The sequence below is a fragment of the Lutra lutra genome, chromosome 9 (assembly GCF_902655055.1).
Source record: "Lutra lutra chromosome 9, mLutLut1.2, whole genome shotgun sequence".
NCBI classification, from domain to species: Eukaryota; Metazoa; Chordata; class Mammalia; order Carnivora; family Mustelidae; genus Lutra; species Lutra lutra.
In genome coordinates this window covers 87,554,719-87,698,897 of record NC_062286.1, presented here as the reverse complement: position 1 = coordinate 87,698,897, position 144,179 = coordinate 87,554,719, and the positions used below count along the sequence as shown (strand labels likewise).

The window sequence follows — 144,179 nt, the reverse complement described above, 5'->3', positions numbered from 1 at the left end:
AGCCCCTCAAGGCATTCCCTGTACTTCTTCCAGGACCTGTGAGTAATAAACTTCTTTATTTCAGTTTCTCTTATAGTTTGTTGTTGAACTACAGTCCACCATCCAGTGCCCTGTGCTCCACTAATAAATGCTAACCTAACAAAGTCATTACAGTAGTATAATAATGGATCACTGAGAAAAGAACTGCAAGCCTCAGACCCTGTTTAAGAAAAAGTTTCTAGGAAAACAAAAAGACAATAGAGAAGACAAAAACAAGGACACTAGAGGAAAGTTTAGTCACTAACACTATAGCTAGAACACAGAGTAAACAGAATCAAACTCCTAGCCATAAAAAAAACCCTCACACTAAAGGCCTATTATCTCAATTCCTTTCACCTAATACATGATTTTTCATATACAACAACAAATTGCATATAGCATGTTAGTAGGCATAACCATACTTTGCAGAGAAAGAAAAGACATTAGAAACAGTATGACAGCTGGGGTACCTGGGTGGCTCAGTCTGTTGAGCATCGGACTCTTGATTTCAGCTCAGATCATAGTTTTGGGTGGTGAGATCAGGCCCTGTATTGGGCTCCACACTCTATGTGGAGTCTGATTGGGATTATCTCTCTCCCTCTCCCTCTGCCCCTCCCTCTGCCCCTCCCCCTGCTCTCTCTCTTTTAAAAAGAAGAAGAAGAAGAAGAAGAAGAAGAAGAAGAAGAAGAAGAAGAAGAAGAAACAAAAGAAAAGAAAGAAACAGTATGACAAATATTTTGGAATTATCAGATTAAGAATTTAAAATAACTATGATTGATATGCTAAGAATCAAATGGAAAAAAGTGGACATGTAAAAACAGATAAGTAATATATCTGTTATCTATAACAGATGGAAACTTTAGGATCAACAGGAAATCAAAAACACTAGAAGATAAATAGAAAATGCCTTTAGCAGGCTCTTAATAGACTAGAAACAGCTGACAAAAGAATGTGAACTTGAGAGGGAGGAGTCAAGATGGCGGAGAAGTAGCAGGCTGAGACTACTTCAGGTAGCGGGAGATCAGCTAAATAGCTTATCTAAAGATTGCAAACACCTACAAATCCAACGGGAGATTGAAGAGAAGAAGAACAGCAATTCCAGAAACAGAAAATCAACCACTTTCTGCAAGGTAGGACTGGCGGAAAAGTGAATCCAAAGCGACGGGAAGATAGACCGCGGGGGGAGGGGCTGGCTCCCGGCGAACAGCGGAGCAACGGAGCAAAATCAGGACTTTTAAAAGTCTGTTCCGCTGAGGGACATCGCTCCAGAGGCTTAACTGGGGTGAAGCCCAGGCGGGGTCAGCGCGGCCTCAGCTCCCGCAGGGTCGCAGAAGGATCGGGGGTGTCTGAGTGTCGCAGAGCTTACCGGTATTAGAACGGGGAAGCCAGCTGCAGAGACAGAGCCGAGGAGTGACTCTCAGCTCGGGGTTACCTTGAACCGGTGGCAGGCTCGGTCGGCTTGGAGCGCGGCCAGAGGCCAGAGTGACGGGAGTCATTGGGCGCTGTTCTCTGAGGGCGCACTAAGAAGTGGGGCCCCGGGCTCTTGGCTCCTCCGGGCCAGAGACCGGGAGGCCGCCATCTTTATTCCCGTCCTTTGGACTCTACGGAAAGCGCTCAGGGAACAAAAGCTCCCGAAAGCAAACCCGAGCGGATTACTCAGCTACTCAGCGCGGCCCCGGGTAAGGGCGGTGCAACTCCGCCTGGGGCAAAGACGCTTGAGAATCACTACAACAGGCCCCTCCCCAGAAGATCAACGGGAAACCCAGCAAGGACCAAGTTCACCTACCAAGGAGAGTGGCGGAATTCCAGAGGAGAAGAAAGCAAAGCACGGAACTCATGGCTTTCTCCCCATGATTTTTTAGCCTTGCAGTTAATTTAATTTTTTTTCTCTTTTTCAATTTTTTTTTCTTTTTCTCTTCTTCTGCTAAATTTTTTTAAACTTTTACCGTTTTCTTTTTTTAACGTTTTTTAAATAGTTTATCTAATATATATATATTTTTTCCTCTTTTTATATTTTTTCTTTATCGGCTTTCTTTTTTTAATAGTTTCTTTTTTTTTTTCTTTCTTTCTGAACCCCTTTTTATCCCCTTTCTCCCCCCTCACAATTCGGGATCTCTTTGGATTTGGCTAAAGCATATTTTCCTGGGGTTGTTGCCACCCTTTTAGTATTTTACTTGCTCCTTCATAAACTCTTATCTGGACAAAATGACAAGGCGGAAAAATTCACAACAAAAAAAAGAACAAGAGGCAGTACCAAAGGCTAGGGACCTAATCAATACAGACATTGGTAATATGTCAGATATAGAGTTCAGAATGACGATTCTCAAGGTTCTAGCCAGGATCGAAAAAGGCATGGAAGATATTAAAGCAAACCTCTCGGGAGATATAAAAGCCCTTTCTGGAGAAATAAAAGAACTAAAATCAACCAAGTTGAAATAAAAAAAGCTATTAATGAGGTGCAATAAAAAATGGAGGCTCTCACTGCTAGGATAAATGAGGCAGAAGAAAGAATTAGCGATACAGAAGACCAAATGACAGAGAATAAAGAAGCTGAGCAAAAGAGGGACAAACAGCTACTGGACCACGAGGGGAGAATTCGAGAGATAAGTGACACCATAAAACGAAACAACATTAGAATAATTGGGATTCCAGAAGAAGAGGAAACAGAGAGGGGAGCAGAAGGTATATTGGAGAGAATTATTGGAGAGAATTTCCCCAATATGGCAAAGGGAACAAGCATCAAAATCCAGGAGGTGCAGAAAACCCCCCTCAAAATCAATAAGAATAGGTCCACACCCCGTCACCTAATAGTAAAATTGACAAGTCTTAGTGACAAAGAAAAGATCCTGAAAGCAGCCTGGGAAAAGAAGTCTGTAACGTACAATGGTAAAAATATTACATTGGCAGCAGACTTATCCACAGAGACCTGGCAGGCCAGAAAGAGCTGGCATGATATATTCAGAACACAAATGAGAAAAACATGCAGCCAAGAATACTATATCCAGCTAGGCTATCATTGAAAATAGAAGGAGAGATTAAAAGCTTCCAGGACAAACAAAAACTGAAAGAATTTGCAAACACCAAACCAGCTCTACAGGAAATATTGAGAGGGGTCCTCTAAGCAAAGAGAGACCCTCAAAGTAGTAGATCAGAAAGAAACAGAGACAATATACAATAACAGTCACCTTACAGGCAATACAATGGCACTAAATTCATATCTCTCAATACTTACCCTGAATGTTAATGGGCTAAATGCCCCAATCAAAAGACACAGGGTATCAGAATGGATAAAAAAACAAAACCCACCTATATGTTGCCTACAAGAAACTCATCTTAAACCCGAAGACACCTCCAGGTTGAAAGTGAGGGGGTGGAAAATAATTTACCATGCTAATGGACATCAGAAGAAAGTAGGAGTGGCAATCCTTATATCAGATCAATTAGATTTTAAGCCAAAGACTATAATAAGAGATGAGGAAGGACACTATATCATACTCAAAGGAACTGTCCAACAAGAAGATCTAACAATTTTAAATATCTATGCCCCTAACGTGGGAGCAGCCAACTCTATAAACCAATTAATAACAAAATCAAAGAAACACATCGACAAGAATACAATAATAGTAGGGGATTCTAACACTCCCCTCACTGAAATGGACAGATCATCCAAGCAAAAGATCAACAAGGAAATCAAGGCCTTAAATGACACAGTGGACCAGATGGACATCACAGATATATTCAGAACATTTCATCCCAAAGCAACAGAATACACATTCTTCTCTAGTGCACATGGAACATTCTCCGGAATAGATCACATTCTTGGTCCTAAATCAAGTCTCAACCGGTATCAAAAGATTGGGATCATTCCCTGCATATTTTCAGACCACAATGCTCTAAAGCTAGAACTCAATAACAAGAGGAAATTGGGAAAGAACCCAAATACATGGAGACTAAACAGCATCCTTCTAAAGAATGAATGGGTCAACCAGGAAATTAAAGAAGAATTGAAAAAATTTATGGAAACAAATGATAATGAAAACACAACGGTTCAGAATCTGTGGGACACAACAAAGTCAGTCCTGAGAGGAAAATATATAGCGGTACAAGCCTTTCTCAAGAAACAAGAAAGGTCTCAGGTACACAACCTAACCCTACACCTAAAGGAGATGGAGAAAGAACAAGAAAGAAACCCTAAACCCAGCAGGAGAAGAGAAATCATAAAAATTAGAGCAGAAATCAATGAAATAGAAACCAAAAAAACAATAGAACAAATCAACGAAACTAGGAGCTGGTTCTTTGAAAGAATTAATAAGATTGATAAACCCCTGGCCAGACTTATCAAAAAGAAAAGAGAAAGGACCCAAATAAATAAAATCATGAATGAAAGAGGAGAGATCACAACCAACACCAAAGAAATACAGACAATTATAAGAACATACTATGAGCAACTCTACGCCAACAAATTTGACAATCTGGAAGAAATGGATGCATTCCTAGAGACATATAAACTACCACAACTGAACCAGGAAAAAATAGAAAGCCTGAACAGACCCATAACCAGTAAGGAGATTGAAACAGTCATCAAAAATCTCCAAACAAACAAAAGCCCAGGGCCAGACGGCTTCCCGGGGGAATTCTACCAAACATTTAAAGAAGAACTAATTCCTATTCTCCTGAAACTGTTCCAAAAAATAGAAATAGAAGGAAAACTTCCAAACTCATTTTATGAGGCCAGCATCACCTTGATCCCAAAACCAGACAAGGATCCCAATAAAAAAGAGAACTACAGACCAATATCCTTGATGAACACAGATGCAAAAATTCTCGCCAAAATACTAGCCAATAGGATTCAACAGTACATTAAAAGGATTATTCACCACGACCAAGTGGGATTTATTCTGGGGCTGCAAGGTTGGTTCAACATCCGCAAATCAATCAATGTGATACAACACATTAATAAAAGAAAGAACAAGAACCATATGATACTCTCCATAGATGCTGAAAAAGCATTTGACAAAGTACAGCATCCCTTCCTGATCAAAACTCTTCAAAGTGTAGGGATAGAGGGCACATACCTCAATATTATCAAAGCCATCTATGAAAAACCCACCGCAAATATCATTCTCAATGGAGAAAAACTGAAAGCTTTTCCGCTAAGGTCAGGAACACGGCAGGGATGTCCGTTATCACCACTGCTATTCAACATAGTACTAGAAGTCCTAGCCTCAGCAATCAGACAACAAAAGGAAACTAAAGGCATCCAAATCGGCAAAGAAGAAGTCAAACTATCACTCTTTGCAGATGATATGATACTATATGTGGAAAACCCAAAAGACTCCACTCCAAAACTGCTAGAACTTGTACAGGAATTCAGTAAAGTGTCAGGATATAAAATCAATGCACAGAAATCAGTTGCATTTCTCTACACCAACAACAAGACAGAAGAAAGAGAAATTAAAGAGTCCATCCCATTTACAATTGCACCCAAAACTATAAGATACCTAGGAATAAATCTAACCAAAGAGATTAAGAATCTATACTCAGAAAACTATAAAGCACTCATGAAAGAAATTGAGGAAGACACAAAGAAATGGAAAAATGTTCCATGCTCCTGGATTGGAAGAATAAATATTGTGAAAATGTCTATGCTACCTAAAGCAATCTACACATTTCATGCAATTCCTATCAAAGTACCATCCATTTTTTTCAAAGAAATGGAACAAATAATCCTAAAATTTATATGGAACCAGAAAAGACCTCGAATAGCCAAAGGAATATTGAAAAAGAAAGCCAAAGTTGGTGGCATCACAGTTCCGGACTTCAAGCTCTATTACAAAGCTGTCATCATCAAGACAGCATGGTAATGGCACAAAAACAGACACATAGATCAATGGAACAGAATAGAGAGCCCAGAAATGGACCCTCAACTCTATGGTCAACTCATCTTCGACAAAGCAGGAAAGAATGTCCAATGGAAAAAAGACAGCCTCTTCAATAAATGGTGTTGGGAAAATTGGACAGCCACATGCAGAAAAATGAAATTGGATCATTTCCTTACACCACCCACGAAAATAGACTCAAAATGGATGAAGGATCTCAATGTGAGAAAGGAATCCATCAAAATCCTCGAGGAGAACACAGGCAGCAACCTCTTCGACGTCAGCCGCAGCAACATCTTCCTAGGAACATCACCAAAGGCAAGGGAAGCAAGGGCAAAAATGAACTTTTGGGATATTATCAAGATCAAAAGCTTTTGCACAGCAAAGGAAACAGTTAACAAAACCAAAAGACAACTGACAGAATGGGAGAAGATATTTGCAAATGAAATATCAGATAAAGGGCTAGTGTCCAAAATCTATAAAGAACTTAGCAAACTCAACACCCAAAGAACAAATAATCCAATCAAGAAATGGGCAGAGGACATGAACAGACAGTTCTGCAAAGAAGACATCCAGATGGCCAACAGACACATGAAAAAGTGCTCCATATCACTCGGCATCAGGGAAATACAAATCAAAACCACCATGAGATATCACCTCACACCAGTCAGAATGGCTAAAATTAACAAGTCAGGAAATGACAGATGCTGGCGAGGATGTGGAGAAAGGGGAACCCTCCTACACTGTTGGTGGGAATGCAAGCTGGTGCAACCACTCTGGAAAACAGCATGGAGGTTCCTCAAAATGTTGAAAATAGAACTACCCTATGACCCTGCAATTGCACTGCTGGGTATTTACCCTAAAGATACAAACGTAGTGATCCGAAGGGGCACGTGCACTCGAATGTTTATAGCAGCAATGTCTACAATAGCCAAACTATGGAAACAACCTAGATGTCCATCTACAGACGAATGGATAAAGAAGATGTGGTATATATACACAATGGAATACTATGCAGCCATCAAAAGAAATGAAATCTTGCCATTTGCGACGACGTGGATGGAACTAGAGGGTATCATGCTTAGCGAAATAAGTCAATCGGAGAAAGACAACTATCATATGATCTCCCTGATATGAGGGAGAGGAGATGCAACATGGGGGGTCGAGGGGGTAGGAGAAGAGTAAATGAAACAAGATGGGATTGGGAGGGAGACAAACCATAAGTGACTCTTAATCTCACAAAACAAACTGAGAGTTGATGGGGGTGGGGGTTGGGAGAGGGGGTGGGGTTATGGATATTGGGGAGGGTATGTGCTATGGTGAGTGTTGTGAAGTGTGTAAACCTGGCGATTCGCAGACCTGTACCCCTGGGGATAAAAATATATGTTTATAAAGCTGTAAAAAAAAAAAAAAAAAGAAAGAAAGAAAGGATGAATACCCAAGTTTTGTAGCAACATGGACGGGACTGGAAGAGATTATGCTGAGTGAAATAAGTCAAGCAGAGAGAGTCAATTATCATATGGTTTCACTTATTTGTGGAGCATAACAAATAGCATGGAGGACAAGGGGAGATGGAGAGGAGAAGGGAGTTGAGGGAAATTGGAAGGGGAGGTGAACCATGAGAGACTATGGACTCTGAAAAACGATCTGAGAATTTTGAAGGGGTGGGGGGTGGGATGTTGGGGGCACCAGGTGGTGGGTATTGTAGAGGGCACGGATTGCATGGAGCACTGGGTGTGGTGCAAAAATAATGAATATTGTTATGCTGAAAAAATAAAAAAATTAAAAAAAAAAGAATGTGAACTTGAAAATATATCAGTAGAAATTTTGCAAACTGAAAATTAAAGAGAAAGCAGAAATGGAATCAAGGAAACAAAATATCTAAAAACTGAAAGGCAGTTACAAAAGAAATACCATGTGTATAATAGAAATATCAGAAGGAGGAGAAAGAAGGGAATATAGGAAATATTTGAATGACTAATGGTTGAGAACCATCTAAAATTAATGAAAAGCATTATACCACAGTTCTAGGAAGCTCAGAGAACCCTTAATGGAATAAATGGTTATATATATATATATATATATCCCTCAGAATATCATATTCAAACTTATAAAAAATATCAAAGAGAAAAAGACTATCTTGAATGAATTTAGAGGGGGAAAATATCTAAGATGTAAAGAAACAAAAATAAAAATTACATTAGATTTCCCTTCAGAAACCATGTAATTAAGAAGAGACACATTAAAAGAGAAAAAAACACATAATTACCTAAGTAGATGTAGAAAAGCATTTGCTAAAATCCAACACATATCTCTGATAAAAATCCTCAGCAGACTAGGAATAGAAGTGAATTTCCACAATTTGACAAAGTACATCAGTGAAATGCCTATAGGTAACAACTTACTCAGTGGTCAGAAACTTTCCCCCAAAGAGCAGGAATAAGGCAGGGATATATTCCTTTTTACCACTTCCTATTGAAAGTCCTAGATAATGCAATCAGTTTAAAAAAAAGAAAAGATATACAAATTGAGAAGGAATATGTACTTGTGCATAGACAAGATTGTTTTTGTAGAAAATCCCCAAGAACCAACAACAACAACAACAAAGATCCTGGAACTAGTAAGTGGTTATAGCAAAATTTCAGGACATGAAGTTAATATACAAAAGTCAATTGTGGAGGCACAAGATGGCGGAGGACTAGGAGACCTAAATTTCATCTGGTCCCAGAAATTCAGCTAGGTAGTTATCAAACCATTCTGAACACCTATAAACTCAACAGATCAAAGAGAAATTCTATTCTAAAGGAGCAATTCTATGAACAGAAAAGCGACCACTTTCTAGAAGGTAGGATAAATGGAGAAGTAATCTGAGGCGATATACAGGAAGATAGACCAAGGGGGAGGGGCTGGCTCCTGGCAAGTGGTAGAGCAGCAGAGCACAAAATCGGAACTTTTAGAAGTCCTCTCCATGGACGGACATGGCTCCAGAGGCTAAGGCGGGGTGTTGGGGGATGCTCGCTGGGACACTGTGGTCTCAGGTGTCTCTGGGTCACAGAAAGACCAGGGGTGTCTGAGTGTGGCAGAGCTGCCAGGTATCAGAGTGGGGAAGCCGGCTACAGAGATGGAACTGAGAAGAGAGCTCTAAGCTCTACCAAAGCACAGTTGGGACACTGCCCTTTGAGCAAGTGGCAGATCTCCCCCAAGTGGCAGATCGGGGGGGGGGGGGGGGACTCACCTTCCTCCTCCAGGAGAAGTGATGCAGGAGCGCACTGCAGAAATCTGCTGGGTTTAGAGCCTCCAAACGGGGCCATGCACCAGAGATAGAAACGCTTGGTCACAGGCTGGGTAAGCATGGAACTCGGCCGGAGATCAGGGAGACAGGAAGGATTGACTGCTTTTCTCTGACGGGGCACTGAAGAGTGGGTCCCTGAGTGCTCAGCTCCTCCAGCTGGAGACTGAGTGGCTGTCATCTTCATTCTCCTCCTTCAAACTCTATGGAAAGAATTCAGTGAACAAAAGCTACCAAGTGCGAACCTGAGCAGATTACTTAGCCTGGCCCCTGGCAAGGGCGGTGCAATTCCACCTCAGGCAAAGACATTTGAGAATCACTGTGCCCCTCCCCTAGAAGATTAGCAAGAACATCCAGCCAAGACCAAGTTTTCTGGTCAAAAAGAAATGCAAAACAGAAGTGTTAGGGGAATACAGCACATAGAATTCATGGTTTTTTTCCCATGATTCTTTAGTCTTTCAAAGTTAACTGTTTTAAATCCTTGTGCTTTTTTTCTATTTTTTTGAATGTTTCCTCTTTCCTATTTTAATGTATTTTAACTATTTTATCTTATCAATACCTTTCTAAAAATATTTTCTAATTTTCCTTTATGTATTCATTTAACCTTATTTTTTTATACATGTAAGTTTTTCTTTCTTTAAAATTTGGGGATACAATTTCTTCTAACAGAGCAAAATATACCCTCAATCTAGCATATGGCTTTGTTCTAGTCTCCAGCCTGATCGTATTCTCTCCTTTTTTTTGTTCTGTTCTTTTTTCAACCAACTTCTTACGTCATCAATTCCTTTTTTAAAATCTTTTTAAATTTTCATCTTTACAGTTATATTCCTTCCCTTCATTATATATATATATATATATATATATATATATATATATATATAAAATGCCTTCCTTTAAAATTTTGGGAGGCAGTTTCTTCTAACAGACCAAAATATGCCCAAAATCAAGTGTGTGGTTCTGTTCTATTCACCAGCCTAATCATTTTTTTTTCCCTTTCTTCTCCCCCAGGGTTTGGGTCTCTTCTGATTTAGTTAGTGTATATTCTTCTAGGGTCGTTTTTACCCTTTTAGCATTTTGTACTCTCGTTCATGTATTTTTCCCTGGACAAAATGACAAGGTGGAAAAAACTCACCTCAAAAAAAAAAAAAAAAAGAACAAGAGGCAGTACCAACTTCTGGGGACCTACTCATTACAGACATTAGTAAAATGTCAGAACTAGAGTTCAGAATGACAATTATAAATATGCTAGCTGGACTCAAAAAAAGCATAGAGGATACTAGAGAACCCCTTTCTGAAGAAATAAAATCCCTTTCTAGTGAAATAAAAGAACTAAAATCTAACCAAGTTGAAATAAAAAAAAAGCTATTAATGAGGTGCAATAAAAAATGGAGGCTCTTACTGCTGGATAAATGAGGAAGAAGATACAATTAGTGATATAGAAGACCAAATGATGGAGAATAAAGAAATTGAGAAAAAGAGAGATAAAAAACTACTGGATCATGAGGGGATAATGCAAAAGATAAGTGATACCATAAGACAAAACAATATTAGAATAATTGGGATCCCAGAAGAAAAAGAAAGAGAGAAGGGGGGAGAAGGTATATTGGAGCAAATTATAGTACAGAATTTCCATAATTTGGGAAAGGAAACAAGCATCAAAACCCAGGAGGCACAGAGAATCCCCCTCAAAAACAGGTCACACTGCATCATCTAATGGTAAAATATACATGTCTCAGAACCAAAGAGAAAATCCTGAAAGCAGTTCAGGACAAGAGGTCTGTAACCTATAATGGTAGGATTATTAGATTGGCAGTAGACCTATCCACAGAGACTTGGCAGGCCAGAAAGGACTGGCATGATATATTCAGAGCACTAAATGAGAAAAATATGCAGCCAAGAATACTATATCCAGTGAGGCTGTCATTGAAAATAGGAGAAATAAAAATCTTCCAGAACAAACAAAAACTAAAAGAATTGCAAACACCAAACCAAAAATACAGGAAATATTGAAAGGGGACCTCTAATCAAAGAGAGAGTCTAAAAGAAACAGACCAGAAAGGAACAGAGACAATATACAGTTAACAGTCAACTTATAGGCAATGAAATGGAACTAAATTCATAGCTTTCAATAGTGACTCTGAGTGTAAATAGGCTAAGTGTCCCAATCAAAAGACACAGGGTATCAGAATGGATAAAAAAAGATAAGACCCATAGATATGCTATCTGCAAGAAACTCATTTTAGACCCAAAAACATTTCCAAATTTAAAGTGAGGGGATGGAAAAAAATTTGCCATGCTAATGGACATCAAAAGAAAGCTGGAGGGGCGCCTGGGTGGCTCAGTGGGTTAAGCTGCTGCCTTAGGCTCAGGTCATGATCTCGGAGTCCTGGAATCGAGCCCCGCATCGGGCTCTCTGCTCAGCAGGGAGCCTGCTTCCTCCTCTCTCTCTGCCTGCCTCTCTGCCTACTTCTGATCTCTCTCTGTGTCAAATAAATAAAATCTTTAAAAAAAAAAAAAAAGAAAGAAAGCTGGAGTGGCAATCCTTCTATCAGACAAATTAGATTTTAAGCCAAAGACAATAATAAGAGATGAGGAAGGACACTATATCATATTTAAAGGGTCTGTCCAACAAGATCTAATATAAAGAAATTAATAACAAAATCAACTATATAAACCAATTAATATAACCATATTATAGAAACTACTTAATATAAACCAATTAATAATAAAATCAAAGAATAAAACCAATTAATAACTTTATAACTATATATACCAATTAATATAAACTATTAAAAACCAATTGATAAACTATATAAACCAATTAATAATAAAATCAAAGAAACACATTGACAATAATACAATAATAATAGGGGACTTTAACACCCCCTTCACTGAAATGGACAGATCATCCAAGGAAAAGATGAACAAGGAAATAAAGGCTTTAAATGACACACTGGACCACATGGACATCACAGATATATTCAGAACATTCCATCCCAAAGCAACAGAATACACATTCTTCTCTAGTGCACATGGAACATTCTCCAGTATAGAGCATATCCTGGGCCACAAATCAGGTCTCAGCTGGTACCAAAAGATTGGAATCATTTCCTGCATATTTTCAGACCACAATGCTTTGAAACTAGAACTCAATCACAAAAGGAAAGTTGGAAAAGAAGCAAATACATAGAGGCTAAAGAGCATCCTACTAAAGAATGAATAGGATAAATAAGACTACTGGGAAATTAAAGAGGAATTTAAACAAAAATTCATGGAAACAAACAAAAATGAAAACACAACTGTTCAAAATCTTGGGGATGCAGGAAAGATGGTCCTGAAAGGAAAATATATAGCAATACAAGACTTTCTCAAGAAACAAGAAAGGTCTCTAATACCCAGCCTCACCCTACACCTACAGGAGTAGGAGAAAGAACAGTAAATAAAGCCTGAACCCACCAGGAGAAAAGAAATAATAAAAATCAGAGCAGAAATCAATGAAATAGAAACAAACAAACAAAAAAAACAGTAGAACAGATCAGCAAAAGTGGGAGCTGGTTCTTTGAAAAAATTAATAAGATTGATAAATCCCTGGCCAGACTTATCAAAAAGAAAAGAGAAAGGACACAAATGAATAAAATCATGAATGAAAGAGGAGAGATCACAACCAACACCAAAGAAATACAAACAATTATAAGAATATAATATGAGCAACTATACACCAGGAAATTTGACAATCTGGAAGAAATGGATGCATTCCTAGAGATGTATAAACTACCACAACTGAACTAGGAAGAAATAGAAAATCTGACAGAACGATAACCATTAGGAGATTGAAACAGTCATCAAAAGTATCCCAACAAACAAGAGCCCAGGCCCAGACAGCTTCCCAGGGGAATTCTACCAAACATTTAAAGAAGAATTAATATCTATTCTCCTAAAACTGTTCCAAAAAAATAGAAATGGAAGGAAAACTTCCAAACTCATTTTATGAGGCTGGCATTACCTTGATCTCAAGACCAGAAAAAGACTTTATCAAAAAGCAGAATTACAGACCAATATCCCTGATGAACATAGATGCAAAAATTCTCACCAAAATACTAATCAATAGGATCCAGCAATACTTTAAAAGGATTATTCACCATGACAAAGTAGGATTTATTCCTGGGCTGTAAGTTTGGTTCAACATCTGCAAATCACTCAATGTGATACAATACATTAATAAAGAAAAAACAAGAACCATATGTTACTCTCAATAGATGCTGAAAAACCATGTGACAAAGTATAGCACCCTCTTTTGATCAAAACTCTTCACAGTGTAGGGATAGAGAGTACATACTTCAATATCATAGAAGCCATCTATGAAAAACCAATGGTGAAAATCATTCTTAATGCGGGAAAAGTGAGAGCTTTTCCCCTAAGGTCAGCAACACAGCAGGGCTGTCCACTATCACCACTATTATTCAACAAAGTACTAGTAGTACGAGCCTTGGCAATCAGACAACAAAAAGAAATAAAAGGATCCAAATCAGCAAAGAAGAAGTCAAACTCTCACTCTTTGCAGATGATAGCATACTTTATGTGGAAAACCCAAAAGACTCCACTCCAAAACAGCTAGAACTCATACGTGAATTGAGTAAAGTGTCAGGATATAAAATCAATGCACAGAAATCAGTTGCACTTCTATACACCAACAACAAGACAGAAGAAAGAGAAATTAAGGAGTCAATCCCATTTACAATTGCGCCCAAACCATAAGATACCTATGAATAAATCTAACCAAAGAGCCAAAGAATCTGTTCTCGGAAAACTATAGAGTACTCATGAAAGAAATTGAGGATGACACAAAGAAATGGAAAAACATTCCCTGCTCATGGATTGGAAGAACAAATATGTGAAAATGTCTATGCTATCTAGAGCAATCTACACATTTAATGCAATTCCTTTCAAAATATCATCAACTTTTTTCAAAGAAATTGAACAAATAATCTTAAAATTTCTATAGAATCAGAAAAGACCCCTAATAGCCAGAGGAATGGTGAAAAAGAAAACCAAAGTTGGTGGCATCACAACTCCAGACTTCAAGCTCTATTACAAAGCTGTCATCATCAAGACAGTATGGTACTGGCACAAAAACAGACACGTAGATCAATGTAACAGAATAGAGAGCCCAGAAATGGACCCTCAACTCTATGGTCAACTAATCTTCAACAAAGATGGAAAGAATATCCAATGGAGAAAATACTGCCTCTTCAACAAATGGTGTTGGGAAAATAGGACAGCCACATACAGAAAAATGAAACGGGACCATTTCCTTACACCACACACAAAAATAGCCTCAAAATGGATGAAAGTCCTCAATGTGAGAAAGGAATCCATCAAAATCCTTGAGGAGAACATAGGGAGCAACCTCTTCGACCTCAGCTGGAGCAACTTCTTCCTAGAAACATTGCCAAAGGAAGGGAAGCAAGGGCAAAAATGAACTACTGGGACTTCACCAAGATAAAAGCATTTTTCACAGCAAAGAAAACAGTCAACAAAACCACCTGACAGAATGGGAGAAGATATTCACAAACGACATATCAGATAAAGGGCTAGTATCCAAAATCTATAAAGAACTTATCAAACTCAACATGCAAAGAACAAATAATCCAATCAAGAAATGAGCAGAAGACATGAACAGAAATTTCTGCAAAGAAGACATCCAAATGGCCAACAGACACATGAAAAAGTGCTTAACATCACTCAGCATCAAGGAAATACAAATCAAAACCACAGTGAGATACTACCTCACACCAGTCAGAATGGCTAAAATTAACCAGTCAGGAAATGACAGGTGTTGGTGAGGATGCAGAGAAAGGGGAACCCTTCTACACTGTTGGTGGTAATGCAAGCTGGTGCAGCCACTCTGGAAAACAGTATGAAGGATCCTTAAAAAGTTGAAAATAGACCTACCCTATGACCCAGCAATTGCACTACTGGGTATTTACCCTAAAGATACAAACGTAGGGATCCGAAGGGGCATGTGCACCCGAATGTTTATAGCAGCAATGTCCACAATAGCCAAAGTATGGAAAGAACCTAGATATCTATCAACAAGAATGAATAAAGAAAATGTGATACACACACACACACACACATACATACAATGGAATATTATGCAGCCATCAGAAAAACAAAGTCTTGAAATTTGCAATGACATGGATGGAACTAGAGGGTATTATGTTAAGCGAAATAAGTCAATCAGAGAAAGACAATTTTCATATGATCTCACTAATATGAGGAATTTGAGAAATAAGACAGAGGATCATAGGGGAAGGGATGGAAAAATGAAACAACATGATACCAGAGAGGGAGACAAACCATAAGAGACTCTTAATCTCAGGAAACAAACTAAGGGTTGCTGGAGGGGAGGGAAGAGGGAGGGATTATGTGGTTAGGTAATGTACATTAGAAGGGTATGTTCTGTGGTGAGAAAAATTTAAAAAATTTAAAAAATTTTTCTAACATAAAATTATTTTTAAAAAGTCAATTGTTCATATACCAATAATAAATTATTGGAATTTAAAATTAAAAGCACAATACAATTTTCAACAGTTGTCTCCTCGTGGCTGCAAGGTGACTAGAAAAGTTCTGAGCATCTCATCTTCATATAGCAATATCCAAGACATGGGCAAAAAAATCGTCCTTATTTGCATCACTTTAATAAGGAAGAAAACCCTTTTAGAGACAAGTACTTCCCCCCTGCCAACATATACACACCCACTACCACCAATGATGAATTCTGTTCAAACCTTTGACCCATTTTTTAATTGGATTCTCTGTTGTCTTATTGAATTTTTAAAGTTCTTTGAATATTTTGGATACCAATCCTTTATCAGATATGTTTCTGCAGAGATTTTCTCTCAGGCAATGATTATCTTTACATTCTCTTTGCAGTATCTTTCACAAAGCTGAAGATTTTAATTTTAATGAAGTCCAACTTATTAACTTTTTTCTTTCGTGGATCATGCTTTTAGTGTTGTATCTAAAAAATCATCACCAAGCGTGCCTGGGGGGCTCAGCTGGTTAAGCATCTGCCATCAGCTCAGGTCATGACCCTGGGGTCCTGGGACCCAAACCTCTCTGGCTCCCTGCTCAGAAGGGAGTCTGCTTCTCCCTCTCCTTCTGCTCCTCCCCCTGCTCATGTTCTTTCTTGCTCACTCTCTGTCTCTCAAATAAATAAATAAAATCTTTTAAAAATAATAAAAAAATTAAAAATCATCACCCAACACAAAGCCAAATAAAATTTCTACAGTGTTATTCTTGGGAAACTTTATAGTTTTGCATTTTGCAATTATTGTTATTTGCATTCTTACAGCAATCTCTTCTAAGAGGAATGGAATAACTCTAATTGGTCTTGGTTATTGATTTTCAAACTCCTTTCACCACTGGAATCACCTGGTGGATTCGTCAGGTCAAGGTCCCCCAGAGAAACAAAATCAATGAGAGGATGTATGTGCATGTGTGCACATGTGTGCATGCATGTGTGTGTGTAATAAGGAATAGGGTTACACATTTATGGAGGTCAGTGAGTGCAAAATCTGCAGTGTGGGTCAGCAGGCTGGAGACGCAAGGTGGTATGCTTCCAGTCCAAAGGTCTTCTGAGGGAGAATTTCCCCTTGCCTGGAGAGGCAGTTCTTTTGGTTCTATTCAAGCCTTCATCTGATTGGATGAGACCCACCCACATTAGGGGGAGCAATCTGCTTATTCAAAGTTCACTGATTTAAAAGTTAATCTCATCCCCAAACACACTCCAAGCTAACACATAAAATTAACCATCAAGAGTTAACCTCCTATCAACTTGACACTCTTTAAACCATTGTTAATCTCCAGGTAGAGACACCAACAAGATCTTACTTCCACTTAACATTCCTGCAATAACCAAGAACTCACAAAATTCTTTCCCCAGAGAGGATACAAAGCCCTGCATGATATTTACCCTTCTCTCTGATATGCCATAACTAAAACTCTACGATGTCATGCTACAACATTTAAATAATGTGATAGAAAATCAATGTAACATAGTTACATAATAAGGGAATAAGGCAGGCAAGAAAACAAAGTTATTTGTTTAACAGGCAAACACACATTCATAAAATAAGGAGGAGGAAATACTCATGACAGTTACATCTCTCATTCTGTAAGTGGTCACATGGTCTCAGCTGATATCTATAACTATCTTCTTCCACCACTCACTCTATATTCTCTTTGCCTTCATCAAGCACTTTACCCAGTTGTGGTTCTTTACCCAGTGGGATGACCCAAACTTTCATCCCTAAAAAGTCTGGGCCATTATTGGTCCTGCCTGAATTGTGTTGTTGTAGTTATCCATGACTTTAATCACAGAGCACAGTGGTATTTAGAGATGACTAAAAGATCTCCTGTATTCCAGACACAGTCTTCCTTACCTTTACTGTGGAGTAACAGTCTAATTTCCCAATCAAGATCAGTCACTGCAGCCAGCACTGTAACTCCCTTCCTTCTTAGCAAGTTAAATCAGAAGTTTGAGGATTTCCAAATGCCTGGGTAGCAGTCTTAACTCCAGTTCAATTGAATCATTGCTGTGCCTCCCGGAGGAAACATTCCTCCCTTTAGAATTAAATCCTTTTGGGAGTGCCTGGCAGGTTCAGTCAGTAGACCATGTGACTCTCTATCACCGTCTTATTAGTTTGAGCCCCATGCTGGTTACAGAGATTACTTAAAAATAAGATCTTAGGGCGCCTGGGTGGCTCAGTGGGTTAAGCCGCTGCCTTCGGCTCAGGTCATGATCTCGGGGTCCTGGGATCGAGTCCCGCATTGGGTTCTCTGCTCGGCAGAGATCCTGCTTCCCTCTCTCTCTCTCTGCCTGCCTCTCCATCTACTTGTGATCTCTGTCAAATAAATAAATAAAATCTTTAAAAATAATAATAAGATCTTAGGAAAAAAATTAGAAATAAGTCCTCTACACCGCAGAACCAAAGATCACAGGGATGGAAAACAAAAATTTTGCTAGTGAGACAATAGAAGTAACAGTGAGTGATACCTCTTGTTTCCACGCCTCGATTCCTGGACCCATGAATTCTGGCTATGGAAGAAACTCCACCATCTATTAGATGCTGATTTAGAGCACACAGAGCCTCCTCGAGAACCTTGTCCCAGCTTGGCAAGGTATTTCCACCTAGTTGACACTATAAACAAATTTTCAAAGGTCATTTCACCATTTTTTCTAGTTAGCTATTTCAGGATGCTGGGGAACATGGAAAGACCATGAGCATGGGCCCATGGCCACACTTCATTTGCTGTGCAATGAGTTCCTTGATCAGAAGTGATGCTATGTGGAAAAGTATGATGATGGATAAGGCATTCTATAAGTTCACAGATGATAGTTTTGGCAAAAACAATGTGGAAAGGGAAAGCAAGTCCATACCCAGAGTAAATGTCTATTCCAGTAAGAACAAAATGCTGCTCCTTCCATGATGGAAGCAATCCAATGTAATCAGGTAGCTGGCTAATCACCCTGGGGAATGGTGCCATGTCTAGGACTCCAGGCTTGTGTCAGCTGCTGGCAGATAGGCACTCAGCAGTGACCAAACCAGGCTGGACTTGGTGAGTGGAGGTCCATGCTATTGAGCCCATGTATAACCCTGCTACCGTGGTCACTTTGTTCACCACTCCATTGAGTGATAACAAGAGTGGTTGGGGGAAGAAGCTATTATCTACAGAAAGTTCCATCTTGTCCATTTCATTATTAACGTTCTACTCTGATGAGGTCACCTTTTGGTGAGCATTCGCATGGAACAAAAATATTGTCATATTGTTTTTCCCCATTCAAAGAGGTCTATTCATGTATGTCATCCCCAAATTTCTTTGTTATCAATATTTCATTCATGTTCCTTCTAAGTCCTTGACCATCCTCCAGTCAAACCATTGGCCAGAGTCCATGAATCAGTAGATAATCACATGCCTGGCCATTTCTCCCAAGCAAAGTGACCAACCAGGTGCACTGCTCAAATTTCTGGACACTGGGAGGATTTCCCTTTACCACTATAGCCCAGGGATATCCCAGAAAGGGGCTACAGCCCTGCAGCTGTCCACTTTTGAATGACCCCTCTGTATATCATGCAAAGCCAGCTATAAACCAGGTCTGTTCTTTGCTAACTGATCCTTAAGAACTCCCCATGAGATCAGAATCACAGGCTGGGGAAGAGAACGCAGTGTGCCATTTCTTCATGGACTTTCTTGGGCCTTAGGACCTACTTGAGCCTGATCATGTATATACCATCTCCATTTAATGAAGGAGTCTGCTGTACCCACCCAAATTTATAGTTTTATAAGTCTGGTAATACCCACTTTCTGTTGGACAACTCAGACCACATGGTAACTTGGTGGCCCAGGGTTAAGTATTCAGTCTCTGCTAAGGCCCTATAGCAGACCAAGAATTGTTTCTCAGTTCTGCAGAAAATGACTGGATCCCTAAAGGCCTGCTCTGTAATTCACCTATTAGGACTGCAAAAGTTTCCAAATAACACCCTTTTCTGTCACTGACATTTCTAGCTCTAGTGGATCCGCTAAATCCAATGACCCAAGGGGCAGAGCAACTGGAAAGTAGCCTCAACCTATTGCACAGCCTTCTCTTGCTCTAGAACCCGGGTGAAAGCAAATAATTCTGATAGTCTTTATGAACAGGTATGGAGCAAAAAGCATTTGTATGGTCAATAGCCACATACCAGGTACCAGATGATATGTTAACTTGCTCAAGCGAGGAAACCACATCTGATACTGCAGCTGCAATTAGAGTTGATACCTGGTTGAATTTCAAACAATCCAATGCCATTCTCCAAGATCCATATCTCTTTAGCACAGGCCAAATAGGAGAATTGAATGGGAATACTGTGGGAATCACCATCCCTGCATCCCTCCAGTCCATGATGATGGCACTAATCTCTGCAAAGTCTCCAGGAACATGGTATTTCATTGGGTTTACCATTTTCCTGAATAGAGGAAGTTCTAGTGGCTTCCACTTGGCCTTTCCCACCATAATAGTCCTTACTCCATGGGTCAGGGAATGAAAATAGGATTCTGCTGGCTGATGAGTATGTCTATCCTAATTAAGCATTCCATGGCTGGAGAAATAACCATAAGAGGTTTTCAGGGACACACTGGACCCCTTTGAGATGGGTCTGAGCTAAAACTCCATTGGCCACCTTAACTCTGTTAGTCTCTACTCTTGTGAACTGTAAAGACATTTTAGTGCAATTGGTATGTGTGTTATCTCAGAGACATTATCCAGTGGTTCCTGTCCCCCATAGGTCTGATTAGTTCCTTTTCCTTGGTGTACAATTACCCTGGTAAAAGGCTGTAATCCCTTCGAGGAAGGCGTTGAGAAAGATTTATAGTATAAATTTTCAGTAGTATGCCAGGGTTCTTTTCTCAAGGGCATGGCCTCCTCTAGTACATTCAAAGGGTTCTGTATCTATAAATTGGCTCAAATCTAGGAATTATTGAGAGACTGCTGATTCTTAGTTCTTATGATTTGGCTTAGGCTTTTTTCATTTTGCCTAGAAGTTTCCTGCTTAAATAAGGTGAGTAAGAATCTAGCAGGCTTCCTCTCTATTTCACTTCTGGGAACACCATCATCAGCTAGTCACCACATAGGTCTGTGTAAGCCTGACTATTCTGAGTGTTATGGTGATTCTGCTGGATGCTACTGTAGCTATGTCCACTCTGCCTTTCATGGTTGATGCTACCATTTGGATCCTCCCACCCTAGAATCCAATCATTCCCATTGCATTTAGATTTCCCAATTCAGTGACCACAGTTCCCACTGTGAGCTCTAGCTAATCTCCTTAAGTCCCTATATGCCTTCCTCTACAGTAAACCAAAGCAGGTCTAGCATTTCCAGTTCACTCACTATGGGCCACCTTTTGGCTATGTTTTAGTCAACCAACCAAACAAACTGTTGGAACCTATTTTAACCTCCAAGCTACAATGTTAAAAAAAAGAAATCCCTGCTTAATGACCCGTATCTATAAATTCATCCTGGTCCAAATTAATGCTCCTTTAACTATTATCCCACACCCATATCCATCCCCACACATATTCCTTGTATTTTGTGTCTGTATAAATTAGCTAACTCAACACTTGGACTACAGCACATCTTCCCGTGGGTCACACTTTGTACCTCACTTTTAGAGGCCTGCTGCAACTCAAGTCTAGGTATAGGTCTAGAAGCATAGAGGGTGCTAAAGTGGGTCCTGAGGAGATTTGGCAGTGTCTTAGATGGCAACTGTCTCAAGGGAGGCCAGTGGAGTGTCCTTAGGTAATGCAGGATCAATCCCTTCAGATGGAGATGGAGAGCCTGCTTCTACTGACAAAGAAAATTCACCAGAATTCACAGGCTTTGTCTCCAGCTTCATTTGGGTCTTCTCACATCCTCATTCCAACTTCTAGAATCCTGTTCTTTCTCAATTAAAACCCTCACTTTAACCCTAGACATCCTACAAGGTTCTGTAACTCAGAAAACTTGCACAATGAAATTTTGAGTTTGGTTTTTAACAATCTGCCCAGTGGTTACAGGAAGTAACTTTCCTCCTTCAGCAAAGACGTGGAGGCTCTTGGGTCATTGATGCCATGCTTAATTTGGGATCCAAGTCCTTGGGCTTATCCTTTTCTCTTCCCACTTTGTCCAGCAACACTAGAAGCAACCAGCCTATACCATTATACGAATGCATTTGATGATAGAAAGTGTTCAAAAATAACATATGCATAGTCACCCGGATCCTTGTTTCTTATAACTACTTGATTAGGAGTATCCAGTGGTGATATCTTGAGGATCTCTACTGTCAGATCATGGTATGGACTGTGTTCTATTTAGTACTTGAAATCAAGTCATCATTGTCTTTAAGTCTAATCAGATTACAGAGCTAATTCCAGAAATCCCAGAATAAATTCTGAAGATTTATCCTTGAGATTTTGTTCCTCTAGAACCTCTCTGTACCAAAATCTGTATTAGTCATCATTCTCCAGAGATACAGCACCAAAAGATGTGATTTTCCTGAGACTGCAACTGACTCATGAGATTATGGAGGCTGGAAATTCAAATTCTGCAGTGTGGGCTGGCAGACTGGAGACCCAGAAGTACTAATGGTGCAGTTCTTGTTTGAAGGCAGTCTTCTGGATAATTTTCTCTTGCTGGGGAAGCCAGTTTTATGTGTGTGTGTTGTATTGTTTGGTTTGGTCTGGCCCTTCAACTGATTGGTGTGGCTCACCCACAAAATGGAGAGCAATCTGCTTATTTGAAATTTATCAATGTAAATGTTAAACTAATTGAAAAACGCCCTCTGAGTTGACACATAAAATTAGCATAGGCCCGGGGAACTAAAAAATACTGAAGCCTGAGTCTCATCCCTAGTGATTCTAATTTCATTGGCCTTGTATGAATTCTGAGCATCCAGAAGCTTGAAAGTTCCCCAAGAGATACTACTGTGCTGTCAAAGTTAAAAATCTCTGGATTAGGTCAATCAAGATCTATATTGCTGGGGCTAGAGAAGAGCCCTGGAAACATAAGAAAACTTGATGGGTGAAAAAATTAGTTAGCAAGAAATCAACAAGTGGGGTATTAGAGCAACTAGTTTGGAATTAGGAGCCTATCATCTCTCCCACAGAGTACCAAAAAAAAATTCTTTTTCTATTGCTTTTATTATTCATTAATATCCTCTTTCTTCTTATTTTATATGTGGTCACTTCTTTTCTTTAAGATTGATTTTATTTATTTATTTATTTATTTATTTATTTATTATCTGATAGAGAGAGAGAATCCCAAGCAGACTCCATTGCTGAGCACAGAGTTTGACATGGGGCTCAATCTCATGACCCTGAGATCACAACCTGAGCCAAAATCATGAGTAATACTCTTAACTAACAGAGCCACACAGGCACCCTTATATGTGACCTTTTCAATTTCAATTTATAGTTATTAAGAATAAATAAAATACAAAGTTTACTTCCATAATCACACTGGCCATTTCCCAAACATTCAGTAGACACTAATGTCTGGTATCCACTTCGTTAGGCAACATGGATAAAGGATATCTCCATCTTCACAGAAAGTTCTGTTGGTCTGTTAGGCACCACTTACCACTTATCTGGAGTAACAAACTTAGCAAACTTGGTTGAGCTTTGTGTGTGCCAGAAACTAAAAACAGATATTATTTTTTTAAAGATTTTATTTATTTATTTGGCAGACAGAGATCACAAGTAGGCAGAGAGGCAGGCAGAGAGAGAGAGGAGGAAGCAGGCTCTCCACTGAGCAGAGAGCCCAATGTGGGGTTTGATCCCAGGACCCTGAGATCATGACCTGAGCCAAAGGCAGAGGCTTTAACCCACTGAGCCACCCAGGCACCCTAAAAACAGATATTATTAAGACACAATCCTCACAATCTTCACAAAGTTTACTATGAAGCTGAAGCAGCATTATATATGAATACATAATTATTATAAAAAATATAATATTATATATAACATATATATATTATATATATAAATATAATAATATTAACAATCATAACATATTCATTGCTCAAGTTTTTCAGAGGTAAAATGTATCAGGAGCCACTGAATTTTTTTAACAATCCACTTTTTAAAATATTTCAGGCCCTGAGAAACACTGGACTCCAGAAAAAAAACTGACATTAACATATGGGTGGGGAGTAGGGGTATGGGGTAACCAGGTGATAGATATTAAGGAGGGCACATGTTGTGATGAGCCCTGGGTATTATACACAACTAATGAATCATTGAACATTACATCAAAAACTAATGATGTACTATACTATATGTTGGCTAACTGAACATAATAAAAAAAACATATTTCAGGCCATTTTTCCCTTATACTTCTTTTGAAAAAGGAATATTTATAAGCATAGAAAATAGGGAAATGCAGGTAAAAGACACATCTTTTAACATATTTTCCCACCCCACACAAAACTCCCCCTGCCATCACTGTTAGTGGGTACAGGAGTTGACCCAGAGCAGCTGTGTATATACCTAAAGTCTCAGCCTGACTCTAAAGTCTCAGCCATCTTTGATAGAACAGGGAGGACTCTAAAGTCTGACTCTAAAGTCTCAGCCATCTTTGAAAGAACAGGAAGGACTCAAATTAAGTTAATCCTCAAAAATTGTAAATGGAAGTGAGAAGCATTACTCCTGAAATTTGACCAGAACTGGGGATGTTGGTTCTCCCTTGGAAAGCTCACAAGACACAAAAACATGCAACCAGAAGGCCAGCTCTTACATTTACAGTCAAGCAGACCATAAAATTATTTCAGCTCCACTGTTGAATTCTCTCCCAGTAGGAAAACTGCATGGGAAGCCCAATCATCAAAAGTTTGCACGCATGGCATCAGAGTTAGTCCATTTGAGCATGAAGTGGTAAGCAACCCCAGGTGGCCTGGAGTGTCTACAGTCATAAAAAGGAATTACTTGTCAGGCTGTCTAGACATACCAAGGAAATATGTGGAAATGTGGAGAAGATCGATTTTGAAAGTTTGGTTTTAGATCAGCTAAGGAAATATTCTCTCACTCTTTCTCTAGTAACCACCTGCTTCTGCTAGAATCTCTAACTGAGAACTGTTTTCAGAAACTGTGGTAATGCCATGCTTTTCCTTGCTTAGCATCTTTGCTCACTGAGTACCCCCTTACAGAGGTTGAGAGAGGGTAATCACATGCCCCTGGCCATGCTAATCAAAGTCCTTCCACCTAACTAGTTTGCAGGAGGTGACCAGAGGTCTCTAACCTCTGAGATCACGGAGCTGACTGAACATGAAGTGGTCCAACTCTTGAAACCCTGTCACCTTGTGGAGAATCCTTCTTGTACTAACAGAGAATGGCAGGCATTTACAGACCTTTAGAGGGATTTGTAAACCTTTAAGTGGATTTGTAAACCTTTAAGTAATTTTGTCTTCTCAAAGAGCTGACATGCTAGAAAGGAAACTATGAATAAAGAATGAAAAGGTATTTGCTTTCCTGAGATAGTCTTAATTTTACAACACTTTTAATGCCACAAAAAACATTTTTTTAAAAAAGGGATAATGGGGTACCTGGCTGGCTCTGTCAGTAGAGCATGCAACTCTTGATCTCGGGCTCATCATGAGTTTAAGCTCTACGTTAGGCATAGAGCTTTCTTAAAAAAAATTAAAATTAAAAAAGAGATACTGTAATGGATTATATAGTGGTTCCTAAAAGGATGTATCCACATCCTAAGCCCTGAAACCTACAAATGTGACTTTATGTGGAAAAAAGGTCTTTGAAGATGTAATTAGATTAAGGATCTTCAGAGAAGGTCATCCTGGATTCTCTTGCCAATGATCAGTGTCCCACAAGAGAAAAACAGGGAATCAGGCCATGGGAAGGTGGAGGCAAAGAGTGAGGTGATGCAGCTACAAATAAAGGAAGGCCTAGAGCTCCCAGAAGCTGGGAGCCATGAGGAAGGTTTCCCCCTAGAAACTTCAGCAGGGAGACAACCCTACCAAGACCTCAATTCTTGGCTTTTGGTCTCCAGAACTGTGAAAGAATACATTTCTTTTTGTTGTAACCCATCACATTTATGGTAATTTGTTACAGCAGACCTAAGAAACTAATACAAATGCTAAATAAAGAATACAGTTTGCTGACTCATTCAAAACTTTGGCTATAGGAAGTATATACCTAAAACCAATTTCTTGTTCATGTTAATTCTTGGTCTGACATTAAAAGAATGTTAAACAAAATACTTTGGGGTTTGTCCAAAAATATTTTCTTTCAAGCTAAGCCAAATTTGGGGAAAGTCCTGGCCTGTGATTTCACAGACTGGCTTTGAATCCTATTTCCTAAGTCAAAAGCAAAGTCATTTTTAACTGCCACTAGAAGTGACAGACATATCATTCAAGAGGGAATCTTTATCTTCAAATACATTTCATATTTCTTATGTGGGGTGGGATGTTTCTAACCATGTGAGTATTTTGACAGGTACATTTAAGGCATTTAAGAGGGTTTTCATTGTTTGATTCCATATTCTTACATTTTGAGCCTAGATAAAAACATGAGGAAAGGATAAAATTGCTATTATCCTTCAGGAAATAAGGGATATGATCTCCTCCATACATTTAAATTAGTTTCTTCATATTTTTTTCATTTATCCAAGGTTCAAAGAGCCAAAGAGCAGAAGTGACACTTCCCTCTTATAAAGCATCTTAGGGTCCCAGCAAGGAAAGCATCCTATGTGATTATAGGGAAAATTAAACAATTATATTTTCAATTGATTCTTACAATGCCCCACTGAGACAGTTCAATATTATTTCTGATTTCCTGACTGATGAAGAATCAAAGCACCAAATTATTTTCCCCCCCAAAGCATTCAGTGGCTCAGGAAATGGCAGACCTCTTCTTCCCAGGCATCTGCATTGGAAAACCAGGCCCAGCATTAATTTATTCGTTCACATGGCTCCCTTCCAAATCAAACCTTCAGAGGGTGCTCCTTATCCTTAAGCTGAAGCCAGAGGTGAACTGGTTCCAGAACACCTGCAAGTGTGGTCACTTGGTCAGCCAAGTACAGTTGCTATTGTATCTTATCAAGGCCTGAGAAAAGGGCAGCTGGCATCACCCTCCAACTCTACCAGAGGCAGCCTCTCTTGGAGGCTCAGGTGCCAGAATTGCCCATCAGAAGCTCATTCATTTCCCTGTTAAGAGTGTAACTCAAGGGCGCCTGGGTGGCTCAGTGGGTTAAGCCGCTGCCTTCGGCTCAGGTCATGATCCCAGAGCCCTGGGATCGAGTCCCGCATCGGGCTCGCTGCTCAGCAGGAAGCCTGCTTCCCTTCCTCTCTCTCTGCCTGCCTCTCTGCCTACTTGTGATCTCTCTCTGTCAGATAAATAAATAAAATCTTAAAAAAAAAAAAAGAGTGTAACTCAAGCTGGAATGACACCACACTCAATTGCTAATCTCTCATCCTGGATTTGCCCAAAACTATCTTAGAGAGATGAGATTCAGGGTCAGTAGAGAACACTGATGACTGCTTTTTCAAGAAGGCTGAAATAGGGAAAGTTCTTAAAAAAAAACAAACAGTGAAGATGGTGAATAGTATTCTGCAACCTATAAAGAAAAAGTTAGGAGAGAAGTCTCCAGCTAAGGGACACTTTTTTTTTTCATCCAAGTACCCAAATGTGCTAGTTGAGAATTACAGATAACTTCTAGTTAACAGCTTAGTTAGTGTTGCTGATACTGTTGGTGCTCTGCCATTCTCCATCAAGCCTTGTCACACTAGTACACCAGGCTGACTTCCAACCACCATCATTTAATCTCTGTGCCTGGGGACTTTCTGTGACAGCTGGAGGCCTCTTGGTCAGCATCAAAAAATGAACACCCCCTCCCACCCCCTCCCACACTCCAGGCAGCCCTTGAGCAGAGACTGACAGGAACTGATGGATACAATCCCAGCTTCCTCATACCCTGAGCTGTGTGTATTATGTGGTGCCCACAGCACCCCAGCAGGACTGAGCTCAGAGTGCCCACGCTGGGTATTTGCTCCACAAGGCACTCTTTATTGGCTGCCTCCACTTACAGTCCTTCTTTTCCTCCCCTCCCCCATTCTTCCTCCTACAGATGTTTCCTTGGAGCACCTTCAAACAAACTTGCATTTGTTTCAAGGTCTGCTTCTGGGAAAACCAAACTAAAACAACTAGCAGAGTTAGCTATAACCAGAACTTTCCTCTGCCTAAATGACTGCTGGTTTTACATTCACAAAGGTCTTTCCTGACAGGAGTGCTATCTTACCCTTTCAAAATGAACCAGCCTGAACAATTATCGGATCTAAATACATAGTTTCCTTCTTGGCTTATGATTTGATTATTGACAGAGAATAATTTTAGATCTATCATTATTAATATGTAAGAAAAGAAAGTACACCAGAGTGCCAAGGTGGTATCAGCAGAGACTTAGGGGGAACCTACCCTCCAACCCAGAAATACCAAGGACTCCCACCTGTCCCCACAGAGTGGAGAAATGAGACTTTTACCCCCACCTGAGAGAAACAAGGTGGCATCTCCCTTCCTCCACTGGAGTAGTGTCAGAAGAACCCTTCCAAAATGCAAGAGTTAAATAAAATCTTGACTCCTATAATATCTAAAATATCTAGGTTTCAAGAAAAAAAATCACTTGTCAAATAAAATATTAGGAATATCTTAAACTAAATGAGAAAAAAAAATCAATAGATACCAACAGTAAGATGAAATAGATGGTCTAATTACCTGACAAGTGTTTAAAGCAGACATCATAAAAATGCTTCAATGATCAAATGTGAAAACCTGAAACAAAGTTAAAACATAGAAAATCTTGGAAAATATATAGAGTATATAAGAATAATCAAATAAGAAGTTTAGAACTAAAAACTACAACAGTCAAAATAAAAAGCTCAGTGATGGGTTCAATATTAAAATGAAGAGGAAAGAAGAAAAAAATAAGTGAACTTAAGATAAAACAAAAAAGATTACCAAATCTGCAACACAGAGAAAAATATACACCAAAGAAGAAGAAGAAGAAGAAGAAGAAGAAGAAGAAGAAGAAGAAGAAGAAGAAGAAGAAGAAGAAGAAGAAGAAGGAGGAGGAGATTGAATAGAGGCCCAGGGACATGTGGAATTATAACAAAAGATCAAACTTTTATGTCATTAAAATCCCAGAAAGAGTTCAGAAAAGAGATGGGGATGGAAAAATATTCAAAGAAATAATGACGAAAAATTTGCTAAATTTGGCAAAAGTATAAAACTACAATTCAAGAAGTGAGCAATCTCCAAACAGCATAAAAACCAAAGAAATCCATCTTAAGATACATAGGCAAATTTTGAAAACTAAAAACAAGGAAAAAATATCTTAAAAGCATTCAGAGAGAAATGACACATTATCAATAGGGGCAAACAATTCAAATGACAGAATTTCTTTTCTTTTTTTTTTTCAGATGACAGAATTTCTGATCAGAACAACAGAGTTCAAAAGGACATGGCACAACAATTTTTCAAATGCTTTTAAAAAAGGACTGGTGAGTCTGTAATTCTGTATCTAGTTAAACTATTCTTCAGGAATGAAGGGGACATCCAGATTTTTAAACAAAAATGAATGTTAAAAAAATTTGTCACCAGCATATTTACGCTGAAAAAAAAAATGCTAACAGAATTTCTCCAAATGGAAAGAAAAATATTTAAACAAACAAGCAAACAAAAAACAGAATATTGAACATCAGGACAGACCAAAACAAAACAAAACAAAACAAAACAAAACAAAAAAAACAGTAAGAGCAAAAGTTAGGTTAACTACAATAGGATTTCTTTCTCCTCTTGAGGTTTCTAAACCATGTTTGATAGGGGAAGCAAAAATTGTAATACTCCCTAGTGTGGTTTGCAATAGGTGTAAAGGAAATATTTAAGACAATTATAAATGGGGAAATATATAGATGTAAAAGGAAGTAGTTTCTACACTTCACTTATACTAATAAAATACTGATACCAGTAGAATTTGATAAGTATGTACCTGTTATATAACATCTATAGCAACTACTAATTAAGTTATAAATGAGATAACCTCAAAAACACTATACTCAAATGAAAATAGAATTATAAAAAAGTGTTGATAGCTCACAGAAAGTAAAAGAGAACCAGAAGTGAAAAACAGAGATAATCAGTAGAAAACAAAATATAAAATGTCAGACTTAAATTTTAACATGTAATCATTTCATTAAATGTAAATTACTTTTGAAAGTCAGAGATTGGCTGAATGGATTAAAACATTACCCAAGAATATGCTTTCTTCAAGAAACTCACTTCAAATATGATGAAATACATTGTCTGAAAGTAAATGGATGAAATATTATATACTTAATATAATAAGATATATTATATATTATATATACTTATATTTATGTTTATGTTTATTTATATATATTTTCTTTTTATTTATATATATTTTATTTATATATTATATAAATATTTTACTTATACATATTTATATATAATTATATATTATATAATATATATTTATATATTTATATATAAATAAATATTTTATATATATGCAAATATTATCAAAGGACAGGAAAGTTGGCTCTATTAATATCAGATGAGATGGCTTTCAGAGCAAAGAAAGTTATCAGAAACTGAGAGGGATATCACATAATGAAAACAAGTTTAATCCATCAAGAAGACATAACAATCCTAAATGTGTGTGAACCAAACAACAGAGCTACAAAATGTGTGTGAGTGTAAAAGAGAGGAGAAACAGAGAAATTCACAATTACAGTTGGTAACTTCAACATCTCTCTCTCCAACTGACAGAACAGCTAAGGAGAAAGTCAGCAAGGACATTGAAGAACTCAACTACTTCATCAACCAATAGAATCTAATTGATATTTTAAAACACTTTACCTGACAATAGCAAAACATTATTTTCAAACAGCCAAGGAACATATACCAAGTTATGCCATATCCTGGAATATAAAACCAACCGCAACAAACCTAAAAGAATTAAAATCACGAAGACCAGGTTCTCTGACTGCAATGGGATCAAACCAGAAATCAATAAGAAGAAGATAACAGAGATATTATCAAAACATAGAAACTAAAAAACACATTTCTAGATAATCCATTAGTCAAGAGGAAATCTCAAGGGAAATAAAAAATATGCTGAACTGAATGAAAATGAATCTACAAAATATCAAAATTCATGACATGCAGCTAAAGCTGTGACAAGAGTGAAAGATATACACTAGCATAGAAAAGAGCAACATCCAAAAATCTGTTATATCTCTATATATTAACAACAAACACATGGAAACTGATATTTTAAAAGTGAATTTCTGAAGAATAACAACACTTGTACTGAAAACTACAAAATGTTGAATAAAGAAATGAAAATAAGATATAAATAAATGGAGAGACATACCAGATTCATAGATTTATGGAAGTCTCAGCATACTAAAGAAGTCAATTCCTCCCAAACTGATGACCAGTTTTAACAAAATTCCCATCAAAATTTCAGAAAGAATCTTTAAGAGATGAGTAAGAGTATTCTAAAATTTACATGGGAGGGTAAAGTAACTAGATTAATTAAAATTATTCTGAAAATGAAAAATTAAGTTGGAAGAATTACTCAACCCAAGTTTGAGAGTTATTATACAATACCATAATCAAAATCATGTGGTATTAGAGTTGATAAAAACACATAGATCAATGATTCTGATTTGATAGCCCAGAAATAGCCCTAAACAATTATGACCAACTAATATTTCACAAAGACATGAAAACAATTTGATAGGAGAAGGAGGTAATTTTTTCAACAAATGGTTCTGGAGTAACTGGGTAAATATGGGCAAAAACATGAACTTGGGCCCACATCATGCTTTGTACAAAAATTAAAATAGATTTAAGCATAAACCATAGAATTACTAAACTTTCAGAAGAAATGTGGGTAAAAATCTTCACGACCTAGGGCCCAGTGAAAAGTACTAATATGTGACACTAACAACGTGATCCACCAAAGAGAAAAATGATAAATTTAAGTAAATCAAAATTTCAAAATTTGCTTGGCAAAGGACCCTGTTAAGATGACAGAGAGACAAGGTAATATTTGCATCACATGCATGACAAAGGACTCATCTAGATTATGCAAAGGACTCTCAAAAATCAACACTGAAAACATGAACAATCTGGTTAGAAAATGCATAAAGATGTGAGGAGAAAGATGGATGGCAAAGAAGCACACAAAGGCATATTCAAGATCATTTAACCATCAAGAAACTGCAAATTAAGACCAAAGTGTGATATCCCCACATGTGTATTAGAGCAACTAAAATTAAAAATTAAAAAATGGTGACAATCCTAAATGCTGGAAAGGATGTAGAAAAACTGGATCACTCATGCATTGCCAGTGGGAATGGAAAAATGGTAGAGCCATTCCCAAATACCATGTATTCCTTTGTTTCTGAACCATTTATTCAACACTGTGTTTGTGAGACTTTTCCATATTGTTGTATGCAGCTACAGTTTGTTCAATTTCATTACTGTATAATACTCCATAGTGAATAGACCATAATTTATGTGTGTTTTATGGTTGAAGGTCTTTGGAATGCTTCTAGATTGGGGAAATAGAAATGATACTGCCACACAGTTTCTTTTTTTTTGTTGGTATTGTCAGCCTTTTACTAATGTTAGTTATTCTGGGGTAGAGAATAATTACAGATTCAAGACACATTTCTCTGATTACTGAGAAAGTTGAACATGTTTTCAGATTTATTGGCCATTTGTATATCTTTTATGAAGCACCTGTTCAATTCTCTTTTTTTATTTTCTACACATACCTATCTATTTCTTGCTTATTTGTAAGTGTTGCAAGTGTCTTCTCCAATTTTATGAATTTCTCTTTCATTCTCTTAATAATATCTCAGATAAAACTTTTTTTAAAACAGAAATGTCCTATCCCAAGATTATAGGGAGGCCAATATGCTGTCTTGTTTCCATGACAATGGCATCATTTAGGGAGAAGAAGGATGATGTCCCTAAGATAAGGGAAGATGATGCCATGGGGCTTCCTTGGCACTGGCTGCTTGAGATGTAGCTAGTGCTCAGCAAGGGCTGAAACACAGAAAAGATTTATTTTTGAGCATAAATGAGATCCTTCCTCCATTCCTTCAAACCTAGGGAAACTGAAAATAAAATGGGAAAGACAGTGAGACAATTCACAGTGTCTAGCAATGGAGAACAAGAAAATATCTGGCAAAATTCTACTTATTACTATTGGCAAAACCAGGACTTCGTAGCCTGAGGCGGGGAAGAAGTCTGACAAGGAATGAAATACTTCCCCAGATATCAGTTAGCAGTCTCATGACAGAGATGGATCCTTTGTACTGTGGAAAGTGGCATTACGACACCCCTTACCACTTGTGATATCAGAGCCAAAAGAGAAAGGGACTGGTGCTAACTGAAGGCAGGGAAGAGTCAGATAAGAAGGGAGCACCAAGTTGGGGTAGGAAAGACCAAATGACAATAACCTGAGAAGGGTAAAAGAAAACTAAAAAACTAAGGTTCTCAAAATTTCTTAGTTTACAGTGTCCACAGTGTCTCAGACATTTTCTTTCTTTCCTTTTTTTTTTTTTAAAGATTTCACTTATTTGAGAAAGAGGGCACCTGTGCAGGGAGAGGAACAGAGAGGGAGGGAGAAGAACAAGCAGACCATGGTAAGTGCGGAATCAAGACCTGAGCAGAAACCAAGAGCTAGCAGCTCACCCTACTGACCCACACAGGGGCCTCTCAGAAAATTTTCAAGATGCCTGTAGGCCAAAAGAAAAGTCTATTTGTTTTGATTCATGTATTCATTAATCAGGTACAAACAACTTTCAAAATTTGTATAGTCTGACATCTTAGTCAATCCTCATTATTTGTGGTTTCCATATTTGCAAATTCATCTACTTGCTCAAATGTATTTGTCACCCCCAAATCGATACTCATGGCACTGTCATGGTCCTTTGCAGACATACACAGAGCACTGAAAATTTTGAGTCAAAATTTGGATAATATGTTCCCTCTTTCAGTCAAACAAGGTGGCACTCTGCCTTCTTGTTTCAACTCTCATACTGTAAACAGGTATCCTTATCATGGCCTATTAAGTACCATATTTTTCACAGTTCAGTGCTTTTTTTTGCTGCTAATATCAATGTTTAAGACACCCCAAGCATAGCACTAAAGTTCCTAAACACAAAGGTTCTGAGGTACCTTGTGGAGAAAAGACGACATGTGTTGGATAAACTTCCTTGGGCATGTGCAATAATGCTGCCAGACGTGAGTTCAATGTTAAGGACTCAACAATGTATATTAAATAAGATGCTTTTAAACAAAAACACTAGTAAACAAGGTCATGAACTGGTCAGTTGATGAAAATGTTGTGATCAGGAGCAACCAACCCTGTATTTCTTCTTGGAATGAAGATCCAGTATTTGCAAATTCACCATTTACAGAACATTCTGGAACATAACTACCACAGATAACAAGAATAGCTATTTGAAAAGCAATTCATATAAATCTAAGGAAAAAATAAAAAAATTTTACTTCATTCTGAAATATCCAAAATTATTTAATAATGGGTGTTCCTGTTGAGCACTGCACAACTTCTCAAACTTGGAATCAGATTGAATGCTGCTGCTTTGGCTTCCAGTTCCACCTTAGTTTATACATGATACTTAACTTTTAGTCACAAGAAGTGCTGGAAACACTATTTCAAAGAGATGTGATATCAGCAATAACAATGTAGCACAATCTCATGTCCAGACTGCCAAATTGCATCATCCTACAGGTATCAAGTATTACTGTGCTTCCCCTGAAACTCTAAAATACCCTGCAACATCTCAGTGAGTTTGCTATGGCATCCTGAGCAATTCTGCTCACATTTTGAGAACCATGGGTCTAATTAAAGAAAGACTAAAGACACAGTGAAATGGAATTTTTTTTTTCAGGAATAACCAATTTGGTTATTTTCCAGTATATATAAAAACGGCATACTTGGGGCGCTTGGGTGACTCAGTCATTAAGAGTCTGCCTTTGACTTAGGTCATGATCTCAGCAACCTGGGATCAAGTCCCATATCAGGTTCCCTGCTCCATGGGAAGCCTGCTTCTCCCTCTCCCGCTTCCCCTGCTTGTATTCCCTCTCTGTCTCTCTATATATATCAAATAAATAAACAAAATCTTTTAAAAAATGGCATACTTGTGAGAAATGGTAGAAAACGAGGCTGGTAAATGAAATTTGAACTAGCAGAGGAAGACTGAACACCACTTTAAAATTCTTTAGCTGTTTATTCTCAAGGCATTAGAGAGTCAAAGAAGATTTTAAAGAAGGGAGGGCAGATTGGCAGATCTGTATATAGATATGTTTAAGTGATATGTAGCTATAGCTATGCATAGAGGTAGATGATTTCATATACATATATATGAAAGAAAGAGTGTGAGAGTAGGGGAGGAGGGGCAGGGACAGAGGGAGAGGGAGACCATACAGGATGTCATCTCAAAACCCTGAAGTCATGACCTGAGCCAAAATCAAGGGCTGGATGCCCAACCGGCTGAGTCACCCAGGTGCCCCTCACATATATATTATACATACATAACATCTATGAAAATGTAGGGGTGCCTGGGTAGCTCAGTTGGTCAAGCATCTGACTCTTGGTTTCAGCTCAGGTCAAGATCTCATGGTTGTCGACATCAGGTTCTGTGCTCAGAAGGGAGTCTACTTGAGACTCTCTCTCCCTCTGTCTCTGCCATCCTACCCCCACCACCACTGCACGTGCTCTCTCGCTCTCTCTCTCTCTCATTTAAATAGATAAATAAATATTCAAATATATATCTATCAAAAATATATTTTGTATATGTATATCTAAAATTCTAAAATTATATAAAATTCATGATACAAATAAATTAATATATCATATAGTTAACATAAATTATAAATATATTATAAATTAATAGATATATTTATATTTAATAAATGTATATATGAACACAATATGGTGACTATGAAGGATGGATTGAACAGGGGAGAAATTGGAGGTGGAAAGACAAGACTGTAAACCTCTTTCAGCCCAAGAACATGAGAATCTGACCCAAAGCAACAGAAAAGGAAAGGAACACTTTAAGAGGTGATGCAAATTCAAGAGTTAAAGAAGCTAACTATTTATTAGGGATAAAGGTGTGCATGTGTTGTGTAACTTCCAGCTTCCTAGCTCAGGTCACCAAGCTATATTCAGACTTGAGTTTGGAATTCTTTTGCCCACTGTTAGGTGAGAGGATGAATTTAAAAGCTCAGGTTTAGTCCATGTGCCAGTAATCTTGAACACTGCTGCTGGTCTCCATCACTGTTTCACTTCTCTGTCAATGTTAAATAGTGAGGACTGAGAGAAGGATCTACAGAGATTCCCGAAATAGCAGCGATTTCAGGAACAAGTGCTAGGGGGGAACCATGGTGGGCAGTGGCGGGGGGCTGAAGGGTGGAAGATGGTGAGGAAGAGACATACTTAAGACTGTTGATTCAGCATACACCTATTAGGTATTTGCAGAGAGCACTGAACACAACAGATGACATCTTGCTCTTATTTATACAAACAGGGGAAAAGGACTACACAGAAATTAGATTAACTGTGCTTTAAAACTGTATACTTCCTTATAATATTTAATAAATGAATAACATCTATTATTATAGTACTTGCTATTCCCTCTTCTAACCTTCTGGGGCCTTCTGCAGATGGGTTTGCTCTTTCTCTTTCTCTGTGAGGCTTTTCCCGATCAGCCTTTTAAAAATAGCAACCCTCACACTCCCAGGATCCTCTATGTTCCTTCCCTGTTTTATTTTTCTCTAGAGCTCCTATTACCTGATATACTATATAAATTTATGTATTTATTTGCTTATGGCCTGTCTCCTACCACCCTGCACCAGAGCATAAGCTCCCCAAGTCCTGGGACTTCTTTTTAATGCCTTTCACTGATGTGTTTCAGCACCTAGACCAGGCCCTGGCATTGGATATTGCCATTGGATATTGGAAGACATTGGTTAAATATTTGTCATATTTGAATGTGATTATAGTTTTGTTATGTGCAACAGAATTAAAGTACTATGTATTTTATCAATAAGTTTTTCCCAAGAAAATGAGATGGAAACTGAGATGTATAGGTTAGGAAGTGACCAAGCAAGAGCCTAGGGGCCAGAAGACCCCACAGGGAGGGAGCCAGGGAGCCATTAGGAAGATGGATGTAGCTGGAAAAGCGGGTCATGCAAGCCCTGAAGGACGAGCCCAAAGTAGACCAGCCTGGGCCTCACCATATGTCAGAGCATTTTCATGGTCAAATGTGTTCCAATGCCCTAGCTTAGAAGTTCTCGACTCTTACATTTCAGGACTTCTTTCCACTCTTCACAATGACGGAGGACCCCAAAGACCTTTTCTTTCCATGGATTATATCTATTGTATATTTACCAAAGTTAAAACAGAATTTTTTTTAATATTGAATAGATTAAAAAGTAACAGTAATATAACTAAAATAAAAAAACCCAAGAAACAAGCGTTGGCAAGGAAGTGGAGGAAAAGGAACCCTTTGTGCACTATTGGTGGGAATGCAAACTGGGGCAGTGACTGTGGAAGGTGGTTTGGAGCTTTCTCAAAAAGTTAAAATATAGAACTACCCTACTACCCAGCATTTGCTCTCCTAGGTATTTACCCAAAGAAAATAATAATTTGAAAAAGTATATGCAACTCTATGTTTATTGCAGGATTATTTACAATAGCCAAATTATAGAAGAAGCAGCACAAGTGTCCATGGATGAGAAGATTAAGAAGATACACACACACACACACACACACACACACTGGAATATTACTCATCCATAAAAAAGAATGAAATCTTGCCATTTGCAACAACATGGATGGGATTAAGATTGCATTTATCATGATGAGCCCTGAGTGATGTATGGCAATGTTGAATCACTCTATTGTACCCCTGAAACCAATATAATACTGTATCTTTATATTAGATTTTTTTAAAAAAAGCTTAAAAAGGTAATAATAATATAAAGCTGTTAGATGTTAACATAAATCACTTTTTGTGAAAAATTAACTGTACTTCTCAGAACAAAACAGAAGGAAATCTAGGAAGAAGAACCACATGCCTCACACTTTTGCAAACTGCTTTCATGTCTGACTGAATTCTCAGAGCTGCTTCTGCAGTCTACTGCAATGTACTATGTCTTACAGCCTCTAGAAAACTCCATGGCACACTCATGATGGAATGAGAATGAGAAAGGACATTAATATTTAGTATTACTAGGAAAATAGTTTTGAGTTCAAGAGCCCTTTCTGAGAGGGTCTTGAGACCCCCAGACCTTGGGCCACACTTAGAGTGAGCTGCTCCCTCATTCAGGAAGAGGACTGTAGAAGGTAACCCAGCTGCCCCCAGGACAACCCCTGGTGAAGTCTTGGGACTCTTCCTTCAAGAGTGTTCTTAAGTTATACATCCCCCCCCAAAAAAGTAGAATTATGAATGTGTATTTTTTACTTTTAGCATATCTTGGTGAGTCCATAGATAGGAGCATCTTTCAGGACCCATGAAAAGAAAGAAGGAAAGAAAGAAAGAAGGAAAGAAAGAAAGAAAGAAAGAAAGAAAGAAAGAAAGAAAGAAAGAAAGAAAGAAAGAAAGAAAGAAAAAAGAGAGAGAGAGAGGGAGGGAGGAAGGAAGGGGGGAGGAAAGAAAGGGAGGGAGAAAAGGAAGGAAGAAAGGGAGGGAGGGAGGGAGGGAGAAAGAAGTTAAGATTTCAAAGTGCTAACCTTTTCAGAAGAATAAATTATTCATTATATCTCATCAACACTGCCGCAATAGGGGGCACCTGGGTGGCTCAGTTAGTTTAGCAACTGCCTTTGGCTCAGGTCTCAGGATGGAGTCCCTCATCCAGCTCCATGGGGAGTCTGCTTCTCCCTCTGACCTTCACCCCTCTCATGGTCTCTTTCACTCTCTTTCTCTCTCTCAAATAAATAAATAAACAAAATCTTTTTAAAAAGAAATACTGCCACAGTAAGTTTCAACTGAATGAATAGGGCAAAGGAGTTTGATTGTGTCCTTCCAATATTTTTACATGTCATTGGATAATTGGTAATTGGTTCCCCTTAGCCAAGTCAGTCAAAAGTCCTTATAAAAATGATTTCCTGGGACGCCTGGGTGGCTCAGTTGGTTAAGCAGCTGCCTTCGGCTCAGGTCATGATCCCAGCGTCCTGGGATCGAGTCCCACATCGGGCTCCTTGCTTGGCAGCGAGCCTGCTTCTCCCTCTGCCTCTGCCTGCCACTCTGTCTGCCTGTGCTCACTCTCGCTTCTCTCTCTATGACAAATAAATAAATAAAATCTTTAAAAAAAAATGATTTCCTGCAAGAAAGAGGACACAGTTTGCTTTGGTGATTCTTTTTACTTTTGTTGATTTTGGAATTGAGAAATGTAGGACTATCTAAAATTGTGGTATTTAATACATAACTGACAATCAATCCTGGTAATGTGAGAATTCCTTTGGGAAGCACACATTGATTTTTAAACTGCGTTAGATGAGAAATATGTTGGAGAGAATAACTTGAACCAAACAAGAGAAATATCAGACGACTTAGCACTTCTTTTGAAAAACTAACAGGTAGGTATTTTAAAAGAAAAATTTGGTCCCAAGTTTCTACTTTGTATTCAAGCTTCTGATGCCTCTTAAATTAGTGCCATTATTATCCATTAGTTTCTATAGCTGAAGCTATTTTGTACCATTTCTAGCATTGACTGAAAAAAATGTAAATTGCAGTAGGATTTAGGCTCTGGAATGGAGTAGTGTTTTCACCTCTGTTGTAATTGTATGCCAGGACAGACTGCCTCACCTTAAAATGATTCATGTTTTGAGAGAGATGTGTAACAAATTGCAAGGCTAATCAATGGGAAAATTACCCAGTAGTTGAGGTAGGTTTTAATTAATTATATTGCTAGTTTGTTAGAAGAGAAGGCTTTGAACAGGTAATCAAAGAAACATCACATATGGGCGTTTTTTTCCTGTATCACTATGTTTAAAAAGGAAGTTTTTTGTTACCTCCATAACCTGCCAAGGACAGGGAAAAGAATGAGGTGTCCTTCTGGCAACTGGCTGATGGGTCTTCTCTCTCCTTCTGTGGAAATAAATGAAGACCACTCAAATGAGAGGCCACAAATGCTATTTATTCAGAGCTGGCTCTAGCAAGAAAGTCAACCACCATCATATGCATTTGGCAGAGACTCCAAAGCAGACAGAAGAAGGGGGAAAGCTTTATAAAGGAACAAAGGGATGGTTTCAGGTGTGCCCTGAGTGAGACGGTTGGCGTGGGGAAGATCCAGGTGGCATGTTTTCCTGCTAAGGCCACCATAACAAGATCCCACAGCATGGGTGGTTTAAAAAACAGAAATTAATTAATTTTCTCACAGTTCTGGAGGCTGGAAGTCCCAGATGAAGGTGTTGGTAGGAGTGATTCTTTTGAGGCCTCTCTGTCTGGCCTGCAGGTAGCTGACTTATGACTGTGTTGTCATATGGTCTTTTCTCTGTGAGAGGGTACCCCAGCATCGTGGTGTCTCTCTGTGTGTCCTAACCTCTTCTTGTAAGGACACCAGTCAGACTGGCCGCCCTAATGACTTCATTTTAATCTAATTGCCCCCTGAAAGGCTCTATCTCCAAATACAGTCATATGCTGAGGTACAGGGTGTTAGGGTTTCAACATATGAATTTTGGGGGGACATAATTTAGCCCATAACCATGGGGTAACTAGACATGGGACATCCATGTGATTGGTTAAGGGAGCATACTTGGCTTTCTACATATGTTAATAAATTGTAAATAGGGACAAAATTTGAAGAAGCTGGCAAGCTATTACACCCTGACTGTTTGGGATGGATTGTACAAAGGGTTTCACTAACTGGTTTGGTTACTGCTGATTGAGTCAGAGTTTCATTGTCATATACAATCTGGCTATTGTTGGTTTATATGTTTAGTCTCACATGGAAAAAGTAGAATGTAGTGAGAGCAGGCACCTGTTCTGTCATTGACATCTTTAGCCATTGCTCCTAGAATGGAACCTGGTGGATAGCTAGCTCTCAAAAAAATAGTGGCTGAAGGACTAGATTCAGGTCAGAATGTTCCTAGGTAACAAGTACTTACACATTTTTCTTACCCTCTATAACCAGATTTTCTTATCTACAAAATGGGGATACTCCCATCATTTTAATAATAGTTATTTTTATCAAACAATTACTATATGTTCAATTGGGATAGACACTTTGAGGTCACTATCTCATTTAATTTTCTGACCAGCCCCATAACATGCTTTATTGTTTTAATTTTACAGATGAAGAAAGAGATCCAGAAATGCTATCTTGCCTAAGTGACAATTACTAGATGTGTGACATCAGTCTGCTTCCCCTCTGTGATCCGTCATTTCCTCTTCTTTAGAAAGAAGGGGACAAAATATCCATATCAAAAGCTTGTTATAAAATCAATAAATAGGTAAAAGGAAAAGCTCTTCCTGTGGCAACATGCCCATCACTAAGAGTAAAGAAAAAATGGCACCATCATCACACGTAAGAATACGTACATGGCCTCATAGTATTTTCACACAGATCACTTTGTAATAAAGGAAGGAAGGTATCTTCACTGGAAAGAAAGATGGAAGGAACCACCTTAGACAAGTAATGAAATTTAAGCCCACCAGTATTGGAACAAAGGCACAGAATGTATAACTTCGTAATGATGCTCTGAGAGAGACATATCCCTCTGGTATTCCTGCCCAAAAGGAAAAAAAAAAAAAAGCATACCTGAATCTAATATGAATTTAATTGTGAGGAAACAATAGACAATCCTATACTGAGGGTATCTGAGGAAATAAATAGACTGAATTCTGCAAAATGTTAAGATTAAAGAAACTCTAAGGAAATGTTCCATATTAAAGAGACTAAAGAGACATAATAAATAAGTATAACAGATAATCCTAGATTGGATTCTGGGCATTATTATTATTATTATTATCATTATCATTCACTAACACCCTGTGTCAAGGAGGAGGAATACCTTGCCCCCTTCACAGGAAGTAAGAATTTCCTGTCCCTTTCAAGGTCCTTCTAGCAGAACAAAAAATAAAATCGATGGGAGACAGATTAATAGGAGAAAATCAAATGTAATAGACCTATGTATGGGGAATCAACATAAACATAGAAATTCCAAAGTCAGTGCAGCAAAATGAGGGATATATGTCATTCTGAATTAAGAAGAGGGGGACAGGTGTCTGGGATGTCAGAGAAAAGGAATGTACTTCACAGGACAATAAGAAGGGCATATGTTTGTAATTAGATGTTTGCCCTGTCATACAGATGGGTCACTCACATAAAATTTATCTTTGCTAATAATCCTGTTTCTGGTAACATCCTCTAATTTAGATTCTTCTCTGTAGTTAAGGGAGGGGCAAAAGTTTCTCTGGAGCCCATAAGGTCTCCACTGTCTTCAGCTCAAAATAATCACATGCCAAAGTTGTACATTCTTGTGGGGGTGGGCCTGTCCTGAGCCCCTCCACCTCTTATAAGGGATATTAACAGACAATGAGCAAAATGTGGATAAAATCTGAGATTAGAAAACAGTATTATGAATTTTATTATCCCAATTATGATAACTCTACTCTGGTGATGTAAGAGAATATCCCTGTTCTTAGGAAAATAAAGGGTAGAGTTTGGGTGCAAAAGAGCCATGATGTACGCAATGTACTCTCCAGCAGTTCAGAAAAAAAAACAAATAGAAGGTGAGGGAACAATAATACAAACACAGTAAAGTGTCCATATGTGGGGAATAGTGGGGGAAGGTATTATTTAGCCAATTTTCCTGTAAATCTGAAATTGTTTCAAAATACAAGGTTAAAAATGAAAAAAGGTTTTAAATCCCTTGCCATAAGGATTGCATGAATTAATATTCCAAAGAAGGTAGAACATAGGCCCTAAAATTTTAGTGACTACTTATTCTTATTATCACAGAATCAAGAAATGACGGGCCACTTCTCTGGGCACCTCCATACCTTCCATTCAGAGTTGTGGAGAATCCAATGAGATGATTGACAGGAAATCCTTTACATAAACCGTGAAGTGCTGTACCGTTGTGAGGGGTTCTAAGCTTGCAACGTGAGCTCCGAGTCTTGTGGGTAACTGTGAAATGGGTTAATCAGTCTTTTTGGTGAGGTAGTTGAGGTACAGAAATCTCAACCAACTTCACTAAGGTGACAAGCTTGGAAGTCAAGGCCTGGCTTTCAGTCCTGTCCTTTAGATAGCAAGGAAAATTTAGGGAAAGAAAACTTCGCCACCCTGACATTTTTCAACCTTCTCTGAAAGGTACACATTGGCTATGAGAGGTCAGGTTGCAACCCCTTAACCCAGCCCTGAGGCCAGCCCAGTCACCTTGCCTGGAGCACAAGGATGGACTGGAAGTAGAGGGCACTGAGGGTGGGGCAAGCCTAAGGGCAACCAGTTGCATTTGTATCCTCCCTTCTCTATCTGATGCTGAAAAGACACCTTTCTTAGCCTCTCAAAGATTTTTTTTTCTCTCCACCTATAAATATTGAAGAAATGTTTTGGGAGGGGGACAGAGGGGTACTCCTGCATATCCAGGATTCTGACCTCTATACACATCCAAATACCCCAGGTTGTTTCTTCTTCATACTGGTCTGTTTCCTTATTAACATTTCTAAAGAGTAAATTAATTAAATTTAAAAAGAAATCTAGGAGGAGGAGTCAAGATGGCAGAGGAGTAGCAGACTGAGATGACATCAGGTCACAGGAGTACAGCTAGTTATCAAATCATTCCAAACACCTACAAACCCAAGAGGAGATCAAAGAGAAGCAGAGCAGCAATTCTAGAAACAGAAAATCGACCACTTTCTGAAAGGTGGGACATACAGATAAGTGAATATGAAGCAATGGGAAGATAGATTGCAAGGGGAGGGGCCAGCTCCCAGCAAGTGGTGGAGCAGTGGAGCACAAAATCTGAACTTTTAGAAGTCTGCTCCTCTGAGGGATCTCACTCCAGAGGATAAGTGCAGGTGGAACCCTCATGGGGACAGTGTCGTCACAGGTCCCGCGGGGTCACAGAAGGATCAGAGGTATCTGAGTGTAGCAGAGCTCCCAGGTATTGGAGCAAGGAAGCCAACTTCAGAGACAGAGCCAAGGAGTGAGCTCTCAGCTTGGGGTACCTTAAGGCGGGTTCCAAGGCACAGTGGGGCCACTGCTCTTTAAGAAGGGACCCCACAACTGGCAGATCCAGGGAGACTCACCTTCCTTCTCTGGAGGCAGGAATCTGCTGGGTTTGGAGACTCCAAATGGGACTGTCTGCCAGAGATAGGAATGCTTGGTCACAGGCTAGGTGAGATCAGAGTGTGGCTGGAGACCAGGGAGAGGGGAGTGATTGACTCCCTTTCTCTGAGGGCGCACTGAGGAATGGGGCCTCAAGCTCTCAGCAGCTCTGGCTGGAGGCTGGGAGGACGCCATTATCATTCCCATCCTCCAGAGCTCTACAGAAAGCATTCAGGGAGCAAAAGCTCCCGAGAGGAAGCTGAGCAGATTACTTAGCCTGGCCCCTGGCAAGAGTGGGGTAATTCTGGTCTGCAAAGACAATTAAGAATCACTGCAACAGGCCCCTCCCCCAGAAGATAAGCAAGAACATCCAGCCAAGACCAAGCTCACTGATCAGGGAGAATAGGGGAATTCCAGAGGAGGGAAACACAAAGCATGGAATTCATGACTTTCTCCCCATGATTCTTTAGTCTTGCAAAGTTAAATATTTTTAATTTTACTTTTTCCTTGTTTCTAACTTTGTTAACTTTTTCTCTTTCCTCTTTTAAAGTTTTTTAACTACTTTATCTTAACAATACATTTCTTTAAAAAATCTTTTTAAACCTTCATTATTAGAGTCATATTTTATTCTTCATTGTATCTAATTTTGTTTTCTGTATGCATATAGGATTTTTTCTTCTAAAACATTTTTGGGATACAATTTCTTCTAATAGATCAAAATATACCCTAAATCTAGCACAGGACTTGTTCTACTCTCCAGCCTGAGCAAATTCTCTCCACTTTATTTTCCTTCTTTTTCCAACCAACTTATCTTACCAATCCTCTTTTTACACTTTTTTAAAAAATTTTCAACCATATAGTCATATTCCCTCCCTTCATCATATTTACCCTTATTTTTGTATATATGTTTCTCTTAAAGAATTTTGGGAGGTATTCTTCTAAGAGACCAAAATACACCCAAAATCAAGAGGGTGGCTCTGTTCTATTCACCAGTTTATATATATATATATATATATATATATATATATATATATATATATATATTTATTTATTTTTTTTTTATTAAAAAAATTTTTTTAAACTTCTTTTTACCCCCTTTCATCTACCCCCAATGTGGGCTCTCTTCTGATTTCGTTACTGTACCTTTTTCTGGGGTCTTTGACACCTTTTAGTATTTTATTCTCTCATTCATATATTCTTATCTGGATAAAATGACAAGGCAGAAAAACTCACCACAAAAAAAAAAAAAAAAAAAAAAAAAGAGAGAGAGACAGTACCGGAGGCTAGGGACCTAAACAATACAGACATGGGTAATATGTCAGATCTAGAGTTCAGAATGACGATTCTCAAGGTGCTAGCTGGGCTCGAAAAAGGCATGGAAGATATTAGAGAAACCTTGTCTGGAGAAAAAAAAGCCCCTTCTGGAGAAATAAAAGAACTAAAATCTACCAAAGCTGAAATCAAAAAAGCTATTAATGAGGTGCAATAAAATGGAGGCTCTTCCCATATTGGGCTCTCTGCTCAGCTGGGAGGCGACTTTCCCCTCTCTCTCTGCCTGCCTCTTTGCCTGCTTGTGATCTCTCTCTGTCAAATAAATAAATAAAATCTTAAAAAAAAAATGGAGGCTCCTACTGCTAGGATAAATGAGGCAGAAGAGAAAATTAGTTATACAGAAGACCAAAAGCCAGAGAATAAAGAAGCTGAGCAAAAGAGAGACAAACAGCAACCAGACCACGAGGGGAGGATTTGAGAGATAAGTGATACCATAAGATGAAATAATATTAAAATAATTGGGATTCCAGAAGAAGAAGAAAGAGAGAGGGGGGACAGAAGATATATTGGAGTGAATTAGTGTAGAGAATTTCACTAATAAGGCAAAAGAAATAAGCATCAAAATCCAGGAGATACAGAAAACTGCCCTCAAAATCAATAAGAATAGGTCCACACCCCATTCTATAATAGTAAAACTTACAAGTCTTAGTGACAAAGAGAAAATCCTGAAAGCAGCCTGGGACAAGAAGTCTGTAACATACAATGGTAAAAATATTAGAATGGAAGCAGATTTATCCACAGAGACCTGGAAGCCCAGAAAGGAATAGCATGATATATTCCAAGCACTAAATGAGAAAAACATGCAGCCAAGAATACTATATCCAGCTAGGCCATCATTGAAAATAGAAGGAGAGATAAAAACCTTCCAAGAGAAACAAAAACTAAAAGAATTTGTAAACACCAAGCCAGCTCTATAGGAAATATTGAAAGGGGTCTTCTAAGCAGAGAGAGAGCCTAAAAGTAGTAGATCTGAAAGGAACAGAGAAATATACAGTAACAGCCACCTTACAGGCAATACAATGACACTAAATTCATATCTTTCATATCTTTCAAAAGACACAGGGTATTAGAATGGATAACAAAACAAAACCCATCAATATGCTGTCTATAAGAAACTCATTTTAGACCCAAAGTCACCTCCAGATTTAAAGTGAGAGGGTGGAAAACAATTTGCCATGCTAATGAACATCAAAAGAAAATTGGGGTGGCAATCCTTATATCAGACAAATTAGATTTTAAGCCAAAGACTATAAGAGGAGATGAGAAAGGACACTATATCATATTTAAAGGGTCTGTCCAACAAGAAGATCTAACAATTTTAAATATCTATGCCCCTAACATGGGAGCAACCAACTATATAAACCAATTCGTAACAAAATCAAAGAAACACATTAAAAAAAAAAAGACAATAATAGTAGGGGACTTTAACACCCCCCCTCACTGAAATGGATGCAAGAAAAGGTCAACAAGGAAATAAAGGCCTTAAATGACACACTGGACCAGATGGGTATCACAGATATATCCAGAACATTCCATCTCAAAGCAACAGAATACACATTCTTCTCTAGTGCACATGGAACATTCTCCAGAATAGATCACATCCTGGGTCACAAATCAGTCTCCACTGGTACCAAAAGAATAGGATCATTCCCTGAATATTTTCAGACCACAATGCTCTGAAGCTAGAACTCAATTACAAGAGGAAAGTTGGAAAGAATGCAAATACATGGAGGCTAAAGAGCACCCTACTAAAGAATGAATGGATCAACTAGGAAATTAAAGAGGAATTGAAAAAATTCATGAAAACAAATGATAATGAAAACACAACTGTTCAAAATCTGTGGGACATAGCAAAAGCAGTCCTGAAAGAAAAATATATAGTGATACAAGCCTTTCTCAAGAAACAAAAAAGGTCTCAAATACACAACCTAACCCTACACCTAAAGGAGCTGGACAAAGAACAGCAAAGAACACCTATACCCACCAGGAGAAGAGAAATAATAAATATCAGAGCAGAAATCAATGAAATAGAAACCAAAAACAGTAGAACAAATCAATGAAACTAGAAGCTGGTTCTTTGAAAGAATTACTAAGATTGATAAATCCCTGTCCAGACTTATCAAAAAGAAAAGAGAAAGGACTGAAATTAATAAAATCATGAATGAAAGAGGAGAGATCACAACCAACACCAAAGAAATACAAAAAATTATAAGAACATATTATGAGCAACCATAAGCCAGCAAATTTGACAATCTGAAAGAAATGGATGCATTCCTGGAGACATATAAACTACCACAACTAAACCAGGAAGAAATAGAAAACCTGAACAGACCCATAACCATTAGGAGGTTGAAGCAGTCATCAAATGTCTCCCAACAAACAAGATCCCGGGTCCAGACAGCTTCCCAGAGGAATTCTACCAAACATTTAAAGAAGAATTAATTCCTATTCTCCTGAAACTGTTCCAAAAAACAGAAATGAGAGGAAGATGGTGGAGAAGTAGCAGGCTGAGATGACATCAGGTAGAAGGTGATCAGCTAGATAGCTTATCTAAACATTGCAAACACCTACAAATCCAATGGGAAATCCGAAGAAAAGAGCAATGATTCTAGAAACAGAAAATCGACCATGTTCTGAAAGGTAGGACCTGCGGAGAAGTGAATCTAAAGTGACAAAAAGATAGACCGCGGGGGGAGGGGCCAGCTCCCAGCAAGCGGCGGAGCAACGGAGCACAACATCAGGACTTTTAAAAGTCTGCTCCACCGAGGGACATTTCTCCAGAGGCTAAACCGGGGTGAAGTCCACACGGGGTGAGCGTAACCCCAGGTCCCGAGGGATCACAGGGCGGGAGGGGGGGGTCTGAATGTCGCAGAGCTCACAGGTATTAGAGCAGGGAAACTGGCTACAGCGACAAAGCTGAGGAGTGAGCTCTCAGCTCAGGGTTACCTTCAACCATTCGCAGGCTGGGTGAGCTCAGAGCATGGCCAGAGGCCACGGAGAAGGAAGCGACCGGGCGATTTTCTCCAAACGCTACCAGAGGCCAGGGAAATGGGAGCAATTGGGTGCTTTTCTCTGAGGGCACACTGAGGAGCAGGATCCCGCGCTCTCGGCTCCTCTGGGCCGGAGATCCGGAGGCTGCCATTAGCATTCCCATCCTCCGGAACTCTACAGAAAGCCTTCAGGGAACAAAAGCTCCCGAAAGCGAACCCGAGTGGATTACCTAGCCTGGCTCCTGATAAGGGTGGGGCAATAACGCTTTGGGCAAAGACACTTGAGAATCACTACAACAGGCCCCTCCCCCAGAAGATCAACAAGAAACCCAGCCAAGACCAGCTTCACTTACCAAGGACAACAGCGGAAATCCAGAGGAAGAGAAAGCAAAGCAAGTAATTCATGGCTTTCTCCCCATGATTCTTTAGTCTTGCAGTTAATATTTTTTTTTTTTTTTGCTTTTTTCTTCTGCTAATTTTTTTTTAACTTTTACCCTTTCCTCTTTTAACTTTTTTCTTTTTTAACTAGTTTATCTTAACAATACCTTAAAAAATAATAATAATCTTTTTTGAACCTTCATTATTATAGTCATATTTTATTCTCCATTGAATCTAACTATATTTTTTGTATATACATATATTTTCTTTTTTAAATATTTTTTCCTTATTTGTTTTCTTTTCTTATTTATTTATTTATTTATTATTTTTCTTGCTTATCTCCTTTCTCCCTCCCACGATTTGGGGTCTCTTCTGATTTGGTTAAAGCACATTTCCCTGGGGTCTTTGCCACCCTTTTAACATTTTACTTGCTCCTGTATATACTCTTATCTGGACAAAATGACAAGGCGGAAAAACTCACGACAAAAAGAAAAAGAATCAATACCGAAGGCTAGGGACTTAATCAATACAGGCAGTGGTAATATGACAGATCTAGAGTTCAGAATGACAATTCTCAAGGTTCTAGCTGGGCTGGAAAAAGGCATGGAAGATATTAAAGAAACACTCTCCAGAGAGATAAAAGAACTTTATGGAGAAATAAAGGAACTAAAATCTAACCAAATTGAAATTTTAAAAGCTATTAATGAGGTGCAATAAAAAATGGAAGCTCTTGGGGCGCCTGGGTGGCTCAGTGGGTTAAGCCTCTGCTTCGGCCCGGGTTGTGATCTCAGGGTTCTGGGATTGAGCCCCGCATTGGGCTCTCTGCTCAGCGGGGAGCCTGCTTCCCCCACCTCTGCCTGCCTCTCTGCCTACTTGTGACCTCTCTCTCTCTCTGTCAAATAAATAAATAAAATCTTAAAAAAAAATGGAAGCTCTTACTGCTCGGATAAATGAGGCAGAAGAAAGAATTAGTGACATAGAAGACCAAATGACAGAGAATAAAGAAGCTGAGCAAAAGAGAGACAAACAAATACTGGACCACGAGGAGAGAATTTGAGAGATAAGTGACACCATAAGACAACACAATATTAGAATAATTGGGATTTCAGAAGAAGAAGAAAGAGAGAGGGGAGCAGAAGGTATATTGGAGAGAATTATTGTAGAGAATTTCCCTAATATAGCAAAGGGAACAAACATCAATATCCAGGAGATACTAAGAACACCCCTCAAAATCAATAAAAATAGGTCCATATCCTGTCACCTGATAATAAAATTTACAAGTCTTAGTGACAAAGAGAAAATCCTGAGGGCAGCCCAGGAAAAGAAGTCTGTAACATACAAGGGTAAAAACATTAGATTGGCAGCAGACTTATCCACAGAGACCTGGCAGGCCAGAAAGAACTGGCATAATATATTCAGAGCACTAAACGAGAAAAACATGCAGCCAAGAATACTATATCCAGCTAGGCTATCATTAAAAATAGAAGGAGAGATTAAAAGCTTCCAGGACAAACAAAAAATGAAAGAATTGCAAACACCAAACCAGCTCTACAAGAAATATTGAAAGGGGTCCTCTAAGCAAAGAGGGACTCTAAAGGTAGTAGATCAGAAAGGAACAGAGACAATATACAGTAACAGTCACCTTACAGGCAATACAATGGCACTAAATTCATATCTCTCAATAGTTACCCTGAATATTAACGGGCTAAATGCCCCAATCAAAAGACACGGGGTATCAGAATGGATAAAAAAACAAAACCCATCAATATGCTGCCTACAAGAAACTCATTTTAGACCCAAAGATGCCCCCGGATTTAAAGTGAGGGGGTGGAAAACAACGTGCCATGCTAATGGACATCAGAAGAAAGCTGGGATGGCAATCCTTATATCAGATCAATTAGATTTTAAGTCAAAGACTATAATAAGAGATGAGGAAGGATACTATATCATACTCAAAGGGTCTGTCCAACAAGAAAACCTGACAATTTTAAATATCTATGCCCCAACATGGGAGCAGCCAACTATATAAACCAATTAATAACAAAATCAAAGAAACACATCGACAAGAATACAATAATAGTAGGGGACATTAACACGCCCCTCACTGAAATGGACAGATCATCCAAGCTAAAGATCAACAGGGAACTAAAGGCCTTGAATGATGCACTGGACCAGATGGACATCACAGATATATTCAGAACATTCCATCCCAAGGCAACAGAATACATATTCTTCTCTAGTGCACATGTAACATTCTCCAGAATAGACCACATCCTGGGTCCTAAATCAGGTCTCAACTGGTATCAAAAGATTGGGATCATTTCCTGCATATTTTCAGACCACAAGGCTCTGAAGCTAGAACTCAATCACAAGAGGAAATTTGGAAAGAACCCAAATACATGGAGACTAAACAGCATCTTTCTAAAGAATGAATGGGTCAACCAGGAAATTAGAGAAGAAATGAAAAAATTCATGGAAACAAATGATAATGAAAATGCAATGGTTCAAAATCTGTGGGACACAACAAAGGCAATCCTGAGAGGGAAATATATAGCGGTACAAGCCTTTCTCAAGAAACAAGAAAGGTCTCAAGTACAAAACCTAACACTACACCTAAAGGAGCTGGAGAAAGAACAATAAAGAAAGCCTAAACCCATCAGGAGAAGAGAAATCATAAAGATCAGAGCAGAAATCAATGAAATAGAAACTAAAAAATTTTTAAAATAAATCAACGAAACTAGGACCTGGTTCTTTGGAAGAATTAATAAGATTGATAAAACCCTGGCCAGACTTATCGAAAAGAAAAGGACCCAAATAAATAAAATCATGAATGAAAGAGGAGAGATCACAACCAACACCAAAGAAATACAAACAATTATAACGATATACTATAAGCAACTCTACGCCAACAAATTCGACAATCTGGAAGAAATGGATACATTTCTAGAAGCATATAAGCAACCACAACTGAACCAGGAAGAAATAGAAAACCTGAACAAACCCATAACCAGTAAGGAGATTGAAACAGTCATCAAAAATCTCCAAACAAACAAAAGCCCAGGGCCAGATGGCTTCCCAGGGGAATTCTACCAAATATTTAAAGAAGAATTAATTCCTATTCTCCTGAAACTGTTTCAAAAAATAGAAATGAAAGGAAAACTCATTTTTATGAGGTCAGCATCACCTTGATCCCAAAACCAGACAAGAATCCCACCAAAAAAGAGAATTACAGACCAATATCCTTGATGAACACAGATGTGAAAATTCTCACCAAAATACTAGCCAATAGGATCCAACAGTACCTTAAAAGGATTATTCACCACGACCAAGTGGGATTTATTCCAGGGCTGCAAGGTTGGTTCAACATCCACAAATCAATCAATGTGATACAACACATTAATAAAAGAAAAAACAAGAACCATATGATACTCTCAATAGATGCTGAAAAAGCATTTGACAAAGTACAGCATCCCTTCCTGATCAAAACTCTTCAAAGTGTAGGGATAGGGGCACAAACCTCAATATTATCAAAGCCATCTATGAAAAACCCATGCAAATATCATTCTCAATGCAGAAAAACTGAAAGCTTTTCTGCTAAGGTCAGAAACACGGCAGGGATGTCCGTTATCACCACTGCTATTCAACGTAGTACTAGAAGTCCTAGCCTCAGCAATCAGACAACAAAAAGAAATTAAAGGCATCCAAATCAGCAAAGAAGAAGTCAAACTCTCACTCTTTGCATATGATAGGATACTATATGTAGAAAACCCAAAAGCCTCCACTCCAAAACTGCTAGAACTTGTACAGGAATTCAGTAAAGTGTCAGGATATAAAGTCAATGCACAGAAATCAGTTGCATTTCTTTACACCAACAACAAGACAGAAGAAAGAGAAATTAAGGAGTCAATCCCATTTAAAATTGCACCCAAACCATAAGAAACCTATGAATAAATCTAACCAAAGAGCCAAAGAATCTGTTCTCAGAAAACTGTAGAGTACTCATGAAAGAAATTGAGGATGACACAAAGAAATAGAAAAACATTCCATGCTCATGGATTGGAAGAACAAATATGTGAAAATGTCTATGTTATCTAGAGCAATCTACACATTTAATGCAATTCCTTTCAAAATACCATCAACTTTTTTCAAAGAAATTGAACAAATAATCTTAAAATTTCTATAGAACCAGAAAAGACCCCTAATAGCCAGAGGAATGGTGAAAAAGAAAGCCAAAGTTGGTGGCATCACAATTCCGGACTTCAAGCTCTATTACAAAGCTGTCATCCTCAAGACAGCATGGTACTGGAACAAAAACAGACACATAGATCAATGGAACAGAATAGAGAGCCCAGAAATAGACCCTCAACTCTATGGTCAACTCATCTTCGACAAAGCAGGAAAGAATGTCCAATGGAAAAAAGACAGCCTCTTCAACAAATGGTGCTGGGAAAATTGGACAGCCACATGCAGAAAAATGAAATTGGACCACTTTCTTACACCACACATGAAAATAGACTCAAAATGGATGAAGGACAGGAATGTGAGAAAGGAATCCATCAAAATCCTTGAGGAGAACACAGGCAGCAACCTTTTTGACCTCATCCACAGCAACTTCTTCCTAGGAACATCGCCAAAGGCAAGGGAAGAAAAGGCAAATATGAACTATTGGGATTTCATCAAGATCAAAAGCTTTTGCACAGCAAAGGAAACAGGCAACAAAACCAAAAGACAATGGACAGAATAGGAGAAGATATTTGCAAACGACATATCAGATAAAGGGCTAGAATCTAAAATCTATAAAGAGCTTAGCAAACTCAACACCCAAAGAAAAATAATCCAATCAAGAATTGGGCAGAGGACATGAACAGACATTTCTGCAAAGGACACAGCCAGATGGCCAACAGACACATGAAAAAATGCTCCATATCACTCGGCATCAGGGAAATACAAATCAAAACCACAATGAGATATCACCTCACACCAGTCAGAATGGCTAAAATTAACAAGTCAGGAGATGACAGATGCTGGCGAGGATGTGGAGAAAGGGTAACCCTCCTACACTGTCGGTGGGAATGCAAGCTGGTGCAGCCACTCTGGAAAACAGCATGGAGGTTCCTCAAAAAGCTGAAAATAGAGTTACCCTACGACCCAGCAATCGCACTACTGGGTATTTACCCTAAAGATACAAATGTAGGGACCCAAAGGGGTATGTACACCCAAATGTTTATAGCAGCAATGTCCACAACAGCCAAACTATGGAAAGAACCTAGATGTCCATCAATGGATGAATGGATAAAGAAGATGTGGTATTTATATACAATTGAATACTATGCAACCATTAAAAGAAATGAAATCTTGCCATTTGCAATGACCTGGATGGAACTAGAGAGTATTATCCTGAGCGAAATAAGTCAATCAGAGAAAGATAATTATCATTTCATTTCCCTGATATGAGGAATTTGAGAGGCAAAGTGGGAGGTCTGGAGGTAGGGAAGGAAAAAATGAAACAAGACAGGATCAGGATGGAGACTGGCCATAGGAGACTCTTGATCTGACAGAACAAGCTGGAGGTTGCCGGGGGAAGGGGGTGGGGAGAGGGTGGTTGTCTTGTGGATATCGGGAAGGGTGTGTGCTGAGATGAGTGCTGTGAAGTGTGTAGGCCTGAAAATTCACAGACTTGTGCCCCTAGTGCTAGTAATATATTATATGTTAATTTTTAAAATTAGAAAAATATAAATAAATAAGTAAATAAATAAATAGAAATCAATAGGTTGGGTAGAAAACAAATGTTTCTTCCTGATCTTAGCATTATATAATGGGCTCTAAACAAATGAGTATCTGAGATTCATTTTTAGCTGACTACATACAGATTTGTTTCACTGATTAAATATGAAGAACACATCTATAGGTGATTTTCCTCCCTGAGGGGCTCAATGCATTTTACAGAATGGCATCCCAGGTAAGTCAGAACCAGAAGAGAAAATGCTTAGAGAAAACAGTCCTAAAAAAAAAAAAAAAGTCAGCCTCAGTTTCCCCACTTGTAAAAGAATATGTGGGTTTACTGTCACAGCTGAATGGCAAAATAAACAGGAAGAAACATTTTCTATGAACAGTACTTAAGCAAAACAAATGCCCCAGATTCAGCAATGGTGCCTTTAGGAAATATTTACTTTTTAGTTACTCCCCAAACTCAAATACTTCTCAGCTGGGAGATTCACTGAGCCTCCTGATTTGACTGCTAACCAATAATGACTTCCTCCAAACAGAAGGAGTGTTTCCTGTGAAACAGCCCATCGTGGATCAACAGTGGATGGGTCAGTGGGGGCGCTGTGAGTTTAAAAACCGAAAAGAGGGACGCCTGGGTGGCTCAGTTGGTTGGACGACTGCCTTCGGCTCAGGTCATGATCCTGGAGTCCCGGGATCGAGTCCCGCATCGGGCTCCCAGCTCTGCGGGGAGTCCACTTCTCTCTCTGACCTTCTCCTCGCTCATGCTCTCTCTCACTGTCTCTCTCTCAAATAAATAAAATAAAATCTTTAAAAAAAATAAAAATAAAAATAAAAAAACCGAAAAGAAAATTGAAGATGGTATGAGCAAATGGATAAGAGCAAGCAGGTTTCTGATGCAGGAATTTTCTTATTTGGAGGAGTAATTTTATTTTTATTTATTTATTTGTTTGTTTGTCTGTTTGTTTTGGTTGTTGTGCTCTGTTTTGTTTAAGGAAAGGGATATAATATGCCAGGACAGCCCAGGAATGTCTTACAAATTCGTAGACTCATAAAAGACATTAATAATCTGCTCCTATTTGATGTTCCTCTAAGCAATTAAACTAAAGGATGTCAAAATATTTTATTTACCATTACACTTCGAAAGAAATAAGCATCAATTGATAGCTTGATGTACATTAACTAGATTTCTGGTTTCTTCAGGAAGCAATAGATTAAGCCATTCAGGTACCACTTCATTCACTATCCCCAATCATAAACAATAAACTCCATCCACTTAAAATTTTACAACAGTGATTTGCATATTTGCCTTCAGGTGGTAATTTTTCTACAAGCATCAAGTTAATTGTTATTTGGCCACTCTTATTTAACTTCTTATTAAGATTTCTTTAATGTAGCCAACGTGTCAACTTTAGATCATTCATGCAAAGAAACAAGAAGTATATAAAATACAAATACACAACAAGTGTATACAAATTATTTTTTTCCTTCACCATTGAAGTGCTTTAACACCATAATTTATTAATTACTTCAATTTATTAAGCATCAGATTCCAGGCACTAAGGGAGACACTTTTAACTCGAGATCTCTGCTTCTTACAAGGAACCTTGAAGGTTGGTACTATTACATACCCTACACAGAAGAGAAAAACCAAGGTCCACAGTGGCCTTTCAGCTGATAAGGGGGTTACTTTTCCTCTTGCACCCTTGCATTACTTCCTCCCCTTCTCCTCCCCTCCCCCAAGGCCACTGGACTCTATCCTGCCCCGCCCTCCCCCACTTTTTTAAACTTACTTTTAGCCTCACTATAATATTTCGCAGTAGTGGAATACAGTGATCATTGTTGTTAAATCCTGTGACACATTATCCCTTCATGCAGTTCTGGACAATTCTAGGTATCAGAAAACATTAGCAAAACTGGGGAATTACTGAGCACGCTTTTTAACCCATGCTTTTGATTGAGTACAATGCATATTGCCCAGTCAGTTTTAGTTGAACCTCCGTGATGTTTCAAATTTCTGCAAACCTTTTGAGAGTGGGAAAGAGATTTTATTCACCTTTACTTGTCTGCTGCTGAACCCGGAGTCCCCAGCACACAGTAGGCAGTCCATAGTACTGAATGAATTGGGTATCTAGGCAATGGTTTTATTCTTAAAAAGTCTTTATTAGGTAATTGAACGTTATACAGATTTTAAAATAGTATATTTAGTGAAGGCTTTGTGTCTTCAAAATGATACTAGCCCCTGAAGGGACCTGGAATTGAGAGGACAGCGGGTAACTTGTCCCTCTGGGATGGATGGGCACTATGTGATACTATCACCCACCTCAAGCTAGTTCTTCTTGGGAGCTCCCCCACCCTCTCAGTCAGGGAGAGGACCCCCGGGAGGAAAGGGTAGGGGAGCGGGGACCCAGCGCCACCCCACGCATTCGGAAAGACACGTTGAAGTTCAAAGGAACGTGTTTATCAGCAAACAAAGGGCGGCGCGGTCTTGGGTCCTGGGACCAGCTGAGGCCGCCCGAGAAGGGCAAGAGGGCCGCGGTAACAAATGGACATTCCGCACGCGAGCAAAGGGACACCCGATCTGCGGCTCCCGGCGGCCCCACCCACCAGCTCCAGCTGCCGGGCCCCAAGTCGCCGCCAGCTCCCGCGGCGGATTCTCCACGCGCCCGGAGTACAGCCTCGGGCGCCACCGTCCCGAGAACTTTCCCATCCTTCCGGGATAGGGGCTGGCGGTAGAGAAGGGCGGGTAGGTGGGGGCCTCTACGGAATTCCTTCCCCGGACTTGGTGGGCGGCCCTTCGCAAGTGGAAGGTGGCTGGTCTTCAAGTCCAACCTCGACCCTAGGGCGCCCCGGAGAAACTCCAGGGAGCGAGGACAGGCAGCGGCGCGGGAGAAACAAAGGGAGCCAGCGGGCCAGGGAGGATGCTGCGCTCCCCTGCGCCCCACCCGGCTGGCTCGCGGGCGCTGCCTCCAGCGCAGGTAGCCCGGCCTGCGGCTCGGCGGGAGGGTGTGTTCTAGCGGGGAACACAAAGACTCACTTCCGCGGGGCCAGGCGCCCGGAATCCCCTGCCCGCCACTCACAGCCTGTTCACATTTCGCATCCCTGCCGCCCGCGGGACCTGCGTGCCCGCCGAACTCCCCGCGCTGTGCCGGTGCAGGTAACCCTGCTAGGGACTGGGGCTGGCTGCAGGCGGCGGCCGGGAAGAGGCATGCCTTTTTAGGCAACCGCGCCGCCCGCGCAGCCCCACGCAGCCCAAGTCTGCAGTTGCTCTCTGCCAGAGACAGGGTTCCGCGCGCAGTCGGGGAGCGCCCCGCGGTGCACCCCGACTGGCTGGCCGGGGGCGCGGGGAGTGGACTGTGCAACTTCCCAGCGCCCGGCGCCCGGCCGCTAGGTGAGCCCAGGCCGGGAAGGGGAAGGACAGAGGCGCCGGCAATGGGAGGGGGACCCGAGGCGGGCGGAGGGGACGCGCGGAGCCCGGGGGCGGGGCGCGGCGCAAGCTCAGCTCGGGGGCCGGGAGCCACCGCCTAGCCCCGGGGCTCCGGGTCGCGGTCCCTCCAGTCACCCGCGCCGCCGCCGCCGCCGCCGCCGCCGCCGCGCTGCCGGGAACAATGAGGCGCGCGGCGCGGGGCTGAGCGCAGCGCCGCGCCGGCCCCGAGACAGAGCCACCCGCCGCGCCTGCAGCTGCCGCCCGACGCGGAGCGGCTCTGGCCCCTTGGAGGTGATCCCACAGGCCTCCCGGGACGCTGGCGCGGGTCGTTCGGGGCCCCCGAGGTGGCGCGGGGAGGCTGCTCCGCGGAGGCTGCTCCGCGGAGGCGAGGGAGGCCCCCAGCAGGAGGATCTCAGCCGCGCGCTCGGCGTCCGCAGACCCCAAATTCCGCGGCGCGCATCGGGCGCCCCTGGCCGGGTCTACGGGCTCCCGGCTCCCGCTGGCGGCGGAGGGAGTATGGGAGCGCGTGGCGCGCGCGCCCGAGCGGCTGCCGGGGAATAAAATGTGACACGCGCGTCTTCGATTCAAGCGCCGCGCGGCCGGGGAGCGCCAAGCACCGCGGGGTCGGTCGCTGAGAGGCGCGGCATCCGGAGAAGGTTGGTCCAGGAGAGCTTGGGATCGGGCGGTAGGAATACGTCTGTCTCGGTGTCGCTGCAGGCTGTGCGCTGCCCTGTAGGGAGTTAGGCTCGGCGACCCGGAGCCAGACAGACCTTGGGAGGGGGAGGTTAAGTGGTTTGGGGGAGAAGCAAGACATTCTTCGAGAGGGTGAGCGAACAGGAGGGCTTGAGCTTTGGGGACCGGCAGACACAGCTGTGCTCCTGCGGTTCAGTCAATAAAACGGCGATCTTTTATTTTCTTTAATTTGGCTCTGGGAGGGAATCGAGATTTTTAATTGCCTTCCTCCTCCCCACCCCCATGCAAAACTGCACTTCTTAAAGCTTAAAGTGTGTTCTATCGATCTCTAGTTTGCTATAGCTATGTGTAGGGACAGAAGGGATCCTTAGAATCCCAAATACCCGGGTGTTCATTCTAGGCACTTGTACGGGGAAAACTCTTGCTTTTAAGTTGTACTTTTCTCCGTGTGTAGAAAAGATATTTGATGCATTCTTTTGGGTAAGCAACGTTAACACCCATTTCTTTAGGATTTGACGGTGCCAGGGCACCGAGCGAAGTTAAACTTGTGGCTCGCAGCAAGTGATGCCTTCCAAAGAGAGCTGAATAGCTGTGTTTGGAGAAGCCCTGCTTTCCAGGAATTTAAATGAGACTTTTTGTGGTTGCCTTCCAGGTCTCTCCTCCTAGTACCATATTTGTTTTGTCAGGCTGAACTTTCAAAGCTGTTTTATAATCCGAGAAGCACTTGGGGAGAAAAGTTATGCTTGGCTGGTTTTTTGTGAACTTATTTTTACAGGGTCATGCTGAAAATTTGACGAAAAGCAAACCATATTTGGTTGAAATCTTTGTTTTCTGTGCCTTTTGCGTTCTAACAGTGCAAGGGCTTGCTGATCCTCTGCACCCGGCACTGGCTGCTTGGGTGAGGGTATTGTTGGAGCACTTGCAACAGATTTTGTGTTAAGCGCTTTGGGCATATTTTAAAAGCCTCATGCATGTTACTCGATAATTACCTTTTTTTAAAAAATTTTGCTCAATATATTTGCCATTTTGAGATAATTGTGACCAATGAAGAATTTCAAAAATTGAAGGGCTGTGTATGTGATCGTATTCTTGTAAACTTAGGGCTAACACTTCCTTTCAAAAAAAAAAAAATGATGTGTGGCCTTGAACTTATTTTTACCCACTTTCCTTCTCCCATTATTTTTCTGAAACTGGCAGCCAGAATTTTTGCAGCAATCCAAGGCTTGCATTTCCTACTAAAGCTTGAGAAAAACTGTTGACAATGGTTAATAAGTATTGTGATCAAAACGGAGAACAACCTAAAATAATAGGTGAATTGCCTTGAATTTTACAGTTATGTTAAAAGCAGGGGCACTCAGACATGTTGGAATCTTGATCCAGTTTTTATTGTGCTTGCTGTAAATTTAGTATTTTACCTTTTGGCTTGGTGCAGTTGGACCTTCTGGAATTTTAAGTGAATTCTCTTGGCAAAATTGTGAGGTGAGCCTTGGCTCTTGGTGGAATCCTGAGCCCCACAGTTTAGACAGAGGTAGAGACTGTTGGAGCGTGGTCAGAGCAAAGGCCAGCATTTGAGGGGTTTCTTAGGTGGTGCAATCTATCTAGAAAGTAAAGATAAGGGGCGCCTGGGTGGCTCAGTGGGTTAGGCTGCTGCCTTCGGCTCAGGTCATGATCCCAGGGTCCTGGGATCGAGCCCCGCATCGGGCTCTCTGCTCAGCAGGGAGCCTGCTTCCCTTCCTCTCTCTCTGCCTACCTCTCTGCCTGCTTGTGATCTCTCTGTCAAATAAATAAATAAAATCTTTAAAAAAAAAAAAGAAAGTAAAGATAATGAAATGAGGATATGCAGACTGGAGCGCTCAAGGCTGAGATAATTTAATGTTTAAAATAAGTGAATGGGGGCGCCCGGGTGTCACAGTGGGTTAAGTGTACGCTTGACTTTGGCTCTGGTAATGATTCTCAGGGTCCTGGGATCGAGCTGCACTCACCGAGGAGTCTGCCTGTCTCTCTCTCTCTCTGTCTGCTCCTCTACCCACTCATGCTCTTTCTCAGCCTCTAAAATAAATAAATCATATATATATATATATGGACTTATTGGTCAGAGAAGGGCAATCAATCCACTACGCTCACTTTCTGGTGAGGACAGTTAAGAAGAAAAGGAAGGGTTTATTTACTCTGGGGGTGAAGACTTAGGTTGGGGCTAAGGGAGGATTTGTGGTCAGCCAGCGAGATACAGGTTAAATTATGAAGGGGATGCTAAGAAAGCCCTGGAGGTGCTTGCTTCCAGAGCTTTTTTCCTGAGGTTCTCCTCTTTCCGAGATGATTCAAGTATGTCTGTGACCTATTGCTTATACTAACTGCAGTGGTATACTGTAGGTCCAGAATGTACCAAGCGTTTGTTTGCCAAGGGCTCCTTAAGTCTTTCGTAAAATGACAAACTCATCCTGAGCTTTCTGCGTCTACTGCTTAGATCAATTAAATGCTGAGTTCCTTTCCACAAACTTGGAAGTATTTGCCCTTTGAGAAACAGTTGATTTTCGATTTAATGCCTCTTTCCCAATACTTCTGAATAAAACTGTATTAGGCATCGATAATGGGGACATTCTTTTAAATATTCACCCTCTCTTTATTTGTGATGTGTTTTTCCCCCTCTTGGATCTTCTCTTATATGATCTTAAATTTTGACTGATTAAGTTAAATAAAGTACTTCATCCAACTTGCTTAAATGTCTAAGCATAAAGTAGTACCCTCATGATAGGTGTATGTTAAGTTTTAAGTTTTTAAACATTGAAAGCTCTTCCAAAAAGAATTACAGGATGAAGTTCACCACTGAGTGTAAAAGAAATAATTACATAGAATCAGATGCTAATTTTGGAATCAGGAAAGTGCAGGTGTACATTTACATAGCAATTTTCAATGTTCTCAACAGGTAGAGGTCAAGGTCAAGATTGAGTGTGCTGTGGAAGCTGACCAGCTACTGTTAGTGGATAAAGTCAGACTTTCAGTTTAATGTATCTGCATTTTTCTGAAAGCCCTCCTTCCTACTTTTGAGAGATTTGTCTGTAAACATAATTAAGTATACAAGGCACAGACAGAAGTATCAGAGAAATATGGATTTGTTATGCCCCTTACCAAATCCCATCCTAATCTGCAATTCCAAGTCCAACCCCCTCCCCCCACGCTAAATTGATGGGAAACAGTTGCAGTGCTTGGAACCCACCCCACCTGTGGGCGAAGTGGAGGCCATGCATTTCAAGGGTGTGAGGTGTGAACTAGACGTCATAAGGTCTTCCAGACAGCAGTGGTTTGGTCCAGCACTAGCATAGGTCCTAGACCTGCTGCCGCTGGGTAAAGGGGGGTTACCAGCAGTTGCCTTTCCACTGTCTTCACTTGGCCACTGGCAGGTTCCGGGTCATCCCACAGTGAGAGCCGAGTCACTTCTGATTTGGGGAGGAATTGCTCTCTGGATGGAAATGGTATCAGAGAAATGCACCCACACTCCCTGGGGTTTCTCTGCGGAGAACTGCTCTTTGTCCCTTCTGGATTCTGCTGCCCCCTGTGGTCTTCCCTAGGAAAGAATTCTGAATTCGAAGTAGACATGGGCTCTAACAAGGGGGTGTGTGGGTTGGTTTTGCAGTTCTTCCTCAGAGAGCGAAGAAACAGCAAGGAAATCTCTTGGCCAGTGCCCTCAAACCCCAGTCCTAGGGAGTGCTGTCCTTGCAGAGCAGGTCTTGGAAGCAAGTCTGAGCTGGACCGGCTTCCAGGGCTGGGAAATGAAGCCATACACAGATTAAATCCTCTCCAAGGTGGCCTTCCTTGCTGGGATTCCACGCAGTTGGAATTATATACTCTTGCATGCTTAACAGCGAATTCCCATGCTCGGGGCGAATCACCCTTTAGTTAACATGCTGGACATCCCTCCAAACACCATGTGGCCCCGAGAGAGACTAGTAACTCCAAGAATAATCACAGTGATTGCTCCAGACTGACTGTGGACCATACACTGCCTCTTGCTCTGCCCAGCTTATCATAGTACACCTAGCACCAACCCCGGGAGGTACGGTTATCCCCATTTTAAGGTGAGCAGACTGAGCCTTAGAAAGATGAGATACGGGGCGCCTGGGTGGCTCAGTGGGTTAAAGCCTCTGTCTTCGGCCTAGGTCATGATCCCGGGGTCCTGGGATCGAGCCCCACATCGGGCTTTCTGCTCAGCAGGAGAGCCTGCTTCCTCCTCTCTCTCTCTCTCTCTCTCTGCCTGCCTGCCTGCCTACTTGTGATCTCTGTGAAATAAATAAATAAAATCTTTAAAAAAAAAAAAAAAGAAAGATGAGATACCTTCCTCAAGTGTCCCCTAGTAGGAGAGTGGTAGAGCTGGGTTTGGGACCTGGGTTTGTGTGTTCGGAAGTCTGTGCAGTGAAGATTGAGCTCAGACTCCATGGAGAAGCAGGCATGACTCCTCTGGTGGCTATTGTCTTGGAGCCTGAGAAGGGCTATGACCGTGAGATTTCATGTCTCAGACCATGGCCGAGGTTGCTGGATGAGGAAGATTGTATAGGATGGAAGGGGAGGGCAGGGGAACTCATCCGGCAAAGCCTACGGATTCAACAGAATCTGGAAGCAGAAAGGGGCACAAAATGCAACCTAAAAATGGCCCCCATAGGTGAGACTATCTGGGCATTCAATATTAGAATGAAAATCAGGCTTGTATGAAGGGTGTCTTAGCAAGTGAAATTTCCAAGCAAAATGTTAAGCTAAGATTTGAGGAAATTATCCTTACACTCTGAGTTATCAGGTCAGTGAAGAGAGCAAAGCTCAGAAAGTAGTCTCTCAGGACATTTAGAAATACATTGGCTAAAGCATGAGACGATACTCTGTAAAGGAAAATCCTGTGATATCTTGATTAGAAGCTGCTGTTTTCGGAAGTTTATAATTCACACATTAAGTTCTACTCTAGGCTGTTCCTCGTATTTGAGCCCGAGAGGGAAATGCATTATTAAATTTAAAACAATTGGTTTTCCATGTTCAGATTATATAAATTTTTCAAGGAGAGGTTCTTGCGTGTTGGTAATTGTGGTTTCCAAAATGACTTAGCTTTCAATTAAATTGGGAAAAGGGTAAGTCTCTTAGATAATCTGAGAGCTTTCATTATTCAAAGATAAATTTGAGAAGTAGCTTCCTCGAAAGTGTAGTGATGACTTTTCTGAAAGATAAGTATGTTACTATGTGCTAAAAACCTCTGACCACAATCCAGTAGAAAAAGAGAGCTTATACTGGATTTGCTTCTTAAATGACAGAGTCAACCCAGTTAAGCTATAGAAATAGAAGCGTGTGATTGAATGGATGCATTTGGTTGTACTATGAGAAGAGGGATCTTGCTGTGTAAATTATATTTTAAAATTAGGAAAACTATATCCCCCAAACAGAAAAGAGGTCTGTCCTTAAAAAGAACATGTACACACACACACACATGCACGTACATGTATGCACATACACGTGCAAATACAGAAGGAATACGTCCCTGCATTAATAAGGCTTGCCAGTCGTAATTAGGAGTGAGAACCTGAATTAAGATACTTATGCATTAATTGTTGGGATTCACAACCGTCGAATAACTTAGAGTGAGTGGCTTAGAGTCCTGACCTTCTGATGGAGAGAAGAACATTCTTTTTCCTGTATTCATATCTCTAAGAGAATCGCATGTTCCAAATTATCAGTGGCTTGATCGAAGGTTATCAAAACATTCAGGGTTTCAACTTTACTTTTGATTTATTATTAATAGGATAGATATAGGAAAACACAATTTATATGTGTGTGTGTGTGTATCTGTAACACAACAACAGCATCTTCAAGGTACCTTGAAGAATTTTTTTTTTAATTAAAAAAAATTTTTTAAGATTTTATTTATTTATTTGACAGAGAGAAAGAGATCACAAGTAGGCAGAGAGGTAGGCAGAGGGGGGTGGGGGAAGGAGGCTCCCTGCTATGCAGAGAGCCCGATGCGGGGCTCGATCTCAGGACCCTGGGATAACGACCTGAGCCAAAGGCAGAGGCTTAACCCACTGAGCCACCCAGGCACCCCACAGAATGTTTTTGACTGTTGACACTAACTCTCAAGGGAGACCTCTCAGGCAGGGCAGCCAGGAGAACCCATGTGGAGTCCTATACATTAGTTAGCTATTTGATGACTGAAAGAAGTGGAGCCGTGTGAGGGGTTTCAGGTGGACCTGAAGTTGGCCCAGTAGTGCATGTGACTTAGTCTCCCTCTGAGAGAACAGGTAACTAGTTGAAGTTACCCTGAATTGTAATGTCTTCAATCTTTTTAAACTTTAGGTAAAAATAATTAAGACAATAGCAAGCTCAAATGTTTGATTTGGAAAAAAACAATTGATACCCTCTGGTGCTCAAGATATTTTGGGGGAACAATTGATGAATAATGGGAAGCTGACCAGTGCGACATCATTAATTTATATTAGTATATGTGTATCCGTGTGTATGTAATATGTATGTAGGTATCTGATTTACGTTTTTCAAAGGGCAGTTTTCTTCCTTGGAATCACAGTGTAGTTACAAACTATAGTCCTCTGCCCTATGTTCAAAATTCGTAGCTGGGAGAGTTGAACCAATTAAGTAATTGGCCCAACTAAATACTTGATACCTTATAATAACATTCAAAGAATGCCATTAAATAGATTGCTTCATTAACTATTTGTGGCAGGAGACTTTCAGAAACTGACTTGATAGTAGTAGGAAAACATTTATAATGTGACTGGAAAATAATGGGAGTGCTTCCGTGACTTAAACCCAAACATGTCTCTACTGGCCACACTGTAATTTTCACATAATTAAAACATATCATTAATGTATTATAATCATACCCCAGAAATACCCCACATATTGCTGTGTAATACATACACAGAAAGAGCAGAATTAATTTATTTAAATTGTATTTTAAAAATGTGCTTCATGAGGGTTAGTCAAAAAACTCCTGGAACAGGGAATCCTTGTTGTTCCTAGTGGTATGTATAACCCAAGGATAACATGGAACTCTTGTGAGTATGATCAGATAGAGGATAGACAGGTTTTACGGGCAAAACTAAACTCCGCTGACCCCAGAGAGCCCCCAGTGGGTCCCTGCCTCTCAGTTGCCCAAATTAGATGTATCTTGAACTCACGATATTGTATTGGAAATGAAAGGGGAGTTTATAATATACAAAGTTATCCTGCATTATGGCCCACACATTCGGTCTGGCAACTGCCGTATCCATGTAGAGCCTACCAGGAACCCTGGATGCTTAGTGCATTGGTGCAGCTGGCAGCCAGGGGTGGGGGTTGCCCTCCGCCAAGTTCAACCTAGAAGGTGGCAGCCTGGTAGGAAGGCCATTTCTTAGAACCATTCCTTATTGAACTGAAAACATCCATAGATCAATTAACTGGCTTTCCAGAGTACATATTTTCTATGAACACACATTGTCTTTTCTCTCAGGGAAAAGATTCAAGTTCTGCATGTGAGGAAAGGTAGACAGAGAATGGAATCATAGGAAAAAGGTCATGTACATTTTTGTTTGTTTGCTTTATAGTGTGCATTTTTTTGTTTTGTTTTGTTTTATTTTTGTTTTCTTATGTTGTGGCTAGAAAACAAGGATTGATCATTGCAACTAGGTATTTAAACATTCCCCTTGTTTATTCTTTGTAGTTGCTAAGCAAATCTTTTTTTCTGAGATAAGGAGAAGTCCCTTGGACTGTTCACTTAAGTGTGTACTTCAAAATGCCATTTCCTTCGCTTGGACCTGATGGTTTGTAGAGAGAGAAAAAGCAGTGACTGGGTCAAGGACTCCATTGCTGGCATTGGTAGAATGGGAGATACATGTTCATGTTTTACTAAGAGAAGCTGATGCCATAGCATTTCTTCAACTCGGGGATCTTGGAGTGACATCATTGAACAAAACAAGTCCGGAGCGTATCTTTTTTTTTTTTTTTTCCAATTCATGGGACTACATTTGCTTTCATGTGACACTATTCTTCTCACCTACCTTCATGCTCACAAATCAGATTTCATCAACCTCAAATACAATAGAGGTAGAACAATGCCATTGAACCTCCTTCTAGGATCTCAAGAGGACACAGAGAAGCAAACTTAGCCATTCCCTTGCCCTCAGAGATTTGGCTAAAACATCCCGGGTTGGAAGACACTAATCAGTAAGAACTGGGTCATGTCATGCTCATCTTGAAACCAGAAATAGATGGCATCAGATGGAATCTGGGAGGAGAAAAGAGATACATAGAAACCTGCCATTTCCACCCTCCACCCCATGCCACTTACTTATTCCTCCAGAGAGGTCTGTTCTCCTCTCTTCTTCTTCATTTTCTAACCATGTCCTTGTGCAGCACATGCTTCTTGTGTCTGTGCGATGTGGGAGGCAGTGTCGCTTCTCCACGTTCAGTTTTACTCTGGCTTTTGGGCAACAATTTTACCTGTCTTGAGTTCTTCCGCTGTATTCCTAACCAGGGAATTGCTGCAAAGACAAGTAATTATTGAATCTTTAGCCAGTGTCAGCTGTGCACAGATCATAAGCGAAAAGTTTGATGAGTTTTCATAAACCGAATACACCCACATAACCAGCTAACTCAAGAATCAAATATTACCAGCATCCTGCAGCTTCCAAATTCTCCTTCTGGTCGCTGTCTTGCGGAAGGTAATCACTATCCTGATTTCTCACAGGACAGATTAGTTTTGTGTCACCTGCTTATGTTCAATTTTAAAGAAAATAACATTTTAACAATTCAGTATATATATATATTTTTTAGGGTTAGAGCAGCGTTAACCAGCAATGAAATACAGGGTGTGCTTTAAACTAGAGAAGTTTAATATTTGTTCCAGTCACTGAAACTTCCATGCTGCATAAAATGCATTCTGTTATTAACAACCAGTTGTTAATAACATTAGAGCTTAGTTTTGCCATTTGTTGGATACTATAGATCTTCCTTTCTGTTCGCTGCATGACAGGATCAGAAATAAATTTTAAACTGTATTAAAGGCTAGTAACCTTATGTTCTAAATCTCAAAGATACATCTTAATATATTTCAGTTTATTAGAAATAAAACCGAACATATGACAGTTCTATGGGAAAAAAAAAACCTTCAAAATGAAACTTTCTTTACTAACTGAATTTAATTTCATTTGGCAACTCTCGGCCCCCGGCTTGTGAATTGGCATACTTCAGTACTGCAAGTGGACACCGAGAAATGGATAGCTCTATGAGATATTTTACATAATACAGCTAGACTTTCTTAGGAGATGTTTTTTAAGGAACTAGCTCAGAAAAATTCAGCAAGACATGGACGATTAAAGTCACATAAATTTCTTAGAGTTTTTGTTTTCATAGAGATATTCTAAATCACAATTTGGAAATAAAAAAAAAAACCTAAAAAATCTAGGGGTGCCTAGGTGGCTTGATCATTAAGCATCTAACTTTGGCTCAGGTCATGATTCTGGAGTCCCAGGATAGAGCCCAGCAGGCTCCCTGCTCAGCGGAGAGTTTGTTCTCCCTCTGCCCTTTACCCTGCTCCCGTGTTCTCTCTCTCTCTCTCTCTCTCAAATGAATAAATAAATCTTAAAAAAAAAAATCTTAAAAACTCAGTTCCAGGCTATCTGTTGCCTGGTCTATACTTGGAGTGGGCACTGACCAACTTGGGGAGAGGTTTTCACTACACCAAGCAACTCATGTTCAAAGGGATATAAAGAAAAGGTAGAATGGTATCTCAAAGTTTACCAGAAAGGAAAAGAGTAAGAATTGGAAGTGATTTAAAAGCAAAAATGTTAGGGCGCCTGGGTGGCTCAGTGGGTTAAGCCGCTGCCTTCGGCTCAGGTCATGATCTCAGGGTCCTGGGATCGAGTCCCACGTCAGGCTTTCTGCTCAGCGGGGAGCCTGCTTCCCTCTCTCTCTCTCTCTCTCTCTCTTTCTGCCTGCCTCTCCATCTACTTGTGATCTCTCTCTGTCAAATAAATAAATAAAATCTTTTCAAATAAATAAATAAATAAATAAAAGCAAAAATGTTAGCAGGCAGATTGCTTCATAATGATCCGATGTCCTCAGATTATATTGTATCAATTCAGGATTTGCCCAAAACCAGAAAGATTGGCTTAAACCCAAAGCCAGATGCCGATGGAACCAGTGGAGAGAGAGCAGGGTATTTTGGCCACCAAGCTCACACGGCGTAACGAGTCTCATGATTTGGTTTCTGTCTCCCGAAAAGGAAGCTGGATCTCTTACCTGCCTCTGAAAATGCAGGTTTTGTTCAGCACGCCCTTGGGCATTTGCTACTTAAGTGGCTCAGGACTTGGTGATTGTACTTCATGTGACTGTCCAGAGTCTCTCCTGACATTTACTGTTTCTGGAGGGCAAAGTGTTTTTTGGGCGTCAGCTTCTATTGTTTATCGTGTTCCCCACAGAAAAAAATGGAGGGACACCCTGCCCAAATTAGCTGAAGGAGTATTTTATAAGAGGAATTCATTTTACAGATGGCTCCATTCCCTCTTGCTCACCTCCTGAACCCCCGTCCATTGTCCATACGGGCAGAGTCTTCTTTTCTAACCCTAACCTTGATCACGTGACTCCTCTCCTCTCCTTAGGTGCTCCAGTGCTGCCCCCCTAATCCAGCCTCCCCCCCCACCGCATTGCATAAAGGACACAGCCTGGAATTTTTAGAATATCATGTGCTTCTGGATTGAGCCCCCCTGTTTTGGTCTACGCTTTCCCACTACGAAGTGCTCTCTGACTGTTTTGGGCTGTGTCTAAGGATGGACCTGCTTCTTTCTCTTTCTCTTTCTGTCTCTGTCCCTGTCACACACGTGCATACATGAGTGCACGGATGGTGCGTGGTGTCCTGGGCTACAACACCATCTCTCCTTGTTGTACTTATTACCCCACATTATAATTAACCTTTCCTTTCTCTCTCCCCTGCTTAACTGTAATGTCCTTGCAGGCTGCCCTGTGGTGCTCTGACCCCAGTTCCTTAGCACATCTCAAGGTACTGAGCCCAGTAGGCGCGTGATCAATGTTTGCTGAATGAATGGAGCTATAAGTATTACTAGATTTGAAAGGATTACTGACTGCTCTTAGTAAACATGATTTCTAAAACTGAAGGGGAGAAACTGGGATCTTTTCTGCCTTTTTTTTTTTTTTCAAGCTGAATCTCCATGTATATAGCTCCCCCAATTCTAGCCATGCATTTATAAATAGGACATTCTGAAGACAAGGAACCATGGACCAGGTGGACTGTTCTGTACATGCATGATCTTTAGAGTTACTATTAATCACTCTGGAAAAAAAATACGTTTACTTCCAATGTTAGGAAATGAGAGTTAAACCATTCAACCTTCTAATTTTTATGCCTCTTGTGAATCTCACAGAGAAAACTGGAAATTCACATTTCTTTTCATAAGTGTTACAAATGTGGTTGGGCATCTTTGTTCCCCTCTTTAACAAAGCATTCAGAAGTACGGGACACGGATAATTGGTAAGTGATTAGTAAATAAATTGGGTAGGAACTGCCCAGGGAGGTTTTATAAAAACACTTTGTCTAGGATTCATAAATGTTGTATCAAATTCTAACAATTAGAACTACATACGTTATCAGCACCTGGTGTGATAATAAAGGTTGGTCTGGAGTGAATGGGCTCAGCAGCATTTTGTTATTGTGCTACCTTATTTTCTGGCTGCCCATGAATCATCCACGAATAGGTATTAAAACTTGGAAAGGTACTGCTCAGCTATCCATTAGGAATTATAAACGCAATCCCTTCATCCTGAGATCAGCCCAGCCGAGTGCAAGTAGAAAGGTACGCACACTTTCAGCTGAAATTCTGGGAAAGACACTGTGCTGTGTTCTTCTTGCGTCTGTCACATGCGTGGCCCTGACCTTGTTCTGCCAGCTCTCCCTGTGGGAGGCAGCCCCAGGGCTGAGGAGTGCCTTCCCAGGACAGAGGGTCAGTGTGCAGCCAAGGTCATTAAAGTTTTATGTGGAATGTAGTGTATTTTCACAGTAGCTTCCCAGATGCCTGTCCTCTTGAGTACCAAGCGCTGTGCATTTCTCTCCCCACTAAGTAAGGGAGTTTTGTTTTAAAGTTTGCAGTCTCCCAAAATGTTGAGTTAGAGCTAGGCATGCCTGGGATGAGTCATTTAATTAAAGAGACTCTTTCCCTGACTCCGAATCCATACTAGAATTAAAATTAAAGAAATGTTACCAGTGGTTGAAGTTAGGGACCTTTGGCAGTTCTCGGTGGTAGATAGAACATTGCAGGCATAATAACAAAAGCACAGAGAATTAAAAAAAAAAAATGCATGGGACATTTGAATAAACTGTTTCCCTGCTCCATTTACATATGCTTAAGATACAAGGGACCACTTGGGAGTAAAGAAAGAAGAACCTAACGTGGATTTCTTCTCACCCATGGAAATAGCTTTAAATCACTTTCATAGTCAAGTTAAGTGGATTTTAATGACTTCGTGGATGTTGGCTATTAGCAGTTGTTGGTGCTGCTGACTGTGGCAGTTCATTCTGGAGACCCCATCGCCACCCTTGGCTGTGGGTAAATCTCTGCATCATCTGCGCAGACTCACATCTGTCCCTGTGTTCACACACCAGGCAAAGGAAGCTGCTGTTCAAGTAAGAAAACTCGATCTCCTGGTAGATAGTCTGGTTTAGGTCCCAGAGCATCTGGGCATTGCTGTTACTTAAAGTAATATATTCAAGTATCTGTTGAAATTATTTCATTTTTCCTTAATGACCTTAGATCTCTACACACCCCCAAGCCCTTTTAATTTTCCTTATGAGTCGTGTTATGCCAGCTTAATAAGGCTGCTATGCCAGCGGGTTTCCCTGAACTTTTTAATTATGTCGTTGTCCCGGACACGGTTTTCGCTAACTGGATGTGGTTAGAAAATTCTGTTACTGTGCTCTATTACTTCCTGGTGCCAGCCAGGAAGGCCTACCCCTGCTGTAAAACCAACCCACCAACTTTTGTTGAACCCTCATCATCACTGGATATTGGAACTCTTTTCAAATGGATCCCAGGATTTTGGGGGAGGCGGTGAACATGGCCTGTGCCTTCAGTGATGAGTTTGGTGGTGTTTTGCTTATTTATTAGTTTGGTTTTCTTTTTTTTTTCTTTTCTTTTCTTTCTTTTTTTTTTTTTTTTCCCCCCAGCTGCTTTAGACTCCCTGATAGGGTTTACCGTCTGGCAGAAAGCCTCAAAGTAAACACAGTTTTGTTGGCTTTCTAGAAATCGCCAGTTTTCATAATATGAATCTAATAAGAAGTATTGCATTCACCATGCTTTCATTTCATGCAGATCTGAAGTAATTCAAAATTTCAACTTTTCAGGCTCTCTTAGGGAATTACTATTAAACATTCCATTTGCACACCAAAATAATGGTCTTTATTATTTTTTTAATTATTATTATTTTTTTTTTGAAAGCCTTCTCCCAGGAAGGGAAGACTAGCATCTAGCAGGGGGATCTCATTAAGGCCTCCAGCTCTCTCTGCCAAGGGAAAGGTGGAGATGTGACCATGCAGTGATCAGGAGGATTCCTGGTCCGAGCAGTGGCTGAGTACAGGGATCCCCTGGGTGACTGCCACACAGACCTGGCTCTCCCCACGTTCCCCTCTGGCCATCCTGCGGATGGGTCCCTAGCAGTCCCCAGGGATGCATCACATTATCTGCAGCAGGTGACGTGGAACGTGACTGGACACAGAGGTCAGCCCGATGAGGGCCTTCACAAGTAGCTGGGCCCTCTGTTCAGTCCTGCCATTACTCAGGAAGGTGTGAGGCACAGGTGTGAGGGGGAGCCGGGACCCCTATGGAGCTGGGAGAGGGGGCTTCAGCCCTGCATCCTTGCATGGCTGGACCCCTGCCTGGCTGGACTCCAAGGGCGGCCTCAGCTATCAGTTAATGAGAAGGGCTTAAAAGCAAACAAATCCTTTCTTCCTTCCCCAGGGTTCTTGAGTGTTCTGAAAGGGTCTGACTGACAGCTTTGAAGACCCCACTCCTGTCCAGAGAAGGGAGGCAGCGGGAGGGGTTTCTGCACGGTGTCAGCACGGTGTCACCTCTCAGCCTCTCCCCTCCCTAACCCAGGAAACAGGCAGGAAAAGGGTCCCTCCAAGCCCCCCTTCTCGGGCAGGCTTCAAGGTTATCCTTGAGTTCAAAGGGCAACTGCTATTTGGGGGTTTCTGGAGGACAAGGTGAAGAAATGAGACGAAATATGTTTTCTGTCTGTGGAAGGAAATTAACAAAGTTGTCTGGGGTTGGTATTTCCTGGAATATTTGAGTAGAAGAGGTAGGTTCTGTACAGGAGGGGAGCTTCCAGAGATCCAGACTGTACTCTCCCTCCCTCAGGGGCCGCACCTGCCTGCCCCAGAGGAGCCTTTGCAGTCCCTGATGTCCCCTGAGGCACGACTCCCTCCCCCGGGTAGGTTCTGTACAGGAGGGGAGCTTCCAGAGATCCAAATTGTACTCTCCCTTCCTCAGGGGTCGCACCTGCCTGCCAAAGAGGAGCCTTTGCAGTCCCTGATGTCCCCTGAGGCAGGATTCCCTCCCCCAGGCTTTCTCAGCTGCTTCGGGTCTCCTGCGTCTCCTGCGGTGGCTGTCATCCTGGGCTTCTGGTTACCACCCACACACCTTCACACACACCCCCCACCCCGAAAATTCTTAAATGCGGGGGTTTTTCTCACTTACCTTTGTGTCACAGGGGCTAGCCAGTTCCTTCTAGACAGGTGTTGTATAAACAAAGTTTCCGTCATGCTAGACACGGCCTTGTTGCCCTCTACCAATGGATCACCCACCATCCACTTTTTATCTCACTACAGACCCGAGATGGAATGTGACGGCATTCCTTCCACGAACAATGTATTTAATTTTTTTTTTCTTTTGCACTCCCTAATTCATGCTCTTCAGCCATAATGAACACAAATGGGGACTGAAATTTATAGAAGAAAGGTACATTCTGAGGTTAGAAATTTCCTTCTTAAAAACGGAAACTCGTTGGCTTATTCTGATTGTCTCTCAAGCCCCACCTCCACACTGATGATAGATCAATAATTTTTTTGCCTGTGGGATTCTCTCCCCACCTCTCCTCAGCTTCTGGTCTCCCATCTCTTTGTGGGGCACGTGATTTCAGGACTTGCACATTAACAGCAAGCACTACTGAACCACGGCTGGAGGTTTTTGGGACAGTTATCATTGCTCTGGGACTTGTACACAGATATTTCGTTTATTGTGGCAGGTTCTAAAAATTTATGACCTGTGAAAAGTTTATTTTCGGTGTAACTGAGGTCAGAATTGGACATTTAATCCAAAACCCATATGGTGCTGAGTTACGTTTTACGCACTGTGCGAAAGTGCTTTGTAAACCGTAGAGAGCGGCCTGAGGAGAGAGATTCGGCCTGAACTCAACTGACCAAGCCTCAGATTCCAGGACCTCCACTTCACTGGTGCTGGGGTGGGTGGGTGGGAGGACAGTGGGTGAGAGGGGTTGTAGGAGTTATTCCTCTTTTCTTTTATTTCTACATTTTTGACCTTTAGACCTCCAGAGCAGTTTAGGTTTATAGAACATACAGATTCCCCCCACCCGCCCCCTACCCCTGCAGGTGCACAACCTTCCCCACCAGCAGCCCCCACAGTTGGTCAACCCACACTGGCATATCACTGTCACCCCAAATCTGTGGTTCACATTGGGGTGCACTCCTGGGGTTGTACCTTCCGGGGGTTTGGACAAATGTGTGTTCCTGTGAACTCACTGTTGGAGGACCACACAGAGTACTTGTTCTGCCTTAAATATCCTCCCCCAACTCGCACAACCACTGATCTACTGTTTCTATAGTTTTGCCTTTTCCAGAATGTCGTATCATTGGAATCATACAGTTTGTAACCATTTCAGACTGGCTTCTTTCATTAGTAGTTAGAGCATTGAAGATTACTCCCTGTCCTTCTATGCCTTGAGAGTTCCTTTCTTTTTAGTGCTGAATAACAGTCCTTTGTCTGGTTACCACAGTTTATCTGTCCATATTATCCAATGGATTATTCATCCATTTAGCCAATGAGGGACAACTTGGTGGCTCCCGAGTTTGGGCAGTTGTGATAGAAACTGCTATAAACATTCCTGTGCGGGTTTTTGCGTGGACGTGAGTTTTCAGTTCCTTCCAATAAATACCAAGGGACATGATTTCCGGAGTATATGGGAAGAGTATGTTTAGTTTTCAAAGAAACGTACAAACTGTCTTCCAAGGTGGCTGTCCAGCTTTTGCATTTCTGCCAGCGATGAAGGAGAGCTCATGTTGCTCCTCACCCTCGGAGATGTCAGTGTTCCAGCAGTTCTGATAGGTTGTTTATGGGTATCTCGCGGTGGTTTTAACTTGCGTGTCCGTGAGGACTGAGGGCTTGGAGCATCTTTGCATACACTTACTTGGCATCTGTATATCTTCCTTGATGAGTTGTCTGTTGAGGTTGTTCACTCATCTTTTAATCAGGTGGTTTACTTTCTTACCACTGAGTTTGAAGAATTCTTTGTCTAATTTTGATCACAGTCCTTCATCAAGTATGACTTTTGCAAATATTTCCTCGCAGTCTGTGGCTTGTCTTCTCATCCTCTTGCGATTGTCTTTCAGGGAGCAGTAGCTGTTTGTTTTAATGAAGTTCAGCTTATCAGCTCTTCCTTTTTTAGATTGTGCCTTCCATGTTGTATTTACCAAGTCCTTTCCATCCCCAAGGTCATCATGGTTTTCTGTGTTATCTTTTAGGCATTTTATAGTTTTGCATTTTGGGTTTAGGTCTGTGGGTTCTTCTGCTTCTTGTTCTTAAGTTTCTTCCCTTGTAAAATAAGAGTAAATCATCTGGGTCTTTTTTGACAAATGGTATGCACATCTGTCCTGGACTCAAAGGCATCACCTGTGGCTGTTATTAGTAGAACCACAACACCATAGTCAAAGGCCATGGGCTTACTGCAGGTCTAGCAAATTTTTTTGGCATTTGCTTAATGAGCCTTCATGAAGGTTTGGGGGTTTTTGTTGTGGTGGTGGTGGTTTTGCTATTGCATTTCCTTCTTCTATAATACCTTATTCTTTGAAGTAGGTTTTGGCTGAGGGAACTTAAATCCAGTAAGTGGTTTTGGAGGGGGGGGGTCTTAAGATCCTGGGGTGGAAATTCCCTGACTTTTGAGTTCACTGTGGGACTTGGGCACACACAATTTTAGTCTGCTGCTTCTCATCCACATTTGGTGTTCAACCCAACATGCTGTCTCTGCATTAGAATGCCTATTCAGTAGCCAAGTGCTCATTTCAGTCCCTCCTCCTTCCTAACCAGCCCAGTCCCCTAAAGGATTGCACCTGCCATAAAATGCAGCCTCTGGTTATGGAGGTAATTAAGTACTGGGGAAAAGAAGCAGAAGGACTTTGAAGTTACATAAAACTCCTCATTTATTTGTTTTTATTAAGGTTCTTAGAAATGACTTTGCCCTCTTCGTCTCTAAAACTGTACGCTTTGTGGAGACTCTGTTGGATAACAGTTACGTGTTCCTGGCTTAGAGTGAATACTTGTCCAGTGAATAGAGAAAATACAGCCTAAACGATTGAGAGAAAACAAGAAGAAAAAAAGGAAAAGCCAAAGGGAATAAACAATCAATTGTCAGATGTCCAGATTGCTACCAATGGAATAATGACAAAAATATTCTGAAACTGGGAACCCTGTTGCTTTTAATGAGAGGCTGACTGAGACGCTATCAAAGCGCAGAGCTCTGGAGTCAGCCCAGGTTCAGATCTCGACCTGCCACATCGTACACACTACGTGACCCCCACAGCTGGCTGAGGGACTCCATGTGAAATTTAAATGTGGCTGCGGGGCAGCGGCAAATGCCCTTAACAGCATCAAAACAAAACACTTTTTCCTTTCCTTCCCTTTGTTTCCTCTGTCTTGACTTGTCATGGTGTTTCTAATCTTTTTTTTTTTAAGATTTTATTTATTTATTTGACAGAGAGAGAGAGAGATCACAAGTAGGCAGAGAAGCAGGCAGAGAGAGAGGGGGAAGCAGGCTCCCTGCAAGCAGACAGCCCAATGTGGGGCTCAATCCCAGGACCCCGAGATCACGACCTGAGCCAAAGGCAGAGAACCACCGAGCCACCCAGGCGCCCCTGTTTCTAATCTTCTAAGTAAAGAAAAATTAAAATGTAGTGATCAGCACAAATTTTACCATTCATCTTTCTGTTGCACAAAACCAGTCTTAAATGCAAGTGTGAGAGCATTCAGCACCCGTGCAGAATCGCCAAGATCACATAAGGTACAGTCCTTGGTGACACATGCTTACATGTTTCGTTCTTACCAGAACAATGGAAACAAAGCTCAGAACGAACTGAACTGTTTTCATTTCACCTCGTGACCCACATCCATTCTACCAACTTCAGCTTTCCAGCAAGGAAGGAAGGGCTTTTCTATACCCATCATTTTTAGCATAGGTAGCTGGCTCACCCAAGGAAATAAGAAAGGACATGATAGGGCCCTTGGTCCACTGTGTTTCTTGTTTTTGCTTCTGAAACCAGTTCTGGCTCTAGCAAAGCATGGCCGCTTGGGGCTGCCTGATTCTTCTGCTTAGTCACAGAGGTAACACGCTTACCGTGTCCTCACTGTGAGTTGCACTAAACTCCTGTGCATCGTGGGCTCACGGGGCATCACGCATGCTGTGTGTGAGTGGCATGGGAAGGCACGTATTACACGCATTTTATACCTACCTGCTCTGCTCACACACATGCTCCTGTTGTCCTATTGTCCCATGTTCCCATCAGTTTTTACTTGAAATACACAGACTCAAAAGACAAATTTATTATTAAGAACTTTAAGATCGTGGCAGAAGAATGTGAATGCAGACCCGGTCCTTCGGAACGTGGGGACCTATCGCATGGTACTAGTCACACTCCCGGGAGCCTGGCCCTGGTGGCTGACATCGAATGGATTTTTCACCTCAAGGAACCTATTTCTCATGATAAAATCAAGCAATAATATGACCCAACTCATAGGCTGTATTTATGTTTCAGTGTTTATGAAGTACCACACTTGGTGCTTAGTATGCCTTTACTAAAAGCTCGTTCTTAAGCCACTTTGCACCACCGCGCCCATCTTCAAACAAGACAGTTCTGTTGTTGGAAAGATAAGCTAGTGTGGAGGCAAGCTGGAGTCATGAAACACCACTTCTAGAATTGAGCAGGTGGGAAAAAATTATAAGTCACAAATACATTTTATTATCTCTGTTGAAATGATTCAGTGTCTGTACAGATGCCTAAGAAAATAAAATGTGCCTTGAGGGCTTTGAAGAGCAAAGTGGTTTTATAAAACCATGAAACACGGCTTCCAGCTCCACACCTCTGTCCCTGTGGGCAGCTTGCTTCCTTTCTTTGAGCCTTCGCTTTGTCCTGGGTAAAGTGAGTGTCAGACGTCCGACACGGATACTAAAACTTGTCACATCGTGGTGCGGTGTCTTAAACAGAAGAGATGGAAGGTAAAAACAAAGACTTGCAAATGTGTATAATAAGGACATGATGGAAAGAAGAGTGATAATAAAGCCGTTTTGTTATTACCAACATTCTGGCCGGGTGCTGGCCGTGCACAGGACACTGTCAACTTTCCTTCTTGACAGGCTTGTCCAGCGGAACTCATGCACTGGGCACGGTATCAGCCCCATACAGACATGCACTGTTCTGTAGCCATATGTCACCCTTGAAACTCTAAGCATACCCTTGCCACATCTCTTTGAAGGGTCCTGCATAATTAAGCCTTCTAGGGGGTCCTGAGTGGGCCAGTGAGTTATGTATCCGACTTGATTCTATCTCAAGATCCCAACATCAAGCCCTGTTGCTGGCTCCCCACTCAGCGGGGAGTCTGTCTGCTGGAGATTCTCTCTCTTTCCCTCTCTCTCTCCTGCTGCCCCTCCCCTACCACGCATGCACACGCATGCTCTCTCTCAAATAAATAAATAAATAAATCATTAAAAATAAATTAATTAAATAAAGCCCTTTCTATAATCTGAAAAACCTAGTGCCCAGGAATTAATACCCCCAGAGTCCGCTTTTTCTTGATGAGGTAAGATACAGTGTATGAGAGCTGGTTCCTGAATATTCGGGAATTTTGTGAGCCAATTTTTTTTTTTTTGGTAAAGATTTTATTTATTTATTTGGCAGAGATCACAAGCAGGCAAAGAGGCAGGCGGAGAGAGAGGAAGGGAAACAGGCTCCCCACTGAGCAGAGAGCCCAATGCGGGGCTCGATCCCAGGACCCTGACATCATGACCTGAGCTGAAGGCAGAGGCTTTAACCCACTGAGCCCCCCGGACACCCCATTGTGAGCCAATTTGTAAACTACATTGAAAACAAAACTAGTCCGTTCTCAACACTCATCGTTTCCTAATTATTTCAGTTTCCTATCACCTCTGCTCTCGAAGTTGTTTACATCTGCTGTATCTGGATGGTGCCCATACTAGCCCATGATGAGCTACTGTGCATCTCTTCCCAGCTCTGTGTTCGTTGATATCACCTTAGTAGTTTAAAACTGGCCACGGCGGAAGTATGTCCACCAAGGAAATGGGCAGTTGCCGAAAACCTGCTGTCCACTTCCCACTTCTCTTTCCCAAGAGCCAATTGTTAGACATTTATTGGCACATTACTAAGTAGGAATGAAATTGGCATAGAAGTTTCTTTCGGAAATTTGTTACAAGCTCTGTAGGCTACTATAGACCACTGCCGAACCAATTAGAAAGTGTGCAAAAGGAAAAAGGGAAGGGATGATCATTCTTGAATCACCCGTGCCCGGCAGTACATTAATTGACTTTCATATAGAGGTCAATAAAAATCCTCCTAAAGGCTGGCTAAGCTATATGATGTTACCTCAGTCTTGCAATTGAAGAAACTGGTCCGGGGTTTAATAACTTAACCCACGTTGATATGGTTAATAACGGAAGAAACATACTGGAAAAGTATTTGAATGTAGGTGTCTGTAATTCAGTTCATTATCTTTTCCCTATAGAATGGAAATTCCAAATGCCTTTTGTAAAAGGAAACAGTGTTGCTAATTATATGGTAATATTTTTGTAACTGTAATGAATCCATATTTTTTTCTTTGTTCATTCGTGTGCACATCAAGCGTTAAAGTCAGGTATGTGCCACCCATTGGTCACGATAAGGCTCTTTTTTTTTTTTAAATGTTATGTTAGTCACCATACCATACGGCATTGGTTTTTGACGTACTTTTCCAAGATCATTGTTTGCATATAACACCCAGTGCTCCCTGCAATACGTCACTCCTTAATACCCATCACTGATCCAGCCCATTCCCCCACCCCTCTCCCCTCTAAAACCTTCCGTTTGTTTCTCAGAGCCCACAGTCCCTCATGGTTCATCTCCCCCTCCGATTTACCCCCCTTCATTTTTCCCTTCCTTCTCCTAATGTTCTCCATGCTATTCCTTATGTTCTACAAGTAAGTGAAACCATATGATAATTGTCTTTCTCTGTTTGACTTATTTCACTCAGCATGATCTCCTCCAGTCCCATCCATGTTGATACAAAAGTTGGGTATTGGGGCGCCTGGGTGGCTCAGTGGGTTAAGCCGCTGCCTTCGGCTCAGGTCATGATCCCAGGTCCTGGGTTCGAGCCCCGCATTGGGCTTTCTGCTCAGCAGGGAGCCTGCTTCCTCCTCTCTCTCTGCCTGCCTCTCTGCCTGCTTGTGATTTCTCTCTGTCAAATAAATAAATAAAATCTTTAAAAAAAAAAAAAGTTGGGTATTCATCCTTTCTGATGGCTGAGTAATATTCCATTGTATATATGGACCATATCTTTTTTATCTGTCCATCTGTTGAACGCCATCTCTGCTCTTTCCACAGTTTGGCTGTTGTGGACATTGCTGCTGTGAACATTGGGGTATACATGACCCTTCTTTTCACTACATCTGTATCTTTGGGGTAAATACCCAGTGGTGCAATTACTGGGTCAGAGGGTAACTCTATTTTTAACTTTTTGAGGAACCTCCACCCTGTTTTCCAAAGTGACTGAACCACCTTGCATTCCCACCAACAGTGTGAGAGGATTCCCCTTTCTCCACATCCTCTCCAACATTTGTTATTTCCTGTCTTGTTAATTTTGTCCATTCTAACTGGTGTAAAGTGGTACCTCAGTGTAGTTTTGATTTGAATTTCCCTGATGGCTAATGATGATGAACATTTTTTCCATGAGTCAGTTAGCCATTTGTATGTCTTTGGAGAAGTGTCTGTTCATGTCTTCTGCCCATTTTTTGACTTGATTATTTGTTTTTTGGGTGTTGAGTTTGAGAAGTTCTTTACAGATACATGAAGAGGTTCTGCCCGAGGGAGGAATGGATATGTACAAAATCCTGGGGCAGCGCAGGGAATGAGGGAATGTCAGAGAGGGAGGCCAAAGCTGGTTCTGAAAAGGTGAGGCTCTTCAAACACATGTAGATGAGTGCGTGTGACCCCTGGGTCTAACGTGTCATGTAGGTTGGCTTTGTTCGGTGTGACAGGATTAGGAGATTATGGTCAGACCAGCCTCTGCAAGGAACCCAGAGAATTTCTACCAAACTGCCTCCTGCAGCACCCCTGGAATGCAGCACCTGCCCTTCCCAGTCTCTCCAGCTTCTGCTCACTCACCGCCCAATGCCCACTCACTGCATCCCTGGCACCGCCAAGGGCAAGGGTGAGTGGCCTCAGGGGACGCATCTACAATGCCAGCTCCAAAGCCCTGCCAGCTGATTTTGGTTCAGCAGGTCAGCAGTGGAACCTGGGAAGTTTCCTCTGTAACACACAGCCCTAGAGACTCCGAGGCTGCCCCAGGCATTTGTTCTGTAGTTCCTGTGCTGTCCCCACCAGGAAGAAAGCTCACAGACGTGATGATGATAACAGCTCTCCTAGCTTCCTGTTGCTCTCACACCCGGTCTCTGTCTATCCCCACATTTACCCTATGAGGTGTTCAGAGCAGTTGATTGCTCTTTTTGGAATAGAGTTTTGAGAAGTGAGAATGGCAGAGGTTAATCGAGCACTGCGGAGTCCCACCATCAGCAAACTGAGGACCCAGACTTCGTGGGCCTTGCCAGTGTATCTCCCTCAGGAGCACAGAGCCCGTTGGGGGCCCAAGGGTGACCTTGTGGCGACCCGCTCTGCAGCCCGCCTCAGAAACGTGCCTTTAACGGGGGACCACCTGTGCTCTCCAGAGTATTTTGGACTCCATTGGAACAATTCCACAGACATTTACAATGTAGTCATTTTATTCTCCAGATTCCTCATTCCCAATTTCTGCAGCATTCTGTTTGGCTGTAAACTTTAAAATGTTCTAGAAGTAAAATCCGTGTTCCGATCTAGTCAGTATCATTAGATGAAGGAATGTATTGTGAGTAGTCTGCCTCCAGCTAGCTTGGCAACACAATGTACTTCATTTCCCCACACCATGAGTTCCTCGTTGGTGAAAAGAGAAAGTTGGCATCTTTGTAAGGTCTGTCCCAGTTCTTATGAAAGCTCTCGAGTCTCCAGCATGGAGCGAGGAAATGTCACCACTGATTTCATGTTCTTTGGCTTTTCCAAGACTAATAACATTGACATGGTGAGCTATGAACTCATGATTCTATTATTGTAGTCGCTTATTGTGCAGTTGGGGGAAAACAGAAATGCATTTTATGTGTCACATTAATTAGGCTTAGAATAGCTCAATTATTTGTTTACTCTAACATGCAATCACTTTTCTTGACTGCCCTGTCTCCATCTAGAAATGCAGTTTTCTTATATGTCCTGCCTCTTTTTAAAGCCTGCGCCATAAAGCAGGGTGAAATTATACTCTTTGGCACATGCCTCTCCGATGTTTCTACAGAGAGCTGATATTTCATTCGCTTACAGAATCGGGACTGTGATTCTTACTAAAATGAGAGGGGCAACCAGGTCACAAATGCTTTTGTAGCACACGATGCGATGTAGACCCACCGTCGCCCACATGGCTTGACCTGAACTTCACATTCTGAGAGACCCAGATCTTACTTTAGGGTATATTCTTTTCTTTTTAAATCAAAGTAATCACTCCACACTGTTCAGAAAATGAATTCCTGCTATAGATTTTTATCGAACACATCTGACATTTTAAATAAATTTTAGACTGATGAATTCAGTGTTTCTGTGACAGAGATCATAAACATTTTCCTTTTTCCAAAGCAATGTGAAGAGCGTATATTTGTACTGTAGTTAATGCTGTTAAGTCAGTGGAATATAGTTGCTGCAAACATTTGTAGAGCAAAAGAAAAAAAAAAGCCTTTATTTAAATCTTGCCAAGAGCAGAGATAAAATGAGCAAATGCACAGTGGAGTGAAGGAAAACATAAAGATCCATACGGTTTTATTGCTGTGGTGCCCTGGTGTGAGCATCTTATTTAAGCCTCGTGGAATATATGGTACGGTCGCTAATAACTTCATGTCTGAATGTGTACCTCACAAGAGATGTTTGTTGAGTGAATAACTGTTGGATCAGTCTTTCTTTCTTTTTTTTTTTTTCCCTGTTACGGAGCTTTCATTTCCTCAGCATGGAAATTAGATACAGACACCCTAAGTGTAGTACTGTTTGTATATTTTCATAAGAGTAAGAAATAAAATAAGCAAACGTAAATTCTCTTTAATGGTGAAATGCTCTTGGCTAACACAGGTACCCTGAAGACAACTTTAGTAGTTATTTCCATTAAATTATAGAATCACGAAGGAGAAGACTGAGTTTCGTTGTTCTTTTAATGTCTACCACATAACACAGTGTCTGAACATACAATAAAGGCTTACCACATGCATTGTGTGTGTGTGTGTGTGTGTGTGTGTGCGCGTGTGCATGTGTGTGTGTGTGTGTCCCCACCAAGGGCAGGTGAGCAGCCACCATGCCATGGCTTATTTACAAATTAGATAAAAGGGCTTTTTGCAGACCAGAGAAGAATTAGAGCCGGAAGGAAAAGAGGCTGGGGAGGATGGGGGGGTTAGATAACAGGGCACTGGTTAGCATAGATATTGGGCTCTAGAATTCATCAGAATGATTTATGATTCATGGTGTCAACCCAGAGACACACAGTCTTCAGATAGCCTCCTTCATCAGCTTTGATGCACTGTGGTCCTGTGTCATCCTGGTCGCTTTAAGTTCATGTTCTCACGATTCCACCATGACTCTGGATTCTCCCTTCCATCCCTCCTTCCTTTACTGTCCCTGACATTTCAGGAGTGGGACCTGGCCCCTCTCCAGGGCAGGTCTGAGTTTCCAGCATTGGCAGTGTTTCCTCATTAGTGGTCCTAATGAGGCCCTGCGAAAGTTTTGTGCGATCCCTCAAGGCTGGGTGGATGTGGGCCTATTATTATTTTCATGTTTCTCTCTTCTTCCTACCTAGTTCCATCCGTCACGAAATAAACTTCCAGAATCCATATCCAACTGCACGTGGTTGAGTCTCAGCTAAAACTGTCTGTGAAAGAAGGTTTTTACGGAGCTCTCATGGGGAGGCTGAAACCCACTGCTTTTTATTTATGTCATTATGTGTGATAAAGACATTAAAATTATAGTGTTTCTCACAAGTTCTGGATAGTATATTTTATAGAAGCCAGCGTTTCCGTCTCGCGGTGTGTTTGCAGATTAAGTAACAAGTGGTTTGATCTTTGTAAAGAGGATCTATTGTACATTTATGCACTCAGCCAAATTACAGTACAGACGTGCAAATTCCCACCTGCCTTATCGCTCCCAGCTCCTGTCCCTCCTCTTGAAAGGCGCCCAGCCCCCTAGTATGTAACTTCTCACCATCCGTTTGTTCTCAGCTTAAATGTCCCTGCCTCCACATGACCTGCCCAGTCTCCCCAGCCTAAACTATGCCCCAAAGTCTTGTGTCTTACAGTCCCTCAATTCCTTCCCCACCTCTTTCCTGGAATGGCCAAGCCCTGACTATGTGCCAGGCACTATCTAGGGACTGAGGAAAGATGGGTCCTCCTCCTGGAGCTTAGGGGCTGTTGGAGAAGAAAAGCACTAAACATACAATATATCAAGCAGTGAGCTGTACCAGAAGTGAAGATAAAGGCAGCTGAGTGAAATCAAGGGAGTTTTGCAGGGAAAGCCCTTCTGAATAGAGCTGAGACTTTAATAAAGCCAGGAGGACAACAGTCAGATTCTAGAGGATGGTCCCAGGCAGCAGGAAGGGCCTGGACACAGGCCCTACAGCAGGTGGGAGCTGAGTGAACAGGATGTCCCAGGGACCACAGGGAAGGAGGAAGGCGAGGGACCAGTGGTAGGAAATGAGGTAACGAGATAAGTGGGGACACACCAGGTACATGAGGGAAAGGGAAGAGAAAATGACAAGGACCCAGCGAGTCTGTGGGAATTAATTCCCCCTCAAAGAGTTTCACTCAGCCTCCTGGAGCATCCACAGAGAACAGGCAGGATGGAAGCAGGGAGACGGGTCCCAGGGTCGTTGCACTGGTGCTGGTGACAGGTGGCTTGGACCACTTTGGGGCAGTAGGGAAGGCAACTGCTTGCACGAGTGTAGGTATGTTTTAGGGTTATGGCTGTCTATGTCAGATTAGGGCTGGTGGTTGGAACTGGGTGTAGGTTTAAGTAGAAAGAAGCAGCAAAAATAACACCAAATTCTTTGACCCAGGCACCTGGGTAAAGGCCCGCCATTTACTGGATGGAGAAAGGCTAAGGGATGAAAAGAGAGTAACGAGTGTTTGCTTTGGACCCGTGAAGTTTGAGATTGCTAGGAAAACTTAAGGGGAGCTGTCACACAAGTAGTTGGTTTTATGGGTTTGCAGTTCAGAGACGTCAACATGATGGATATAAATGTGGGCAGCATTGGGAGGGAGAAAATGTAGCATGCTTCTAGCTTACGTAGCAGGTATCTATTCACAGTCCACATCCAGAAGTGTTCCAGAAATGCAACTTATCTCAATTCAACTTAAGCTGTATTTTGAGACCTTATACCACTCAGCGTTGGAAAAATCTGCCAATTTAGCTAACCTTTTCTAGTTAATTAAATTAACCAAAGTTGACATTAACGAGGGTTCTTAATTTAGGGCCCTCCCCCCCCCAACTTAGCTTCCTGACCTCAGGGAAACCATCTAGTCCTTAGCATCCAGGTTCATGCATTTTGGACTGGGCATTGAATTAGCTGCCTGGCCTTCTGCCTGTACATTACAGGACGGTGCTCTCTACTGTCCCCCTGCCCACACTGCATGTCCCCTCTGTCTGTGGATTTACTTGGGGGCCACAGTGGTTGTTTTTTCCTGCCATTCTGGGTACAGAAAACTCAGGTTCACACAGCCATCCCTGTGCTTCCTCCACAGCCTGAGGTTGGAGGTAAGAGTGCAGGAAGATCTCTTCTACAAACTAACCTTGAGTTCTGCTGTCTTCTTCCTCTTAGCATTAACATTGGAACCATCTTCAGAGGCCCTGGCCAGTGGCCATTTGCTCTGTTTCAGTTCCCACTCTCCTTTTCCATCAGCCAGGAGATCTTTTCAATCTCCCTTTGGGCAAGAAAAATCTGGGTCAGCAAGTATTTTTCCCAGTTTTTGTCCTGCTCTTCCCACCCCTTGAAATACAGCTTTGGAACTTTATATTTTATTTATTTACTTATTTATTATTAATTATTTATTTTAGAGAGAGAGCACGGGAAGGGGCAGAGGGACAGACAGAAGCTTAAGCAGGGTCCATGCCCAGTGCAGAGCCGGACGCGGGTGGGGCTCGACCTCACGACCCTGAGATCATGACCTGAGCCTAAATCAACAGGCTTAACTGACTGAGCCACCCCGGTACCCCAGGTTTTTGAACTTTAAAGGCAAGAATTGACATCACCGCCTCTATTTCCTTTGCAACGATTTTCCTTTAGATATGGGAGGTCTTCTGTGTATCTTGGTGAATGGAGGAAGGTCATGGGGTGAAAGGGAATGTGGTTAAAAAAAAAAATCCAGTTGAGACTGCACAACGTCGTACAAGACTGGTATACCTGATTTTTGTCCTTCCCATATGGTAAGCTCGATGGGGGTCAGGCAATATTTGATTTGCTCCGCATGGTAGACACAGTAGAATGTAGTAGATGCTCAGTTATCTGTGGAATGTATGAATGAGTGCAGTGATGGAAGACCAGGGTTGTGTGCCTACGTGCCCAGGCTCACAGGTACAGAACGCGTCTGTGCTGCTGTTCGCAGGGGAACCGTGACTTAGTGGTCGTGACTGGGGAGTTCTGGCTCTTCGAGCATATTCTAAGGGTGAGCCAAACCTCAGAATTAGAAACCTCAGAAATTATTTCACAATATGGACATTTTCTACAGACTTAAAAAAATGCAACTAGAGAAGCGTACTAGAGAGGAAACATTTGAACTTTTCCTAGGTTAGTCTTCAGGGCGCTGGGGCCCTTACATGCCCATCTCATCCCAGCTGCTCAGACCTTACCTTTAAGGGCAAAGGACAGTCAAGCTTCAGAAGTTCAGAGGACAGTGTTGAAAGCTCCGCACCGAGAAATTTCTTAGAAGTCTCATGTTTTCTATTAAATCTTCAAGTTGGTTTTGTATTTGACTCCATAATGGGTGCGTGTATGTGTTTTAATATAAAAGTTCATGCATTTTGAAGACAGTCTGCCTTATCCTCTTACTCTGGTGGAAATTGCATCCCATCGTTAGAAACTTGGTGTTTGGGTACTAACAATTTGGCACTTTCTCTTAATAACGTTTTTAAAAGTTCCATTCTTAAAACCAAATTTCAACAGTGTTTAGGCTGCATTAGTAAAGCCACTAATTAGCCTTACAAAGCAAACTACTGCCATTTTCACTTGCTCAGAAAAATAGTCACCATCGACAATTTTCCCTGGCAGGGTGATTTTTTTTTTTTTAATATATATAATGGGATCATCTTTTTGATTTACATAATTTTATGGGACAAAAAAATCATCTAAGATAACTTTGATGGAATAATGGAATCTATAGGGATGCCTGGGTGGCTCAGTTGGTTAAGCGGCTGCCTTAAGCTCAGGTCATGATCCCAGCATCTTGGGATCTAGTCCCACATCAGTCTCTTTGCTTGGCAGGGAACCTGCTTTTCCCTCTGCCTCTGCCTGCCACTCTGCCTGTGCTTGCTCGCTCCCTCTCTCTCCCTCTCTCTCTCTGACAAATCTTTTAAAAAATAATGGAATCTATATATTCATAATTATATCATGAAAACTGAATGAATTTGTAGGACATCTAATTTTAAGGTTCCTACTAACGCATTTTTCTTGGGTATTTTCTACAACTCTGTCAGGTAAGGAGAACAACCATTATCCTCATGTCCTCATTTGGACGGCCTACAATTTAACCAGGTACTATCCTGGCTCCAACACATGCTAACAGTGGGACTTTTAAGTAACTTCAATGTGATTCATATCTCTCATCCATATAATGGGATTCACCGTCGCTCCCAGGTCATAGGTTTTGAGACATACTGAAATTATAACTGTTCCGTGCTTTAGAAGATATCATGAATGCCAGACAGATTGGAGGTTAAATTATTACGGGCATTACTGAGAGCCATGCTTAATTTGTGACATTGGTGTCGAGAATACTTTGGATTATCAATCCCCCACCTTTCTTCCCACAACTACCAAATCTAGACTTAAGGCCAACTCAATTTGACCTACAGAGATTCATACCATGATCCTTATTTCTCAGTAGACTGAGAACTCCTTCTATGTGGGAAAATCAAGAGGGGAAGCAGAGATCAGAGATGTCGTTCTGGAGATGTCCCTCAACTTAATCAACATAGGACTCAGAGACAGTAAGATGGCACCCATCAGTGCTTAACACAGAGCCTGGGGCCACATGGAATAGCTATTTTTAGATACTACTTAATGGTAGCAACAATAGAGACTTTGTTAGCATTTTCTCATTAAAATATATTATTCTGTATCAACCTGTTAAAGTTGGGATTATTTTCAGCTTCATATGATGAAGCTGAGAATCCAAAAGGTAAAGTAACTTGCCCCAAATCACGTATGTGGAAAGAGTGAGGGCTAGAATCTCAGTGCTTTTCTGTGCTTTCATAAATCACTCTAGCTGTAAGTTATTCTTTTCTGGATTGATGATGGTGTCACATGAGAGTCTTAACCAAGCTGGAATCCAGTGTAAAATCTAAATGTTAGATTTATATTTTGTGCGAAGAGATTAAGCAGGAATTATTAGCCAAAGAGATTAGGAAATAGAAATGTAAATATAAACACAGTTAATGATTTCTCTTATTTTTACAAGTCTTATAACAACGTCTATTTTTCAACATTTATTACGTGTAAAATTGCTATGTTTAAATCCGTTCAGAGAGAGAGAGAGAATACAGGCACACCTGGGTGGCTCAGCTGCTTAAGCATCCAACCCTTGGTTGCAGCTCAGGTCATGATCTCAGGGTCGTGAGACCAAGCCCTGTTTTGGGCTCTGCACTGGGTGTGGAGTCTGCTGGAGATTTTCTGCCTCTCTCTCTCCAACTGCCCCTCCCCATCCCTGCACATGCTCGCTCCCCTCTCTTTCTCTCTCTCTTGCTCTGGCTCTCTCTCAGATAAATAAAATCTTTTAAAAACACAGAGAATACATAAGAAGGGAGTTTATATACTCGGATTTAGTATTTATTAATATTCTGCCCTACTATTTTGGATCTTTTCTTTATAAGAAAGGACATTTTTGAGCAACGATGCGAGTGTTCTCTGTCCCTCCCACTCCTCCAAATCTCGGTCTTTCTTCCTCAGAGGTAGCTGCTAGCTGAGGTTTGTACGGGCGTTTTAAAATCTCTCGTGAGTTGGCTTCTGCAGCTTGTGTTTTTCCCCCAGCTTTCCACTTGAGATCTCCTGGTGCTGATCTATGGAGATGGATCTAAAGCAATTAGCCTTTTTTATTTTCGTGATTTGTTAAGATGGGACTCTCGCCACAGAAAACACTTTCTTTCCCCTGATGGGCAAAACAAGTGCCCCGCGGGGCCTGTGAAGTTTTCTGAAAGGGGGTTTCTTCTAAGCACTTTCTTCCTGGGCTCTTGTGAGAGCCAGCCCCATTGTCTGGACTGAAGAGACATGTTGGACTTTGAATCTACTCCATGCTTTTGGGGTTCAAGAATTTAAATCTTACTTTCCCCAAGAACTTTATCCAGTTCCCAAGGCCCAAGTATCATAGGTTATATAGTCAGCCTGACGTTAGGTCTAATAAATATTCTTTGAATTATAGCAACGGAAAATAAGGTAACACAATGAACCATTAGAAGATAATTCTCGGGCATCCGGTCCCTGACTAAATGGGACTGAGACAGCAGAGAGAGGTCTTTATGGAGACTGGGTTTATTCTGTTCTTATTAACTTGAATCAGGTGCTGGTGTTTATCAAAACAAGGGCACATCCATTTGGGACCATGTAAAGAGAGGGTTGCCTACCGGTGAGTTTCAAGTGTATACTCATGGGGCCAATACTCATACAGTGAAGTCCATGCTGGTTACACCACTTTTTTACTTTTACAGACTCTCAAAGCCGGGATTGAAAAATCATATTTATGTGGCTTTCATTTCGGGCCAGGCACCGGGCCAGTCACGTCGCACGCAGAGCCTTTACTCATTCATTTCACAGAGCTGTGAGCATCTCAGCAGTGTGATGACTCACATTGGATGAGGAAACTGAGGCTCAAAGGGTTGAACTGGAATGACACAGCTGGCAGAGCATCTGAACAGGCTGTCTGACCACAGGGCTTCCTGGTCAGCCGTACATCTCCTGCCTTCCTCATGGGTAGAGTCGTCAGTATCACCCTGTAACACTGGGTAAGCCGGAGATGGTGGCTGACTTGTCCCCTGAGTGATGCCGGCTCTCCCTTGCCATCACACACACATCCCCTGCCAGCCCACACTGAAGCTCTGGCCCCTCTCGGGCTCGGTTGTACCGAAGTCCCCTATAAGAACCACCTGTGAACCACCTACACTTTTACCTGGAAGCCCACTTTATGTTTGTGGGAACAGAGTAGAACTTTCAAATCTCAGTGGCAGATAGGCAATAATTCATCTTTGTGACTATTAAACATCACTGCTGAAGCCAATTTACAGCTTCAATCATGAGCCTTGGCATATTATTGGTGTAAAGTGTAAATATTTGAATGTTAATTATTGTAAAACAAACAGGCCACTGTGTCCAAAGCAGATGAATGCTGTTTCAGGAAGCCAGCAGACCCTCGCTAGTAGGCAGCTTGTGTTGTCTCTGTAGGACCAATAATAGACGTCTGGAATCATTGCCATCTCCCTCTGCCCCAACAGCACCTGCCACCTCATTCCAGAAAGTTCTGAAAGCTAAAAGCTGCCCAGAGTGGCTCACATATGTGCATCCTTGCCTTTTAAACCATTTCCCATCTGCCCTACTACTTGAGGAAAAATCTCTGTTGCTGAAATGATTCACCCAGAAAGAGAATACGATAGTCTTCCTGAGCCATTCCTGGTCACCTGACTTCGCACCCTGCAAATTCCCGCCCCAGGCACACTTAGCCCAGTGGTACCACCGTTGCAAATGACTAAGTCCCTTTCATACCCATGTGGGCTTCAGTGTCCAACCCTCGTCCCCCTCCTCTTTAAAGTAACCCATGATTACTTTCATCTGTATCGCAGCCATCTGTCCTGGGACAGAGAACCAAGCAGTCAGAATTGTGGTCTTCCTACCAAGATGACAGATTCCTTGAGATCTTGGACCTTCACACCTGTGGCCTCATGGGAAATGTTAGTGAATTGGCACCCTATTCTGACTGGGCAAAATCCACTCGGTTGGCCCGCCAACGCTAAGCTGTCTCTGGCGATTGCCGAGCAGGTGAATTCTGGGGAGGTGTGGATTCCAAGGCCTAACTAGGAAGATCAATTTCTCCAGCATTCAAAAACATGTTAGGAAAGATGGGATGTTAGGGGATCACGCGGCCGAGTCAGCGTAGGGAGCTAGCCCAAAATTTGGCATAGTACTTTATGGCCGAAAGAAAAAAATCTCATTAAAATCTCAAGCACTCGGTGTGGTGCATAAACATTGAATTTTGGAGCACTGAAAAAAAAAATAAAAATTTCAAGCACGGTGCAGCATCCCCTGGTTTTGCGATCTAGTTAGTACAAAAAGATAGGGGTTCTGGAACAAGGTACATGAAGCAGACCACTTAGAGCTTCCGTTTCTCCATATACTGAAGGAGAATAATAACGTTTACTAGGGAGCTTGAGGTAAAGATTACACTGGGAATTCAGAATTGACAATGAGACCGCACAGAGGAGGCACTTGGTATAGTGCCCGGCATGGGATAGGCATCTGAGACCGCTGATGCTGGTTATTCCATCTCCCCGACTGCTCCTGACTGCTGTTCCTTGTAGTAACCTAACCTTATGGCCACTGCTTACATTTGCTGCCCCCCCACACACACACGCCCCCGCTGGCCTGGGAAGGCTCACAAGCTGTGCATTCCCTCCCTTTGAGCCCAGCCAGGAGCCCTATCCAGGCAGTCTCACTTATTTTGTATTATGAATTATAGTCATTCATTTCATTTATTTAAAATATTCGTCGGGAACCTTTCATGGAACCACCTCCACTCTTTGCTGGGAACACAAAAGACTGAAAGTGATATGGTCCCACCCTCAACTAGCCCCCACTATTCCCAAGATTATTCAAGCTTCCAGATTTGACATTCAACAAGAAGCCACGCCACCAGTGTTTTAAACTCAGGTCTTGGCCTAGCAAGCTTGTGTGAGTTGGCCAGCCCTCAAGGAACAGTGTCCCTCTTCGCACAGAGGATGGCTACCCCTGTTCTGGTCATGAGGAAACATGGCCTGAGCCGGGCCACCTTGCCCTCGGGGCTCCCAGTGCGCTCTTGTAGGACAATGAAGCCACCGATCCTCCAGGACCCATTAGAAGGCTGGGCAGCCCTCCACCACCCAGTCCTACTGACCGGGCTGACCTCCTTCTTTCTGTTCTTCTGGACATTAGCTTAAAAATGGGCTGTGACCAAGCCGGGAGAGAATTAAGGCAGGGGGTGGGGGGGCATCTTGGAGTCCTGCGTGCAGCAGTCTGGATGCTAGCTCACTAGCTCACATTCACAGAAAATGAGAAAAGGAAAGAAAAGGGATTATTTGTGAAAGGAGCCGATGGAGGCTGTGAAGAGATAGAGGCATTCCAGCTGGGGACGTCCCCTCCCTCTTCTGAAGGATGAAGAGTGTTTTCTTGGGTGTGTGACAAGAGCTAATTTTAGAAAAATGAATCTGGAAAGAAAATGACTCCTGAAGTCTATTAAGACACATGAATGTCTCACTATAGCTCACAGACTAAATCTTCTTTATTATATCAATGTTCAAGTAAATACTTAGATTTAAGATCCTTTAGACAACTTCTACACCAAAAAAGAGACACGAGCGTTTCTCAGACCAACAGAAAACCCCGGCCAGATGGCAGCTGTAACACACACATCCATCAAAGTGGGTTAAAAAAAAATACTCTCCATTCAGGAAAACCAGGGAGCCAGCCTGTGAACCTCCAGGCATAAGAGGGACGTCGTTCAAGTGGCAAAGGCCAGAATTAACTTCTCTTTCCCCTTGAACAAAATGAGACACTGGCGTATTAACCCTTTGCTGCACTTTGTCAGGTTCTCCTGTGGCTTACACTTTCCAATTTCACCTGACGACTTGTAATAAATGGTACCTTTTGGAAAATGTGATGTCTCTCTGAACGATTTCAAGGAGAGTTAACACTCTTTTGTATTATTTTGGACATCCATGCAGAAAAGTGACTCATTCCTTTGAGACTTAGTACCTAAGAGGCACTGAAATTCCTTAGCAAGTAGGACAATCAAAATAATTTCTGGCCGTGGGTCATTTTTTCATTGCATCTGGGTTCATCACTTTAGTGTTCCCATACAGGTTTCCTAGAGGCTTGGCTCAAAAGGCCACAGTAAATGGGACAGAAGTGGGAATAGACAAACAGAAGTTCAAGGAGGCAGAAGACATCCATCTGCTTAGAATGCAAACCTTAGCACGGCCAGGTACTAGTGTTAGCATCGCCGTGGAGAGAAGAGAAGGCCACATCACACACACAGACTGTGCTTATAATCTTGCTAGTTGTCTTCCCAGGGGAAAACTGTTAAGAACTCCACTGCCTCAGTCACTTAAACTAGCCCCGACAAAGCACACAGGAACATGAGATCAGGGAGCACATTGTCATTGGCACCTGGGGACAGGTGACTCACCTGATGCATGTCTTATATCTCCCTGATGCAATTTATATCACACAGCTAACGATGGGATAGAACAATGAGCATGCATTACTTTGCTTAAACCAGATCATTATAATATTTCAGATACACCACCTTAGAGGGGGAAAATGTGGGTTTTTTTTTTCTTTTTCTGTTTCTTAGCTGAACATCTCTTCCTATTAGGCTGTCTGGTTCTTTTAAGGACAAGAATGACCAATGGATCTGACACTGACGATATCCTCCATTTCTCTCTCTAACCTGAGTTTTTGTAAAGATGCCGATGACAGGACCAATGATACGTAAAATGATTTCTGTAGCATTTTGCTGGCAGAGAATTTGCTCTCGCCTTGCATTTAATCATTTTGGAGAATGTTCCCTTAATTGGCAGTAGAAGGTTTGCAGCGACGGAGGTTGCGGGGAAGGCTTTTGGATTATTATAAGTTCAGCCTAATCATAAGTTGAGACAGGGATCCCACTCCTTTCTATTATTACTGTGCATCAAAAGCCACAAGATCTTACCTAATGAAAAATCCTCATTATTGCTTTGGGATCTCTATTGCTTTCACGGTGCTCAGAGGCCTTCACAGATCCCACCCTTCTATTTCCCAAAAAAGTGGGCAGAGAGAACAAAATCTGCCCTGGTATCCTGGCCCCATTGCACCTCTTCTCCTGCTTTTCCTTTTAGGCCTTCCTTTTCTCCAGACTGCCTCACTCCCTCCCTTTCGTGTCTGTCATCTCCCCACAGAAAAACAAGTCTTCAGCTGCTTCCGTTGGGAACTAGGCATTTCTGTATAATGGGGTCTGTATGTCTGATGTTTCCACTCTGTTGCTTTGAAACAGCCAAGTGTCATCTGTCATCTGGCGGGGGAGGGGTTGCGGGGGAAGGTCAGAACCCTCAGTTCTAATCCCAAAGGCCAGAGGTTTCCAGGTCCTCTGCAAAGGATCCAGGCTTTCTCTTCATCCTTGCACATCCAGCAACCCAGTACACATCCCTTCCCTCCTGACTCTGCATTTTAAAAATAGTCCCTCCAGCAAATGCCCCACAAAGAACCTCCACTCCCCATTCTTTAATAATCCACCAAGTAATAAGGATTTCCAGCCAGAAGCAAAAAGACTGCCTTTTAAATGAGCAACTACACCCTTGCTGTGGCATAATCATTTCTCTGGTCTTTGTCCTCGGTTCCTGGCAGGAGCTTTTAAAACTCTAGTCATTTCCTGAGTGACATGAGTGTCTTTGTTATGTTCATGAGGTGACTCTTGGGGGGTCTCTGCTTGGCTTCAGGATGGGGACTGATCACCAGAATGGTCACCAGAAAGGCCCAGACTGGGGACTGAACTTGTCACACGGTTAAATCAGTGATTCAGTCAGTCATGCCTAGCAAATGGAACCCCAGGAAAAGCTCTGAATGCCAAGGTTGGGTGGAGCTTTGTGTTTCATGAACACAGGGATGTCGGGAGAGGGGGAAGTTCCCTGACACCGAAGACAGAGGGCAGAGATTCTCTGTTTGGGATCCACCCCCCCAAGACCTCAAACTACCTGTATACCTTCCTGAAAACCCAGTAGTCATTAGTGTAGGGCCTTTCTGAGTTCATTCTGGCTGATTATGGAACCTGGGAGCATTCCAGATTGCTAGCCAAATGCTCATAAGAGCAGGTGGCCTGGGGTTCCCCCTTAAGGCTGCCGTCTGAAGCAGAGGCAGTCTTTTGGGCCTGAGTCCTTAACTCATGAGCACCATGCTAACTTCAGAGGTTGGCGTCAGAGTTGTATTCAGTGTGCTCATTTGGGGCAAAGACAGAAAAATGGTCATTGAGGGTGCTTTTCTAATTTCTAATAGAAATGTCGAATCCTGGAACTATGCTCTAGATCTACAGAGTGGGCATCACCATTTGAAGCATGTGCTCAGGGATAGGACTAGAAAGATCACTTAGTGGATTCTTCCTCAAAGTGTGGTCCCCAGCCTATGCAAATCTGCACATGGTTCATTACCAGGTACTGATGAGATGTGTATGGAACTAGCTGGTAAGCATTTAGCATCTCTTACAGCAATCAGGCCTTGCCCAGATGCTTGGGAATGGAAATATAAAAGTATCAGGTTGTGACAGTTTGGAGGGAAAAAAAAATGATCCTTCCCCTACAGATAGTATAGCTTCAGGTGGTATGATCGAATGGAGTCAGAATTTAACGTTAAAAGTATTAAAAGTGAGTCTTAGAGTCAAGCAGATGGGTCGGTACGCAGTCTCTGCTGCTTGCTGTCTCTGAGGCTTTGGGCAAGTTACTCAATCTCTCTGAGCTTTTGTTTCCGCGTTTTTAAAATGGAGAGAGCAGTCTTTCCTAGGAGCAAGTGAGGTAGGTAGTCCAGAAAGAGTGCTAAGCATGGGGTGTGGCACAGAGGTTAACGGCTGGCATCATTTCTTCTTTGTAAATTTCATGGCATCAGCGTGTCTGGCTTAGCGAACACAAGTTCTGTCTATGTGTGTTTGCTTTTTCACTATAAATGAAACCAACAGCCTTGCCTTTACGTGATTATATGGTAAAGCAAACATTTTTAAAAGTCACAACTTATACATGTAAGTGAATACTGCTTTTCAAATCATCTCTGAGAGGCTAGACCCTCATTTCAGGGATGCCCCAGTGTTGGAAGATTCGGGGCTCTTCTCATTTCACATTTTGGTTAGCGCCTGTCCCAGTGAGCTGTTCTTAGGTAACAAATAGCTTCAAAACCTATTGGCTTAGAACCACAATCGATCACTATCACTCTGTGGCTAGACCGGGCTTGGCCGGGTTCTCACTTGAGGTCTTCCCTGCAGTTACCGTCAGAGATTGGCCAGGGCTGGACCATCTGAAAGCTCAATGCACCTGGGCATGCAACATGGTGTCTTCACTCTTCATGTCTCTTGTGGGGGCTGGACCACTGGAACAGCTTGAGGGTGTTTGGGCATCACTGAGTTTGTGTGGCCTTTCCCCACGGCTAGCTTGGGTTTCCTGGCTGCATGGTGGACTCAGGTCCGAGAGATATCTTTGTTCATGGCTAGCCTCCTCCTGAAGGGGTGTCTTAAGAAGCAGGAAGCAGAAGCTGCTGGACCTGAGCTGGGTAACTGATCAGAGCAGCTACAAAGCCCCTCCCAGAATGCGAGGACAGGAGCCATGGACTCCAGCTCTCCATGGGAAGAGAGTCAACAAATCTATGTCCATATTTAATCGGCTACAGAGCCACAAAGTAAATGTGGTTTTCTTACATTGGCAGGTCTTTTTAACCACCAAAAACAGTGTGTAGCTTCCACGGTAACTACAGATATGTAGGTATCACTCACATTGATAGGACTTATCTGAGTACAAACCCCAAATGTTGCATTTTGGTCACACCTCCGTGCCTTGGATTTTTAGTACCATCCATCAGCCTATGCCAGGGAAGGAGTCCCCCCTCTGAGCTCCTTCCTCTCTACTTTGAGTGATTTCTATTAATGACCCCCTTGAACCGCACATGGCCCCCCTCCACACCTCCCTGTCCCCCTTACCTGCTACACAGAAATCTGAAAGCTGATGCAACGAGCATGGCATACCCCCTTGCTCAGAAAACTTCACTCCTCCCCATTTCTCACAGAGCCTGTGGTTCTGGCATCCAGATAGGTCTTCAAGGTCTCCCATGCCTGGATGGGCATTACTATTCAGTTAAGTTTTTCCTACTTCCAACCCCACCACCCAGACATACAGCACCCCCCACACACACACACACGTAGACTCATGTTATTCTTTTTTTTTTTTTTCTTTTGTTTATTTGGCAGACAGAAATCACAAGTAGGCAGAGAGGCAGGTGGGGGGTGGGGGGGAAAGAAAGCTCCCTGAGCCTGATGTGGGGCTCGATCCCAGGATCCTGGGATCATGACCTGAGCCGAAGGCAGGGGCTTTAACCCACTGGGATACCCAGGCTCCCCACTCATGTCATTCTTTTAGCCATTATTTACTCAGTGTCTCCCTCTGTTGGACGCTGTGCTCATTGTTAGGCTCCAGTAGGCTCCAGTATTATTACATATGCCTTATGTTTTTTCCCTTTGGGGGGGCTTTACTTACATTCCTGAAGGTTCAGTGCATTTCTTAGTACCGTCTTATCCCACACAGCAATGTCACAATACACACGGATTGCAGTACGTATGAAGGAGAGGCTCCTTCTGCCTTACATTTTATCTTATACTTTTCATCTCCGCCTCCTTTGTCACCCTTTCCCTGTTGGAGGCTCATCGACAAACAGCAAGCTCTCTCCTCATCTCCTCCTTTATTTGAAATGTTAACACACCTCCCTCGTAGTCCATCAGAGATTCATGATGGGGATGAAGTAGGAGGGCATTTCTCGGGGTGCATTTTTGAAGTCCACAGGAGCTATGGTATAACATTGGCCCACGGCCACAGTCTCTGAAGCATTGCTTATTCAGAACCATAGGTGGACTTCTGGTATATTCCAGGAAGCCTCCAGAGCCTGGGGGAGACTATGAAGACTCTGATATGTCTGTCAGTCCTTAGAAACTGAGCCTTTGGTGTTCTGATAAAGCAGGGAAGAGAGGGCCGACTCTACTTCTTAATTCAGCTGCTTTGCTTTACCAAATGGAATTGTGTAAAGGCAGTTGCAGGGAGAGGTTGTTGGGATTGGCCCCAATCGGCCCCAGGGTGGGGAGGTGGTTATACCACTAGAGGTTTTCCAAATATACAGCCACTCCCCCCCTCTCTCCCAAGACTCTCAGTGGAACCCCTTGTCTTGCAGAGGTCCGGTCTGTGAAAGGGGGATGTGACACTGGAATTTAGCCAAAATTCTCAGGTGATTCTGGTTTCTAATGCCTCCTTTTAACCCTCCCCGGCAGAAACACTGCTTAAGCCAGATTGTCCTCGGCGCCTCTGCGGTCGGAGCAGGTGTCTTCGGGTGGCTAACCGTAGACCTGGCTGTTTTTCAGGTTCATTTGGCCTCCCACTGCTTTAAGACACAAGGTGCTGACCCCAGATACCTGCCATGAAACCACACTTGAAGCAATGGAGACAACGAATGCTTTGCGGGATATTCACCTGGGGCCTCCTCTTCGTGGTGATTTTCATTTACTTCACCGACAGCAACCCAGCTGAGCCTGCGCCCAGCTCCTTCTCCTTCCTGGAGACCAGGCGGCTCCTGCCCATTCAGGGGAAGCAGAGGGCCATCATGGGCGCGGTGCAGGAGCCCTCCTTGCCCGAGAGCCTGGGTACACACAAGGGGCTGCTAGACGGACGCCCGCCTGGCCCCTTCCACGCGGGGCCCGGAGATCTGCAGCAATGGGCCCAGGTGCAGGACAGGTTCGAAAATGACGAAGAGTTCTTTTCACCCCAGATCCGGAGAAAATCGCAAAGCACTTTCTACCCGGAGGACAACGACTACTTTTTTGCCGCGGGTCAGCCAGGATTGCGCCGCCACACTCAGGGCACGCAGGGACCCCCCTCCTCCCACGGGGACCAAGGCCGGCTGGAGGGGGCTGCACCAGCCCTCCAGGCGCCAAGAAGGCGGGCGAGGAAGAGGCAGCGGAAACCCGGCGGGGGGCTGGTGCTGGAGGACGGCGAGGACGGGGACAGGCTGTACTCATCCATGTCCAGGGCCTTCCTCCACCGGCTCTGGAAGGGAAACGTCTCGTCCAAGATGCTCAACCCGCGGCTGCAGAAGGCCATGCAGGACTACCTCAGCGCCAACAAGCACGGCGTGCGCTTCCGCGGGCGGCGGGCGGCCGGGCTGAGCCGCGCGGAGCTGCTGTGCGCGCTGCGGAGCCGGGTGCGGGTGCGCACGCTGGACGGCAAGGAGGCGCCTTTCTCCGCGCTGGGCTGGCAGAAGCTGGTCCCCGCCGTGCCGCTGAGCCAGCTGCACCCGCGCGGCCTCCGGAGCTGCGCCGTGGTTATGTCGGCCGGCGCCATCCTCAACTCCTCCCTGGGCGAGGAGATAGGTGGGTCCCACCGCGGTGCGCACTCGGGCTGACCCCTCTGCATCATCCCGCCCGTTGGGTGGAGCGTGGGACCCGGAGCCCGAGGTGTCTCTCCGAAGCCAGCGGGAAAGTCTCTGGGGTTTCTCCCTCCCTGGGGCAGAATGAGCCTGGTGGAGAGGCCAACAAAGGTCTTTTGGGGGGGGGCGATTTTAGACCAGAGGTGTTTCTCCACCCCTGGTGGGGAGTAGGAGGCCGGTGCCCTGGCCCTTCCAGGTGCTCAGAATTCGTCTCCTGCAGACCCTGTGTTCTGCGTGGACAGGCTCCCAGCCTTGCCCACAGTAGGCCTGATGAACCCATACATGGTAGAATCATGGGAGAGGAGAGAGAGGACCAGAGAGGAAAGCAGAACTCCCACGGGGGCAGCGACAGTTAGGGGTGTCATCTCCAAAGAGAAGTATAAATGATGGTAATTTTAGTTAACCCTGGGACTAAATGGATGTTGTGGGCTCAGAGGAGAGCACTTCTGATGAGAACAGGGAGTTCTGACCTCACAAAGCTTGGCGCACATCCAGCGGTTGGGTGATGGCCAGCGCACCTAGCAGGGCCCTTCTCCAAGATGGTAACTCATCTAGGAGCACACCTGGGTCGTCCATCTTTACTTCTGAACTCTGCCTTCAGAGCCATGTCAGGAGCCCAGGAGCACCTCTGGGTCACAGTTTCTGTATTCAGCCTCTCGGGAGAAACAGACTGATGGGATGGAGAGAGAGAGAGAGAGAAAGAGAGATTTATCTTATTTTAACAACTTGCCCCAATCAGAGATTATCTTATTGTAACAACTGAAAGTTTTGCAGTTGTGGGGACTGGCAAGTCGGAGATTTGTAGGTCAAGTGAGTAGCCTGGAAACTCAGGTAAGAGGTGAGATTGCAGTCTGGAGCCTGAAGCCTGTAGGGCAAGCCAGCATGTGGGAAACTGAGGCAGTGTCTCTCTCTCTTGCATTGCAAACAGAATTCCTTTTCCCTGGGAAACATCAGTCTTTGCTGTAAAGCCTTAGACATCCCTCTGTGCCCAGGCTCATTCCATTGCCATGCCAGTGAGGGAGCATTTTGATCCTTCAGACTCAGTCACTCGTTTAAGAAACATGTGTTTAGTCCCTACTGTATGCAGGCTTCTGTACCAGGTGCCAAGGAAGAAAACTGTGAGTCAGACAGCCTTGGCCGCAAGTCCCAGTGTAAAACATCTGTGTCTGCTACATTCTAACTGTAGATGGTGTTAGTTATAGCTCATAACTCACTTAGAAGTGACAGTTAAGAGGCATTGCCCACTTGTTACAAAGGAATAACCATTGTTTCTTCGGTCCATTAGTGTTCTGTGTTCCTGAGGAATGACTTGAAATGCCATTGTAATCAGGCTTCACAACCCAGACCTCCCTCAGACGTTCTTGGGAATGAAGCTGAATGTGAAATTTTTAAAAAGTTAAAAAAAAAAAAAGTAGGCGGAAGTACGGGCTTGAGGTCTAGGGTCCCAGGGTCCCTGTACTGACATTACAGCCGGCTCATAATAACAGTGTCCACGTGCCACATGCCTCCTGAGTTGGAGCGGAGCAGCCTGCAATTGATTAGGGAAGAACAGTGGTTTAAAGCTCCCTGGGGTGAAGTTCTTCCCCGTTTCCGAGGACCATTATTAATAATGTAAGAAGGAATTTAAGTGCTATGCTTTAAAGCAGGCAGCAACTTGCTTCTAGTTCGGTTTTGCTTTATTTTAAACACCTCTGCACAGTCACTGCATCTGTGGATTGCTCGTGGCATGTCATGGAGATTTCTCTTGCTCTTTCTTCTGGCATCAATATCCCTGACCAGAGTCTTGGAAACGCTCTTCAGAATTTGGAAGAGAGCGTGAAAGACACCAGGAATTACACATTTCCGAGGAACGGGAAATGTCACTTACATCTCTGTCAGTTTCTAGCATCCAAATTTAATTTATATTGTCTGCACTTACATGAAGCTCCGTGATTAGAATTATAGACTCAAAGAACACACTCAGAAATGAAGAACATAACTCAGAAATTTTAAGAAATTCTCTCTATTGTTTTGCCTTGGTACCTTTGAATCCAATTGCATACTACCATTTTATGAATACTTAATCAGGGGCACCTGGGTGGCTTAGTCGGTTAAGCAGTCAATTCTCAATTTCAACTCAGATCATGATCTCAGGGTGCTGGGATCGAGCCCCGCTCTGGCTCTGTGCTCAATGGGGAGTTGGCTTCAGGTTTCTATTTCTCTCTCCCTCTGCCCCTTCCTCACTCTTGTGCTCTATCTCTCTCTTTAAAATAAAGATTTTAAAAAATCCATAATCAGAGCATAGTTCAATGTTTAAAAACAACAACAACAAAAATTCTTTCCTTTTTATAAGCTAGTGTGTCTCTTAGTCTCAGCATTTGTACATGCCAGGTGCTGACATTTCTCCTTCCTACTCCCCTGATATATACGTGCTTCTTAACACAGAGTTGTTAATTGCACTCCTGATAAAAACACATTCATGCCATGGATTCCTGTAGGCGACTTGGAATATTGGGGCGTGCTCTGCTAGTCAGCTAAAATCATCGTGGCCCTTAGATTTCCACTTGTGAAACTGGCTAAGGGAAGATCAGAGAACTTACAGAAGACCATGGTGTCATGAAAAACTGACGAAGAAGCTAAGAAAGTACCGGAGGCTAGCTCCACGTCAGCCCTGCCAGAAGGCCCCTCCAGGCTGACCCTCGGCAGCCTCCCCGGGGGTCTCCGAAAGGGAGACCCATTTGCTCCTCAGGTTTGCTTATCGGCTGCCCTCTAGCTCCCCCTGCTGGTTGCAGTCCTGTTTCCCGGCTCTGTTAATCTGAGTCTTACCTTGTTCATTGTTTTTGAGAATGATGCAGCAGTTGTAAACACCTCCACTTTGAATATGTTATTGAAAAGCAAACGGAACTATTTTGGAAACATGGAACAATCTTTCCTGGAACCGAGAGATGATTTTTTTTCCAGCCGTACATATAAACAATAATAATTTGGTAGTGAGTACCAGCAGTCCTGTGCAGACACACAACAGAGGAGAAATGTCCAACAGTAGTAGCCTTGGTATGGAAAATCGGGATCTGTGTGCTTGAAACTCAAATTCTGAGAAGTGTGTGGGGGGAGGGGGATGGGAGGGTGCAGAGGTCTGTGTGTAAGAAGAGGGACATATAGTATTTGGTGGTTGAGAGGTTGGGGTTTGACATATCCTGGTATCTTAAAAGGTGAGAAAGCAGATCATATAGTCATTGAACAGGCATTGATTATTTATTGATCCCCAACTCACCAAAGCCTGATACTATGTTGGGCAATAGTGATGCAAAGATGAGTAAGGCACAGAGCTAGACCTCCAATCCTCGGCAGTCTAGTGGGGGAGACTGAATGTAATGGGCAATTCCAGTCCCATGATTGGAAGGACAGAGAGATATGCAGACTGACAGGGAAGAAATGACAACAGAACCCTAAGCCACCATGAGGGCTGATGGCCGGTAGGTAGAGGAGGTCAGCAAGGACTGCCCAGAAGAGGGAAATCCAGGACAAAGGCCAGGGTAACAAGGAGGCAAGACAATATGAGGAGTTCTGGGAGTGGGGGTGGGGGTACACAGAGGGCACAGGGGTAGGGGAGAGGAGGGGGTGGTGAGAGCTCCAGCAAGCGCAAGAGGCCTGGAGTGGGGAGGGACCTAAGCTGATAAGCAGGCAAGCGGGCAGCTCATGATGTTCTCACACATCGCACTCCAGAAATTAGACTTCATGTAATAATTGTAATAAAAGGTGCCCCTTCTAGGTGTCTACTGCTGCAAAATCCTGTTCTAAATGCTCTTATGTTCCTGTTGCAAGCCAAGGATACAATGATTCCTGCTTTATGGAGGCACCTAGAGGCACAGGGGGTGGAACCCAGACTCCATTAAGCCCCACTCTCCCTCTCCAGAAACTCCTAACTCTGACCCCGTGCCCCTGGTGCAGAGAGAGGCCTTGCGATCTTTGAAGCAAGGAAGTGATGGGTCAGCTTTTCATAGGAGAGAGAGTGTTCCAGAGCCCGGATCGGAGGGCACAAAGGAAGTCAGTCATACTGCAGCAGTCCCAGGGAGAGGTGAGACAGGCCGGGGTGGTGGAGTCTTGAGAGGGATGAGTCATCGCTGGCAGGCCCTTCCCTAAAGACTGAAGGCTTTTGCTCCCTTGCTGGTTCAGATTTTGTGTTCTGGAGGAGTGCAGGAAAGGAGGAGGGGATGAGGGAGCCCAGTACCCAAGGCAGGGCAGTGACTTAGTGCTCGTGCATCTCCGGGCTGGCTGCTCCTTAAAGGATTTTGATTTTTTTTTTTTTTTTTTAGTCTTTGTCCAGTGATGCCTGCAGCCTGGCTTGGTTCTCAAGGTCAACACGAAATGGCTCTACCCTGGAAATGCCTTCTCCAGCAATGAGGCTTTACTTTATTCCCTGTGTGCTTGCTGTCTGATCCATTCCTCCTTTTGTAAATATGAATGGACAGCTTAGTTTTTCAGGCGCACTATCAAGGAGATGCATAGCCAGGCAGAGGTTTACAAAACATGTCTGCCTGATAGACACACTCTGGGCTTGCCCTGCTCACCCGCACCTGCTTCTCCCTCCCATCCTGCTCCTGCTGGCAACTCTGGAGAGGTTGTCTCTCCATCCATAGCAGCCTCCCTCTGTCTCTACCTCCCTGCCTCCTCCCCAAAAAGTGACCTTTTAACTCGTTCCACTCCCACCACTTCCAAAGGAACAAAGCCAGGTTCCGTTTCCATGCCCCGTGCTGTTCCTGGAAGGCTTAACACACCCCAGGGTAGAATCCTGGCATTTCTTTTCTTTTCTTTTTTTTTTTTTAAGATTTTGTTATTTATTTGACAGAGACACAGTGAAAGAGAGAGCATAAGCAGGGGGAGTGAGAGAGAGAGAAGCAGGCTTCCCGCAGAGCAGGGAGTCTGATGTGGGGTTGGATCCCAGGACCCAGGGATCATGACCTGAGCTGAAGGCAGACGCTAAGGACTGAGCCACCCAGGCATCCCAGAATCCTGGCATTTCAAAGCTGTGACACTTTCAGGGGCCCTACAGGGGATTTGGAACATCCGCCTAATTAATCTGCAGTACCCGGCCCCGGCTTGGGAGCCTTGGCTTGTTCACCTTTGCTTTTCGGGAGCCTTGGCTTGTTCACCTTTGCTTTAGACAGAGCCCGTGTCCAAGGGCAGCATGGTTTAGTGGGAGGGCTGTGGTTCAGACGTGCTGGCCTCACGCTTCTCGTCCTTGTATTGTCGTGGCACAGACGTGCTGGCCTCACGCTTCTCGTCCTTGTGTTGTCCTGGTTATCTTCATTCCTGAAGTTCACCTCACGTCTGGAGTCTCTTGTCCCTCTGCCTCAGAGAAGGTCGTCCCAGATCAGCAGTTCATGTGGTGTGTGTGGTTCTCATTTGGGGTCCCCAAGACCCTTTCAGGAGCTCATAGGGTGAAGACTATTTCTTATAATAATGTACCGGGGTCTTCTGAACTGTTGGACCTTCACTGGTGACGTAGAGGCAGAGGTAGGTAAAACTCCTGGTTAGGGTAGTTTTAGGCAGTCGTATCCAACATTACTAGTCGTGCTGGTTTTCATGGCCATGCTCCATGGGGAAAGAAGAGAAGGCCCATTTCACTTACAAATGTCCTTGATGAAGTAGGAAAAAATGAAAAAAAAAGTTTGTTTTATTAAATATCAATCTTTGACTCATGTATTTTTAAGACAAAGTGGGCAATAAAGTGAAAACACACTTCTGCATACCAGCGCACAGCAGAGAAGCTCTTGTGTGGTTCAAGTCGTGAGCGGCACTAGCCACTTTCGTCATGAAACACAATTTTTACTTGAAACCAATGACTGATAGGCATACTTTATTCAGACCTGCCTATTTGGTAGGTAACTTCTCAAAAAGGAATTGAGTAAGCCTGTCACTTTTAGGAAAAGAGCTGACAGTATTTTTTGCCAGTGATAAAACTCAAGCTTTCAACCATGAACTTGGAACTGAACCCAAGTTCCTCTACCCGATGCACAGCAAAGCCGATCCCTGAGACATCAGGCATGCAGCAAGGCAATGGTTTATTTAATGCAGCCAAACTGGGACACAAGAGGACAAGCCTCAAATTTGCCTCCCCAAAGGGGGAGAGAATGAGTTTTATATAATCACAGGGGTTGAAATTGCATACATATGGATGAAAAGGGTAGAGAAACTTATGACAGCTCATGAAGAAAGATGGAAGATGTACACTGAGCAAACGTACATGTAACATACATCCCGTGTTCACTCTGGGGCAGAGACTTCACATCAGAACGAGGCAGCATTCGGCCCCTGACATCAGGATGTTATCTTCAGACAAGGAGGAGGGACTGTGGGTTTGCTCCAAGAACCATTTTAAACTGGTTGGGGTCTTGGCCTTTTTATCTTGGGTAAGGAATGCGGGACCTTGTTTGTTCCCCAGGCTGGAGCCTTATCAGTTGACCTTGAGTCCAGGCTTCTGCAGAGACAGCCAGTGGGCTTGTTAGAGGGGTCTGAAAAGACACAATAGCTGATTAGGTAGAAACAGTTTTCTGAAAAACAAGCTTTAAACTTTCTGCTGGTTTCAGCCTCATCAAGCCTAAGACACACGGTTTCAAACTTGGAAGCTTCCCATACTTAAAACTGATGAGATGTGTGGTAATTTAACTGATGTGATTTGGGGGGATACTTTATAATGAAATGCATCAATATTTGGAAGATCTGCATTACCAATTGAACTCATAGCTCCAAATGATCATTGTGCAATGCTACAAAATCATGCCTGGGTGAATAATCCATTTTAAGAACAAGATGAGGTCTTTGGATGAATTTCAGTGGACTAGAGCATGGAATGTTCATTTACATTGTTTCACATTCCGTATTACAGAAGTTTTTCTTGTTTGTTTGTGTTTTTTTTAAGAAACCAGCACTTATCAAGTTTTGATGAAGTATCAAAGAAGGATATTCCCCATAATCTGGAAAGACTTAAAGTACTCCTTACATTTTCAACAATATATCTGAGTCTTGACATAATTCAACTAAATCAATACGTTGCAGCAGATAGAATGCAGAAGCAGATAAGAAAAACCAGCTGTCTTTTGAAAAGCCAGGCATTAGGGTGATTTGCAAACGTTTAAACCAGTGCTAGTCTTCTCACTATTTTTTAAAAATATGGTTATTTTTCATAAAAATATTTTATTTTAAAATAAATAATAATACATAAATAATAAAAAAATAAATAAACATCTTCTAATTTTGCTTCCTAAGGTGGCATACATTGAAAAATATAATCCAAATAAACAAAAGAATTTTGGGTTTTTGATAATTTTCAAGAGTGTGAAAGTGTTCCAAGACCCCCGAAGTGAGAACCACTGATTTGGGAAATCTAATTTTTCCTTAAATATCATTTGAATTTTTGTGACAAAGTACTATTCAATAAAAATAAATAATAAAACAATTCATTACAAAAGATTTGCAAGCAAGTACTTATAAAAAAAATAGATGTTTTTTACATCGTTTATGCAAAGCAATGGATCACCTAGAACATCGAGATTGGCAAACCTCTTTCATTTTCTTTTTATTTTTTAATAAGAGCCAAGTAGTAAATATTTTTGGCTTTGGGAGTCATGGGGTCACTGTCACCACTCATCTCTGCCATTAACAGACAGTAGATAAACAAATGAGTGTGCCTGTGTCATGATACAGCGTTATTTACTAAAACAGGTGGCAGGTCATAGCTTGCTGACCCCTGCGACATTTCCCCTAAAAGGACACTGTAGAACTTTTTTAAAAAATATTTATTTATTTAACAGAGAGAGAAAGAGAGAGCACGCACAACCAGGGGAAGCAGCAGGCAGAGGGAGAAGCAGAGTCCTTGCTGAGCAGAGAGCCTGATGTGGGACTTGATCCCAGGACCCAGGATCATGACCTGATCTGAAGGCAGACACCTAACGGACTGAGCCATCCATGTGCCCCAACACAGTAGAATTTTTTTAATGGCATGGCCAGGAATCCTTTATGCATTCTTTGTGTTCTATTTAATTCTGGTGCTTGAAACTGGAATACAAATTCTTTCGAGCTCAGAGCTCAGAAGCTCAAGAAAGGTACCTAATGTAACACTGCTTTAATGGTGACATGTGTGCCCGAGGAGTCTCTGCTGAGGGAACAGGAAGGTCTCTCCCAAGGAGACTGCTTGGGAGGGGTAGCAGGACTCAAGTGAAGAAGATGGGCTGCTTTAGCGACTTGCCTGGGGTATGGTCACAGTAAACACAGGGTACCTCCAAAGGTTTTTCAGCAAATCAGAAATATGTAATCTTACCTGTCTCTCTCTTTCTCTCACACACACAGCGTTGTTGCTGCTCCAACCAAGTTAAACTTGAAATGTGCGTGGAATTTTTGAAGCTAAAGATAGCCCATAGAAATTCCCTTATTGCTGATTAACTCCGGTTTCTGGGCAACACAGTAGCTGGCTCAGGAAATTTCCAGATATATGTATGCATATAGACTCCTTTGTGGAAAGGGAACATATCCCCATTCCCATCCCTTAATCAGATGAGCTCACTCTCCTCTGCCTCTAGCTGTTTGTGTCCCTGTTGGCCTGCAGGAGATGGGAGCTTTGTTTTCACCCAGGACCTCTAGGAACTCGAAAAAATCTGTCCTGTTGAATGGAGTGAGACATAGATGTATGTTGTACTTGAGGCTTGGTGAACCAAGGTGTGCCCTTATGGAATGCAAAGTACCCTGGCAGCCAGTACCATTGGTGGGGCTTCCGGTCCTCCAGGGCTGAGGCAGGAAGTCACACCACTGCTGGGAATGCAGAATGCGCTCGATTGCTCTCACCTGGATCTTCTGGGCATCAGCAGCAGTAGGTGAAACACAGAAGTTATGGCTGGTTTGGTTTTGTTTTATTTTGTTTCTAACTTTTCAGTTTTAATTCCAGCATAGTTAACCTATGGTGTTATATAGGGCTGTGGTTTTGGATTTTTTTTTTTAAGATTTTTATTTGTTTATTCATGAGGGACAGAGAGACAGAGGCAGAGAGAGGAGAAGCAGGCTTCCCACGGAGCAGGGAGCCTGACATGGGACTCAATCCCAGGACCCCAGGACCATGACCCACCTCAGAAGCAGACACTTTTTTTTTTCTTAAAGATTTTATTTATTTATTTGACAGACAGAGATCACAAGTAGGCAGAGAGGCAGGCAGAGAGAGAGGAGGAAGCAGGCTCCCTGCTGAGCAGAGAGCCCAATTCGGGGCTTGATCCCAGGACACCGGGATCATGACCTGAGCTGAAGGCAGAGGCTTTAACCCACTGAGCCACCCAGGCGTCCCACAGACACTTAACTGACTGAGCCACTCAGGCAGCCGAGGGCTGGTTTTCTTTTTAAGCACAAACCAGTACCCTAAGGAATGGAAGTTGCATTAAAGGCTGTGGCTCTTCCTCTGTGAGAGACGCCCTTGGTCTCAGTGCAGGCAGCGGCATTAGCGGAACCGTGAGAAGCCTCTATGCTCCCAGCGGTAAGAACCACGCAGGCAGCCCCTGTCTGCAGCATCCTTTCCTGCTCCCACAGACTCCATTTTTGAAATACTCTACAGTCGTTCAGAGAATGGCTGCATAGAGCAGGTTACCTTTAAAGAATGTGAACACATAAGGAGTATCTAAATATAGCTTCACATGTAGATGATATAGGACCACCTGTCATGGATTCATATGTTTCCATATGTCCCCAAGCTTGGGACCCCATCCTATAAACACACTATACTGAAAAATATGTGTATAGGTATCTTAACTTAATTGGCTGTTTCTTATTAGCTTCAGGTATTGAAAATTTTGCTTTAATGCTTTTTCTAAATTACGTTGATTTGACAGCAAAAAAATACAGTAAGTTTGTCACTTATGTACCTTTAGATTCTCATGATGCAGTTTTGAGATTTAACTCTGCTCCTACACGCGGCTACGAGAAAGATGTTGGAAATAAAACCACCGTGCGCATCATTAATTCCCAGGTAAGATGGATGGGGTGTCTTCATGGATGTACATCTTACTGGGTGAGTGAAGAGAAACTACCCAGTTTTCATGACCATGGTCTTGCTTATTTCTATGGGTCTTATAATTAAAAGAATTGAGAAAAAATACAGATAAATAGGAACTTATGTGTGACATGAATAGGAAGAAATGAGTAAATGAGGTTAAAAGGAAAGATCAAGACTGGAAGAGATTATGCTGAGTGAAATAAGTCAAGCAGAGAGACTCAATTATCATATGGTTTTGCTTATTTGTGGAGCATAAGGAATAACACAGAGAACATGGGGAGATGGAGAGGAGAAGTGAGTTGGGGTAAACTGGAGGGGGAGACAACCACGAGAGACTGTGGACTCCGAGAAACAAACTGAGGGTTTTGGAGGGGTGGGGATGGGGCGTTGGGTGAGCCTGATGGAGGGTATTATGGAGGGCACGTATTGCATGGAGCACTGGGTGTGGTGCATAAACAATGAATTCTGGAACACTGAAAAGAAATTTTTTTTTGAAAGAAGGAAGGATCAACATACATGTGACAATACGTGTGTATATCCATACACATGTGTATGTACATAATCATAGACTTAGCATATTGCATTTTAGGAATGGAAGAAAAGACAGTTAAATTTAAAAGAAATCACAGCTATGAGAAAGGCTGGCGATAAGGCAAGAAAACCAAGGGTTACAAAATCCAAGGGTCAATAGGGTGGCTTGCAAACTTTAGTCCGTCATTTGAAAAATTTTAAAAAGAAAATGGATTGTTTTGTTAAAAACGGGAGTATTTTTTTTCCTGGTGTTCTCCATAAGAATGTTTTCCAAGTTCAAAGCAAAATTATTCTGAAAACCACAGCAGTTCCCAGAGTTTCAAACTATAGAGAAAGAACATGAGATGATGGATGATTTATGACAGGTTGCTTGCAGGAGGAAAGATTAGCTTTCTGCGTGGTACCCTGAGCCGGGCAGCCTGCAGCAAAGGAAGAAACAATCACTATATTTCCTCACTTCGTAGATGCCATCGATCGTAGGAGCCACCATTCACTGAATCACAGCTTCCCAGCTTTTCACCGTTAGCTACCCCCACTGAACGAAAATATGTGTTCCCTGTAAGATACACCCTGGCTTGAGAAAACTTCAAATGTGAAGAGAGAAAGTACATCTCGAGAACTGAAAACTGATGAAAACCAATCCTTTTTTCCCCTCTAAAATTGTGGTTAAAAAAAGATGATTAGTAAGTGAGATCAAAGGACTCCTCCAGGACCAGATAAGGACACAGAGGGAGGAAGTCACATGGCAGCTGCCATCGTCCACCAGCTGGCCCATCATGAGGCAGGTCATCCAAAATGGCACCTGCCTCTCCAAACACTTGTGAAAGTAACTGGAGAAGACGTTGCAAGTGCCTGAATTAGCTAGGGCAGTGCATCTTTCGGGAGCTGATTCGATGCTACCAGCTATGAGTACAGTGCTGGTGAAAATAGAGGTGCTGGGGGATTTTATTTTTAACCCTCATTTCCCCCAGACTTTTTTTTTTTAAGATTTTATTTACTTATTTGACAGACAGAGATCACAAGTAGGCAGAGAAAAAGGAAGAAGCAGGCTCTCCGCCGGGCAGAGAGCCTGATGTGGGACTCCATCCCAGGACCCTGGGATCATGACCTGAGCCAAAGGCAGAGGCTTTAACCCACTGAGCCACCCAGGCATCCCTCACCAAAGACATTTCTTTACTCACATTAGCATGCGACGCTCAGCTCTCTCCATCCTGCAGAGGAAAAGACAAAGTCTGAACAACTTCCTTTTTTTCTTGCTCTGATTCATTTTTTAAATTTTCATTTTATCTTTAAGATGTAATTCTGAAGAACAAAACACTTGTTTTGAAATGCCTTTCATTTGTATTTGCAGATTCTGACCAACCCCAACCATCACTTCATTGACAGCTCATTGTATAAAGATGTCATTTTGGTAGCTTGGGACCCTGCTCCTTATTCTGCAAATCTTAATCTGGTAAGTGTTTTCATTAGGGTAAGTGCCCCTATCCTAACAGTCAGATAGTGCCACTGACTGATTAATAATGGGAGCAGGTTAAGGATTAAACTTTCACAGAAGGAAACCAATCATGGGAGCTACTTAAATACATGCATATCATAGTTTTGATACCCAGTTCCCAGAGCGTACTTGGTGAACATGGTCTATCTAATGAAAAAAGGGCTTTTGCTCTCGAGGATTTAAAAACAAAAACAAATTACAGTCTTGAAATGTTCAGATATTCCTAGTTACCCTAGAGGCTGGGCCAGGTAAACTCAGAATGTTTCCATTGTAATAGGGTTACTTCACCTTCTTAGTTACAAGATCTTCTGAAGTAAATTCAAAGTGCTTGGCAAGAGAATTTAACCTTTGTGACTCAGCAGCTTATTATTCTTTAAGTGGAACCTATTACTGGCTTTTCTGGAGTGTGCCACTCTTTGGCTTCTGCCTCTAAACCTTTTTTAATCTTACATGGTATAGTGTAAACAAGATTATTACTAGCCATCAAAATATAAGCGAGTTACATTCATGGCATTCTGGCAAATCATTGCCCATCTCAAGGAGCAGCTAGTTACTTTTGGCCAAAACTTGGATGAAAAGCCAGTGCACTTGTTTTTTAAGGAGGGCTGGGAAAGATGTAGGACAGTTTAGTTTCATGAAAGATGCTGTGAGCTGTGCCAAAAAGCATCTTTCAACTCATTCTGCCATGACCTAAGAGAATGCATCCTTCCTTAAGATGAAAGTGGGGGAACAGATCTTGGCTCCCCAAAGAGGTAACTTTCCAACAGACCAGTTGTCCAAGGTCAAATGGGTCCCTCCGGGGATATTCTGTCACTGTGCACCTTGAGACAGAGGCTGGACATTTACCTAGCATGATTGCTAACTGGTTCTTAACTAGGAGTACGAACCACAATCATCTGGAGAGTATTTTCCAGATATATCTGTCAGAGCCCCATTTCCAGATATGTAGCCTGAAGACTGAGTGGGTATTTTTTGAGAAAACTTTCTAGCTGGTTCTCACAGGTACTGTCTACCAAGAATCAAACATGAAATGCATTTTGGAACTCTTCAGCTTCCTTTCCAGACTGAAGTTCCCTGGCTTTAAGTTCTGACCAGTTTCTTAGTGTTTGGGACAGACTGAGAGCCCTAACCATGGGACCTTATTTCTTCCTCCTTTGGAAGAAACCAAGCCCAGGGCACAGTGCTGTCCAACCCAATGGCAGGAGCATGATAGTGCGATAATCCAGGTGACAGGGCTACTTTCTGTGTGGTCTGTGCTCTGGAGGGGGTGGGGGGTGCCGAAACTGAGACCCATATTCCTCTTGCTTCCCTCCTGCTGTGTCTTGGCCTGGGGGCAACATTTACTAAAGATGACTGGGCCTAGCCCTTCTCAAAAATTGTTGAATCCACAGAACCCATACAACCAGGGAATATTACTTTGGATCTTAATATATACCTACTATCTCCCAAGGTGTCTATTCGTAGGGATAATGGGGTCCTCAGAGCCTTATGATCTAAGTCTCTCCCCCATATACCTCCAAATCCCATTTCATGATGGCACCTGAGACATTCTAAAGACATTTAAAAAACAATCAACATTACTGTGCATTATTTCATACCATAACATATGTATAATCAGTAGAAGTATACATTTTTATGAGTATTAGCAAATTTATATAGTCATGTATCTATCACCACAGTTAGGAAATGGAGTATTTTCATCACTCTAAAGAGTTCTGGGCACCTGGGTGGCTCAGTTGGTTGAGTGTCTGCCTTCAGCTCAGGTCATGATCCCAGGGTCCTGGGATTGAGTTCCGCATCTGGCTCCCTGCTCCATAGGGAGCCTGCTTCTTCCTCTCCCACTGCCTGCTGCTCCGCCTGCTTGTATTCTCTCTCTCTCTCTGTCAAATAAATAAATACAATCTAAAAAATTTTTTTAAAAATCAAGAGTTCCTGATGTCCCACCTGTCAGTCTTCCCACTCCCACCCCAGACCTAGGGAATAACTGGCATGCTTTCTCTTACTGCACATTAGATATGGAACACATGTTTTTGAAATACACTGATGGAGCCCAGGGGTCAAATATGGCCCTTTATAAATAAAGTTTTATTGGGACACAGTAACGCCCATTTGTGCTCTTTCGGCTGTGATTTGTCAGTATAATGGAAGAATTGACTAGTTTAAGAAGACTGTGTGGCTCACAATGCCTAAAGTGTTTACTGTCTGAGCCTTTACAGAAGAGTCCGCCACCCCTGCCCTACCTCACTTCCCATATTTCTTTTTTTTTTTAAAGATTTTATTTATTATTTGACAGAGAGAAATCACAAGTAAGCAGAGAGGCAGGCAGAGAGAGAGGAGGAAGCAGGCTCCCTGCTGAGCAGAAAGCCTGATGTGGGGCTCGAACCCAGGACCTGGGATCATGACCTGAGCCGAAGGCAGCGGCTTAACCCACTGAGCCACCCAGGCGCCCCCTCACTTCCCATATTTCACTAAAGAACAAAGCATCCATCCTCCAGGGCTGGAACCCTATCTCTCTTTGTTCTGGTTCCCTTGTCCAGTGAGGCAGCGCCTAAGGAAGTGACAGTCACTACCTTCCCCTCCTGTTCCCTCAGCCTGGAAGTAGCTTCCACTTCCCCCCACCCCAGGTGCTGCCCAGTTTCCTTTTCACAGTGTGAGGCTCTGTACTTGATTGTGTTTGTTTTTTTTTTGTTTGTTTTTGTTTTTGTTTTTAGTGGTACAAGAAGCCAGATTACAACCTATTCACTCCGTATGTTCAGCACCGTCAGAGAAACCCAAATCAGCCATTTTACATTCTTCATCCAAAATTTATATGGCAGCTTTGGGACATTATCCAGGAGAACACCAAGGAGAAGATTCAGCCCAACCCACCATCTTCTGGCTTCATTGGTAAGTTTATATAAAAACAGATAATCAGGCTGTCAGGGTTAAACTTAGTATTTAGTGAATGTATAGTTGCATTATTTAATCAGAGCAATTAGAAGGTGGTTTTAGAGGAAGCATAGATTAGCTGAAGATAGTAGAAATACTCTGTTCTGATTATCTCTTGGTGCATAACAAAGTACCCCCCAAATTTCAAGGTGTAAAGCAAGAACTGTTTTATTTTCTGTCATGATTTTGTGGGTCAGGAAGGGCTTGGCTGGGTGATTCTTCTGTTCCACAGGCACCAAAGGGAGTCACTTGGTGGTATCCAACTGCTTCCTGTGATGTCTTCCCTCCCATGGTTGGCCCTCTTGGTGTGGATGGCTGGGAGGGTGGGCTCAACTGGAACTGTTGACTCTGTGCCTACATGTGGTCTCTTATATGGTGGTCTCAGGGTACTTGGACCTCTTAAATGGAAGCCTGGGTCTCCCAGCAAGTTTCTTAGGGCTGAGGCCTAGAGACATGCACAGGGTCACTTGTACTGTATTCTGTGGGTCAGAGTAGTCAGGGCCCCATGGGATTCAAGGGGAGGACACACAGACCCCACCTGGGTCATCTATGACCCACCACCCACTCACCTATTCACTTTGTCCATGTGATGCCAGAGTAAGGAGCTGAATTTGTGAAGGTATGACAGTGTCATGTGCTGTAAGATAGTAGGTGCAGGCTCTGATGAGAATAATTCTAGGACCTTCTACAGCTCTTGCTACCAGAGTGCACTAGCTCTAATCTAAAAAATGGATTGTTTTATCTAATAGGATCATCACACTTGGCTTATTTTATATATATATATATATATATATATATATATATATATATATATATTTTTTTTTTTTTTTGCAGCCAGGCTTTGATCCTCAAAACGTGTAGTCTTAAACCCCATTTCTCTACCTATGTTTCAGCTAATCATCCCATTATCTTTTTGATTTTACCCAAGTAGGGTGATATCAAGGAATATCTCTGATCCCTTTGGCAATATGATAGCTGCAACAGAACCAAAAGATATTAGTTTTGTCCACAAAAAACTGTGATGTTCTCTACCCTAATTTCAATGAATTTCCAACCCTGTATCTTAACTTGGGCCACACAGTGGGTCCCTGTGAATAAAGGAGAGATTTATGGAGATGGCAATGGTTTAGTTTGGATATAAGAATTTCAGGTGGATTTTGGAGTGAGTTTCTGATATTACAATAATGTGAAATATTTTACATAGAATTCAAGGCAGAATTTACGATATGACTGCAGATTATTTTCCTTAGGCATAGCTAACCCCCCTTCTAACGTCATGGCTTTGACACTCTATTTCCAAATCAGTCCTGAAATGCTAAATACTTTATCTTTTGTGCAATTTCATGGGATCCTGTTGATTTAGGAAAGAAAGTATAATCTCATTTGTCAGCAAAGGTTAATTCAGATAGAATCATGCTTAGACAGCATAATAGGATGTGGCAGAAGTTTAATAAAATCTTTTTCATATTGTTGCCTTCTCATGAATTCATGGGGCTATCTCTTGCTTGGAGCAAAAGTTTTCAAGCACAGTGAGGGCTGTCAAATACGCTTACCGTGATGTGTAGTTCGAAAGATTCAAGTTAGAGCCTCATAGTTGTAGAGAAACCTTTTCCCATGTGTTTTTGTTGGAAGGAATCCTGCCACATATGGCTAGCTTTCTTTCATAGCTCCTTACTGAGAATTTGGAGTTTTCAGAGGCTGACGCTTGCCTTTGAGACTTCTTTGACTTTAAGAAGGGGAAACGCGCTTCAATGGCATTGCAGGAGTGCTTACTGGGTCTGGAGAGGTGAAGTGTGAATTGTTCTCTGCCATTTAGTACCTTTTTGGTCATGGGCAGGTCTCTTCCTCCTGCAAGCCTCCCTGTGCTCTTAGAGGAAATGAGAATGATAAAAATCTTCCTCAAGGTGAGCTGGTGCACGGATTTACGGATTTACAATGATTCCTGTTTTCTACCACTGTCCTGTCCGGAGTGGCAGCCAACCACCACATGTGGCTATTTATGTGTAAATTAATTAGGATTAAATAAGAGGGAAGATTTGGTTCCTCAAGCCCCAACTTCCTTTCAAGTTCTTTTTTTTATTATTTTATTTTTTATTTTTTTAAAAGATTTTATTTATTTATTTATTTGAGAGACAGACAGTGAGAGAGAGCATGGGAGGTGAGAAGGTCAGAGGGAGAAGCAGACTCCCCATGGAGCTGGGAGCCCAATGTGGGACTTGATCCTGGGACTCCAGGATCCTGATGTGAGCTGAAGACAGTTGCTTAACCAACTGAGCCATCCAGGCACCCTCCTTTTAAGTTCTTTTTTTTTTTTTTTTAGATTTTATTTATTTATCTGACAGACAGAGATCACAAGCAGACAGAGAGGCAGGCAGAGAGAGAGAGGGAAGCAGGCTCCCTGCTGAGCAGAGAGCCCGATGTGGGACTCGATCCCAGGACCCTGAGATCATGACCTGAGCCGAAGGCAGCGGCTTAACCCACTGAGCCACCCAGGCGCCCCTCCTTTTAGGTTCTTAACAGCCATGTGTTCTCGCAACTGCTGCCTCGGTAGGCAGTGCAGAGGGAGAACATCTCCATCATCACACAGAATTGTACAGGACAGCACTGCGAGTTCTGCTAATCCCGGAAAAATGAGAAAGAGCAAGGTGGTAATTACGGAAGTCTTAAATTTCCAGTGGGCGAGCTGTGCTTGATGACTGGGGATACCAATGTCATAGGAGACCTGGCCTGCCATCATCACATTCGTTTGCTGCTCTAGTCCCCAGCTAGATTTCAGTGTGAGCACTCACGAAGGATGGGCAGGGAGGGCAGCCCAGGTGAGCTGTGCCCAGCAGGGCACTGTTCACCCTCTGAAGACTCTACAGATGTTGCCATTGGCCTGCCTCCTCTTTGATCTTGCTCAGAAATACACTGAGAGCCAGAGTCTGTTTGATAAATTCTCTGATGTTCCTAAGTATTGGTAAAATGGTGTCACTCACATCTCCAACTTTCTGCCACAAGAATTTTTAAAAATCCACGAATTGTCTTCTGTTATATAAAGTATTCTCCACAGGCACCCGAGTGGCTCAGTCAGTTAAGCATTTGATTCTTGATCTCAGCTCAGGTCACCATCTTATTAGGGTCATGAGTTCAAACCCTGCCCTGGGGTCCACACAAGGTGTGGAGCCTACATTTAAAAACAACAACAACAACAACAACAACAAAAAACCTGTTCTCCAAATACTCCTTCATGTTCTAAAGTGACATTGAAAAAAACTATTGACTTCTTATCTCACCAACTTAGCATTTCCAGACACTCACCTCTCCTGTCCCTTGCTGAACAGAAGAAACCATCATGGAGCCGGTCAGTGAGATCAGGACATTTCTGGGTGCACAGTGGAGGGTTCTACGCAAGTTTGGGGGTCAGTACGACATCCTCTCTCAGAGAAGAGCACTTTCCTGATATTCTGCTTTCCTCATTAACACAGGGCTCCACCTGGAGATAAAGCAAGATGAGTCCCTGTACTTTATTGATGTGATCATCTGTACAGGAAATAGTCTCACATTTAATTACTTATATTTCTAAACCCACTGCATGTATTTCCTTTGTATGTGTTTATGAATCTGCCTGTATAATATAGACAGACTCTAAAAGTTGACTGTTTTGAACATACAAGACATTTCTTTCCATGGAAATTTATAGCCAATGGTCATGTGCTTCCCAGAGGATCACACCTTGAATGCCTTAAATGTCTTGTTATTGGTTGCTGTTCCTGGGGCCTCAGTTCATCGTATTGGAGGAAGATGGGGAAGATGGAAGGGAAAAGGCCATCTGCTAAGTGGGTATTAATTAGGCACCTCCGCCCATGTAGCAGGCACAGGGCTAGGCATAGGCAGGGGTAGTGGGAAGGAAACCAGGCAAAGGTCCGATCACCAAAAACTCAGGGTGCAGTGGGTGACCCACATAAGTGTGTGTTCCCTAAATAAAATAAAATCACAAACTATGCAATAAAGGAAAAGAACAGGGTGCATCGAGGGCTGGAAAGTGTCTGTTTTGTCCATCATGTTCTTGCTCTAGCCTAGCACATAGGAAATATGAGAAATAATTATTTGGAGAATGAATGGATGTTCTCAAGTTCAGCATGTGTCAGAATCACCGGAGGGTTTGTATATTAGTTACCTAAGGCAATGAAGCAAATTACCCCAAAACTCACCTCTTGGAAGCAATCGGCTTTTATTACTCTGTACAGTTTCTGTAGTCAGTATTGTGGGAGCACGTTGGCTGAATGGCTCACCGTGCTGTCATTCATGAGGTTGCATTCCAGTGTCTGGACATAGTCTGGCTTATCTGTTTTCTAGATGGCTCACTCACAAGTGAGTGATGACCGGGCACCTCAATTCCTCACCACAGGGACCTCTATAGGTGTACTTGGAAGGCCTCACAACATGGCAGCCAGCTTCCCTACAGGAAGCGATCCGAGAGAGGGCAAACACGAGGCCACAGTACTTTTTATGGTGTCATACACTATCACTGTGCTACATTCTGTTTGTTCCATCAGTCAGTCCCATTGTTGTGGGATCGAACTACCCAAAGTTGTGAACACCAGGTAGGGTGCCATACTGAAGGCTCACTACCACACCTTTCTAAAACACAGACACCTGGGCACACCCTAGAGTTTCTGAGGAGAAGGAAGTGGCAAGATTTTGCATTTCTAATGGGTTTGCAAGTGATGCTAATGCTTCTGGTCCTCGTTCTGTGCTTTGAGAACCACCCTTCTAGTGTTTTTGAATCTTGAAGTTAGAAGGAACTTCAGGAGTCTAGTCCGCAGATCCTGTATGGATAGATGTGCCATCAAGGTGATAAACATTTGGCTCAGTAGGAGAACAGAGGATGTGACCAACTCGTTATTCTTTTTATTTCTTTGAGGACATAGCTAAAAAATTTACTCTTATCTTTACTGATGGACATCTTTCGTGTCTTGAAACTCGCAAAATGTCATATATAATAGCTGGCTGTAAATGTCTTCTTAAAAGTGGATTTTTGTTTGGTTGATTGGTTGATTCTATCATCTTGGGACCCAGATTCTTTAGATATACTGATCGTTTGGGTATAAGTTTTGGCACCAATAAGCAAGGTCCCAACTCTCACTGATTGCAGGAAACCGTCCCCAGTAACATTCAAGCAGATGGTTCAGCCAACATCTCCCATTCTAGAAGCATGAAATCATTTTTGGACCTTCCTTAGGAACCCTTAACTCTCAGCCAGGCGTCTCCTGGATGGCACGTAAATCATGAAGGTTTGCCTGGTAGATAGGAGCTGTGGTGGGTATGTGTGCTTCTTGCGGGGAAAAGAGAAGCAATAAATACATATCCTCCCCCTTATCTGCAGAGGATACATTCCAAGACCCCCAGTGGATGCCTAAAACCTCAGATAGTGCCAAACCCTATTTAGACTGTGTTTTGACCTATACATACATACCGATGAGGAAGTTGAATTCATAGATTGGGCACAGGAAGAGATGAAGAACAATAACTGATAATAAAATAGAACAGTTATAACAATCTATCACAAGAAAAGTTATGTGAATACTGTCTACCAAACTCTGTTATTGTACTGTACTCACCTTTCTTCTTGTGATGGTGTGAGATTTGATAAAATGCCCATGTGATGAAGTGAAGGGATGATGTGGCCATTGGGACTTGGTGTTAGGCCACTTACTGACCCTCTGATGATATGTCAGATGGATGATATTCCAGACTCCAGGTGACTGTGAGTTGCTGAACCTGCAGGGTAAGGGGAAACTACTGTGTTGATGGGAAGAAGAGTCTAGAAGCTTCTGTCCGCTGCACCCTTCTGAATGTTCCTTAGAGCAGGCTTGGAAATATTTCTGCATCAGCGTTGTCTTTGATCACAGTACCGAAGTACACATTGTGCTTTTTCCTGAGGTCTGTGGGATCTGTCTATTATCAGCTCCTATGGAGAAATTTTCTTATGGGCAAGATGTCCTGGTAAGATGAGATTAGGGCACAGATATTGAACTTGGACCCAAATAAATTCTTCTTGTTTTATCTACAAATAACAGGAACTGCCTTTTCTGATTTTAAAGACAAAGCAATAAGTTGTAAGACTTGATGAACACATTGACCTAGCATTGAAGAAAACAAACTCTGAGAGCTTCTTGACTGAAACTCATTTTATTGCTGGAAAAACATCCCAGAAGTTTCTTTTGTTTGTTTGTTTTTTAAAGATTTATTTATTTTAGAGAGAGAGAGTGCAAATGGAAGGAGGGACAGAGGAAGAGGGAGAGAGAGAATCTCAAACAGTCTCCCCACTGAGCACGGAGCCCGATGTGGGGCTTGAACTCAGGACCCTGAGAGCATGACCTGAACTGAAACCAAGAGGCAGACACTCAACTGACAGACACCCAGGCAACCCCAGAAATTTCTAATTCACATACCTGAAGGACTTACCAAAGTTAATAATTTTAATATGCTTTCTTTATAATTAAACTAAATTAGAGAACATATGTGAATAAATTTTATAATAGTGACACAATATCAATACATTTTAAGATCAATTAAATTAAACTATACTTTCATTATAAGCTTTATTTAATAAGATACTTATTAAAGATTTAATATCTATGATACACACTGAAGCTAGTCCTCTCAAGTTTCTAAACGAATGTTTTTAAACTATGATTTCTCCTTTTTTTATAACATTAATCTGATATTACTACCAAACTACTCTCTCAAACAAAATGTTTTGAAGAGTCACTGCTGAAGAGATAAATATTCACTGTAATTAAACATGAAAACTAACTCAAAGTTGGACATTGACTAGTGATAATTATCTTTCAAAATATTTTAGTATAACTGCGAAAATATATTCTGACTTTTGTTAACAAGATAATTACGTGAAAATCAGTGAAAACTTAACTAAATTATTCTTTTTTTAAGATTTTATTTATTTATTTGACAGACAGAGATCACAAGTAGGCAGAGAGGCAGGCAGAGAGAGACAGAGAAGCAGGCTCTCTGCTAAGCAGCGAGCCAGATGTGGGACTCGATCCCAGGACGCTGGGATCATGACCTTAGCTGAAGGCAGAGGTTTTAACCCACTGAGCCACCCAGGCGCCCCCGAAAACTTAACTAAATTCTTAAGAAATCTCATTATTAACATATGTAAATCCAAGGAGATTTAGAGATTATTTGTCCCAACATGGATATTGGTCCAAAGCTTTCAACAAACTTTAAGGAAGAGACTCACTGTCTTGCTTTATAAGATTTTTCTTTTAGTCTCCTTTGTAGGCCTTATACAGAGGGGAAAATAACATTATAACTAAATATTTAAACATTTTTTTAAAACAGCAAATAATCCCACCACCAGTACTCCAGGACTGCCATCTAAATGTATTTTAGTCTAATAGTCTTCCAAATCTGGACCACAGAGTTCTGTTTTCTTAACACTGTTGCACTGTTGCAGTGAGGGGCACCTGGGAGGCTCAGTCAGTTAACATCTGACTCTTTATTTTGGCTTGGGTCATGATCTCAGGGTCATGGGATCAAGCCCCCCATTCTCCACACTCAACAAGGAGTCTGCTTAAGGTTCCTATCTCCCTCTCCTTCTGCACCTCCCTCTGCTGGTGTGCACTCTCTCTCTCTCAAATAAATAAATAAATCTTACCAAAAAAACGTTGTAATGAATGAGCTTCCATCAGTGTGGGACATTTCACAACAGGTTCACAGTAAATGTTTGCTGAATGAATGAAGGGATGAACAAATGAATGGGAAGTTGTGATTTATGGTCTCACATGTAGAAGGATGCCCACCTCCTCCCATAGCACTCTGGGTGTTTGCTGTATGCTGTGGTTAAGACCCTGGGCTCTACAGAGACCAAACCAAACCTTGGTCTACCAGTCAACTAAATATGTGATCTTGAGCAAGTTACTCCAAACCTCCAAGCCTCAGTTCTTTCAACGAGGAAATGAAGATCCCAATAGTGCCTTTATGTTTGAATTATCATGTGGGAATTATCATGTGCTTTAGCACAATAGCTAGTGTTTACTATTCACTGTTCCTGGGATGCTTCTCATCTAAAACTTCAAATAAGACCATATTCGCAATTATGAAAAACGCTGATCTTTCACTACGATACATAAATCAAACAAATAGGCTTGTTCTCTTTGATATCACAGAGGCCATATCCATACATCAAATAGGAATATCCTAACTTAGGCCTCTCTTTAGTTATTAAGTATTTGGGTTCTTTCAGAGTATTTGATATTCTCAAGCAATTACATTGATGAGTCATCCTTCTATCTATGCACAAAAAATACTAGGGTTAATTCTGTATGTGAATATGTGACTTTTCTTCCCTTAAAACATTTCCTAAGATGGAGTCCCAGCGTATTAGTGCTGAGCAAAGGGCATGTATGATATTTTGATGTTGTACATTAAATGTTGACATACTGCTTTGTCTTCGACTTTCTGATTGGAGCCGTCTTTGTCCTTACAGTTCCCAGAAAGAGGCACACTAGTAAATACACTGGAAATGTGCTACATGTGCCACCCTCTTCTCTAGAGAAGCAGTAAAGGGATTCTTGCGCCTGGTGGACTGCACATGCGTTTTTTAAATTAAAAGGAAGTAAGATGGATCAAGGTAATTTTGATGATCCATAAAGACTTCTCTGGAACAACTTTTTCTTCTAATTAGGTTCCTTACCCTCAGCCCACTGGGGGACGGGGGGCTATTCGTGCACATATGAATAGCATTTCTCTCTTTTCATCCCTACTTGGATACTAGACATTTATCTTGCTATTTAGCACTTTGAAGTCATTTTGACTGTATTTTAGCCTGATTGAAGATAAGGAATAATTTACTTGGAATCCCGTGGCTTCCATTTTGTTCTCATAAAGACAGGTATTTTTATAGAGAAGGTCAGTGAACTCCCCTGGGGGTCATCAAGCATGGCAGGATTGGTTTGTCACTTACATGCAGTAGGGCATCCAGCCAAGCCAGGAGGCACCGGCTTCACCATCCCTGGCTCATAGCCAGGACCGGCAGGCAGATGAGCCTGGTAGCCCAGGTCCCAACCAGCAGCACACAGAGGAGACGCTCTAGTTAAATCTATAATTGACCAACTGACAGTATTTTTTTTTTTTTTGCAGAAACCACCAACACATCCGGCCACTTTTTAAAAGGCAACCACTACTGGTTACATTATAACTAATATTTCTGGAATTCATAAATGCAGACACTATAATTTCAGGTTATTTAAATATGCACAAGAATAATAGGCTGAAAAGCAAGTCATAACTTTTTTTTTCCATTTTGTATTGTTTTGGGGGGTTCTAATTTCCCAATATATCACCCACACTTAGATGTTTAGCACAAAATAATCAGTCACTTAACATTCATATTTATGATTTTATAAAATATGTCACAATTATATGGATTAGGTGCATTTCCTCATGAATAGTGAATCCTGAATGTGTATTACCATCAAATAATACAATATAAATCAGGGAAAATTTGGCCTTCAAGTATTACCCTTGCATTATATGATTTTATCGAATAAGGTAGATGCTTCTTTAACTATTGTTATATAACAACAAGTTTAAGTCTCCAAACCACCTTTTAGTTACAAATATTTTCTGGAATTCTCCCTTGAAGAGTTGCTTTTGCTCTTAAATAATCCTAAGTATGGTTCTCATGATTTCCTATTTCATGATGAATTTATGGGGAAACCTGACAGAGCTGCTAAATTTCTACTAGGCTGGCATATTCCATACACTCAGGTTTCCTTTCACTCTAACCACTTCTTCAGAAATACGTTTTGCAGTGTTGTGTTGGTCATTCTCAGAAATTCCTACTTTACCTTACATATGATTGATGTCCAAATGTTACCTGGAACTGATGTCAGCCAGTATTTTGCCCGTAGATTGTATTGTGCTGTTTCTCTCCATAGCTCTGTGTCATGTGTTGAAGGGATAAATTCATTAAGGAGAAAATTCTATCATTCTGGATGATTTTGGATTTTACTTTAAATCTTTTGCCAGGGGAAAGCAAGATAAGTTTAATCACAATTAGGGGTGCCTGGGTGGCTCAGTGGGTTAAAGCCTCTGCCTTCGGCTCAGGTCATGATCCCAGGGTCCTGGAATCGAGGCCCACATCGGGCTCTCTTCTCAGCGGGGAGCTTGCTTCCCTTCCTCTCTCTCTGTCTGCCTCTTTGCCTACTTGTGATCTCTGTCTGTCAAATAAATAAATAAAATCTTTTAAAAAAAAGTTTTAATCACTATTAAAGTCAAGGCTATAAATGATTACACTATACGAGATCTGAAAACACATCAAATCCAAAGCTAGAGATGCAAAGTAGAGTTTTATAGGGAAAACCTCATTCATTCAGAATTTGTGATACCCTGTACATGGGTTATGGTTTGCTTTTTATTCTGGTTTTGGAGCAAATAAATAAGTGTATATATTGCTAGATGCTGAGTCATATAGTGTGACATTTTATTAAGACCAGTTGAAATGCTTTTTAATTGGTTTGATAATTACATTGCATTATACAATACTTAAGGACATGTAATTTGGCAAATGAATGCTTCTTGAGTCATAATTGCCTGGAAAAATGTGCGCCTTTTTTTTTTCTTTAAATGAATCCCTAGTATGGACTCATTTATAAAAACTGGCCAAAGAAACTGAATGTTAATTGAATTATATTTAAAGATTTTAAAAACCTGGCTACATGCCCTTCTGATTGGCTTAGAAAAATACATTAAAAAGTGTCTGAATACTAATCTGCCTATCTAAAAGTTTGGCTTCACGGTGAAAGCAGAAATTTTTTTAATTGAGGTTTAAATGATATACAACATTATATCAGTTTCAGGTGTAGACCCTGATGATTAGATATTTGTTTCTATTGCAAAATGATCACCACAGTAAATTTGATTAATGCCTGTCACCATGCTTGGTTTGCAGAAATTTCTCTTATGATGAGAATTTTTAAGATCTATGTTCTTAATAGCTTTCCAATATGTAATAGAGTGTTACATGTATGTAACACTGTATAGTTATATCCTGTATGTTATATCCCGTGACATATTTATTGCATGACTGAAAGTTTGTGTCTTTTGGCCCCCATCACCTGTTTTGTCCACCACCACTCCTACTGTCCCCCCCTGCCCACCACCTCTGGCATCCACCAGTCTGTTCTCTCTATCTGTGAGGGTGTTTTTTGTTTCTTGTTGTTGTTTTTCTCTTTTTATTCCACATATAAATGAGATCACATGATGTTTTTCTCTAACTTATTTCATGTAGCCTTATACCTTCTAGGTCTACCTTTCTTCACTTAGCAATGCCTTCAAGGACACTTAGGCTGTTTCCACATCTTGGTTATTGTAAATAATGCTGCAGTGAACACAGGGGTGCTCATATTTTTCCAGGTGGCTTCTTTTTCTTTGGGTAAATACTGAGAAGTTGAATTTCTGGATCATAAGGTAATTCTATTTTTAATTTTTTGAGGAATCACTACATGTTTTCTGTAGTGGGGTTGCAACCATTTAAATTCCTACCAACAGTGCACAAGGGTTTCTTTTTCTCCAAATCCTTATCAAAACTTGTTATTTCTTGCCTTTTTGATGATAGAAATTCTAACAGGTGTGACATAATATCTCATTGTGGTTTTGAGTTGCATTTCCCTGATGATGAGTGATGTTGAGCATCCTTTCGTGTACCTCTTGGCCATCTGTATGTTTTCTTTAGAAAAATATCTATTCAGTCTTCTGCCCACTTTTTAATTGGATTGTTGGGGTTTTTTCCTATTAAGTTATATGAGTTCTTTATGTATTTTGGATATTAATTCCTTATCAGGCATGTGATTTACAAATGTTTTCTCCTATTCCGTACGTTGTCTTTTCATTTTGTTGATGGTTTCCTTTGCTTTGAAGAAGTTTTTTAGTTTGATATGTCCTACTTGTTTCTTTTTTGTTCCGGTGTCAAATCCAAAAATTCATTGCCAAGATCTGTGTTAAGGAGCTCACACCTGTGTTTTATTCTAGAAATTTTATGGGTTCAGGTTTTACATTTAAGTCTTTAATCTATTTTGAGTTAATTTTTCTGTATGGTATAAGATGGAGCTCCAATTTCATCTTTGGTATGTGGCTGTCCAGTTTTCCCAGGGTCATTTATTGAAGAGACTATCCTTCCTCAATCACATATTCTTGACTCTGTTGTTGGAACTTAATTGACCATTTAAGTTTGGGTTTATTTCTGGGCTCTCTATTCTGTTCCATTGTGTCTGTTTTTATGCCAGTACCATACTGTTTTGATTACTACAACTTTGTAACATAGTTTGAAATCAGGGAAGGTGTTGCCTCCAGCTCTGGTCTTCTTTTTCAAAATCGTTTTGGCTATTTGGGTTTTTTTGTGGTTCCATACAAATTTCTAGAATTGTTTGCTCTATTTCTGTGGGAAAAAATGCTATCAGGAATTTGGTAGGGACTGCACTGAATCTGTAGACTGCTTTTGGTAGTGTGGATATTTTAACAATATTAGTTCTTCCAATTCATGAGCATGGACTATCTTCCCAATTATTTGTGTCTTCTTCGGTTTCTTTCATCAATATAGTTTTTCATCAGTACAGTTTTCAGTGTGCAGATCTTTTACCTTCTTAGTTAAATTTATTCCTAGGTATTTTATTGTTTATAATGCAATTGTAAATAGGATTGTTATCTTAATTTTTCTTTCTGATAGCTTGTTATTAGTGTAGAGAAACAAAACACATTTTTTGTATATTGATTTTATATCCTGCAACTTTACTGAATTCTTTTATTAATTCTAACAGGTTTTGGTCTAGCCTTCAGGTACTGAAGGTACCTTCAGTAAGGTACTTACTACCTTAGTAGATACAGTATCTACTGTATACTAGATGTATATCTAGTATCATGTCATCTGCAAATAGTGACAGTTTTATTTCTTCCTTTCCAATCCTAATGCCTTTTACTTCTTTCTCTTGCCTAATTGCTCTAAGACTTCATACTATGCTGGATAAAAGTGGCAAACATGGACATCCTTGTCTTGTTCCTGATCTCAAAGGGAAAACTTTCAGCTTTTCATCGCTGGGTATGATGTAGCTGAGGGCTAGTCATATATGGCCTTCATTATGTTGAGGTTCATTTCCTCCATACCCATTTTGTTGAGAACTTTTACCATAAATGGATGTTGAATTTTGTCAAATGCTTTCCAACATCTACTGTGATGATCATATGACATTTTTTCCTTCATTTTGTTAAAGTGGTCTCTCACATTGATTGATTTATTGATGCTAATTCATCCTTACATCCCTGGAACAAATCCCACTTGATTGTAGTGTATGATCCTTTTAATGCACTGTTGAATTTGGTTTGCTGATATTTTATTGAGCATGTTTGTACCTATGGTCATCAGGGATATGGGCTTGTGATTTTCTTTCATTGCAGCATCCTTGTCTGGTTTTGGTATCAGGGTAATGTTGGCCTCGTAAAATGAATTTGGAAGTGCTCCCATCTCCTCCGTGTTTTGGAAGAATTTGAGAAGGATTGGTATTAATTCTCTTTTGAATGCTGGGCGAAACCAGTAAAATTTTATTAGTGATGAAAGCAGTTACTTTTTGGTAGTCTACTTAACATTAAAGTTTAAGTGATTTTTTAGAAATTCTTTACTGAATAGCATAGTATTAAATTATTTGTGTTCTTTTTGATTTTTAGGTAACCCTGAGCAGTCCTAAGAGAGGAAATGAAAAAAAGAATAAAAACATTTTTAGCATAACCAGATGTGAATTCCCCATATTGGTCTGACATGGAGAATTGATTATGAAGTAACATGATACTTTGAATTTATCCATATATGGTCTCTAAGGCATGCTTACAAAGTTGGCCCTTGGCTGGCATCTGGGATCTTTGATTTGAGAAGGTTCCCAATCCCATAACTGATAAGAGTAGTTCACTATGCCCAGACTGTTTATGTAAGCAGTATGGTTTATGCGGAATACCTGCTTTCATTCTGGAAGTCTGGAATTTGGGTATGTGCCAGGCAGAGATGGCCTCCACGACCAGTTCCCAGTAAAAACCTTGAGCACTGGGTCTCACAAAAATTTCCCTGATTGGGGAGCTTGGGAGGCTCAGTGTGTTAAGCCTCTGCCTTTGGCTCAGGTCATGATCTCAGGGTCCCAGGATTGAGTCCTGCATTGGGCTCTCTGCTCAGCAGGGAGCCTGCTTCCCCCTCTTTCTGCCTGCCTCTCTGCCTACTTGTGATCTCTCTCTCTCTGTGTCAAATAAATAAATAAAATCTTAAAAAAAAAAAAACTTCTCTGATTGCCATTTCACATGTGTTGCTAGGGGTATTAAGCAAATCTGGTGTGACTGCATTAGTAGTAGAAACTTGGCCTTAATTTCCCCTAGATTTTGGCTGATTTCACCCTGTATCCTTTTGCTTTAATGAATTATAGTTGAGTATCACTGAATATTAGGTCCTGTGGGTCCTCCTAGTGAGTCACCACACCTGGGGGTGGGTTGGGGACTCTCAACACGGTACTCTACTGATAGTAATTCAGAGGACATCTGAGAACCATGTGTTGTTGGTATTTACATCATTTGTGGATAATAGGGCTCAACCTCACAATACTTTCAGAAATAATGCTGGTAGTAGGACTCAAATATTCTTTCCCAGTGTATTCTGTAAAACACTTTCTTCAAGTCATCCAAAGAATTGTAGGTCATGGGCTCTCTACCTCTTTTCAAATGTAAAGGTTAGTTCTTTAATTTACTTTCTTTCCTTAAAGAAACTTTCTCTTAATCCCCATTGATTAGCACTGTGCCCAGTTTAATAAATGTTGGATTTAATTGAAGAGGTCTCCAGCGGAACATGAAGGCTTTGATCTTTCCCATCCCTGTCCCAGCCCTGCCTCCCTGTGGTGTCTACACCCACACGCCCTGTTCCCTGACACACACCCTGTGAACTGTGCCAGGGCTGTTACAGAACTCCAAATACCGGTGTCTACGTCGTTCATTTTTACAAAACAAGAAGAAATTTCATCTTCAGGATTTTGTGTGTTGCTAACTGCTATTGACTCATAGGATAACTGATGTGTAGATCTGACCACACTTAGTAATAGTGATTTTCAGTATTTATTATATGACAGAGTCTGAATCTAAACTCAAAATAATGTGTAATAATGGATTTAATAAATTGAAATGCAGAGTATGCATATGCCGAATGAATTGACCATGCTGTATGAAAAAAGTTCAAAATAAGAAAAGTATTCTCCAGTTTTGGTTCCCTCAATCTTGTCTACCTTTCACATGTACCCAACAAATTGTAAATTACTTTTTCCCTTCCCTTTGAAGGGGTTGCCATACCAATTGTGATATCAGCATTATAACTGGCTGTGGTTTAAACAGGTAGAACAGATTCTGCCATTAAGTTTTAGGGTGCTCTAGGCTCATGGTTACTGGAAGCCACAAGTTCATATAAGTGCACAATGGAATGGACAGCTGCTTTTGTAAATCTGTCTCAGGTAAGGAAAGATCAGGAGGAATTGTACAGATAACTCAAGGCAAGAACCCACACTTTCTTAACCTGTATTGGCCTCCATTTTAAATCATCATGAACTAACTGCCAAGTTCCTGCATTTTTGAAGTTCTAGAAGTTATTTTTTAAATACAAGGGGTTTATATAAGAGAACACTAAAATGTACCTATTTACTTGCAATGAAACTAACTTCTTGCCTAGTCTTCTGACAAAATCTATATTGTATATCTAGCAAATGCATGATTAAGATGTAAAAATTAACCAGCAGCAAAGTGAAAATTTTCTCTAGGAAACTTTCTAGAAAAAAGAAATTAAATTCAAATATCTTAATAGATTTTTCTTTTTTTTTTTTTTAAGAGCATGAGCAGGGAGGAGCAGAGGGAGAGGGAGAGAGAGATAATCTCTTAAGTGGGTTTCATGCCTAGCACAGAGCCTGATGCAGGGCTTGCTCTCACAATCCTGAGATCATGTTCTAAGTCAAAATCAAGAGTTGAGATGCTAACCAGCTGAGCCACCCAGGTGCCCCTTAGTAGATCACTTTTGAGACTAAGACAGTATCAAGGACTAGAGAAACTACCCAAGGATCTTCTTCCTTGGGTGTGGGTGGCAGCGCAGCTCTAGATTTAATCTAACATGTAGAATGTCTAGCTACTTAGGACACAATATGGGAATCCATTACAGCAGACTTTTTCAAAGAATATGTGTGTCAGACCAGCATGATCCTCAAAGTATGGGAAGTGGAATGATTTGGTCCAGAAATATTAGTCATTGGTCTATAAATAGATGATTATAGAAATTGAACATATTTACAACTTCTGTGGCAACTTGACATAGCATGGCATCCAAATGTGTAGTAATTTTCCTAGTAAGTAAGTCATTGTACTGTATTTTACAGAAGTAATAGTCTGTCATAGATCAGACTCCGCCCCCCCCACCATAGCCCTTCACCACAAATAGCTTAAGTACGTTGGTTAAAAATCCAGTTTCCTGGACCCCAACATAAACCAGTGGAATCCAAATCTCTGAAAATGGGGCTGGTCCCAGGAATGGACATTTAGCAAACTGCCCCAGTCATTCATCATGCCAAAGTTTGAGAACTGCTTTAGGAGGCAGGCCAATAATGTGGCTAATACATTTCCTAAGTATAAGGTTAACTTTTGAAAGCCATCCACTCTAAGGACCAGAGTTGCAAAGGTGACAGTTCATACACGTTTGACTTCAGGGAGGAGGCTGTGTTGTTGGCCCACAACACACCACAGCTAACAGGGCCCTGTGGTTTCTAGGTACAGTTCCATTGCTAGTTTTTGAGATACCTTTGTGCAAGACACCGTCAAAGCTTCTTCACTGCAGGAAAGTGGTTTTATTAATTGTACTAATGGAAAGCATCTAGGTATATGAGGGATGTCTAGGATCCTTTGATGTGGTTCCTTCTGCACCGCTGGTAGGGCCCCACGCCATGCCCAGGGGAGGGCGATGTAGTACAAGACCTTGTTCCATAGCTCCTGATCAGAAAACACTGATGCCTGCCTCAGCTCCATAGACACAGGCCCTGTGACACTCATCAGGAGAGAACATACACATCAGAGAAGTTCTTGTTTGTTTCAGGTGTAAAGTAACCAGGATCAAAGGGGGAATTTAATGCTCCCTGGGCACATGGCTTTCTCATTCACCATGTCAATCAATAGACCAGTTTATAAGGAGGAAGGAAAAAAATATTTCTAGAGCAGTAATTGCTCATCAGAAGGGAGAGACTTCTTTGTCGCCTGTGCTACATGTTCAGCAGCTGCTGATACCCACTCTCCTCGGTGACTTCAGGAGGGAGGTGCTGCTCCTTGGCTCCCCCTGAATCATTGTCACTCACTCAGCCATCCCAAGGAAGGGGCCACAACCTAGCAGTAGGGAAACCCATGAAGAGGAGGAGGAAATGGGTTGTGGGAGAAAAAGGAAAGAAACAGAACAGTAACTTGAAGTTTTGTTTTGTTTTGTTTTCATTTCATTTTATTTTATTTCTTGTCAGTGTTCCAGAATCCATCGTTTATGCACCACACCCAGTGCTTCATGCCATATGTACCCTCCATAATACCCTCCATCAGGCTCACCCAACGCCCCATCCCCACCCCTCCAAAACCCTCAGTTTGTTTCCACAGTCTCTCATGGTTCATCTCCCCCTCCAATTTCCCCAAATTTTCTTCTCCTCTTCTTCTCCCAATGTCCTCCATATTATTCCTTATGCTCCACAAGTAAGTGAAACCATATGATAATTGACTCTCTCTCTTTGACTTATCTGACTCTGCATAATCTCCTCCAGTCCTGTCTATGTTGATGCAAAAGTTGGGTATTCATCCTTTCTGATGAAGGCATAATACTCCTTGTATACATGGACCAGATCTTCCTTATCCATTCGTCCATTGAAGGGCATCTTGGTTCTTTCCACAGTTTGGTGATTGTGGCCATTGCTGCTATGAACCTTGGGGTACATCTGGCCCTTCTTTTCACCACATCAGTATGTTTGGGGTAAATACCCAGTAGGCAGTTGCAGGGTCATAGAGTAGCTCTATTTTTAATTGTTTTGACAGAGCTCTTGAGGACATTTTTGCTTCTTAGAATTTGAACTGATTCTCTGTTAGGAATCGGTTTTATTCTCAGCCACAATCCTGTGTCCTGGCTCTCAAGTCACACCTTTAAAGGCTTCTAAGCAGGATGCCATTGTCATCTGTAGACCAGCACTCTTTCTCCCACTTCTCTTCCTCCCCTTGTCTGCCAGGCAGCCTGGGAGGTTCAGGCTCACCTCCTTGAGGAGTTCCTCCAGACCCCGACAAAATTCAGCCCCTTCTCTCTCCTCTCCCTGTGGCCCTTATGCATGACATTCTCTGATTGTGAGAATTGTCATAGTTGATTAATAAGAAATACGATTGTCCCCTGCAGATAGATGTTGCCATTTAACAGGAACTAACCATTGTGACTATGTTTTTTTCATAAGAAAGGATTGCTCTTTCATAAAAGGGATAAATATAGATATATCCCATATATATATATCAGTTTAAAGGATATTAACAAAGATGGTGGTGGTGCTGGGGAAAAAGAAAGCCTTTTAGCCCTTCTAAATCAAGAACTAGATTTGCCCAGGGAGGATAAAGTTTGATAGCTCTCTATTTGAAACATTAAAAAAGAAAGAAAGAAATTAAAGCGACTTTAGTACTGACAGTTGCAGGGAGAGAAATAATTTTGGTAATAGGAATCTTCAACTCTGCATCCCCAATTCCATCTCTTTCTTTTCAAACAACTATCTGAGAATCAGTTACAATCTAGCAACTATTTTATAGTCAGTCTTTTTCTAACCGTTTCTTCAGTAACTACTCTTGCAAATGAAGACAGGTCGTGTGTGTGGACCGTGACACAAGATACTTTAACTTGGGGAATGCAAATCTGTTACTAGACTGTCCTCTTGTTCAGTTCAGTGCCGTTGTCTCCTCCTCTCTCGCCGCCCCGCCCACAATAATCAGCCAGATGCCAGAATGTGCGTCTGTCACATCTCCGGAGGTGCCCGCGCCCCATGAGCCACAGACAGGCCACTTGCTGGCGGTCCTAACACTGCAAATGTGTAAGTGACAAGAAACGAGTGCAGACCAAGTGGGCATCCCACAGTCACTCCCACCACCGCGCTCCGAAACATCCTCCCTCCTGCCCCGAGGGATGTAAAAAGGGCTTCTGTTCAAGGGCTTCTGATTTTCTTTCTGCGGCAGGGATCCTCATCATGATGTCCCTGTGCGGCGAAGTGCACGTGTACGAGTACATCCCATCCATCCGGCAGACGGAGCTGTGCCACTACCACGAGCTGTACTATGACGCGGCGTGCACGCTCGGCGCCTACCACCCGCTGCTCTACGAGAAGCTGCTGGTGCAGAGGCTGAACACCGGCGCCCAGGGCGACCTGCACCGCAAGGGAAAGGTGGTTCTGCCTGGGCTCCGGGCTGTGCGCTGCCCCGCGCCCAACCCTGCTGGTCCCCCGTCTTGAAGAGGGGCTCTTGAAAATCGATGTGCAATAAGGTACTACTGTTGTCCTCTGAGTCACAGGAGAATACTTGAAGATGTATTTTAGGCGATGTAGTCTTCAGTCCTTTAGACTGTCACTTAGCAGTGGCCACGAGAATTCTTTTTCTAAGCCATGGAGTATTTATGACTGCTTTGAATACAGGAATGGAATTTAAAAGGAAAAGAAGCTCAAGAAAGATGCAAAAAAAAAAAAAAAAGAAGAAGAAGCAAACGTATGACAAATGAGTAGTATACCTCCAGAAATGTTAACCTTTTCTTAAGCCGTGGGCACCCCTGTGAGGCTTGGTTTCTGCTACAGTTTTCAGTGATGTACTTGATATTATGAAATGGTTTAGACACCCATGTTGGGGTACAGTATCTGTAACACCTAGCGTGTCACTCGCACATTTGTTCATTATTAAAGATCCTAGCGTTTATGACAAGCATCTGAATCAGCACTCAGATGTGTTTATCTTAACAATAAAATTCCCCCGTATATGTTGAGAGATGGCAAACTGTTGCTTGCTGGCAAACTGCGGCATTCCCCTGCTCTATTTCCTATTGCCCGCCCAAGCTTTGTTCTTTGTGTATCAGGACAGATTTCTAAAACCAGAAAACACCCGTCTCAAGCAGTCCAAGGAAAAAGTCAACCCTGGGATAGCACTACAGAGGAGACACTTTGTTTTCCTGCAGTATTTTCTTACTTTGACAAATAAATACACAATCACCCAGCTGCACGGTGGCCCAGAGCCAGAATAGTCCCAGCTTTTCTGCATGGTACATCCTCAGCTGCCAGTCCTCCTCACTGTTACACCCACGGACACTTGCGACCCCCTGCCGCCGTGGGGGAGGACCCCTTTGGGTCAGAAGGAGGGGACATGGAACCTTCATTCTGTGCTTCTGGGGATGCACACCTGTCTCTTTCATGGAGATTTCTTTCAGGCCAATAGCAGCTGCTGGAACCCCAGCAATGATGTACTAGATTTTCACCAATTCTCCCTGCAAATAGATATTGAGGAACCCTGTCCCTGTTTTCACAGATATATTTTATGTCAGCAACATACAAGCCATATAATCAAATAAAATTGTGTGAAAACATTGTTCTTTAACAAGGAAAATACGTATATGCTTGAGAAGCAAAGGTACCTGGGGGAAGAAGTTGTCACCCCAATATGTTAGCTATATTCAGATCTGTTTTATTTTGGTTTTAATCTCAACTTTTACCACTGATACATTGAAAAACAATTTTTTTTGCTATAATGTAGTGAAACAGAAACATTTTGGAATACATTCATTGAACATGCTGTCTCTCTATGTAACCAAAACATAGCACAAGAGGTAAGACTTTTTTAATTAAATACATTCTCCCTTGCAAGTCTATGAATGTCAGGAGCGTTTAGTGGGAAAGGTTTTTTTTTTTTGTTGTTCCAGGATTGGTTTTTTCCCTGAATGCTCTCAAAACTACTTTCTTGAGCAAGAAAGGTTTATGGAAATTGACAGCTTCTGTTTGGTGAGTCTAACTCCCCAGAAATCAGGATGGGTGATGGGCATCTCTCTCCTATGGCTTATTATAACAGTGAAGTAGAGGACTAATAGAAAAATTTCAGTTATGACAGCATCCACTAGAAGCCCATTTTGAGAGCTTTCTTTCCAGGTCTATGAGAAGACATTGATCACTTTGTCCTACACATTTGCTTATGTGTAAGCTGATGTGGTCAAGCCGCTTTTCTCTCTGGTTTCCTGAAAGACCTTCGTCTTGTCCCCATGTGCAGTGAGTACGGAGTTCAGATTGTGAGGTTGCTCTGAGTACAGTGAGCCGTCCTTCCATGGCCTTGGTTCTCCCTAGACCTTCCAGCTCTGCCTTCAAATGTCCATGACACAGAAGTTCCTTTGATAGTCTTCCTGGTAGATTTCCTTCAGACCTTATTACCCCCGACAGCCCCCTTTGGTGATATAAGAGGCTGGTTAGAGAAAGATTCATTGGGGGGTCACTATAAATATTCAAGTTCAAAAGCCCCAGAAAGTACTTCAAACACTTAAAAGATTTTTAAATAGCATTTTGTTGTAACGCATGTACTTTTAAAAGGTCCTTTCAGTCTCATTGACATTACAAGAAAGACTGAAGAGCATAAAGGAAATCCAATTAAAATTTTTGAATTTATTATGGCCTTAGAGACTCTTGGGAATCAGGGTCTGCTAAACATTCAGAAAATGTGGTACACATATTAATATAGTGTGACTGGTCATTCTTCTATTTGAAAGTTTAGCCTCCCAAAAATATCAGGCAGTTAGAGTTAACATGACTGCATCTAGTATTAGTTAAATTGGTCCTAAGTGCCAGTATTTTGCCAGACATTGATTAAGTCCTTCTAGGCTATATTTACTGAACTGCAGTAAACACACAGCTCTTCCATGGAGTAGTTAATGATAAACGCTGTACTAGTACATTTCTTCCAGGCTCTGCCCCTCCCAAGACGCTCCAACTGCTTCTGGAAGGGATGCCCATATGATCTTTAAGGTGCAATCAGAATGCATTAGCTGTCCCCAAATAATTTCACAACCCCTTTTGTGATGGTTGTTGTTATAGCAAAGAAACGGATTTTGACCAAGAATGACAACTCACCTTTATCTAGGTTTTCACTTAGTTGTTCCCCCAGTCCCTCTCCCAGGTATGTGAGTGGGGTTTAACAGATGTCCAACGCTCACTGTCCACAGGGAATACCGGTGCTGGCCCTGTGTACCTGACCTTCCCCACTAAGTCCTTACAGGGCTGCTTTTATCAAGAACTTTGTGCAGAGGCCAAGAGAAGCTCCATTAAAAGTTGCATATATGCATCGTGCAACATCAAGGGCATGCATTAAGTTAAGCCATGTGAGCGACTTTTGCGCATGTTTCAATTACTGGGGCCTTCCTTTTCGCCTGGACGCAGAGCTCGGAGAGCCCTGCTTCAGTCATAGCCCTTCAAGCGTCTTGTGCCCTCCATCTCTAAGCCAGACATTTAATCAATCCTGAACTCACCAGTAATCATCTGTCATTGTAGCCGTAGCATCTGGACAAAGTGATGCTGAAATGATCATTAGCATTTACAAAATTGGGAAATAAAAGTAACTGTTTAAAGCTACCACGGGGTTGCTCCATTACGTGTTTATGAGCCAGTTCATTCTGGTGGAACAGATTAATACCTTATGTTGCTGGCTGACCCTTCCGGGCCAGAGCACTTGCAGCCACTGAATTAATTAGGTCCTGTTTGGCTGCATTAAGTGGGATCAGTCTCACGTGAGTAATGGCACATGATGGAGGTGTTCTCCAGGCACAAATGACATGATGAAAGTTCTCTCTCCAGCCTCTCTCAGAGATCAACACACAGCATGTGTTTGAGGCTGGTGGGCAAAGTGACCTGGTCCCATTTCTGTTTAGCTATAGGAAGAGACAGAGGGAGGGAGGGGGGAGTTATCAAGAAATCCATGACTGGCCAAGTAGTCTCTGTGTTCTGTCATATTGTCTGATTCGACTTCCTACTTTCTGATAGCTTAGAGCTCTCTACTCGGTTGTTAACAGCCCATGAAGGCAGCTGCGTTTAGAAATTAACTGCTTAGGTAAAACGTGCCTGAGTTCCAACTTGTTTTTTTATACTCTGGACATTTCCATTGTGAAAATACTCTGCATGTTCTTGTCACTTGGGCATTACTTACACAACTGGTAAACGAAAGGTATCACTCCAGGAATTTAAGGATAAGATGTAAGTTCTGATTTTTGTTTTATTAAGTGAATGAAGACTTTTAATTAGAAACAATAATCCAGCATATTCTTCTACAAGCTTGGAATGATAGAATTTAAAGAATTAAAGACATTGCTATAGTTCTTACTTTTGTTATGAAAGTGTGCATGTAGATATAGTTATATAATTGTATATATACATATCTACACACATGGTCAGTCTTATATTGTCTTTTTTCATCAAACTTTATTCCTGAAACCTTTACAATAAATTTTATTTTAATTATGCAATGCCAATTTTTTAATAGAAGAAAGCAAGTGTTATATGTCCTTCTATTAAAAAAAAATGCCGTCTTCGCACACACTGATATTCTACACACCCTGGGCGTGTTTGAAAATATGGCAGAAATTTTTTTAAATGGCAGAAATATTTAAAAGGCACTATGTAGGTAGAACCACTACTGAACATCGTAAACTCATCGGAAACCTAATGGAACATTGAACATTGATGAGAAGGTTACTTATTATAGCTCAAGGCTTTTACAAAGATAGGGGAGAAAACTGAATATTGGTTCTGTGGAAAACAGTCTTCTTACCAGGTAGGTTTCAAACAAATTAACTGCGCTGGTAATGCTAAAATCCTAACATTTATGATACCATACATCCTGTTGTACACTAGCTAAAATACTTACGAAATTTTCCCGGTGGGAACCAGTGAACTTTTTTAACAGCTTTGGGAATTTTTTTGTATGATAATTTTTAAACTGAAATGTGTACTCTTCAAATTAATTAAGGCCTGAGCTTTTTCCAGGAGTCACATTTGAAAAAAAGTGTTTGTATACATTTTAACACCTTTGATATTTTCTATTTTGGTTTTGTATATTTTTATGTATACATAGTGTACAGACTTTTTTCTTGTAAATAAAAACATGTTTGCATTTGTCTAGACGTTTCTCTGTTTTCATTTGTAAAAGTTGCAGATAAAAACGAGCGAGGGGCAGAAGAAAGAGCCATCCCTAGGAGAACACGGCAAAAAGCCGAAAGCTAATTAGAAAATTGCAAATGGGGTACCAGCAGCAGGCCCTGGAACTGTGAGTAGGGACACCGCCTGGGCCGAGACCAGGGGCAGGCTCTGTCTTCTTCACCCAAGAGCTCACTGCCAAATACGAAGATCTACAGTGGCAAGAACAATGAGGATTTTCTTAGACGACCACATCTGGATGTCAAGTTAGTAACCCAGCATTTTGGTTAATGGATTGCCTCGGGAGACCCATCCCCAGCTGGCCAGGGCTTTGGGTCTTAGAAAATATGCCTAAGTTATCAGAGGAAGGCCTTGGGCTGGAGAGATCACGTTAAGCTGCCTCCATGTCCCATCTGCCGTGGGGAATCTTCGTGCTGGCTATGGAGGGAAAATCGGTTCATTAGGCTGCTCGAAAGAAGTTCCCAGTCATTTGTGCTTTCTGGGCACAGTGCAAAGGAAGCCTTGAAGGGAGGCACTCAGGTGTTTGATGTCAGGACTGATGTGAGCAGCTGGGGAATTCGGGAGCCATAAATCACGGCTCCACATTTGGGCTGCATCAGAGAAGGCTCCCACCACCTCTGTGTTACTGTCAGTTTTCTTTCCCCCACAAGATGACTGCCTGTTTCCAGATAATTAAAACGCAGACCTGGTTCCGAAGGTCCTGATTAGAAGGCTGCTCTCCCCAGGCTCAGAGAGCAGCCGCGGAGAGACCTTGCCGCAGAAATGCCTCCGGCGGGGACTGGCTGGTGGCCTTTCTGATCTGGTCGATCCTGCAAGGACAGAGAGGGAGAAGACCAGGAATGACTGTCAAGTAGCTGACACAGAGATGAAGGAGGAATGGGGAGAAGTGCATGAGGGTGAGGAACAGGGAGGAGTAAAGGGACAGGGAGGGAAATCTAAGTGCCTGGAGCTTCGATGATTTGCATAACAAAGGCATCCATTCAGAACCAAAGCTGCCTCTTGGCTGAAGGCTCCAAGGGTTAAGGGAGCTCTAGGCCTGAAATGTTAGAAACCCTCCAGCACAGAATGCTTCAGGAGGAGGGCTCCCAGCTGGCCCCTCCAGGAAGCAGGGATTGGCAAACTGCAGCCCACTGCCTATTTTTGTAAATAAAGTTTTACTGGCACACAGCCATACTCCCATGTTCAGGCATTATCTAAGCTGCCACATATAAAGAGACCTTATAGTCCACCTGCCAAGTCTAAACATGAATTATCTGGCCCTTTACAGAAAAGGTTGCCCACCTCCCATCATAAATACAGTGGTCCCCAGGCTTATCCCTGGTTTTGCTACCCATGGTTCAGTTACCCAAGGTCAGCCGCCAGATGATCCTCCGGAACCAGATGACCTTCCTTCTGACCCATCAGCAGGAGGTCAATAGAGGTGTAAGGCTAGGTCGCAGCACCTACACCATTCAGCTCAACTTCATCTCATCATATAGGCATCTTATCATCTCACATTGTCACAAGAGGAAGGGTGAGTAGAGCACAATCATATACTCAGACCACATTCATATAACATTTATTGCTGTATATTGTTACAATTGTTCTATGTTGTCATTATCATTAATCTGTACTGTGCCTAATTTATACATTAAGCTTTATCATAGGTATGTATAAAAAATATAGTATATATAGGATTGAGTACTATCTTTGGTTCTAGGCATCCACTAGGGTCTTGGACTATCTCCACCGGAGATCTGGGGGACCACTGCACAATTTACCAAGAGCTATTTAGGCAAGCCTTAGTTGCCTAATGGTTGCATTTAGGCCTCAGAAAATCACCTTCTAAGGTAGCTATTTTATTAGACCCAGAAAGCTGGGACTCAAGTTTACTCATCGACCTATAATCACATGGCCAGAAAATGCCAGGGGCTGGCTTGCAATCCTCGTCTGACTTAAAAGCTCATGCTTGGAACCATTACGGTAGGCTTTTTAAAGCAGCCTCTAGTATCTAGAGATACTGCTTGAATACTTGAGTATCCCATACCGAAATACTCCAAGTTTTGGAGGACAATTATAATTTGAATATTTTGAGAAACTATGCTATGAAAGTTATGGAGATTAACAGAGGATCCCGGTTTTTCAAGTTCTCTAAATCCCCAGAATACTAAAATGCATCTGAACTACATGGGTCAGTCAAGTACAATTTTTATTTTGTTATTAGAAGCCAGTCTCTATGTGTGTCCCACTGAGGGTGTAGAGTGCCTCTCACGCGGTGTAGAGAAAGCAGGCATAGAGCACTGGCATTTCATCCACTATTCCCAGCTACTGTCCTAAATTGCATCATACTGGAGAAACAAACAGTACTTAACCTGAAAAATGAGATGCCAGCTGAGAAGCTGATCACAAAAGTAAAATAAAAGAAAAATCAATGACTTTGAAAAATACTTTCCTGTCATTGCTGACTTCCTGATCCTCACAAGGGGGGAGAAAAAAGAGGATTAGAACAACAGCATGCCCCTTGGCGATTTAAAAAAAAAAATGATGCTGGCCTGAAGCCACTGGGGAGGATTCTTTTTGAACCACACCTCTTCACATTTGTGAAGCCTGTTTGAGGGAGCCCTGTGCGAAGCCTCTAAGGGGAGACCAGCTGGGACCTTGGCAGCCATGTTGGGCGGCAGGAATAAAGAACCGCAGCCATGATACCGAAGTTGCCTTTCCAGAGGGGCTCTGAGAGGTGGCCTCAGCCGACCTAGAAATCCCGAGCCAACAGTGGTGTTGCATACAGCTTTCGTCTAACCTACATGGCAGGTGTATGTAACGTAACTGTTTTTTCCATCACTAAACTTAATTTCTGTCTTGAATCCCCTTCCCATCTCCAGGTAAAAATTACCATATTTCACCTCATCAAAGACATCCTTAAGTATAAGAGGCACCACTACAGAGAAAAATGCTGTAATTAAAGTAGTGAGACCTCAAGTATGTGCTGACAAACACAGCAGCCACAAGCCACATAAGGATATTGAACAGCTGAAATGGGGCTCATGAGATTTGAGAGGTGAAGTATAAAATACACCTCGGATTTCTAAAACTTACTGTGAGAAGATGAATGTAAACTATCTCAATCATTGTGCTATATTGACGATACTGAAATGATATTTCAGACACTTGGGGTTAAATAAAAATATATGAAAATTAACTTTAATTGTTCCTTTTGGTCTTTTTAACATGCTTGCTAGAAGATTTGCAGTACCTATGCTCATGTTCTAGCTCTGGTAAACGATATTTTGAACTTGTAAGTTGGTTGGAAAAGCTTTTAAGCTTATTTAGACAAATTTGTGTTACATTATCATGCTTGTACATACAGCAAAGCTAAATATAAGTGAAATAGATTATTTAAGATATTCTTTTTTTTTAAGATTTTATGTATTTTACAAAGAGAGAGAGAGAGAGCAGGAGAACACAAGCAGGGGGAGAGGCAGAGGGAGAAGCAGGCTCCCCACCAAGCAGAGAGCCCCATATGGGGCTTGATTCCAGGACCCTGGGATCAGGACCTGGGCTGAAAGCATGATGCTTAACAGACTGAGCCACCCAGGCACCCTTATTTAAGGTATTCTTTTTTTTTTAAGATTTTATTTATTTATTTGACAGAGAGAGATCACAAGCAGGCAGAGAGGCAGGCAAAGAGACAGGAGGAAGCAGGCTCCCTGCTGAGCAGAGAGCCCGATTCGGGACTCGATCCCAGGACTCCGAGATCATGACCTGAGCCGAAGGCAGCGGCTTAACCCACTGAGCCACCCAGGCGCCCAATTTAAGGTATTCTTAAAGCATTCATATTCAGAGGCTCTCTTCTGAATCATTTTTTGAATAAGAGTCACTAATTTCTATAATTTTCTGACCCACAGCTGTTCTCTGCACCATCAGAAGCAATGGGACACCTGGGTGGCTCAGTTAGGTAAGCATCTGTCTTTTGCTCAGGTCATGATATTGGAGTCCTGGGATTGAACCCACATCAGGCTCCCTGCTTAGCAGGGAGTTTGCTTCTCCCTCTCCCTCTGCCTGCTGCTCCCCCTGCTTGTACTCTCTTTGTCAAATAAATAAATAAAATCTTAAAAAAATAAAAATAAAGGGTGCTCTACTATCATCTTCAGGATTTCCTTCTGAGCTACTGATACATGCTGCCATTTTAATCTCCACAAGGAGATAAGAACAAATTCTTAGAACTACTGACTAGCAAATAGTGATGGCAAACTGCATTTCAACTTCTGGGATGTTAAAATATGAGGGGAAAAATTTTTGGTATTATGAAAAATGATATTTCTAGCCAACTGAGATGCTCAGGTGCCCCGAAAAATGATATTTCTAACCTAGCTTGGATTTAATCCCATTCTTTCCCCAAGGTTGTGTTTAAATACTGGACTACAGAAGAGCACTTCTAATATGGCAGTGTGAGATCTACCAGAAATCCACTCCCTCCATGAAAGCAACAAGGACACTGGAAGAAATTGTTGGAATCAAGTTTTTCAGACATTAGGACAATAACTAAGGGCTGACAACAATCCAAAGAGTGTTTATTCATGAAGAATGTCTAAATCTCAATAAGAACAGTGAGCTTTGTAGCATTTTTAACTTGCCATATTCTCTTTCCTTTCTCTCCAGCTCCCAGAGCGTCTTGAACAACAGCCTCACAACTATGGTAGCTGTGAAAACCAGAATGCTAGCAGCCACTGGAGGGTCAGAACGGCTTTTGAGCTCCCCGAAAGCTCTAGAAAACTAGAAAACTAGCACTATTTGACCTCTCTTACAACTCACTGCAAAACACCTTTCTCAGAGATTGTAGTTCTTTTCCTGATTCAGAGCCATCTGGGGCTAACAGCCCTATCACTAGGGTGTTTGCTAAAAACAACCAGCAGCATTTTTTTAACATTTCAGCTATCTGAGGTAGTGATACCAGTTAGAGGTAACAAGAGGCTGACCAAAGTCTTATAATAAAAAACTGGGAATGAGATGTCTGTAGCAGTCTT

At 41.8% G+C, this 144,179-nt stretch overlaps 1 protein-coding gene across 4 annotated transcripts; it reads left to right on the top strand.

The window, feature by feature from the left end:
* Nucleotides 1-57,323: 57,323 nt before the first annotated feature.
* On the top strand, nucleotides 57,324-134,704 carry ST6GAL2 (ST6 beta-galactoside alpha-2,6-sialyltransferase 2). Of its 4 annotated transcripts, none has more exons than XM_047746737.1 (6): nucleotides 57,324-57,514; nucleotides 98,869-99,873; nucleotides 109,817-109,914; nucleotides 111,824-111,925; nucleotides 114,679-114,853; nucleotides 134,189-134,704. In XM_047746737.1, exons 2-6 carry the CDS (start codon nucleotides 98,925-98,927, stop codon nucleotides 134,458-134,460), a joined length of 1,596 nt encoding a protein of 531 aa, XP_047602693.1. In that variant the 5' UTR covers nucleotides 57,324-57,514; nucleotides 98,869-98,924; the 3' UTR covers nucleotides 134,461-134,704. The 4 variants fall into 4 exon arrangements, with proteins under 4 accessions (XP_047602693.1, XP_047602692.1, XP_047602691.1 ...); XM_047746736.1 differs by lacking the exon at nucleotides 57,324-57,514 and adding an exon at nucleotides 57,533-57,927; XM_047746735.1 differs by lacking the exon at nucleotides 57,324-57,514 and adding an exon at nucleotides 58,101-58,619.
* The last annotated feature ends 9,475 nt before the right edge of the window (nucleotides 134,705-144,179 follow it).

Coding starts and splice junctions, on each gene's coding strand:
- ST6GAL2 (XM_047746737.1), top strand. CDS start 98,925: ATGAAACCACACTTGAAGCAATGGAGACAACGAATGCTTTGCGGGATA. Junction 109,915..111,823: donor TGCGCATCATTAATTCCCAG/GTAAGATGGATG, acceptor TTGTATTTGCAG/ATTCTGACCAACCCCAACCA. Junction 111,926..114,678: donor ATTCTGCAAATCTTAATCTG/GTAAGTGTTTTC, acceptor TTTTGTTTTTAG/TGGTACAAGAAGCCAGATTA.